The 144,179-nt window shown below is 41.6% G+C and overlaps 1 protein-coding gene and 1 long non-coding RNA gene across 51 annotated transcripts; both read right to left on the bottom strand.

Moving 5' to 3' along the window:
• Nucleotides 1-35,993: 35,993 nt before the first annotated feature.
• On the bottom strand, nucleotides 35,994-53,399 carry LOC146404271 (uncharacterized). The gene is made up of 3 exons (XR_014844833.1): nucleotides 53,286-53,399; nucleotides 39,215-39,365; nucleotides 35,994-36,108 (listed from the first exon to the last, which is right to left on the bottom strand). It is a non-coding gene; the product is annotated as an uncharacterized LOC146404271 (long non-coding RNA).
• Nucleotides 53,400-53,499: 100 nt separating this feature from the next.
• On the bottom strand, nucleotides 53,500-138,228 carry HFM1 (helicase for meiosis 1). 50 transcript variants are annotated; one of them, XM_085024045.1, is made up of 40 exons: nucleotides 138,163-138,228; nucleotides 133,833-133,930; nucleotides 129,830-130,021; nucleotides 129,099-129,211; nucleotides 126,861-127,170; nucleotides 124,039-124,304; nucleotides 123,727-123,774; nucleotides 115,668-115,738; nucleotides 115,062-115,194; nucleotides 114,274-114,425; nucleotides 113,667-113,744; nucleotides 113,029-113,187; nucleotides 110,106-110,306; nucleotides 109,935-110,023; nucleotides 105,048-105,091; nucleotides 104,839-104,940; nucleotides 104,014-104,159; nucleotides 103,030-103,124; nucleotides 102,302-102,435; nucleotides 101,185-101,232; nucleotides 98,186-98,266; nucleotides 94,135-94,226; nucleotides 92,612-92,718; nucleotides 92,465-92,512; nucleotides 79,535-79,632; nucleotides 79,325-79,453; nucleotides 76,727-76,812; nucleotides 76,415-76,498; nucleotides 76,134-76,291; nucleotides 74,585-74,688; nucleotides 73,976-74,122; nucleotides 67,921-68,001; nucleotides 67,565-67,680; nucleotides 64,988-65,067; nucleotides 63,602-63,708; nucleotides 59,512-59,754; nucleotides 58,051-58,141; nucleotides 55,060-55,162; nucleotides 54,807-54,961; nucleotides 53,500-54,067 (listed from the first exon to the last, which is right to left on the bottom strand). In XM_085024045.1, the coding sequence occupies exons 4-40, from the start codon at nucleotides 129,118-129,120 to the stop codon at nucleotides 53,998-54,000; spliced, it is 4,278 nt and encodes a 1,425-aa protein (XP_084880171.1). In that variant the 5' UTR covers nucleotides 129,121-129,211; nucleotides 129,830-130,021; nucleotides 133,833-133,930; nucleotides 138,163-138,228; the 3' UTR covers nucleotides 53,500-53,997. The 50 variants fall into 50 exon arrangements, 17 of the variants coding, with proteins under 17 accessions (XP_084880171.1, XP_084880172.1, XP_084880166.1 ...); XM_085024046.1 differs by lacking the exon at nucleotides 138,163-138,228 and adding an exon at nucleotides 137,611-137,793; XM_085024040.1 differs by lacking the exon at nucleotides 129,099-129,211.
• Between the last annotated feature and the right edge of the window lie 5,951 nt (nucleotides 138,229-144,179).

Below are 144,179 nucleotides of genomic sequence, written 5' to 3'. Positions count from 1 at the left end.
TTACTGATGGAGAAACCACACAACGGAGAAGTTTGCTCAAGATCACACAGCGAGTAAGGGGTGGAGCTGGAGTCAGAGTTTAGGGGTGAGATGTGTTGGAATGCAAGGCCTCAGAAACCAACAGACAATATTGGAATTTTTAGATCGAGAGGAAGTCACAAATTTTGCATTTTTTGTAAAGCAGAGGATTTTTTTTTCCAATCACATTCTCTGTGTGGTTCCAACATCTAAAGCAGATTTTTGAAAGGAGGGGTGACTTCTGGTTGAGTTGAGGCCTCTTCCTGACTTCCGTCACAGCCGCTGTGGTGCCTAAGCTTTGGGCGAGTCTTCGCAGAAACTCTCCTCCCATTCCAACTATTTCTGCTTAGAGATCAGAAACCTGGGCCCAGAACTTTCGAAAGACCTGCCTGAGGGTACCCAGTTAGTGGTATATACACCAGTGCCTCTCGAGTCTCACCCCAGTGTACGTATGTACCTTATTCAGGACTCTTTCTGTTGCAAGGAACAGAAACCCAACTCCAACTTGCCTAGACAGAAAAGGGAGTTTATTAGCTCAAATAATTGGGAAGTCCAAGGAGAAGGTAGCTTCAGGCATAGCTAGATCCAGGAGCCCAATATCACTCAAGGGGCTCTATCCCTCCCTTTATTTCTTAGCTCTGCATCCCTGTTAATTAACTTCCCATGCTCAAGAAGGCTTCTGTCTTGTGCATCTATACTCTAACAAGGCAACCCAGGCAAACCAGGACGTCCAGATGTGTGGGGCTTCTGCATGGTTACCTGAACAGTAGTGTATCCTTCTGGTTAAGGGTAGAAGTTTGTTGTCTTTATCCTATTAGTGGTATGATCACTGGACCCCTATTTCTCCACTTACAAAAGAGAAATGGACACAGGGTGCTCAGGGGTCAGTAACAGGCATCACCACCCTCCGTAGGCACGGTGGTAGCGGGCTCCTTCCGGTCGCCAGGCAGTATCTTCCGTTGATCTCGAGGTCCGTGTTCACCGTCTTGATCACTACAGCGCATAGACAGTCTAGTAATACTCCGGTTTGGTGATGGAGGCGCGGTGGGTGGTGGCGTCGTGGCCATCCCGCTCCTCTTTCCCCTCCTCACACACCCCACCTTCTCCTCCTGTCAGTTTTATTGCCGTATAATTCTTTCGGCCACACCCACGGCATGCAGATGTTCCCGGGCCAGGGACGGGACTTTTGCCACAGCTGTAACCAGAGCCCCAGCAGTGACAACGCCGAAGTTTTAACCCACGGAGCCACGACAGAACTCCCCGCGTGATTTAAATACAATAAAATTCCCCAATTTAAACTGCGCCGTTTGATAACTTCTTGCATATAGATAGTCATCTTATATATTTCATATGTATTATATACATTTTATATATTAGTCATTTAACATGTATATCTAATATATGTAATATACAAGGTGTCAAATGACTAATATATATTTATAGTGTAAACCATATATATTTAGTCTAATACATGTATTAGATATATATTAAATGGCACAGTCATCTAATTACCACAAACATGGTATAGAAGAGTTGCGTTACTCAAACCGTTCTTTGCACCCCTTTGCAGTGAATACGTGGTGACCTCTCTAGCCCCTGGCAACAGCTTTCTGTCGGGTTCTCCCTTCCAACAACTTCACGTAGCTGGGATCACTTACATGTCGCCAGTTGTCCTCGATTTCTTTCGCTTGACATAATGGTTTTGGTGTTCAGTTATGCTCTGCCTTTGCCAGTCGTGTGTTCCCTGTTACTGCTGAAGCGTACCCCAACACAGGAATATACGATAACTTATTGATCTGGTCACAATTAATGGAAATTTGTTTCTACTTCCTTGTTCACTACAAATAATACTGCTACGAATGTTCGTGTCCACGCCTTTGGATGGCATATGCCTTCATTTCTCTTTGGGGAGTATCCAGAAGTGGAATTCCCGGTGCATATGGTAAGTGGATCCTTAACTTTCAAGGACATTGCCAAATTGCTTTCCCCATCGGCCGCGCCCTTGTTCCTTCCCGCCGCCGTGAGGTGGGAGGGTTCCAGTCTCTCCACTTCCTCGCAGCACCTGGCAGTATGGCTTCTTTACTACGGCCGTTCCAGTGGGTGTGTCCCTGGGCCTTATCTTGGTTTGCACAGGCACCTGCTGTGTCTACTGATGGGTGACAGCTCTTGCGGCGCTCATCTGCCATCCGTAGGACCTCCTCATAATACAGACGGAGGGACTGTTCCAGTCTCTCCCCATTTTTTTTTTATTACTCAGTGAATTATTACATGTGTAGTTGTGCAATGATCCCTCCCCATTTTTAACTGGGTTTTTTGTTTTCTTACTGGATAGGGACTGAATTGTCCCCCACTCCAGCTCCTATATTGAAAACCTACCCCCAGTGTGATGGGAGGTCGTGACGGTGGGGCCCACAGGATAGGATTCGTGCCCTTAAAATAAGATACTCCAGAGAGCTTGCTGTGTGCAGAATAGCAAGAAGAGAGCCCTCTGCAGGCCAGGAAGAGACGGCCCACCAAAACCCAACAGGCTGGCAACCTGATCTTGGACATCTAGCCTCTAGAATGGTGAGAAAATAAATTTCTGTGTTTAAGAAATTTACTTCTGTGGCATTATGTTATGGCAGCTCTGGTAGAGTAAGACACAGCTGTAGAAGCTCTTTATTTATAACAGATGTGTCTTGGTTGGACGTGGGATTTGTAAATATTTCTTAGTCTATGAGTTGTCCTTTCCTTTTCTTTTTTTTCCTTTTCTTTTTAGGGCCCCACCTGCGGCATATGGACCCAGGCTGGGGGTCAAATTGGAGCTGCACCTGAGGCCTACACCATAGCCACAGCAACACGGGATCCAAGCCACATCTGCCACTGATGCCACAGCCTGTGACAATGCCAGATCCTTAACCCACTGATCATGGCCACGGATCAAACCCAAATCCTTATGGACACTCTGCTGGGATCTTAACCCACTGAGCAGAGCCGTAATGAGACCTCCCTCATTTTCTTAATATCTTTCTTTTTTTTGGCTGAGCCCATGGCATGCAGAAGCTTCCAGGCCAGGGATCAAACCCAAGCCACAGCAGTGACAACACCAGATCCTTAACTGCTGGGCCACCAGGGAACTCCAATAATACCTTTTGAAGAGCACACATTTTTGATATGGATGAAGTCCAATTCATTGATTTTTTTTCCTGTTATATTTTGTGCTTTTTGAGTAACATTTAAGAAATATCTTCCAAACCCAAGGTCATTCAGATTTCATTCTATGTTTTTTAATGGAATTTCTATAGCTTGCTTCTTACATGTAGGTTTAATATCCATTTCAAGGTAATTTTTTTTTGACTGTGCCCATGGCATGCAGAAGTTCCTGGTCCAGGGATCAAATCCTTGCCACAGCTGTAACCAGAGCCACAGCAGAAACAATTCCAGATCCTTAACCCACTGAGCCACAAGGGAACACCTCAAGTTAATTTTTTATATTGTATGATGTAATGGTCAAAATCTTTTTTCTTTTTGTCTTTTGAGGGCTGCAACCACAGCACATGGAGGGTCCCAGGCCAGGGGTCTAATAGGAGCTGCAGCTGCTGGCCTATGCCAAGCCGTAGCAACGCCAGATCCGAGCCAAGCCTGCAACCTACAGCACAGCTCACAGCAATGCCGGATCCTTAACCCACTGAGCGAGGCCAGGGATCAAACTGGCAACCCCATGGTTCCCAGTTGGATGTGTTTCCTCTGCGCCAAGACAGGAAAGCCCCAAAATGTTTTCTTTTCCTTTCTTCTTCTTTTTTCCCCCCTTTTCTGTTCTTTCCTTCCTGTCTCCTTTTCCAGTTGGGTTCATTCCCTCTGAGCCACGACGGGAACTCCAGAAGTGTCATTTCTTTGTGTAATTTATTATAGGTACCATGATTTTATTAAAGTCTAGGATGCTTAAGATTAGAGAACAAACACTATCATCCAAAAGCAAAGAAGGGTCCCCAGAGTGAAAATAATTGCGAGGATAAAGCCTATTTTAGCAGAAAGGCTCCCTACAAAACCACCTCTAAAATAAACATCTGGGCAAGCGACTACATCTAATTTCAGAGCTGGGAAAGAGGCTGGCACACTCCTGGGTTGTGCCTGTGCTCGAGACGTTGGAAAGCGTTCAAGCAGGGCCCTCAGGGAAGCTCTCGGTGCACCTGTGATGCTGAGATAAGATGCCAAGTGTGGCTGCAGTGGGGACTCTCTCGATGAGCTTCACCCTCCTGATTTCCCTTGGCTCATCTTCAGACTGACAGTGATGCCCGACCTCCCCATCGAGAGTGCACCTGGGGAGAAGAGGCCACAGTCTTGATTCAAAGTAACAATCGCTTAGGCAAACAAGGCGTCTGGAGCCTTGCCTGCTACCAGGAGAGGGAGGTGGAGGGGCCCGGGGGAGGCTGGGGGTCCCGGCCCTGGGTGTGAGGAGCTCCGGTCTTGGTGAGCTCTGCTCTGTCAGTCCAGAGAGGCTTCTTCCTCCAACACGTGCTTTATCTCAGCAGCAGCAAAAGCCCTGATCTTGTAACCGCACGTCTTCATCTGCCTTAGGGAGGCCCCGCCCTTACTGAGGCTGAGATGCAGGCTGCATTCTGCCAGGTCACATCCCCTCCTAATCTTTTCAGGACATTTTAATCTGCAGTGACTTTGAAATGAGAAGGAGGGTCAGGATCCCATCACAACTCCAGGATGGAAAAAGGTGAATAGAGAGGTTTAAGAACCCGATTGGTATCCGTGAGGATGTAGGTTCGATCCCTGGCCTCACTCAGTGGGTTAAGGATCTGGTGTTGCTTTGGCTGTGGTGTAGGCCGGCCGCTGCGGCTCCAATTGGGAACCTCCGTAGGCCGCAGGTTCGGCCCTAAAAAGAAAAAAATTAATAATGAGGGGATGGGTGCCATTGGCTGAAGCTGCGGATGACAAAGTAGAAACCTGCCTGAGTTTCAACTCGGCGGCAGCTGAGCAGAAGGCACCTCTGCTCTTGAGGGACTGGCACACACGCTTGACTCTGATCCTAATCTAATATCCCCTGCCAGCCGACCTCAGACCCCAGGTTAACCAGGTCCACTGGGTGACAGCCCCGCCCTGGACCCATAATCCTCTGAGGCTGAGAGCAAACTTCGAGCCAGTGCTGACAGGTCGCCGCCTGGGACAACACACACCAACCAGAGAGCCCAAAGGGTAACTCCTGGTTCCTCCGTTAATTTCGTTTTTGGGGCAAGAGCCGTATTTTGTTATAATCCACCAGGATTTCTGTCATCTCTCATGGCGCACAGTAGCAATGTAAGCAAATTCGTTTTGACAAACTTTCCATTTTTATTCTATTTAATAGCAACACCTTTCTTTTATCTTGTTCAAAGAATCATCCCAGATTCTCTAGGTTTTCATGGAGACAACACATTGAATTGATATTTTTGATTGAAACAAAGACGTTGGAAGCAAATTTAAATGAGCCTTGTGGTTTTATACGGCGGCAGCGGCTGTGTAACAGTTGATAGGTTAGCGTCCCTTTATTTTTCTTCAAAGGAAAAAAATTCCAATTGAATGATGCTTTGAAAATAACTAACCGAAAGCATGAGGGGCTTGTTTAGATAGTTGAGGTGACAACAGAAAGTCAAGACTACACATGTTCATGTGTTTCCTCGGGAAGAAAATCTCCAATTTATATAGACTAGGGTGCTGCTGTCATTTCCTCAGACATGATGCGCCACGATGGAAAAGATGGCTTTTCTTAAGGAAATATTAGATGTAATTTTTAAAAAAAAAAAATGAGTATAAAAAGTGACATTTTTTTCCTTTCTCAAGGATTTTCTCCATATCTCTTCAAAGTTTTATTATCTGAAGTTGACGTTTTCAACGCTGCTTGAGCATGCTCATCTTTCCAGCAGGACTTGGAGATATGACAGGGGTGTGTCTTCAGGACACAAGGATTTTTTTTTCCCCCACCCATGGCACATGGGTGCGCCACAGCGGCCACAACGCCAGACCCTTAACCCATTGCGCCAGCTGGAAGTTAAACCCTCTCCACCACCCAGACAACACTGGGTCCTTAACCTGGTGCACCACAGCGGGAACTCCCAGGACACAAGAATCCTTCTTCTCCCGGTGGCTCCTACCCGTGCTGTTTACTCCGCTCGTGTCCTCATCTCAGCACCCTGTCCTCAGTCTGGGCTCCATGCTGTGCCCTCTCATCTGAACCCTTTCCCTCCCCTTCCCTGAGACGGCTTCCTTCCCGATCTCGGCACATTTCTCCCTGTTCACCATCTTTTAAGATTAATCACAGAGAGTGCCTGTCATGGCGCGGTGAAAACGAAACCGACTAGGAACCACGAGGTGTCGGGTTCGATCCCCGGCCTTGCTCAGTGGGTTCAGGATCTGGCGTTGCGTGAGCTGTGGTGTAGGTTGCAGACCATGGCTCAGATCTGGCGTTGCTGTGGCTGTGGTGTAGGCCGGCAGCCACAGCTCTGATTCGACCCCGAGCCTGGGAACCTCCATATGCCATGGGTGTGGCCCTAAACAAACAAACAAACAGACAAACAAAAAGATGAATCCCAGATTACAGTGTTGATGGGCAGCCCAAGTTCCCAAAACAGGGCGCGCCCAGATCAAGGTAGAAAATTGATCGAATTGGGTGGCCGAGATCAAGTGGATTTTGTGCAGCAACAGGCACGTGTCCCTCAGGCCCTCCTCCAGCAGTGTCAGCGCTGGAGCTCCGTGATAAAACCAGGAGTGAGCAAAAAAGTCCTCCAAGCGAGGAGTCAAATCGCTGTCACGGACCCCACATAACTTTATGCCTTTGATTAAATTTAACCAACAGTTATGGAGCATTTTCTACCTGTCAGACGCTGTCCTGGGTGGTGAGAAGCCTGAGATGAATAATTTAGCTCCCTCACCTTCTTCCAGAAAGGATCTGAGGCAGCTGGCAGCAGAAACATATAAAATAAATGGCCACATATGGGTTTTTAAACTGGGCAAAGCCAATAGAAATTAAAATAGGTCACATCCAGGGGGAAAAAGCGCCTGGATCCATGGCCAAGGACAGCCTTGGTAATGGTGACACTTGAGCTGTGAGTCTGACGCCAAGCGCGCTCAGCGGCCACGGGGAGCGGGGGACGCGGCCAGCGACGGGTTTCCGTCGTGGAAACAGAGAGAAGGTGCAGTTACTCGAGGGGACGGAGCTTCCTCATCGCGAGGAGTTCGTAATCCAGCCGCAGAGACGGAGCATCTGCAGACAGAGCTGTGTTATGACAAGTCTGCGGCAAGCGCTAAGGGGAGGCAGAGAGGGAAGCGGTTTCCTGGGCTTGAGAAGGAGAGGCTGCTGTCTGAACAGAGACGGAGGAGGTGCCCGCGGGTGAGACCGAGGCACCGAGTGGGGAGACTTCAGAGGAGCAGCCCGCAGCTCCGAGCACCTAAAAGTTGCCTCCAGGGCTTGTGGAGAGGCTCTGAGTCAGCAGGGCTGGGGCTTTGGGCACGCACACTCCAGAAGGCCAGGTCTAGGGCTGAGGGCCGGACTCGGAGAAAGGCGGGGGGAGATTCTCGCCGCGTTGCACGGTGTCCAAGAGTGAGCGATGAGGTTGGGAAGCAGGCTGGACCCGCTCGGGGTGGGCCTGGGATGCCAGGTAGAAACTTGGACCTCGTGGATGACGGGGAAGCGCGGCAGGCATGATGCTATATCGGATGTGTGTGTGTGTGTGTGTGTGCGCGCGCGCGTGCGCCTGGGTTTTACTTTCTCCTGAGCACAAATGCCGCAGCGAGAGGATGAGAAGAGGGAAGAAAGCGACCAGGACAGGGAACCAACCACAAATGTGGCAGGGTCCAAAAATCAGAGAGGATCGGAGTGCGCTTAGGGTGGCGGCAGGGGAAGGGGAGAAGCTGAGCACCTTTCCGCAGGGAGCGTGACCCCGTCACTGGATTATTCGCCGCAGGTTTTCTTTTCTGGTTCATCTGCTGTTTTCGTGACGCACCTACTCTGATTTTACCCCAGCTTCTGCTCTCTGGTGTCTGGCCTAAACCAACGAGCCGTCCCATGAACTGCAGGGGAGCAGGTCCTTGCTGGGCTCGGCCAGGAGCCTCGGCGGACCGTGGGTGGCTTTGGCAAACCGGGAGGGACACTCATTCCCTGGCGAGTAGGAAGGCAGTCTCCTGTGGTGAACTCACATCGGGGAGCTGTGTGGTGCACACAGTTTTGGAGTTTCCCTTTTTTGTCTTTTTAGGGCCACATCTGCGGCTTATGGACGTTCCCAGGCTAGGAGTCGAACTGGCGCTGCCCCTGCTGGCCTGCATCACAGCCGCAGCAACATGGGATCCTTAACCTACGGAGCAAGGCCAAGGATCAAACCTGCGTCCTCATGGATACTAATCGGGTTCGTTATGGCTAAGTTACAACAGGAACTCCCTGGGGTTTCCTTTTATATGTTTACACATTTCTAAAACTCTGTTTTGGAGTTCCCTGGTGGCTCAGCCAATTAAAGACCCAGCAGTTATTATCACTGCTGTAGCCCAGGTTACAGCTGTAGCTCAGGTTCTATCCCTGGCCTGGGAACTTCCAAATACCACAGTCCAGCCAAAAAACCAAAAAAACCAAAATGCCAAACACCCCCCTCCCCCCGCCGCCACCAACTGTCTTTTTAGAGACAAAATGGAGATGATAGCCATGAAATCCTCAAAACCAGCTACTCGGGTTCTGCAGTTTCAAGATTTTTGTTAACCTTTGTTCTGCTACAGTGAGGTAGGATTGACAAATAAAACTGCACCTGTTTGCAGTGTACAGCAAGATGATTTGACACGTGCGTTTGTGACATGATCACCACAATTAGCATTGCCACACATCCACTCCCCAGAACCTTCTTTTGGTGGTGATAACACTGCAGCTTTACTTTCTTGGCAACCTTCAAGTAGACAGCACAGTCTTAACTCCAGTCACCAAGCTGAACACGAGCTCTCCAGAGCTACTCGTCTCCTAACTGCAGACGCGTACCCTGCGACCAGCTCCTCCCGCTCCCCCCTTCCTGACCCCTGGTTACCTCCATTCTACTCTCTTTCTAGAATCCAACTTTTTTAGACTTCTTGTATGCGTGAAACGCTACAGTATTTGTCTTTCTCTGTCCAACTAATTTCACTTAGCATAATGTCCTCTAGGTTTGTCCGGGTCATTGGGAATGGCCCTCTTTCCTTCCTTCTCAGGGCTAAATAATACTCCATTCTATACCTACACACCACGTCTTCTCTGAGTTCCCGTCATGGCGCAGTGGTTAATGAATTTGACTAGGGACCAAGAGGTTGTGGGTTGGATCCCTGGCATTGCTCAGTGGGTTAGGGATCCAGCGTTGCCATGAGCTGTGGTGTAGGTCGCAGATGCGGCTCGGATCCCGCATTGCTATGGCTGTGGTGTAGGCCAGCGGCTACAGCTCCGATTCAACCCCTGGCCTGGGAAGCTCCATATGCCGCAGGTGCCGCCCTAGAAAAAGACAAAAAGACAAAAAACACAAAAACCAAGCACACCACCTCTTCCTTACCCATTCACCCGTCGGGCCACGGTGCACACACACCACGTCCTTAGCCACTCATCCCTCCCCTCCAGAGACACTGAGATTGTCTCCACGTCTTGGCTACTGTGAACAATAGTGCAAATAACATGAAAGTGCAAACAGCACTTTGCGGCCCCGAGGAGTGTTTTCTTTGCATTAATACTCAGAAGTGGAATTGCGGAATCACATGGCAGTTCTATTTTCAATTTTTTGAGGAACTTTCGTGCGTTTTCCATGACAGCTGTGCCACTTGACAAAGTCCTCGAGGTTCTCTTTTCCCCACGTCCTTGCCAACCTTTGTTATCTCAGCTCGTCGCTGTGGATGAACCCGCTGCACGCTTCTAGTCCCTTCGGTGGGGCATGTTAAGATTGTGCGCCTTCTCTCAGTCCTGCCAGGCCAGGCGAGGTCTCCCCAGCTGCTGGCAGGCAGGCTTCCTGATGGGTTCCGGGAAGCGGTGAGTCGGATCCCTGCTCCTCTGATGCCCTCCGAGAGCCCCGTCTGCTTTGCCCAGGCCCGCAGCACACCCCAGCGTTCTGGAAGGGCTGAGACAGACGGGGCCCCTTTGGCAGCGTCCACGCACCTGGGGAAGCCAGGCGCTCACTCTCCCCCATGAGAGAAACTGCAAACCTCTCTTGCCTTGAGCCGCCCTACCTGGGGGAAGAGGTGACGTGGGTGAAAGGCAGCTGTCATTATTCTCTTCCATGTGTCCAGCGTCGGAATAGTTTTTGCTGCAGGGCGCTGCTGGGACTTCTCCACTTGACTCCTGGGCTGTCACAAGGCACTCTCCTCTGTGCACGATTGGGGGGAATAAAATGCCATTCGGTGAGGGGAATACAAGAGAAAACTCCCCTTTCATCATTTTTGCTGGCATCGCTCTTAAATGTTTGTATCGGTTCTAAGAAAATAGCTCATCAAGGCCAGTTCACTGAATTCTGCAGACAGAGGATCTCCCCTCAGGATGGCAATGGACGCCAGCCCCTGGGCATGTGGCCCACAAAAAGTGGCCTCTGCCTGCAGCTGGACCACATTCCAGGCAAAGCCCCCTCTCCGGCTGACCGTGATGCTGAGCCGCAAGGCTGCGACCTGGTCCACCTGTTCACTTATGGTGTAGGGGCCCCTGCGCCCAGTCCCGCGGCAACGCCAAGGACATTGCGCTCGACCAGCGTTCTTGGATCCTTGGATCCTTGGATTCGACCTCCCAAAGATGCCGTGTCCTAATCGCTAGAACCACCGAAAGGGTCGTCTTATCTGGCAGAAAAGACGGATTGGTTTGCTGGGGCTGCTGTAGCCAAGCACTGCAAGCGCGTGGCTTAAACGGCAGAATTTTATTCCCTCGCAGTTCTGAAATCTAGACGTTCAAAATTGAGATGTCAGCAGGGAAGGCTCCTCCCGGGGGCTGGGAGGAAGGATCCGTCTGCCCCAGGCCGCTCTCCTTGGCTGGCAGACGGCTGTCCTCTCCCTGGACTCCTTCCTGTCCCTTCTTTTGTGCGTCTCTGTCTGCGTCCAAATTTCCCCTTTGAAGAAGGGTGTCGGTCACACGGGATTACAGCCGGCCCTGAGGACTCACTCTTAACTCTTCACATGGGCAATGACCTTTTCTCCAGTACGTTCGCCTTCCAGGGCTGAAGACCTCAACCTGTGGACTTGGAGACACAATTCAACCCACAACAGGGGCTTGCAGCTATGACATGGGGAGAGGACTCGGAATCATCCAGGGGGGTCCACGCAATCATGCGTCCTTGCAAGTGGAGAACCTTGGCCCCTGTGGTCACGAGAGCACGTTGTGATGACAGGAGGCGCCCAGAGCAAGCAGCATCCTGGCCTTGAAGATGGAGGAGTGGCCACAAGCCAAGACACGCCAGTGGCCACAGGTGCTCATTCTGCCCCAAAGCGTCCAGAAGGACCTTGGTCCTGCCGCTGCCTTGATCTGAGCCCAGGGAGACCTCTCTCGACTTCCCACCCACAGACCTGCAAGACTGCACATTCATATTGCGTTAAGCCACTGCGTTTGTGGCAGTTTGTTCCAGCAGCGGTTGGAAGACGAGTGTCACTCCCTCCCAACCACAGCGCCCGAATTCACCACGCATCTCCTATCCCCCATAGATGTCGCCTCTCTACAGAGTCACTCTCCATGGAAGCTCCCCCACGGCCACCACGTGAGGTCCTGCTGTGCAGCACAGGGAACTCTAGCCAGTCTCTTGGGATAGAACAGGATGGAAGACAGCGTGAGAAAAAGACTGTATACGTGTGTATGACGGGGTCACTTGGCTGTGCAGCAGAAATTGGCACAACATTGTCAATCAACTGTGCTTACATTTTAAAACTTAAAAAAGAGTCAGGTGAAGTATCAGAGTGTCCGGCCAGCCCATAGCCCCTCCACTCCAGGGTCAGCCCTGCTGAGCAGGGTCGGCACTGGAGACCCCCTGCCTCCGCTAAGCTGATGCAGCAGGATGGACAGACACTCAGTGTCTCCACGTCTGGAGCTCAGAGACGCTGGGCCCTGGAGTTGGAAGCTGGTTCGTGTCAATGACGGGGTCTGGACAGAAGGTGGGGGTATAGCCCTGAGGGTCTGAGGGCTGGGCTGCTCTGCTTACACCACTTAGCAGCGGGTTTGCCAGAGAGCCTGAGCATTGCCATGTGCTGACCCAGAACGTTCCAGCAGGACTGCTGTGCAGAGGAGGGGGAGCCGGAGGTGCCACAAAAGCCAGGGCCGCAGCCCCCGTCCGCCTGGGGAGGGAGAAGCCTGCCGCTCCGGGCTGAGGGCCGTCTCGGGAGTCTCTGTTTCACGGTTACAATGAGGCGCTGTCAAACGACTTTGTGTTTTTGTTTCTGTTCTTGGTTTTTTTTTTTTTTTTTTTTCCCTATGAATCCAGTCACCAATTCTGGAAGGCTCGCTTTCTTCTAGAGAGCCAAACCACCTGTCTCTTAGAGTAGGTTGGGTCTCACACCCCGGGCACAAGGGCTGGCGAAATCCTCGACTCCCTCTCGGCTTTTGTTTTGCGTTGTTTTGTTTTAAGGTGTTTGACTTTGGAAAGCTGTTCAGGGCTAGACTGGAAACTCTCAGACAATCCGATCCTCTCCGGTGTCAGGACACATTCTACTCCTCGCTGAAACAAGGCTCCAGTCTTTTCTTTGTACCTATTCCACCAGGACGGCTGGAGACAGGAGCAAGTGTCTTAGAAGAGCCAGTGTGACATCTGGTTCCGGCCGAGCAAGACTGTAAGGCAACCTGGAACCAGTTACTATGCAAACTTATTTTATTTCAAAGTTGGATGGCCTGACTTTCTAGTAATTGCCTGTCTTGAATCCTTCTTCTGTATCCAGATGCTCCTAATGGAAGGTGGCTGACCTGAGTTTTGAGGTGAACAGCGAGACAAGAGTTTGTCAGAAGGACTCAGAGGGAAAGTGTTCTTATTTCCTCCAGCTTTTGCGGCTGCAAAGGCACCGCAGAAACCAAGCCTCAGTTCAAAAGGGGAAGGAAAGGAAGGGAAACTGGTGGTGCCCCGATGCCCAGACCCCATCCTAGGAGCGGGTGTTTAGAGGACACCATGGCGCAGTGAATTTCTGCACCGACCGGTAAGGTGGGCGCAGATGCCGCCACGGTCCCTTGTGTTAAAGACTCAGGTGCAAAAGGGGGCCCCCCCAGGCAGGACTTGGAGGAATGACTGACAGGTGGGGAGTACCTGTCAGCTACCATGGGCTGACCTGTGAGCGCCCTGGCTTTTCCAGATGCTGGTGTCTTCCTGGGGGAGGGTTTCACGTGCAAGACTCGGAGGCGCCAAATGCAGGCAAATCCATGCATCGTCCACGCAGCATGAAAACCGGGGGTGGGGGGGTGGGCAGGCCCGTGATACAGGGCTGATGCTTCTAGAGCAGCCCTAGCTCTTCTTAGCCGCGTTCAGACACCTTATCCTGTAACACCCCCGGGAGTCTGGTGAGGGCGCTGCTGTCATTCCCATCCTGCAGATGAGGCTCAAAGGGCCCATGGACTTCGGAGGAGGAAGGGGCGTCAAGCCCCTTCCCCTGGTTCTAACGCAGGGGCCTCAAACTCAGGCACCTGAGGGCTCAGGGGCCATAATCATGGGAGCATACAGCCATCCACAGGCGCCGTGACCCCCAGCAAAAGCGGGGAGCTGCCACCCAAGAACTAGGTCCAGAGCTCCCAGAGCCTTCAGTTTTTTCCCATTCCACAGTGCGGATTTGTGTGTGCGTGTGTGTGTGTGATGGCAGCTTCCTAAAAATTAAAAAGAGGGAGTTCCCGGGAGTTCCCCTTGTGGCTCAGCAGACATGAACCCGACTCGTATCCATGAGGATGTGGGTTCGATCCCCGACCTCGCTCAGTGGGTGGAGGATCCAGCATTGCCATGAGCTGGGGTGTAGGTCGCAGAAGCGGCTCGGCGGCCTGCTGGTGGAGGTCCCTTTCTTCAGGATGCGCCGAGTCTATGGAGACGCGGCTTCTAGTCCTGGTCCCAGGCTGGCTGCTAGGGTTGAAAAAAAAAAAAAAAATACCGTGAGGTCGCTCAAGGGCGTCCATGTACAGTTAAGAGCGGTTAGAAGGTCAGCTTCACGTTCTTTACACTTCCCAGCCGTAAAAAGTCCTGCCGTAAGAAAACACGTATTTTTATCCTCAACGAAGATAGACTCTAAATGAGAAGAGAAAATGTAGGGCCAGCACATGCTTCAACCCAGCGCCTGGCTGCCCACGGGCCGCGTGTCCCGCACCGACCCCGCGCCGGCCCGGGGCCGGGAACCCCGTTGGCAAAATTCCTTCGTGTCTTCGAAGGCGGCTTCTGCCTGCAGAAGAGAGACGCGGCGGCGGCAGCCAGGGTTTTGTGCTTGACAGATGCCGACTCCCTGCCAGACCCTCGGCCTCACGGCGACCCTCCTTTCTCGGAGGAGGCCGCGGAGGCTCGGCGGGGCTGGACGAGCTCCGGCCCGGGCGTGGGTGCCAAGCCCAGCGCAGGCCGGCCGGCCCGGGGCTCCCGCTGCAAACGCAGGGCGGCGGCACGGAGGTCGTGGTCTCAGGGCGTCCAGCAGCTGCGACAAAATGCCACGATGGGCGTGGCTTGTGACCACAGTGTGTGTGTGTGTGTGGCTCACAGGTCTGGAGGCCGGAGGTCCGAGACCAGGGTGCCAGCCTGGTCGGGTGCGGGCCCCCTTCCAGGTCGCAGACTTCGGGCAGCTCCGAGGGGTCCCCTGGCAGGGCGCTGATCCCATTCAGGAGGCCCCGCCCTCGTGGCCGAAGCACCTCCCAGAGGCCCCACCTCCCAATGCCAGCACCTCGGCGGGTAGATTTCAAGCCGTGCATGTGGGGAAGCCAAGCCTTCAGTCCGAGGCAGGCATCACTGCTGATGCTTAACGACGCGAGCTGGGGGACAGGGAAGGACCTCCTGCTCGCGCAGAGCAGTTAACACAAGGGCGGGGGGCGGGTGGCACGTCGGGGAGCCCTGCACGCTGCTGGGGCGCAGTGGGGGGGGGACATCACACAACGTGGGGGACAGCTGAGGGAGGCGCGGCTGTGGCGCACCTGCGTACCTCAGTCACAGACACGCCACCCAGAACAGGACTAGAGGCCACGTCAGGGACCACCTGGCAGCCGAGGGGGCTCAGGCCGGAGACTCCTGAGATAATAGGAAGGTCAGCTTCTAAGGGGGACTGGAGGTTCCGCCAACCTGCCTGGGGCTGGAACTCAGAAACTGGGTTGGAACAGATGAGGCATCACTCTTCGAGGCAGATGAACTGAACCGCTGAGGTGGGGGCGGCTGGGGCACATGTCATTCCTTGAATATTAAGTCCCCACAAGTGCCATGCTTTATTTTTTTATTTCTCTTTTTAAATTTTATTTATTTATTTAAGTTATTTTTTTTTTTTTCGGTTGCAGCCACAGCATATGGAAGTTCTCAGGCCAGAGATCGAATCCAAGCCACATCTATGGCCATGCCAGATCCTTAAGCCACCGCGCGGGGGCCAGGAACTAACCAGCACGCTCAGAGACAAGGCAGATCATTAACCCACAGTGCCACAGCGGGAACTCCCTATTTTTTTAAAATTTTTACTCAAGATTTTTTGGTTTTTGGCCTTGCCTGCAGCATGTGGAAGTTCCCAGGCCAGAGATCAAACCCACAGCACAGTAACGACCCTAGCCACTGCAGTGACAATGCTGGATCCTTAACCCATTGAGCCAGCAGGGAACTTCTAAATCAAGATTTTTTTTCATTGACGTATACTTGATTTACAGTATTATATTCGTTTCAAGTGTTTCATTGTGACGCAGTATTTCTGGAGGCCATGCTGTGTTTTAGATGTTGGGGATGCAGCAGGAACAAGACAAGTGAACTTCCTGCCCTCGTGCATCTCCCCTTCTAGGCAGAGTTTATCATCTGACTAGAAAAGACACAAGTAAATGAAAAGTATATGAGAAAACTTCCGAGCGCGACAAGAACATGATGAAAATAGTGGAGGAGCAGAGAGTGTGACGGTGGCCGCTAGTCTAGATAGAGCAGTCCGAGAAGGCTTCTTGGGGGAGGTGACATTTGCCCCGAGGCCTGAGTGCAGAAGGCGGAGGGGAAAGTGGAGCAGAGACCCTGAGGCAGGTGTGAGCTTGGTTCCCGGCAGCTTAGAACATATCTTTCTGAAGGAAGGAGGAAGGTCAGTAGGGTTGGTGGAGAAGGTTGGGGGAAGAGAGGTTAGAGATGAGGTTGGGCTGGGGCCAGATCACACGGGGCCTTGCAGGCGCCAGGCCATACACGCACGTGTACTGGAGCAGCCTCAGCACCGCACCAAGGAAGAAAGAGGTTCCTGGACCCGCCAGGTGGGGTCCAGGGAAATCCAGCTGGGTCGTAGGGTGCACTCATAAGGTTGGTCAACAGTCCAGGATGCTGGAAAAGCCGAGCTTGGCACAAGAGGGCGTGGTCATCCACGGTGCCCCGATGGCTGGAGGTCCATCCAGGCAGTGCCCAGTCAAGTCAGCCGCGGCCAGTGGTCAGGGGGTTGAGGTTGGGGTAAAACAGGAAAACATCCTGGGCTGGATAACAGGATAAAGGGCTTCTGTGAATGTCAAGGCTCGCTGGCGGAAGAGAGGCCGGAGCCCAGCTAACAGCCAGGTGAGAACACTGACAGGCTGAAGGGGCTGCAGTGGGCGAGGGTTTGGCGGGAAGGGGATGGTGGGCAGAGCCCAGGCCGTAAGGCTGATTGGGGCGCCACCTGCTGGTGGGCTGCGGCTGCTGCCGGTCTCCCGTCCTGGTCAGGTCCATCCACCTCAAGCGGAGGCGGGGAGGGAATTTGTAACAGCATTTAGGGGAGGACTCTGACCATCTCAGTTTTGTCTGAGGCGTGAATACAGTAGATGCTAAATTCCAAAGGGGCCACGGTGCGGAAGTTTCAAAGGAGTAGCAAGGGAAGGGAAAATGACTCTTAGATTCCTTAACGACTAGGGAAAGGGGAAAAGAATTTGCAAAGAGAATTTTTAGAGTAGCAGCTCTCAAGTGCAGACCATCACAGGGTTGCAAGGGTGGGGAGGGGTCTGTGGCTGCTCTTTGCAAGAATCTGAAAGAGAGAGACAGTGAGAGAGAGAGAGAGAAAACGCCTCTGGGCAGAATATGTGGAGCGCTTCTGGCCACCTGCCCCGTAAAGGAAAGAGACAAAGCGTGTGTGCGTGTGTGTGTGTGTGTGTGTGTGTGTGTGTGTGTTTACAGATGTGCTAGGAAAGAGCGAGAGAAGAGTTTTTAGGGCGATGTGGTGGTTGTAGTTGTTGCTCTTCAAGGGAAAAGCAGGTAGGGAGGTAAATAGCCAAGTATAATCAACATCATGAGATGTGAAATACTGTATTTTCCCAAAGCGAATGTTTTTTTCTAACTTTAAGTATAGGGAATGCTAATCAAAGTTCAAGCACCTCAGAAATACCCATTAGCAGAAAATGAATTTTTCCTTTCTTCCCCACGCTGGTCTTTAAGGGCTCCTCCGGCAGCTCCCCTCTCGGCCTTGTGGGCTACGATCTGCTTTGTGGCCAGCAGGTGACAGCACACCACTGCGTTAAGGAGACCCAGAAAGCCGCCTACCGGAGCGGCTAGATCTACTCAGCAGAAAGCTTCGTAAAATGGCTTTTAAAACAATTTCTAAGTTTTAAAAAATGATGTCAGGAAAAATCTAGTGATTTCTCTTACATGTGAAATGGTCGGTTCTGGCCACTGTGCCCTAGGTTATTTCCCCTAAGCGCTGGGCTTTTGAGATCAAAAGAAAGAAAAAGTTTGGACAACCAAGGGAATCTCTTGGCAGATGTAACTGAGAAGTCCAGGTTTGTTCTGGGAGGAAGGGTATGTGCTTCAGGTCTGGTTTGATCCAGTTTCATCCCATCGTTAGGGTCTTGGGTTCATTTTCCTGATGTTGTCTGCTCACCACAGCAGCTCCGTCCCAGGGATGCCTTTCCTCGGGTTGGAAAAGAGTCACTCAGGCAGATCCAGGCCTTCCATCTGCTTGTCTCACCTTCTCCAGCGCCTCCTGCCCCCGCACGCTCCCCCTAAATGCTGCCTGGGTCTCAGCAGCTCCAATAGGATCCTTTCCCCTTTGCTGAAAGCTAACAGTGACCAGGGAATGGAATTGTCATTCACCTGAGCCTGAGCTTCGTGCCCCAGGAGAGCGGTCAAGTTCCCCCATGTCCACCAGCTGTGTTGAGGGGAGGGGGGTTAACGTGGGAGTCCTGGTGCTCATCCAGTAGCCAGGGAGAAAGGCCTAAGACCAAGTTCAAGGTAGCCCTCCTCCAGGGCTGCCCCTCCCAGCCCTGCCCCCTCCCAGGCCTGCCCCCTCCAGGCCTGCCCCCTCCCAGGCCTGCCCCCTCCAGGACTGCCCCCCCTCACCCCCCACCCAGAGAGCCCCCAGATGGCTTCTCCGGCTGTGTGTGTGACTTTGCACTTTCTTCCACAGAAAACCCGTTGATGGTGCCCCTTCTCCAAGCTCAAGCCCTCAACATGGCACCCCAGGCCTTGAACCCTCTGGCCCCAGCCTCTGCAGCCTCTGCAGCCCTTCAGCCCCCGCAGCCCCCCCCATCTCTGGCACTCGAGCCTCCAGCCGCCCTGATCTGCTTGTTCACTCTCTCCACTTCGACGGGAGGGTCTTTCCATTTTTCTCCTGCCAGTTTACTCCTCTTCCTCCTTCCAAGGTTGGCTCAAGGATGCCCAACTCCTCCAGAGTGCCTTCTGCGGCTCCCCAGGCCCTTGGCCCCCGCAGCGCCCTGTGAACCCCGCAACGCAGCTCTGACCACGCGGGGTTGCAGCCACCCACGCGGGGTTAGAACCATGAGCCTCCTGACTGGGAGACTCCGGTCAGCACAGGTCTGAGGCGGGGCTCAGGGCAGGTGCTCAGAACTGATGGGCACGTCCTCAGCCCTCCCAGCAGCCCCGGGTGGCTCTGCTCTGGGGGGCGGTGGTGGTTTCCACTCAGGAGCGCCACTCCCTGATGCGGCTGCCTTTCTCCCCAGGAACCACCGCCCCACTGGCCAGAATGAACTTCCAGGATCCCCCAATCTTCAAGTGCATGATTTATCACTGGCAGTAGCCCTGAGGAGGCCAGGAGAGCTGGTGCACTGATCAGCTTGGCAGAGAAGCTGAGTCCCCGTCCACAGCAAGTCAGGTTGGGCCGTTGTGAAGAGCCAGGTTTGGGAGGTACTGGGTCCCCAGGGAATCAGGCAAGCGGCCCGTGGTCTGTGACCATCCCCAAGAAAGGTGTTTTCGTTTTTGCAGAGATTTCTAATGCTTTTTTCTTCCCAGCTTCCTGGCTGGCCTGCCAGCATGGAAAGGTCCCACCTGGTGTTCTTTGAAGGAGCAGGAGGGAGAGCCCAGACGTTGACTGTGACCTTGCCATGGCCTTTAAGTGGCCATACCCAGGCCAGGGATTGAACTCACACCACAGCAGTGATCCAGTGACAATGCTGGACCCTTAACCCACTGAGCCACAGGGGAACTCCATTCTGGCGTCTTTACACCATCCTAAATGTTGGTTCTTATTATTGTCAGGATGGGATCACGTGCTCCTGCGCCGTCCTGTTACAGCTCTCAGACCACATCACAAGCCTTCTTTCGTTCGGGAGGGACCACGGCTCTGCCAGGGAGGTGGGCCAGCTCCTTTTACAGGAGGGGAGGGTGAGGCTCGCAGAGCTTGGTAGCCAGCCAGATGCACCAAATGAGTGGACGGAGGGCTGGGACGTGCTCCTGGGGCACCTGCGACTCAGGACCCCCAGCACAAGTCTCTCCGCTCAACCGCGGGGGCGTCTCTCGCACAAAGCGGCTCCGAGGGCTTGTTCTCAGCCTCCTTTCCCTGCGGCCCGCAGACAACACCCAGCCGTGCTGAGACAACACCCAGCCGTGCTGAGACAACACCCAGCTGTGCTGCAAACGGTTGACAACCCCGCGGGGCCAGGCTGAGGCTGGCCAGCGCGTGTCTGCATCTAGGGCAGCTTTCACCCCATCCCCCCAATCCGTGCCCACCCCTTTCCTCCAAACACCCCCTTTGCCTCTTGCCTAGAAAGGTTTGACGTCTGCTGGTTAGTGTCTGCCTCTGAGTCACGAACCCACAGCCGAGACAGGGCGGGCTCCGCGTTCTCACTTCTCTTCAGCGTCCTTCTTGGGTCTGAGGACCTCCGGGGACCTCAGAGCCTCAGGTGTGCCGGAGGTCGAGCCCACACTTCACCTTCCTTTCCAGGGTCCAGCCCGGACCCCGCAGAGACGGCGCTGGGTGGCCACGGAGGGCTGACCCCTGGAGTAAAGAGCCCTTCCTCAGGAGTTCCGTGGTGGCTCAGCGGGTCAAGAACCCGACTAGCATCCATGAGCACGTTGGTTCCATCCCTGGGCTTGCTCAATGGGTTAAGGATCCCACGTTGCTGGGGCTGTGGTGTAGGCCGGCAGCTGCAGCTCCAATTCGACCTCTAGCCTGGGAACCTCCACATGCCGCAGGTGTGCCCCTAAAAAAATAAGAAAAAAAAAATATATATATATATGGGTGTATATGTTATACCCATCTCTCTTTCCTGGAATCCCCAGCAAATCACTGCTCCGTGTAAATCCTGCCCCACCCCCCCCAATGCTCATTCCGAGCCCCGGGCTGGTGCCAGGAGGTCCGTGGAGCGGGGCCTTTTGGAACGACGTCCCTGTGACCGCCCTTGGTGCGCTAAGATTCTCCGAGCTCTAACTAGTGCAAGATGTCATTCGAAGTATAACATACGTGTAAATAATTCGATAGTCACATCTTATGAGTAGGCACTATTTTCCTTCCCTTTTTATAGAGAAGGAAACTGACGCCTAAAAAGGTTAAGGATTGGAGTTCCCGCCGTGGCGCAGCGGAAACAAATCCGACTAGGAACCACAAGGTTGCAGGTTCAATCCCTGGCCTTGCTCAGTGGGTTAAGGATCCGGTGTTGCCGTGAGCTGTGGTGTAGGCTGCAGGTGTGGCTCGGATCCTGTGTTGCTGTGGCTGTTGGTGTAGGCCGGCAGCTGCAGCTCCGATTTGACCCCTAGCTCAATTCCAGCTGGGGATGGAACAGGTCAATCTCTGTTCCATCCCCAGCTGCCCCAGGCCGGCAGACGCATCCATCCGCTCGTCTCTTCCCCTGCCTGCTGAGTTCAGGGCGTACAGAGAAAAGTGGGGGTCGGCCTGGTCTCAGTCAGTTCAGTGACGAATAGTGAAGGCAGCCATGTGAGTTACAACACAACGAAACGAGTGCCAGGAGAGCGGTGGGCAGGAGGGTGGAACCAAGTGGGGGTTCGCTGAGTTGGAAGGGCAATACACACAGGAGGCTGCACCTGCCAAAGTCAGAGCCATAAAAGGCCATCCTTCCTGGGGCACTGTGGCCCCGACCTCCTGTGAGCAGGGAGGGTGGCACAGCCCCACCGAACAGCTGGTCGCCCCTGAGCTTCCCAGTCGGTCCTTTCGGTTGAGATTCAGGGCGTGGGTGACAGGAAGACTTACCAGGGACACTTCATGACAGTGTGAGTCCTGCTTCCTGGGCCCTCTTAGGATGCATGCCGTGGCTTTCTGATATTTTCCACATGTCGCACAATTTATGAGCCTGATCTCACAGAGCAGCCAGAAAGCTCAGAGGCAATTGCTGATGCATGTGGACCCTCTGGTTCCTCCAAAAAAAGGTTCACTTGTGTCCTTTAAAGTGACTTAATCCTAAATCTTAGGCTGGAACAAATAGAAAATGCAAATCTGTCTTTCCTGCGGAAGGATTTGGCATTCTTTGATAATTTCAAAACAATCATGCTGAGAAGCAACATATTTGAACAAATACATCTCGTTGGAAAGTGTAGATGCTTTGACAAACGAGAAAGCTGAAGAAGTCACACACAGCCTCGTCAACCCTTGCTGGCAAGCATTTAAAATAATATTCCGAGAAGGTTTAACATTCATGATTACATTGTTTGATTATTGCACTTTCTAGATAATGGTTTTTCAAAATTGTATCTTGCAGCTAAAAATTAAATAGCGACTTCTGGGTACGCGCGGCATTCTTTAATAAAATGAGGCCCAGCGTAATATTCTCAGAGGCCGAGCAGTAATATAGAAGAGATTTGCTGTAGTCCGAATGAGTGAATTCACTGATCCTATAGGATTCCTATTATTTTCTCAAGCTGAACTCCAGAGAATTCTGGGAATGGAGCCCCAAGCTCCATTCACAGCTTCCGGGAGCCTAGCCGGGCTTTTCTCTTCCCCATGGATACCTGAAGAATTCTTGGGGTCTCCTGGCTGCCGGGAACATGCCTTCCAAGAGAAAGCTGTGGACGGAAGTGTTTATTTGTGTCCACTGTAAAAATGTACCTCTGATTTTTCAGGGCGGTAAAACAATCGGTTTGAGACCATAAACAGCAAATACACGTCACTACGTATTTCCCAGACCTCCAGAAGGCACAGCATCAAGAGTGAACTGCAAGGCAACCCGTGGACTGGGGGTGGTGAGGACGTGCCTCGTGGGTTCATCAGAACAAAGGCCCAGTGCGGTGAGGGAGGCCGGTTGTGGGGGAAGCTCTGCAGGTGTGGGGACACGGAAACGGCCCTCCCTGTCTAATGCTGCTGTGACTTAAAACTGGGCTTCAAAAAAAGGACCCTCTGGGCTGCTCAGCGCCCTGTGCACCATCCCCCCCACCCCCGCACTGGTGCCCAGCCCCGCTCTGCCGCTCTCTGCATCTCAGAGCCCGCCTTCCTGCCCTGCCACGCTTGGTGCCGGATCTGAACCCTTGGCTTTGTTTCTTGCTGGTCCTCGGGACCCGGATGTCCACGCAGCGTTTGTGGTGGAGACGCCCCTGTGTGCCGGGCACTGGCTTGCACCCGGGTTCGAGCCTGGCTCAGACGCAGTCTTGCAGAGGTCTACCCTGAAGAGGCCCAGGTGAGTTTGGGTACAACCGTGGGTCCGATGGGCTTTTCCATGTGGAACATGGACCTACTAAGAAATTATTTACAAACGTCCCTGGTGGCAGGTCCATCCTGGGTTTATATATCAGAACAAAGAGAAGAGACTCGCCTGCGTGGGATTCCCTGGAGCACCAGGCAGCATCTCCTTCCCTGGACTCACCCGCTTCCTCTCCCTGTGAGCCTGGGCTCAGCGGCGTGACAGCCCCGAGAACCTCAGGGGCTTAACCCCATGGAAGCCGTGCTAAGACAAAATGCCTCTGGCGTCTGGAGCGCCCCCCAGTGACCCAGGGGAGGTGGGGCACAGGGGGTCCATTAAGGGAGCAGCTAGTCAGCCCTGGAAGCCTAGAAAAAGAGAGCCAGGGCATGTGCCGATGGCAGAGGCAAAGGGCCATCCATGAGCGCCCCTGCGGGGACGTGGAGCCTGGACCCCAACGTGATGAAGTGGGTGCATTTGTCTTCAGGGCCCTTCTATTTTCTCCTTTTTACCTATTTCAGCTATTTTGAGAGCCCCCATTCCTCTGCTTCCTCCACGTGGCCCAAACTGTACCGTCTTCTTTTTCCAAAAACCAAGTTTGGGGAGGCGATAGGAAACCACGGAAAGGAATCTTACTCTGTAGAAGTCAGGATTCTGGAATATACTTAATTACTGACTCTTCATTATAAATGTGTATCCTCTGTGCTCAAATAGAAGCTGAGGATTTTCTTTTTTCCTAAAAATTTTTCCTTGGTAAATTTTTCCCTTGGTAAAGAGGAAGTAGCGTTATATTTAAGACCTCAAAAAGGCTCTCTTGAGGCTGCTCTCTCGGTTAGTTTATTTTGAGTAGCAAGTGCAGTTTGGGGAAGGTTCGTCCAGGTTCAAGGGTGTCTAGCCCAGCAAAGGGGACCCTGCGTCACTGGGTCCTTCGGCAAAGGCATCGGCGGTGTGAGGACGAACAGAGGTTGAGCTCTAGCCCCCGGGAGTTCTCGATGGAAGCGCCAGTCTGTTAATTTGGTTTCTCTAAACGTTGAAGTCACTTAGCGCCTCCGTTCTGATTCCAGAACCCGCCCTCTACCCCTAATGAGGATGACGTCATTGGGCAAAGACCTTCGGGAACAGAAGGGACTGGTCGTGCAGACTTTTGAGCATTTTGGTCCCTGCAACAGTTACTTCTGGAGGCCAGTTGGTAACCTGACCTATTGCTTTTATTCTTTGGTCTCCTTACTTGGCTCCCGAGTCCTCACCCAAAAAACGGATCTGCTCCTGCGGGCTGTTAAAAGTCTGAACCTGCGAGGCGGAAATTCAGACCAGCCCACGGACAAGCCACAAAGGTAGTGGTGGCCACAAGTGAAGGCCCCCCCAGGTGGCCAGCTGATCTTGCTCTTTACGAAGAAATGTTTTGACTTGTTGGGTGAGTGACAGGGAGCCTTTTTGGGGGGTCGTATGATGGATAGTTTCCATTTCAAATGGGCAGCTTTCACTCTTCACCTCTGCTCTAGGTTGCTTCTCTTGTGCGTCAGGAATGAAGACCCACAATTTCTATGTTATGGGCAACTGTGAAGGCAAAAAACTTCTCAGTTCTTGTAAGCAACTTCCAAGCAAGGAATCACAGTATACTGTCAGCTCCGTGGAGGAGTGGAGCTGGTGTGAGCTGTATCCTCCCGATTTGAAAACAGACTCTGACCAATAAGGCTGACAATCAATGTTCTCTTTTTTGGTGTAAAACCCCCCTCCCCGTGCTTTTTAGGGCACGTGTTTCCTGGCGGGCTCACATGTACACGTGCGTGCCCATGTGTGTACGCTTCTGAAATGAAGCTTTGATGGCAGTAAGGTTGCTGCCGTTTTTTGTTTTTTGTATTCCTTTGACAGCTCTGTTCTACACATGTACGTTAGCTTTCTCTCACCAAGAGAGGCCAGTTTAGGACACAGATTTCACATAAAAACTGAAAATGTCAGGAGCCCCTGCCTTCACAGGAACTCGGGGAATGAGAAGGCTTCTCAGGCAGTGTGTGGGTTAGGAAAGCAGAGGCCCGAGCCGAAGCAATAGAACTAATCGGATGGTTCTGAAGGGACTGCTTCTAGCCCCCTGGCACCTGCTTACCTGGCACCCTGTCCCCTCTGTCATAACCTTTGGCTGTGGCTGCAATTAATCGGTTATGGAATTAGCAAGTTAAGGTCTATCCTCTTGCAACATGTCAAATGCTAGGAAGGCAGGGACAGTGTCTGCATTTCTCTCCCCCTCTGAAAACTCAGCGCTCACTACCTGTCTCACCTTGTAAAGATGGGAAGATGGTTAGTAAATATTGGATGACTGGATAATATACCACTGAAGGGACTACGTCTTTCATCTTTGAACCTCTAATGCCTAGCAGAGTGCCTGGCATAGCAGGGATTCAGGCAGCAGCTGTGGAAAGGAGGGCGGGAGGGCGGAAGGACAGAAGGAGGGAAGGAAAAGAGGAAGGAAGGAAGGAGGGAGGGAGACCGGCCCAGGGAGGGGAAGGCGGGGTCATTTCCATCCCACGAACTCAGTGCGCTTGGACTTGAGGTGTCCTGATTAATATCATCAAAGGGAAAAACCTCCTTCTGTTAGCAAAAGATATGAAAAATAAACAGAATGCCATCTAATTTAATTTGAGCTGCAAAGGAAGTGACTAAGGAGGCTGTTCTGTCTGTGGGTAGGAGGAGGGTCTCTGGGAGCCACCTGGCAATGGCTTTAGTTACTTTGGTGACTGTTATGGTCTTGGGAGAATAATCTCTTCTTAATAAGGACAATTACTTAGATTTATTACTCCTCTGTGGTCTTGTTAAAGATCTAAGAAGAATCACATTTAAATGAAAAGAACAATAGGAGCTTTTTAACAGGGAACAAGGTTTAATTAAAACCTGAGCTCTGGATTGGTGCCTCCGTGCCTGGGTGGAAAAACTGGGTGAAAAAAGAAAGAGAGGAGTAAAAAAAAAGGCACTGACTTCACCTACTTTGGGGGAAGAAGGCCCATTTTGAATGAAAAGGTCTCAAAAGGGTATATGCTTATTCAGAATGCTCGAAGTATCTCTTCTTTGAAGGTGGCCTTTGGAGTCAAGTCCTCCTGCTTAGTTGAGTGAATGGAGAGAATGAAACAGCCTTTAGAATGGAGAGAATGAAACAGCCTTTAGAATGGAGAGAATGGGAGTTCCCGTCGTGGCTCAGTGGTTAACGAATCTGACTAGGAACCATGAGGTGGTGGGTTCGATCCCTGGCCTTGCTCAGTGGGTTGATGATCTGGCGTTGCCGTGAGCTGTGGTGTAGGTTGCAGACGAGGCTTGGATCCCGCGTTGCTGTGGCTCTGGTGTAGGCCTGCGGCTTACAGCTCTGATTGGACCCCTAGCCTGGGAACCTCCATATGCCACAGGAAGCGGCCCTAGAAAAGGCAAAAAGACAAAAAAAAAAAGAATGGAGAGAATGAAATAGTCTTTAGAATGGAGATAATGAGCTCAATTGCCTGTGGGGTGGGGGGCAGAGAGGGGGAGGAATCTGGAGGCAGAGCTGGGATGACTGATGGGGACCATTGGCCTAATGGGCAGTGGTATCTAAAAAGGTTTTTTAAAAGGTTCCCATTGAGGACCCGAGGGCTCCCGAAGACATACACTGCACCCGAGGCCCAACCCACCCGTAGAGAAGCTTAGGGCTCTCGCCCCGCTTTGAGGAAGAACAGCAAGAGCTCTTTGGAAACCCCCAAAGCTCTGACTCTGACAACACAAGTGGGGTGACCCATCCGACGGCGGTGCCTAACAAGCCGCTGGGTGTTTGCTGCCGCAGACTCTGACCGCTTCTCGGCCGCCGTCTCCTTGTCGGACTGGAGCCTGTACAGACAGCGGTTGGCTCTGTGTGGCCTTACTCTGCCCTGAATGAATAACCAACACAGTCATTTAGATGCATTTTGGGTGACGATGGTCCTGGGAAACTCATGTCATCGAACCTAAGCCAGAAGTATTTCCACATTAAACTATATTATTGAAAACAGGGAAGGAGTAAGCCTAGAATGGGGCGGGGGCTCTTTCTTGGCTTACGGGGTATGTTCTGATTTTATGTCACCCTAGTGGTCAACAAATGTCATACCAAGAACAGATGAGCACTAAATGAATCTCTTCTTGTGATGATGATAACAAGACTGTAAAAGGGAAAACAGTAAGTATAACTCATCCTTATTAAGACTCCCTGGTATTTGTTTCCAGCTAGAGGCCTAACAAGAGAGTAAACAATACTCGGTCTCCTGCGATTGCTAATTAAAATGCAATAAATTATGGAATCAATTTAAATTCTGGATCAGCTCCACGGTGGGTTCAACAAACCTCCTAAATTTTATTTTCCCCTCGGGGGTCTCTTTTCCGGAACCCTTGGAGGGAGGGGGCATGTGCGTGTGCATATGGCCTCTCTTTTGTTTGAGTCTTAATTGCTGGTGGCTCCTTTCAAGGAAGGACGGCCAATGGCAGGACACATCCTAAGACCCTGGCGTGTGTCTTCCCCGCCTCTGAATCACCTCTTTGCCTTTGGCTCTTTTTGGGGGCCCAGGAGAAGACGTGGGGTGGCTTCCCAAAGCCGTCTCAGTGACAGTGGCCTTGGCAGGGGCCCTAGAGTGACCAAGTAGCCTGGCTTTCCCACAGTCTTGTCGGGGCCCCTCGGCTGGGGTCTCAGTGGCACCTCGATGTGCCCAGTGAGGAAGGGGAGGTGCTTGTCAGCGAGACCGACGGGAGAAGGGACCACAGTCTCGGGGAGAGGGACACGTGGATGTGACCGAGATGCTTATGGGTGCAGTTATGCAGGTGAAGCGCCCTGGCCGGAACTACCGCTATAGTCTACTGTGTTATTGAAAACAGTGAAGGAATAAGGGGATATACAAATACAGTCACACATATAATGTACCTGTAGCTACACCTATATCTCTACATCCTCTCTCTCTCTCTATCCATCATTATATATAATATGGTTATAATATATGTGATATAATAAATACATAGTATATATAGGTAACATAGATAATTCATAATTACAAATTACCAGCAATAAGTACTAATAACATAAAGTTATAATATATAGTGTATAATCTATATGACTAGATCTGTTTTTTACTCTATCTACATATATTTATAGTTTTGTTTGAGGCTATTTTATTTTAGTCTTTTTAGGACCACACCTGCTGCACATGGAGGTTCCCAGGCTAGGGGTCTAATCAGAGCTGGAGCTGCTGGCCTACACCAGAGCCACAGCAAGGCAGGATCTGAGCTGCATCTCCGACCTACACCACAGCTCACGGCAACGCCGGATCCTTAACCCACCGAGTTGAGGCCAGGGATTGAACCACGTCCTCATGGATGCTGGTCGGGTTCATTACCGCTGAGCCATGTTGGGAACTCTGCAATAACGACTTCATTTCTCTGGGACTGTACCCAGAAGTGGGATTGCTGGATCACACGGTAGGTCTTTTAAAATGTCTTTAAGCATCTCCACGGTGTTTTCCATAGTGGCGGCCAGAGCTGACATCCCCGCACGGTGCACACATTTCCCTCTCTCCACATCCTGTGAGCACGTGTCATCTCTGGTCTTTTTGGTGACAGCCGTGCTGACAACGGTGAGGTGCTATCTCATCGTGGTTTGATTCGCATTTCCCTGATGATTTGTGATACTGAGCCCCTTTCCACGTCTCTGCTGGCCATTTGTATGTCCTCTTTGGAAAAATGTCTACTGAGGCCCTTTCTTTCGCTCACAATCTCATAGTCTGTCAACAAATCCTGTTGGCTCTACCTTCACCACATATCCTGGATTTGACCGCTTCTCACCCCCTCCGCCATCACGTGCTGGTTGCCATCATCTCTTGGCCCAGATTCTGCGGAGCCTCTGACTTACTCCCCGCTCTCCTGCAGCGCATCCCACACAGCAGCCAGAATAACCCTGTAGAACTAAGACATGCGGCCTTGCCGCTCAGCTCAGAACCCTCCTAGACTGTCCACCGGTGCGGACAAAGCCTCGTCTTACTCAGCCTCGAGATGCACACTTTGTGGGAACCTTGGCCTCCAGAAGCCTGCGCCAAACTCTGTACAAACATCCCTTCACCTCCCGACAACCTAGTTCTCCTCCGGTTTATAAATGAGAAAACAGGAAATGGTTCAAGTTCACACAGGTAGTAAGAGGTAGAGCTGCAATTCACCCTAGAATGTTGGGCTCCAACCCTCCCGCTCTCACCTGCAGAATCCTGCCTGGTCCCATTAAAAGCGCTGAGTGGGATCTGTGGGGTGGCACACGGTGGGTGGGAGAAGGAGAAGCTACAAGCAGAGGAGGAGCCTGAAAGCCACGGCCCTAGAGCCCTCGGTGGCCTGCAGCCCAGCAGCCCCTCCTGGGCGGTAACAGGTACCAAGGATTCATTTTCACAAAGAAAACGTTAGGGTGTATTCATGCAAATCCCAAAGCTATAGCGCTGGCAAGTATTATAGAACACATGTTTACACTGAATGGATGAAAATGGATTAAAACGAAGATATCATCTACAAAAGAACATATTCACAAAAAAGAAACAGAATTAAGATTTCAGAACCCAACTTATGGTTCCCGAAGGGAAAGGGCTGCGGTGGGGGGTAAGTTAGAAGGTTAGGATGAACGGTACACACTTACACACCCCTTACTACGTATACATAACAGATCAGCACAGGGAACTCTACTCCACACTCTGTAATCACCTACCTGGGGAAGGAATCTCAAACGAACGCATGCATGTTCAGCGGATTCACCTTGCTGTACACCTGAAACGAACGCAACATCGTACGTCAACCATACGCCAATAACGTTTTTTTAAAAACAAATAAAATATCATGTCGTTCTTTGGAAGACTGACTTTTAGGGAACACAACTCATTTACCGATGGCGTCAGCTCGATCAAGGACATGCTCTCGCTTCTGAAGAGCGGCTTTCACTTGGGTTCTAGGTGGGTGACTGGTGTGGCCGTGTTTTGTTTTTGGCCCAGGAACTCTAGCGAGGATGCGCAAGGTATTTCTTCTGCATTTGGACAGTCAACAGGAATGCACTGTAGCCTGGAGAGCTTCACCGAAGGCAAGCAAAACTCAGCACTTTGTTATTACTGTTGAAATAAACATCTTCGGCAAACCTACCAATCTTCCTGAAAAAAAGAAAAAAAAGAAGCTACTTTTCCCCTGGTGACAAGGGAGTAACTTAAGAAAATACTGCCTTACAGTATAAAGCATGGTGCAATGAAAGGCAGCCCTCAAACCGGCGATTAATTAGAACCCGGGCCTTCTGCCCATTTCCAGCATGTATATCAGCACAGCCTTGCGGGGCGGGGGCGAGGGGGGGTGTGGGTTCCACGCGGAAGACTAGAGAAGCAGAGCACGTCCCTATTCTGAGGATGGAAGACACATTAATTATTCTTTGGAATCCTATTGGGTGAGGTGGGTTTTTTCTTTTTTCTTTTCCCCTTCCCTTCCCCAAACACAACAGGAGAATTATTTCCTAATAAAACTTCCACCGGGCCAGACGGTGTTGATGGAACATAATTTTTAATATGCAGTGGCCTGGAATCTGACAGATATTGGCAGAGTGGGTGCTCCTGTTTTAAAAAGCCGAATGCGGCTGACAGTAATATCGCTGCCTCCTTACGTCTATTAGAGTCGGCGCAAGGTTAGACAAATACATTCCCACCAGCACAGAACAGCAACCTTCCAAAATGGACGGCAGCGGTGTATTTACAGCCAAATCCAGGAGGAGCTTGTACTTCTTATGTTGCTCCCATTAAGGAGACAAATGTCTGCATCCATAAGCTATTTGTTTGTTCCTGCTTATCAAATCTTTCAAAAAATTGATAACTAGTCTTTATAGATTGTGAAAGTCAGATATAACTCTGAATGCATTATTTTACCAGACCCCTTGGGGTAAACTTATCACCTGGAAACCATTTTCCACGGACGATGACTTTCATGCGAAGTGTCATAACACAGCCCGGGTGGAAATCTCAAATAAAATATCTGGACTCCAATGCTCCTCTTGGCGGAATTTATGACTCCCTCAGTACAATAATTTTGAAAATTGTATCCCTTAAGCTACCAGACTTGATATATTATGAACTGCTTGAATTGAAGAAGCTTTCCAATAGGCTTACGTGCTATCTCGAGGCACGGATTAATTTCTATGGAACTACAAGCTTATCTCCAACGGCTTCTCGGCCCGTCTAAACTGCCAGTTTCATCTTCCGTCGAGGACAGATCAGAGGGGCCCATTCCCTCTCCGACAGCTCCAAGGGGCGCTGCTTTTAGCAAAGCACTTCCAGAAGGCGATGGCTGTCGATCCACTAGAGAATTGGCTGAGTTCAGTCAATCACACCCCAGAGAGACTTGCACCTATTGCTGCTCTTCTCTCTCTATTGCTCCCTGCGTTTTCTGGTTTTAAGCCTACCCCGGCAGGGCTGAAGGGCTGCACACAGAGGCTGGTAGGAGGGAGGCTGGAGGGGATTGTTTTCAAGAAGTTAGAGAATAGCTTTAAAAAACAAAACCACTTTAAGGGGCTTGTGCTGCCAGAGGGAACCTGTTCCCCACCTTCTGTCTTCATAATCCCTCTTCTCTCACCCCAGACAATATGCCTAGAAAATCAGCCATGACTAGGGCTACAAAAACCACCGCTGTCCAAAGGCAGAGAAGGCTGCAGGGCTTTCCACAGGGCTCTTCTAATAAGATTCCTTCCCTTCACCCATGTCGAGGCTGAGTTGGGAAACCATTACATTATATGCTGTACGGTCAATTCTGTACGTGGCAATGATGATTCTATAACTGTCCTGTGACAGGGACAGCTTCTCTAAACACTATTTCTGGGGACACAAAAATACAGGGCCCCAGAGCACCCCTGCAGTGGAAACCCAGTGTGTCCCGTGGCCCAAGGCGCCAGGAAAATGTAAACAAATACAGGGTTACGTTGCTCCCCAAGAAAACTTGAAATTCCCTGAAATTTCACAGTCGTGTATGAAAGAAGTAGACACTTCCCCCAATTTGATAACAATCCTAAAACTTTGCATGACACTAACCGTAACAAGCTGTGACGATGAAATACACTTTTAAAAAACTATCATGAGGAGTTCCTGTCGTGGCGCAGTGGTTAATGAATCCAACTAGGAACCATGAGGTTGCAGGTTTGATCCCTGGCCTTGCTCAGTGGTAACGTTACAGATCCGGTGTTGCCATGAGCTGTGGTGCAAGCCGCATACACGGCTCGGATCTCACTTTACTGTGGTTCTGGCGTAGGCTGGCGGCTACAACTCCGATTAGACCCCTAGCCGGGAACCTCCATATGCCATGAGAGCAGCCCTAGAAAAGTCAAAAAGACAAAAAAAAAAAAAAAAAAAAAAAATTAATAAATAAAAATAAAAAAAATAAAAAACTATCATGAGTAAAAAACAACTTTTAAGCCAGCACATGAAAGGAACGGACTGAACCGCAGGGAGTCGACTTCAGGGAACGTGTTACAGGGACGTAGCTCATCAAAGCAGGTGAGTTTTGTGGCTTTGGGGAGGCTTGTAATTTGTGGTGATTGCTTCTTGCTTAATTGATATTTTGTTGTGATTATTTTTCTCCACCTAAATAAATATTCACTTTGCATATTCCATTTTGTATCAGTCACTTGGTATTGTTTTTCCCTTAAAGAAAGTCGTCCGAACTGAATAATCTCCAGGCCTCGCCATACCTGGATCTACCCCAGTCGTTTAATCCCCCTTCTCTAAGCCTAGGATGCCAAACTTCGGACAGTGTAAAATCACCTTCTAGTGTATAATCTGATTAATTGCCAGGACTAAGCTTTTTAGAATTTACAGTTTTACGATTTTTCTTAAGCCTAAAGCGTCCTACATATACACCTCTAAAAAGAGGTACAAATTCATCTCCATATTTAAGAGAATATATTGACTATATCAGCAAATCAACATTAAGATTCTTTTTTCAAAGTAGAAGAGTTTTCCAAAGGATTTAAAGTTGGAGTTCCCGTCGCGGCTCAGTGGTTAACGAATCCTGACTAGGAACCATGAGGTTGCGGGTTCGATCCTTGGCCTCACTCCTTGGGTTAAGGATCCAGCGTTGCTGTGAGCTGGGTGTAGGTCGCGTTGCTGTGAGCTGGGTGTAGGTCGCGGCTAGGATCTGGCGTTGCTGTGGCTCTGGCGTAGACCGGCGGCTACAGCTCTGATTAGACCCCTGGACTGGGAAACTCCATACGCCGCGGGTGCAGCCCTCGAAAAGGCAAAAAAGACAAAAACATAAAAATAAAAAAATAAATAAAAATATAGTTATCTGTGAAACACCATGGTCAGTTTCTAAATTTTTCTTTTTCCTGCTATGTATTTATTAATTAATGTAATAATTTATTCATTCACTCATTCATTAACAATCTCTTTTTAAAAGAGTGCGTATCCCAGGGACTTGAGCCATCCAGCAAATGTTAACACATAGGGTTTAAAAATATGTTGAGAATGAGTGGCCTGACTTATTTAATGAATAAATGATGCCGTGATCAAATGCTGAATCGATGTGCGTCAGGTCTGCCACTTAAAGGATCGCAAGGTACTGTTCTTCTGCAAGAAAGTCTGAAGTTATCTGTCGTAAGGGACCAGCGTCCACAGGCAGCTGCTCTCCCTGGGGGGCCGCGGACCCGGGTGGCAGGATGAAGGAGTGCTGTGTATGTCTCTCTCGCCTTCAGAGGGGCCGGTGCACAACTAGCAGTTTCTGCACAAGCTTCTAGTTTGCAGGTGCTGAAGGAGCCAATAAGCACCAGGAGGGCGGCAGGGCCAAAATCTGGGGTCGATTTCGGAGGAACCCTCTTTTCCTTCGGGCGGGGTGGGAGGATGGGGAGGTGGGAGGGGAGGACGCGGGATGGGGGTGGGGGTGGGGGGGCGTGGGGGGACACAGTGGACCATTCTGGGATCTTTCTCTTACCGGCTGTGAAGCTCAAGCCACAGGCCATGGGGTGAGGGCTTAGGGTGGGTGTCTGGCAAATTTGCAGGAGCTTCTGCGTTCCAGTAATTTCCCCGCTAATCTTTTAGCCAGTCTCTTGGAAAACATCTTAGAATATGGAACCTGGCACTTCCTTTGGTCCCGCCAAAACCAACAACGACAACAACAAAAAAGGCTGCCCCTGCAGAGGGCAGAGTGAAGACGCAAAGCAGCAGCGTCTCTTCCCCGCAGACTCCTGGGCACACGGCCTGTGTTCGCTGTACAGAAAGCCAAGTTTGCGCTGGTAACTTTGGCCGTCCCGGAGCCTACCCATTTGTAGAGCATTTAGCTTGTTGACCTAAATGTTCTCATGTTTAGGGGGGAAGCATGTAGTCTAATTAATTCACAATGAAAATCCTCCATTTCATAGAAGATAAAACTCATCTAACCCAAACAGAGTGGAAGGTGTGATAATGATGCAGCCATCAGCCTGCAGCCGCCTTAAAAATGACAGTATCTGACCTTAATATGTGTGAATCTAGCAGGATTCCATTGTCGACATGTATATTTTTCAATATTCTTCTCTGAGCTGAAATCATGTCATTTATATGCAAATGACCACATCTTCAGCAGCTGCTGCTTCTCCGTTGAAGCCGAGGGACTTATTTGCACTTAATAAAGCCTCATAAATAGGTTTTGCCTCTAAAAGGGTGGGGGAGCGGGAAAGCCATCATAGCCTTTTACAGTTACAAGCTGCTTTTTGTTTTGAAAGCAGCGGCCACCTCTAAGAGGACGGTTCTCAGTTACGAAGCGGGCCCCTCACCCAGCGGCCTCGCTCCTTGGCGCCTTCTTCCTGCGGCCCCGGGCGTTGTCCAGGCTCCGCCGTTCGTGCTCATACCCGGGCTCCAGTGCACTGGGGCTGCTCTGAGCAGGGCCTCCTGCCAGGGGGTCAGAGCAGGTGTCCAGGCGCCCCCAGGCTGTCCTGTCCGATGGAAGGAGGCGCCGGGAAATCCTGCGCGAGTGGAGAACTTTTCCTTCCCTGAGTTATGCGTCCCTCTGAAAACACTTTTCGTAGGGAATGGACAGCAGCATAGACGACTGTTTGTACACGCTGATGGCCCAGCACGAAGAGACCATTACAAACTCACCTGAGGTTCCCGTCCTGGCGCAGCGGAAACGCACATGACTAGCATCCATGAGGTTGCAGGTTCGATCCCTAGCCTGTCTTGGCAGGTTAAGGATCTGATGTGCAGGGTGCTGTGGTGTAGGTCACAGACACGGCTCGAATCTGGCAGTGCTGTGGCTGTGGCATAGGCTGGCAGCTACAGCTCCATTCCACCCCTAGCCTGTGAACCTCCATAAGCCCCGGATGCAGCCCTAAAAAGACAAACAAAAACAACAAGCCTCACCTTAATTCATGGAGTAAGTACGTATCCTCCTCCTCTCTCCCTCCCACTCCTGTCCTCCTTGCTGGCCCTTCTTTTTCAATAGAATTGGATGGGAAACGAAAAGCCTATAAGCATCTGGTGGCCTCTAACTTGAAGTCTACCCACTGCCTATTTCTGCTCCAATATAACCATCCAGGCTCCTACTGGGGTCCGCAGAAACGTTCTATTTACCATTTAAGACCATTTAAGACAGGCTAAAAAAAATAGAACAATGTTACAGGGCAATTGTCTCCTGCTGTTAGATGCTAAGACAAACCTGAGGCACTTATGAAAAATAAATAATGATGGTTAGCAGGTCATTTACTTTTAAAGCATTTACTTTCAAAGTGCTGCTGATTTGGTAATAATGACCTATTATCCTTGTCAGAGTAACAGACTGTTCCTGGAGCTGCACTTCTGCTGCGTGAGCAATGAGCACAGTGGCGATGAGATGATTACACTGTCTGATAAATGTGTCTAATCAGCCAAGACGCTAGCTGACAATACTGTCATGACTTGTCACCAGCTTGGCAAAGAGACAAACATCCCCACCACGTATCAGAGATGTTCACAATGCAGCCATCAGTCTCTCAGAGGTGCTTATCACCGCCAAAACATCCGAGCACAACATCAGTGGAAATAACTGAAACCACACACACACACACACACACACACACACACACACACACACACCTGAAAAATCCAGCCACGAGGGGCAAAGCGTGGCCGGGGAGGATTTGGAAGGAAGTGATACCTGATCCTTCAGTCGGGAGTTCTGGTCTCTAGTCTCATCTCATTGAGCCTCAGTTTCTTTAAAAAAACAGAAACAAAAACAAACTTAGCCTCATCCAAGGCATATGGATGGAAGGTCCTGTGCCAGGGATCAAAGCTGTGCCACAGCGGTGACCCCAGCCATGGCAGTGACAGTGCCGGATTCGTAACCCACTGCGCGCGCTATAAGGGCACTCCTCAGTTTCTTTAATTTTAAAATCCGGAGTTCCTGTGTGTCCCAGCAAGTGATCCATACAGTGTTGTCACTGCTGTGGCTCTGGTTACAGCTGTGGCGCAGGTTCCATCCCCAACCCGGAAACTTCAGCATATGCTGTGGGCCTGGCCAAAAAAAAAAAAAGAGAGAGATCATGTCTGCCCTGGGCATCTCACAATATTATTAACAGGGTCAAAATTGTAAAAGGCACAAAATACGAAGTAGTAATAATATGATCTATGTTAGATTAAAGTACAAAGTTGGTCTTGGTATATTTAAGATTTTACATGGTTTACTTTTTAAAAAAAATTGTGCTGAAATGTATATAAAACTTACCATCTTAACCATCTTGAAGTGTACAGTTTAGTAGTATTATTGAATACATACACTGCTAAGCAGCTTTTACCAGCATCGACTTCCACAGCTCTTTCCATCTTGCATCACTAAAACGTTTGTTTGGTTTTTTTTTTTTTTTGTCTTTTTTTTTGCTATTTCTTGGGCCGCTCCCACGGCATATGGAGGTTCCCAGGTTAGGGGTCAAATCGGAGCTGTAGCCACCGGCCTACGCCAGAGCCACAGCAATTCTGGATCCGAACCGCGTCTGCAACCTACACCACAGCTCACGGCAACGCCAGATTCTTAACCCACTGAGCAAGGGCAGGGACCGAACCTGCAACCTCATGGTTCCTAGTCGGATTCGTTAACCACTGGGCCATGACGGGAACTCCTAAAGCGTATGGTTTAATAGGGCGCACCTATTAAACAGTAACCTCGGATTCCACCCCCCCCCTCGCCCCCCAGCCCCTGGCCAACAGGTGCGACCCTAAAAAGCAGAAAAATTATACACACACACACACACACACACACGCATGTTATATATATAAGAAGTTACCTTCCGTCTCTGTGAATTTGACGGCTCTAAGTGTGTAAGTGAAATCATACAGCAGTCATCCTTTCGTGTCTGGCTTATTACACTAGCTTAATGTCCTCAGGGTTCATTCCTATTGCAATCTAGGTAAGACTTACTTCCTTTTTAAGGCTTAATGCTCTCTAATTGTATCTGTAAAGCATTTCGCTTGTCCATTCATCTGTTGAATAGCAGGGTTCCCCCCACTTTCTGGCTGCTGTAAACAATGCCAGAGACGAAGTTGACCTGAAGATGGCTCTGTTCCACCCACGAGTACATCTGTACGCGTATGAATGTATCTCTTCAAGACCCTGCTCTCAAGTCTTCGGGGCACATACCCAGAAGCGAAATTGCTGGGTCCTTTGGTGACTCTGTGGTTCCTTTCTGAGGGGCCGTCATACTGTTCCTCATAGGAGCTGCGCCGCTTTACATGCCCGCCGACAGTGCAGAGGGTTCTAACTTCTCAACAAGGTTATTTTCTGGGTTTTTTGGTCGTTGTTCTTTAAATAATAGCCATCTTAGTGGGTATAACGTGGCATACACTGGCTTGCTTCCAATGCAGTGACATACAAGAACCACTGTCTAATAGTATCAGGAAAGTCTTCACATTTGGAATGGCATTTCTTAAAGCACAGATTAGATACTAGTTGCCAAGCGCATTTCCAATGAAGACAGTGATTCAGGAGCTGCTCCAATATCTGCATTTTATATGTGTAATACGGATTTAAAGGAATTGCCCCCCAGCAATTATTTACGTGTTATACTATACACATATTATAACTCAAACATATGTATACAGTGATACCTAAGAAGTTTTATATATATATTTTTTGGCTGTGCCCATGGCATGTGGAAATTCCTGGGGCAGGGATCGAACCTGTGCCACAGCAGCGACCCAAGCCACTGCAGCGACAATGCTGGATCCTTAACCCACTGAGCCTCAGGGAACTCCAAGTTTCATAATTTATATAAGTATGTATAAATCACAAAGCTTCTTATATATAGAAAAACATAAATACATATAACTTCTTATATATATAATGTGTGTGTGTGTGTGTATAATTATTTTGCTTTTTAGGGCCACACCTGCAGCATATGGAGGTTCCCAGGCTAGAGTATGAATTAGAACTGCAGCTGCCAGCCCACACCACAGCCACAGTAACGCGGGATCTGAGCTGCCTCTGCGACCCACACCACAGCTCACGGCAATGCCGGATCCTTAACCCACTGAGCGAGGCCAGGGATCAAAACTGTGTCCTCATGGGTACTAGTTGGATTCATTTCCACTGTGCCACAATGGGAACTCCCTTTTTTTTTGTTTTTAACAAAATATAAGCTTATTAGTTATGAAGCTCCTTAGATATATTAACCAGTCAGTCTAGAGAAGAGTCACTGCCAAGCTGAAGAACATGCTGCTGCTCAGGCCTCATTTCTGGAGATTCCCATTTAGTTGCTCTGAACCAGGCTGGACGTCAGTGTTGTGGCGATTCCAGCGAGCAGCCTTAGCGGTGACCCCTGCTACCCCATGTCCATCCCACTGCAATTAAAACTCTGCTACTCCCTTGCTTTTCAAACTGTGGGTTTGAGCATCACCCTCACCACCTGAGGGCTTCAGAACTGAGACTCTAGGCTCCACCCCAGACCTGCTGAGTCAGAATCTACACTTTAACAAGATCCCCGAGCAAAGTGCATGCACATGAAAGTTTGCAAGAGGCCCCTCAGTGAAAACGGAGAGAAGCTGTTTGCGACCAGCCACGCTCTATCCCTTTTCAAAAGCCTGCACTGTTCTCTGAGTGTCTCTCCCCATGAAACAGTCACGGAAAGAGAATGTTAATGTCAAGCCTCCTGCAAGCAGATGGCAGCTCGAGTCAAGTTCATTGCACGGGGGTGCGGGTGGGGGGCAGATGTGCTGCCGTCAGGTCCACACCCACATCAGCCCCAGGTGAGGCGTGATGGGTCCACCTGCCCCAGCCCAGCCCAGGCCTCAGAACGGGGAGAGGGTGAGTGACGGCTGGGCTGCCTACCAGGTTCTGCAGGCATCACGTCTCCTCCTCATCTCCGATCAGCGACAAGGAAGGTCCTGCTTTCTGGCCTTTTGGCCTCTCTTTAGATGCACTCGTCTTCATCACAGTGGACTCTGCTGAACCATCTCCTGGTCCTCAGGCCATGCTCCAGCTGTAGGACAAAGAACACATTAGGCCCCTCGGAACGAGTGATCCTAGAATCTTAACGGCCGTTTAGTACAGATCCCAGCTACAGCAAAATCCCTTTAAAAAGGTCCTGGCAAGTTGTTTTCTTCTGTATTTGAACATCTCCAGGGATGGAAAGCAAAGCCACATGAGTGACTTATGCTGATCTTGCTTTTGTTTTTTTTTTTTTTTTTTTTTTTTTTTTTTTTTTTGTCTCTTTTTTTGCCATTCCTTGGGCAGCTCCCGCGGCATATGGAGATTCCCAGGCTAGGGGTCGAATCGAAGCTGTAGCCACCGGCCTACGCCAGAGCCACAGCAACGCGGGATCCGAGCTGCATCTGCAACCTACACCACAGCTCACGGCAACGCCGGATCGTTAACCCACTGAGCAAGGGCAGGGATCAAACCTGCAACTTCATGGTTCCTAGTCGGATTCGTTAACCGCTGCGCCACGACGGGAACTCCTGATCTTGCTTTTGAATAAAATCTTTTCATAAAGGTTTTTACAATACAGGTGGCTGTGGCGTTCCCGTCCTGGCTCAGTAGTTAACGAACCCAACGAGCATCTATGAGGACACGGGTTCTATCCCTGGCCTTGCTCAGTAGGTTAAGGATCTGGCGTTGTCACTGCAGTGGTGTGGGCTACTGCTAGGGCGTGGGTTTGATCCCTGGCCCAGGAATGTCCACATGCCGTGCGCATAGCAAAGAAAAAGAAAAAAGAAAACAAAAAAACCATAAATCAAATGAACAAAAAAACAGAGAGAGTAAGAATGGGGTGGCAGGATAATGTGAATATTCCTTAACACCAGGTAAGAGCTCCTTACAGCAGTGGCTGTTACTACCCTCATTCTTCAATTCCTTGGCCCCATCTGAGGTTTCATCAGCTGCCTCCACCCCAAGCTCCTTCCGAGCCTCCCGATCAGCCCAGGGCCATAGCCGAGGCTTGTGAAGACACATCACCACTTGCTCAGGGCTTGGTGAGTGTTCTCACCCTCGCAGTGGCTTGCTCTTGCTTTATTCTGGGTAGAGAACAGAGCCCTCGTGGATTCAAAGACACTGTGTATAGCTGTAAATACCTTTTCAGAACACGTTTTTGGGTTGTAAAACCTGGGAGAGGGAAGGAACTCACCAAAGGACCGGTTTCTTCTCAGACTTAGGACCCCTCCCTAACACTGTTTCTCAATAAACAGGAGACCCTCCGAGGCAGGGCCTCCCTGGCTTATGGTCATGGCCTTGTCTTTGGTTGTAGGCACCGGAAAGTCCTTTCAGGTCAGTGAAAATGACTTCAGTGCGGCCATGAGCTCCAAGGTGGTGCATTAGTTCCTATTGCTGCTCTAACTGGTGATGATAAACTTAGCGGCTTAAAACAACACACACTTGTTACTCACAGTTCTGGAGGTCGGAAGTCCAAAAAGTCAGCCTCGCTGGGCTAACGCCCAGGTCACCTGATCTTAGAATCCAGGGCTCCTTCTGCTCCGCAGGCTCCAGGGGAGAAGCCACTTCCTGGCCTTTTCCAGCGTCTCGGGGCCACCTGCATTACTGACTCGTGACTCCTTTCCCCAGGATCGGAGCCACAGCACAGCATCTTCACCTCTGTCTCCCTCATTCCTTCGCTCTGAGCTTGGCTTCCACCCTCCCATCGCCTCTGCCCGTGGCTCTCCTACCTCCCTCTCTCATTTATCAGGGTCCTGTGGGCACCCAGGGCTCACCCAGATAAGCCTGGACAATCTCCTCCTCTCAAGATCCTCAACTTCGCACCTGCAAAGTCCCTTTGGCCATGTTGCGTGACATGTTCCCAGATTTGGGGGATTAAAATGTGGACATCTTTGGGGGCCTTATTTTGTCTACCACAGGTGTGGATTATGCATCCTTTCCCCCAGGCCTAGGGCCCAGATCTTATCAGCACCAAGTTATAGTTTACAGTCAATACTTCAAACGGGACAAGCAGGCATTCAGAGAAGCCAGAGTTAATCAAATCAAAAGCAGGTATCAGCACGCACTTTATCACATCACCAAGAGAATCAGAACAGTAGGATAGTAAATTTGACTTCTTGTCATGTTGAATTCTTCTTGCAGTGCTACGCTATCAGAAAGAGGCACTGTTGTTATAATGTAATTTATGGAGTGCCTCCCCCTGAGTGAACAGAGTATTCCTCGGAATCCTCAGAGAATTAGTCTCTCTATCTCTTTTTATCCCAGCTCAGCCACTCCAGCAATATAATATGCAGCAATATAATATCTGTGAGCAGGAAATAAATCAGACACTAAATTTAAGGATGTTCACTTAGAGAAATTCCTTTTGGAGTTTCTTTTTTCTCTCATTTGAAGATGTCCTTCTTTGGGCACCATAGAGCCATTAACCCATCTTCCATTAATTAGGTCAATTAGCTTTCAAGTTAGTAATTACCACTCTGAGGGCTTTGAATAATTCCCTTTTAATAAGCGTGTGCCACGAAAAGAGATTATCAACTTAAATTCGTGCCACAGAGTAGTATTAAGAAAACATGGATTTAGCCATTCTTTCTGCAGGGTGGTTTGGGGGTGGCTGTGATACTGGGGAGAAAAAAATTAAGGACCTGACCTCTGGGCATTGATAATTCACATTCACACCTTGTTAAAAGCCTCCCGGTACTTTGCATCCAGGGAGCTGTGGATATCCCTGAATGCTGAGCCCAACTCAAGCACGTTCCTTTCCTGTTCTAACCTGTCAACATGAACATTATTTTATTTATTTATTTATTTATGTATTTATTTATGCTTCTTAGGGCCGCACTCGAGGCACATGGAGGTTCCCAGGCTAAGGGCTGAATCGGAGCTATAGCAACACCAGATCCGAGCTGTGTCTGCGACCTACACCACAGCTCATGGGAACACTGGATCCATAACCTACTGAGCGAGGCCAGGGATAGAACCTGCATCCACATGGATACTAGTTGGGTTTGTTATTGCTGAGCCATGACGGGAACTCCAGTTTTTAGACTCACGATGGCCCCAGCACCTACATTGGGCTTCTCACCAGCCATCAGGACCCTCCGAAATCTTTTGCTCTCTGCTTCTCTCTACTTCAACAACCTCCCATACTTTATCTTAATATTGTCAACAGCTGCCACTTAATGAGTATTTGATAGGTCCCAGACATTTCACGTTTGGTCTGTTACCGTGACGTAACGCACTAACAAGGATTTGTTGAGTTATTGCTCTTGATAGTGGGGGAGGGGCACTGGAAACCCCCTCCCCCCATCTACTTTGGTAGCTGTGTTTGAACACTCGCTGGACTGTTTAGGTTATAAGGTTGGTTACTAACAAAGTCAGGACCTCCAAGAAAAGTTAAAAGGCACTTTAGGAATCAGGGTGATAAACAGAAAAGCTCACCGTTACTTAGATCACAGTCACTCTTAGTAACTAAGGGCTTTCATTTTTAAAATTTTAGGATTCTGATACATACATAAGTGCAAAAAAGTTGGTGTTGTACGGAGCAGAATACCTATAAATGGGAGGAGGGGTAGTTCTGGGGGCATCCTTGCTGCGTTCTTTTGCTGTACTTCACACAATTCCTGACACTTAGATCAGAAGAAGGCAGTGCTAAATTATCAGTTTGCACTGACATTAATAACTTGGTTTTAGTCTTTGGTCTCCCTGGAACAGAAGGAACTCTGAGTAAATTTACTCTGTTGCTAAGATCTGGACATTTTGATTGCCTGGAATATAAAGATAGTTTTGTTTCTGTTGGTTTGCTGTGAAGTGTTTTAAGTTTTGGAACCTTGCAGGAATCAGAAAGTTTTATACTGGAAATGCAAAAATGGTGTTTCTAGAAGGCAGTTTGACAATTTGTTTTAAAAATTTAAATGTGCATTTCTCGTGAAAGGCAAATAAATAATATGTGTAAGAATGTTCATTGCAGTGTCAGTTATTAAAAACTGGAAACAATCTAAACATACATCAGCAGGGTAGTCAGTAAATAGGTTGGGCACATCTGTGCACATACTGCATGAAAAATGATTGTGCGTAACATTTATATTGCATTGCTAAATGAAAATGAAGATTAAAAACAGACTACAAGCCCACTTTAAAGTGTGTGCATGTGGACACGCGTGTGTGGGTCTGGATGACAATATTCCAAAATGTGCCAACTGCGATTACCACCAAGTGGTATGACTGAGGGCGGTTTTAACTTCTTTGCACATTTTTGTATTACCTTAAACTTACTCTTTAACCCACACTTCCCACTCAGATCACCAAACCACCGGCATCAGCAATTCTAAGGCATTTATGTAAATCTTTTCGTTTGCAGATGTTTCTACAAAATATATTTTTAGTTTTTGTACAGATATTTTAAATTTACTTAGATAGTTTCACATTCTATTACTTAACATTTTCACCTAGTACTATGTTTTTTTAGTTTATGTTGCTACATGTAATAGTCTACTGATTTTTTACAGTATAGGTACTATAAATAAGCCCATGCTACTTTCGTAATCGGAAAAAAATCCAATAACATTCTTTTTACTATGAGGAAAAAAGAAAGAAAACAATATTTCTTCCACCATAAAAGCATAAAGCTACAAATTAATTGACATAATTTTGTACACGGAAATATCCAACCAGAGAAATATTTATTACACTGAAAAGTCTGTTACACTAAACACCTCTACTTTAGAAAAGTAGACATATGGAACTCTTCTATAAACATAGAAAACATTTCTTTCTGTGAAGACTCTAAGATCCTTGACTTATTTTAGGAGGCAAAAATTTCAAAAGACAAGTTATTTTGAAAGTGAAAAGTAGCGAAATGAACTTATTACGGTGTGTTCTCACTATATATTAAAAACGAAATTAAAATCATTTAAAATAAAAGAAATTTGACATTGTAATGCAAACAGAAATTGAAGAAAATCCCAGAAGGCTCAGAAACGGTTGATGGACAGCACAGGAAAATGAAAAGACAATCAGAGGAAGTAATAAAACCTACTGGGAAAAACTTGAAATTTATATATTGAAAGTTCATAATTTTTAACATAAAAATCTAATAATAACTGATAATCCCTTTCCTTTCTTTAAGCTTTAATTTAAGGATAAAAATAGAACTTCAAGAATAACTGTATTCAGTCATATTTTTATAAGATAGATATCAAATACTCTCAGTAAGATTTATGTTTAACTTGCAAACTTTTCTTCAAAACAATATATTCCTAGATGAGAGATATGGAAAAAAATCACATACCTCTATTTATTGTGGGAGAAAATGGCAAGACAAGAGTCATATTTCAAGCAGATGTTACTGAAGTCCTCCGATCCTAAAAAAGGTCACAACAAACTGGCTGTCTTCTCTTTCTTATTTAGATTTTCACTGACAACAGAGAGAAGCTTTATGGCGTAGACTGGCAGACAAAACCAAGTTGCCTTTAGGAAAAGGATTTTGATGAAAACAGGGCCTCCTTTTTTTTCTCTCTCTCCAAAATCCAACGTCAGGCTTCAAAATGAAGTCACTGACTTAGGAGAGATAAACAAATCGTCTCCAGCGTCCCGGAGGCAGGACAAAGAGCAGGTTAAAGTACAGAAGCTTAAGGGCCAAAACCAAAAATCAAAATAATGATCAGAAGGTTCAGGGCCAAATGGGAAGAAGAGATGTCTGCTGGTATTGACAGGTGACCTGCCAAAGGCCCAGGACAATGGCCAAGCTATCTAGGAAGAAGGTCACAGCAGCGCTGCCTCTCGCAAACTAGAGTTAAACTGGACCTGGAAGCTATAGGCAGTATCTTGGCTAAGAGCACTCTTGAGTTTTCTTAAATTCTCCAACACAAAAACTCTCAAGATTAGGAAAAACATGGATTTTGATGATTTTATGTGACTTTAAATACTAGTCCGTATTTCATTCATTCTGGGAAGAATGCCGTAATGGTTATGCAAAGGATTCTTGAATTGCACAAAGTTCAAGCTTTGTGACTGCTCACAATTTATTTAGCTTCCTCTTGTATAACATATATACATAACAAGAGAATTTACCTCATAGGATCATTGAAAGGATTAAATATGCCACCTATGCTCTATGCGCCAGATGCTTACACATAGTACCCATCCATTCATGTTAGCAAGAGCTGCTAATAGTTATGGTAGAAGTTTTTGTGTTTGTTTTGGCTGCACCCACGGCATGTGGAAGTTCCCTGGCCAGGGATAAAACCTGCGCCACAGTAGGAGCCCAAGCTGCTGCAGTGACAAGCTAAATCCTTAACCTGCCATGCCACAAGAGAATTCCGGATTTTTTTTTTTTTTTTAGTATATTTAACATTTGAGCATCTACCTGAGACTCAGACCTGACTTTTTACACCAATTGAGATTGATCTTTTGTACTGTTTTTGATAGGTCATTTTGAATCAGAAAAAGACATTATTTGCTACTAATAATATTAAGAAATCCTATTACACTGTTGGTGGGAATATAAATTGGTGCAACCACTATGGAAAACAGTATGGAGATTCCTCAGAAAACTAAAAATAGAACTACCTTTTGATCCAGCAATCCCACTCCAGAGAAAACCACGACTCGCAAAGACACATGTACTCTGATGTTCACTGCAGCACTATTTGCAATAGCCAAGACATGGAAACAACCTAAATGTCCGCTGACAGAGGAGTGGATCAAGAAGATGTGGTACATATATGCAATGGAATATTACTCAGCCATTAAAAGGAACGAAATAACGGCATTTGCAGCAACGTGATGGACCTAGAAATTATCGTGTTAAGTGAAGTCAGTCAGACAGTGAGACACGGACATCAAATCCTATCACTTACATGTGGAATCTGAAAAAAGGACGCAATGAACTTCTTTGCAGAACAGATGCTGACTCACAGACTTTGAAAAACTTATGGTTTCTAAATGAGACAGGTTGTGGGGGGGATGCACTGAGGGTTTGGGATGGAAACGCTGTAAAATTTGGTTGTGATGATTGTTGTACACCTATAAATGTAATAAAATTCATTGGGTAATTAAAAAAAGATACATTCATCCCAAGGCAAAAAAAAGAAAGAAAAAGAAAAGAGACTTCTTGCACAAATCTATCGCTACTAATAATATAGTGGACACACATCTCAGTCCCTTAGCTCAGGCGCGCAGGACATTAAGTTTTCATTTCTATGTCAAGTCCCCCACCTAGATGTTGGAAAACAATCCCAGTCAAACTCAAGGTGTCCCTCCCTTACGCTGGGATGGTTGCACACATGTGCTGGGGGCTGTCCCCTTGGGTCAGTTGTCATGTTCTCTCCGTGCTGCTGTTGGTGAGGGCACATCCTCGTCCTGAAGGCCAGTCCACACGGTTCACGCCTGCGTCCTCCATGTGCGGGGACCCCCGCTTCTGCGATGCTGGGAGAGGGAGAGTAGGCATGGGGCCCTGAAGGGCCCTGCTCGGCCCCTCCTAGCCTCTGGCTCCCAGGACCTGCTTCTGCGATGCTCCCTTCTGTCCTGGGGCCCAAAGGGACCCTGTGAGCTTTATCGTCCCTATCTTCCACTCTCTCACACGCTGCTCCTCTGTTGCTCCCGTGCCATCGACCACGGAGGGGCCTCATCTCCTTCTCAGAGGAAGTAGGAAGATGGCCATTCCTTCTGCTCCTGAGACTCCGGAATTATGCAGAGGTGGGTTCTAGTATTCCCTAATCCTCACCACACCCTACTTCAGGTGAATCCAGGACAAAGCTGGGCACAGGTCCTTTTTCAGAGGCAAAGCATCTTTATTTTCCTCTGACGTCTCTGCTTTTCCACAGGTGTAGAGTCTTCAGTCTGGGGCACGGGGAAAACAGATTTTAGCCATCATCTATTTTTCCAGTTCCTTTGCCTCAATCTGGATCTTGGCTTTTGAGATTTAAAAAATCCAGGATTTGACACCCTCCCTTGAGGATTCTCTACATCCCAATCCGGCTGCTTCAATGAGGGAGCAACAGTAAACCAAAAGGCAGCCCCAAACAACATAGTTCAACATATAAAAATACACCAAAGTAGGGCGGGATGTATGTTTTATTCTCATCTAATCTTACATTTTAAATATTTAACTTTCTACACAGCATAAGCCTCCCAATTAAAATATTTTTCTTTAGTTAAAAACATGGGTTACTTTATATACTATTGATAAGTGTTTGACTTTATAACTTCCTTTCAACACAAATTAATTTTTCTTGGTGCTTTTTAGGGCCACACCCGCAGCATATGGAGGTTCCCAGGCTAGGCGCTGAATTAGAGCTGCAGCTGCCGGCCTACGCCACAGCCACAGCCACTCGGGATCTGAGCCTTGTCTTCGACCTACACCACAGCTCATGCCAACACTAGATCTTTCACCCACTGGGTGAGGCCAGAGATCGAACCCTCATCATCGTGGATACCAGTCGGGTTCGTAACCCGCTGAGCCACTACGGGAAGTCCCTGAATTATGAACCACGAAAGGTGCATGCATGGAAACGAGCCTGACAGCGTCTGCCAGATGAGGGTGCTTCCTTTCTTTCCTCCCCTTCCTTGCTTCTTTCCTCCTTCCTTAACCTGTCAGGATGCTCCCTCAGAGGTCTCTTGCTCCTCCCCAGATGTATTCCCTCCTCTAGCGTCACTCTTGTTTATAATCCACTATCCAAAAGAACGTGCAGCTTTCCTCTTTGTAAAACTTGACTATGTCTGCATGTTTCTTCCTTAACAAGACCAGACACCATAAATCTCATGTAGAATCTAGAAATCAGAGACAGTGATACAATTTGAAAGTGACGATGGTAATTTTTTAAAAACCTTGAAAACTTTAAAGATCCAAATGTTTTTGGTGTATTTGATCATTGCGATCTGGATCATCTATGAACCCTTTGAAACACAACCTGGTCAATTCATCTTCCTAGGACTACGGTGAACAACAATAAGCTATTCGGCTTTTTTCAGACAGTAATGTGTAACAGCAAGAGCATTCTAATCTACATATACCACAGAGTACACTAAGTGTGTGCAGTATTTCAAAAACATAAGTATATCAACAACCAGGAGTCAAACTGTGTTTGGAATTGAGTTATTACAGCTCATAGGTAGAAAAGATTTTCTTAATACATTTAAAGAAGAGAGTGGAGTAAAGCACATTTTACATTTCTGACTAAACGATTAAAAGTTTACATAACTGAGCATGAGCTATAGCATTTACCATTAGGACTAAAGTACGAAACATCTGGAACCAACCTGGGCTCAGTTCTGATTCTACCATTATGTATTAGCTGAGAAATTATGAGCAAGTAATTTAGCATTTGGTGGGAGGGCTCAGTTTTCCCTTCTGTGAATTGAAACTTTGAGTTAAAACCTCTAAGGTTGTTTTCATTGCACCCTTCTTCTAGGAGAAGAAAACAAGATACAACTGAAGGCAGAAGTTACAGTGGTGGAACCAGAGAGCAAAAGAGAACTGGGGACAGGAGCAGAGACGTGCCACCTGGAAGCCAGGACAGGTCTCTTTTGCAGCAGAAACAAGGAGTCCCACAGACACAGAGGAGCACAGGAGGGGAGGGAGGCAACCAGCAAGAGAGAAGGGTGACATCGAGAAGGAGAGATAGGAGGAGAGGTTCACAGAGCTCTGAGAGAGAAACCAAGGCAGAAACAAAGAAAAGGAGAGAAACCCAGAAAGTAAGTGTTCATACAGCAAAGAACATTCTGAAGTTCAGAAAAGGATGTGCTCGCAAAAGCCCAAATAACACCAGGAGGGAAAAAAGGTAAGAGAGATCAAAGTCTATTCTCAACAATTAAAAAAAAAAGTAGTCAGGAAAACAAATAAAATCTCCACATTGAAAAATAAGGAGCATGAAAAGACCCGAACCTCAGTGGAAAAGGAAACCAAAAATCAAAGGGCCAAGAAAATGACCAGGTACATGAAAAAAATTTAAAAAACTGATCACAAATCAAGCCCGAGGACAAATGAAGATGAAAGCAGATGAGTGGGTTGTGTCAACTAATTTCAAAAGACCTGAATAGACATTTCTCCAAGGAAGATATACAGATGGCCAACAAGCACATGAAAAAATGCTCAACATCCCTGATTATTAGAGAAATGCAAATCAAAACTACCATGAGATACCACCTCACACCCGTCAGAATGGCCATCATTCATAAGTCCACAAATAACAAGGGCTGGAGGGGGTGTGGAGAAAAGGGAACCCTCCTGCACGGTTGGTGGGAATGTAAGCTGGTACAACCACTATGGAGAACAGTATGCAGGTACCTTAGAAATCTATACATAGAACTACCATATGACCCAGCAGTCCCACTCTTGGGAATATATCTGAACGAAACTTTCCTTAAAAAAGACACATGCACCCACATGTTCATTGCAGCCCTATTCACAATAGCCAAGACATGGAAACAACCCAAATGTCCATCGACAGATGATTGGATTCGGAAGATGTGGGATATATATACAATGGAATACTACTAAGCCATAAAAAAGAACAAAATAATGCCATTTGCAGCAACATGGATGGAACTAGAGACTCCCATACTGAGCGAAGTCAGTCAGAAAGAGAAAGACAAATACCATATGATATCACTCATATCTGGAATCTAATATATGGCACAAATAAACGTTTCCACAGAAAAGAAAATCATGGACTTGGAGAATAGACTTGTGGTTGCCTAGGGGGAGGTGGAGGGCGTGGGATGGATTGGGAGCTTGGGGTTAATAGATGCAAACTATTGTTTTTGGAATGGATTAGCAATGAGATCCTGCTGTGTAGCACTGAGAACAATGTCTAGTCACTTATGATGGAGCATGATAATGGGAGAAAAAAGAATATATACATGTATGTATAACTGAGTAACCATGCTATACAATAGAAAAAAACTGTATTGAGGAAATAACAATAAAAAAAATTAAAAAGAAAAACTAATTTCCATTCTGCCTCAATTTTTACGTTTAGAGACTTGCTCATGAATCTTTTATGTTGTTTTGCTCTTTTTATTGTTTTTAGGGTTTTAGCTCTTTTTAAAATGTGGACTTCACAGAGTTGATCTTTTGATAACCTGCAACCTGGATAATTTGTCCTGCTAATTTTTTTTAAAATTATAGTTGATTTACAATGTTGTGCCAATTTCTCAGCAAAGTGACTCAGTCATACATATATAAACATTCTTTTTAAAATATTTTCCATCATAGTTTATCCCAGGAGATGGGATACAGTTCTCTGTGCTGTACAGAAGGACCTTGTTTGTCCATTCTAAGTGTAATTGTTTGCATCTTACTAACCCCAAACTCCCAGTCATCCCACTCCCTCCCTCACTCCCCCATCCTGCTAAAGTTTTAAGAAACTTGAAAGGAGAAAAAATACTTTCGTAAAATTCTTCTGGTTTTTAAATAAAATCTAAATGGTAAAATGTTTACGCTTCCAAACTCATCAATTTAGAAACTAAAAAAAAAGTGTTTCATGACCTTATGGTACGCATCGTTTCTGAGGACTGAGGCCAACTACTCTCCTAAGGAGGTACTTCAGGCAAAAGGCTGAATGTCAGCTGAATTTCAATTCCTTTTTAAATAAAAAATTTTATAGCCACAACATATAATTTGTGACTGCAGTTTTATGCACATTTTTCTAAATCTTTCAGAATGCTATATTGAGTTTCGATTTTTTGGTTTGTTTCATTTGTTTTTCTGAAGTATGTAGGGGTTTGTAAGGCATACATTAGTTTAGGGAAAGGGTTCCAAATTGAAATGTGAAAATAAGACAAAGATTACTCTTTTGAATTATTTGCTTTTATTATGTTAATTCAAAAGAAAACTTTACAGAACATCTAAGTGCCTTTCAAGCTACATAACAAAATACCCAGTTGATGTATGAGAATTATAAAGATAAGTTACACAGTTGGTGAAGAAAACAACTTATACTGAAAGGCCATTAAACAAGAGCGATACCACCACGTTACGTCTGACACGGGAAATGTATGTGCAGAAAACCAAGCAATCCTCATCACTCTTTTATACTCGTCTTCTGCAATGGATTCTCTTCAAATTCTGATACCACTTCCTTCCTTTTCCTTTCCAACTAAAACAAGGGCTTCTCACACTTTAATGTGACAGGATCACCTGAGGATCTTGTTAAAATGCAGATTCTGGAGTTGCCTTTGTAACTCAGCGGAAACCCGACTAGCATCCATGAGGATGTGGGTTCAGTCCCTGGTCTCGCTCAGTGGGTTAGGTATCTGGCATTGCCGTGAGCTGTGGTGTAGCTCACAGATGGGGCATGGATCTGGTGTTGCTGTGGCTGTGTGGTATAGGCAGGCAGCTGCAGTTCCGATTCGACCCCTAGCCTGGGAATCTCCATATGCTACAGGTGCAGCCCTAAAAAAACAAAACAAAATGCAGATTCTGACTCAGGAAGGTCCAGAGTGAGGCCTGAGACCTCTAACCAGCTCCACTGATCTCCCATGTGACAGGACTTTGGATCACACTTTGAGTAGCCGGGTCTTGGCAGCCAGGAGTTGAAATACCAAAAAGATAAGAAATGCCAGCATTTTCCTCATGTTTTGTTGGTTCCATCAACTCACTGAAACCCACACTAAATTCTTAGCCTGCTTACTTAGTTCTAAGCTGAGTTTACTCCTCTTCGCCCGACCTCCTCGGCACTGGTGCCTTCCCTACACACTCTGTCGCTGTCTAGGAGGCGCTGGTAAACGCTGCCCATTTGCCCAGGGCTCTCCTTCTAGGTGGGGGTCCTCAAAGGGTGGCTCCCTACTGTGCTTGTTGAGGGTGTTCTCTAAAAATGAGGTCTCGGTAAAGAGACGTTTGGCGTAATTTAGTAAGGGGTAAATTGTGCCCAAACCAAAAGAGCGGGTAATTCAGCAATCATTTGTGTTTGGCTTTAGAACCTATTAGCATAAGCAGAAGCCTTATTTTATAATCACGTTTTACTTGAGGTAATATTAAAATTGTAGTACACTCTGACCAAAACCCAAAGAAGTGTTAGTGAGGAGGAGATGGGCGTGAAGGGGACTTGGTATCGGAAAGCGTGAGGCGGTATGTTTAGGAGGGAGGTCTAGGATTAAATTGCTCCGTGCGTGATAATCTGTGGAAACTCAAGAGCTCCCTTGTCAAGTCCCACGCAACTGGATGCAACTCAAACATGACGAATGAATATTGCATTAGTTCACCTCTTCCCAGAGTGCTATTTCAAGTGCTGTTAAGGACACTCTCTCTTCCCTACAAACAGCTGCAATTCACTGAGCACCTACTGCGTTATCAGTCCTGCACTAAGGACCGCCTCTGCAGCGGCTTAGTAAATTCTCACTGCAGACCTATGAGGCAGCCACCATCACGGTAACATTACAGATGAGATAAACACAGCCAACTCATGACCTTTTAATTGGAAAAAAAAAAAAAAACTTCTGAAAAAACTTCACCCAACAAAGACTTTTTTTTGTCTTTTTAGGGATGGAACCAGAGCTGCAGCTGCTAGAATACACCACAGCTCACAGCAACACCGGATTCTTAACCCACCGAGTGAGGCCACGGATCAAACCCACATCCTCACGGATACTAGTCAGGTTCATTACCCCTGAGCCACAATGGGAACTCCTAACCCATCAAAGATTTTTGTCAACGTTCTACTGTATGGCTCATTCTGTAGGAATAAATAAAGCCAACATATTTTGAACATAACTCACAAAATAGGAAACAGAGTTATTATTCACTTCATGGAAAGAACACTCAGCAACTATACTCCTTTAAGTGGTCAGTATATGTAACAGGGTTTTGAGTTACATATATTTAATATACACATAATTTTCCAGGTAAGCACTTTTACAAAATTTGCCTCTTGTTTTAATCACTTATAAAGAGAACCTATTATCTACCCAAGTGTTTCTAAAATCGCCCTGATTATAGAATAATCTGGAGTGCTTTTAAAAACTATAGAATTACCAGTTCTGTCCACTGGAGACTCTGAATCAGGAGCTCTGGGATGAAGTCTGGCAGCTTGTATATTTAACGTATAATCCATATTGTTTCTTATGACGAGGCAAGAAATATAACTTACTGGAAAAATAACATAAAACAGCTTTTGATATAGTAAAAGTCAGCATAACAGTTTTAGAATTCGCCGCCTTGAAAAACAAGCCAAAGGAGAACAACGATCTACACTGATCAATGTTCCATTTATTGTTGCTCAAAATTACATAACAGCAGATTCAGACAGTCACTGGATTCTTAAAATCTTTAGTAAGATGAAACAACATTGGTGAAAAAAATGATACAGCAAATAGATTCACAGACCTAGCATTATTTTGTTTTCATAGAATACCTTTCTTAAGAAAATATAAAAATGAAATATTAAATTAATCCCCATCAAAATCCAATTAATCCAAATAATAACCAAGTAATTATTTCTAAATGAAACGTAATCATCAGCTTATGAAACAAAGTTACTGTAGAAGTGCGTTTTGTGAAGTTACAATATGATGGGAGAAAAAAAATGGATACAAATATTTTGTTGCAAAAAAGTCAACAAAGCTGGTCAAGCCCAAGAGAAAAAATCTGAACAATCATAAACTATTTTTTAAAAATAAAAAGCATGCTTTGCAATTAGGTGTTTTTAGGATTTGTCTTAATAAGATACAAAGCATTTTTGTCTGTTTTAGAAAATACCATCAAATATTCCCAGAAAAGACTTCATTTCATCAGCTTCATCATCAAGATGATACCTACTAGGGGAAAAAGCAAATAGAAAAATAACTATTTTTGCAACAAAATTGATAATAAACAATGTAGTAATAAATATAAAACGGATAAATTTGAAGATTTCTGAGAGGTTAATTTATCAAACAATATTCATTAAACTTGTAGAAAGTATATGGGGGAAAATTAGAGTTTGTAAACTGTGAAAAGTGGAGACAGTTTCTTAGGTACTTCTTTAAACGTTTTGGGAAGTAAAGCCACTTAATCAATGTGTCAGTAGGTCTATAAACCTTGACTATGAGAGAGAGAGAGAGAGGGAGAGAGGAAAACTGCTAGTTACCCATAAAAACAACCAGCAGTAGGGGCACTGATAGACTTAATCTAACTTTTTCTTTGAACCTAGAGAATCGTAAAAGAATTTGGTGGCTAAAACACAATTTGAGCTTTAGAAAAATTCGCCAATCTCATTTCTCAAGTGATCTTACACCTCATATTATCAACATAGTGTATTCAAATCAGTTTTAAGAAAAAGTTTACCAACATCTATACAATGTTTTAATTAATTTCTCAAAAATTGAGATATTTGATATTTTGAATTATCTTAAGGCACTCAGCTCACCAGGAGTCTAAAATTTTAATGTCTTTAGGTAAATAAAACATTTAAGTTCTGATCTTTAACATGAACCAAGGGAAAAGGAATACTGAACTTCTTTGCAAAAAGTTTTTACTTACATAGTCTTGAAGTATTTTTAAAGAGTTCATTCTTACCTGAAGTCAGGTTGCTTTTTATATTCACTGTTTCTAATAAAGCAATCCACTTGCGTAACAGAATTTGAAAAGCTTGATATTTTTTCAGAGTGAGCAAAGCATAGCTTTTCAATCTCTGGTGACAGATTCTGTTGTTTTATTTCTTGGAAAGGGACCTAAATTTTGAGGTTAAAAAAATTAGCAATCATCGAAAGTTTAACAATTCAGGCAGTGTTTAAAAGAAAAACAAAATGCTTCTTCTTAGAATACTTGCATTTCCAGCTGGTTGAGGTAATTTTGTCATGGAGGATGCACCGATCTTGGACAGAGCAGAATTTGGTAAATAAATATCTGGCTTCTCATGTGATGAAACAAAACTAAAAATCAAAAGGAGTTGTTTATAAAAGATGGCAAATAAGAGAAACAAACCAATCCAATTTAGATCAACAGTGTCTCTTTGAAACTATGATTAAAGTTTATCATATTTATCGCCCCAAAATTGAGGCTCTGTTTCTTAGACTCATGGAGAACCTGATGTATCTCCTTTCATACAACAATTCATGTATGCCAAATTAAATACAAATACTACTTTCAAAGGCCATGGAAATAACCATTCCACGATTTTTGCTCAAACTGAGTCTTAGGCTTAGTCATCTATGAAGGGAATCTTTTCTAAATCCCACTTGCTTCTTAACTTTTAGTCTCCTCTCTCTGTTCTGGTCTCGCTGTAGACATCTCTAGCTATTTTCTCATGTACAACTCTTTACTAGAATTCATCTTTAATCTTCTTATACATTCATTTATTCATTCAAAAAATTTACTGGAAGTTCTCTTGTGGCTCAGTGGGCTAAGGACCCAGCGTTGGCACCACAACCCAGCGTTGGCTAGGGTTGCTGCTGTGGCATGGGTTTGATTCCTAGTCCGGGAACTTCCACATGCCATGGGTGTGACCAAAAAAAAGGATATTAAAAGACATTTATTATTCACTAGCATGTGCCAGATATTGTACTAGGAGCTAAGTACAAAGCAGTAAACAAGTCCTCAGGAGCAGTGAATAAATAGCACATATAATGACAGGTCCTGAAGCAATGTGGAGGACCTGAACTGAACAGTATGACGGGAAACGGCAGTGTGGAGGCCCAAACCCACCGTAAAAAGACGGTCGTGCGGATGCTGCCCCGAACAGGTGACAGTCTAAGCAGACAGGCTGATATCTGACAGCCATGCAAAACGCAATAACCAGTAGGTAGGAGTCGGGGAGAATCATGTACACTGACAGGATTGAATCTTTCCGTCTTTGATGAATGACAAGGAATTAAAATAGCAAAAGGGGTACAAAAGGAAAAGCATGTCTCCTTTTCATCCCAGACCCTCGGATCCCACAGGCCCTCTTCCTAGCAGCAACTTCCGGCACCAGTTTCTGAGAGGCTTCTCGACAGAACTCCTATTTAAACCCACTCGTCGTCTGTCGGTCACTTCTAAACTCTACCAAAATTATGTGCAGTTCTCTAAAGGTGTGGTACACAGCTGTTCACATGCCTTGTTATCTTCCTACCTGTGATTTGCCCATTCTCTCCATACCCCCAACTTTGTTCCACTTTGATGCTTCAAATCTGTTTATTCTGTATGACTCAGCGTTAGAATCAATGAACAAAAATGATTTTAAAAAAACAAATTTTAGGGGACTATGTTTAAAAGCTATTGAGAGATCCAAGTATGGAACAAGCATCAAGAACGAATGGGCTCTTGGTCACTGGAGCTGTCTTGGCAGAGACAGCGTGATTATTTGCTAGTGATGCTGGACAGATAGTCAAGGTCCCAGTGGCAGAGACTAAATGACATTGAAGTTAGGCCCCCTTCAGCTCTGGAATTCTCTGAAATCTAGGATTCTGTGATGTTGATGCTAAGGATCAGTTAACTGAGTAATTAATAGCAAAGGCATCAAAAGACACCACAAATTTAACATTTTTTAAAGCAAAAGAAATAAATAGAAAGAAGAAAAAAAAGAAATAGCAGGAGAAATAAGCAGAAAATTGGATCCTGAATAAAAACATGTCTTCTTTTTGGGAAAGTTTTGGCTCTGGCTATATCTCTGCCGTGAGTTCTCATCAGGTCCAAGACCCAAATGCATTTGATATTTCTACAAAAGTACTTTAAACTGAACATTTCTAAAATTATTATTGTCTTTTTTCCAAATGTCTCCTGTGTTCTATATTCTCAGATAATATCTCAGTCTACCCACTTGTCATTTATTCATGCCTCTTCCTTTACTACCATATTCTATCAACTGCTAAATCTAATCCATGTTATCTATGAAATGTTTTAAAAGTCCAGTTCTACCTTCCATTCTTTCCCCCGGCCCTGGCTGAGGCCTCATCACTGCCTGCCTTCTCCTTGGCCGCCATGCCCACGGTGGTCCTGTCCTTTACAAGTCAGTCTACTGTCGCTGCTAGAATGATTTTTCTGATTACATTATTTAACTTGAGCTTAAAATATTCTGGATGGCGGCTCCTCTTTGCCCACTACAGGTGTTAAAAACTAGAGGCCTCTAGTCTACATACGGCCTACAAGCATTACTTTTACTTTTTGGAGGGGGTACTGCAGAATATACCACATTTAAGAAAATTAGTTGTCAAAATTTAAAAGGCAGGAGATGTCACGTAAATTTTAGATTCTTAGCTTTTTTGAAAAAGCCGAATACTTGACAACGCTAGACCCACATTTCCTACACAGCAACAGCTGACTGGAGCTGACTAGCTGACTAGCTGCTCTCTTTAGATGGGACACGCTACAGTTAATCTTGGCCCATCAGATCTGGAAGGCAGTTTGAGCCTGTGGCCCCTGACCTACTGGATACAGCACAGGTATCCGAACATGGCATTCAAGGCCCTCCCCGGCCCAAGACCTTGGCAGGTTCAGCCTTAAAGCTCTGGCCACACGAGCCTTGGGCATGGGATGCCTTTTCAGGCCTTACCCCTTCACATACACCCATCTACCCAGAATGGCTTAGTCGCCTCTCCTCCGCCTGCAAACTCCTACTCAGTTTTCACACCTTCGGCTCCAGCCCCAGAGACATAACTTAGTAAGTCTAGCATGAGGCCTGGGTAATTCTGATTTGGGTGGTCTGACACAGCTCTCAGTTTCAGAGGTTTAGGCTGGCTGATACCTTCTGCTTCTCTGATGCAGAAGGAGCTGATACTCATCTCAGGTACATGTCAGGGGGATACAAAGTTGTAAGTATTTGAAACAAAGTGCTAAAACTTGCCTGTTTGACATTTTTCTTTGGAATTTGCTTTTTGATTCTTGGAAGGGTAGCTTATTTTCCCTGGCACTTGAACTCAAAGTGTTTCCAAATCCTATGTAAAGAGATAACATTTTGAAATAAAATGCCAGGAAACAGCTAAACAGAGCTTTTAACAAGTTCTACAAGGGCCCTCTTCAACAGATATGATCTGGTTGAGGAGAGAATGCAAAACTCTCCTCAATAATCAAATTTAATGTGGATGGAGAAATAAAGGAACAGACCTAAGGGCACTACAAAACACACCGGTTAGCTTATTAGTCACTACATTCAAAAGGTCCCCAAGCCACTATTATTTATTTATCTATCTATTTATTTATTTAAAGCCATGAAAATGATGAAGTCGAAGTTCACTCAATACTTTCAGTGGCCACAAGGGACTGATTTCCTGCCATCAGCCATTCTGCAAGAGAGTATCTGCATCTCACTCTCTTGTTTTATACTTAAGATTTTCACTTCTCTGTTGCAGTGAAAAAGAGTGAATTCACCAGTAACCCAAAGGCATAGTCCCATTATTGTTGGATTGTACATGATTTAAATACTATATGTAATACAGGGGAAATGAATCTTTTTCTCTTTATTCATTTACTAATACCTGAAAAGTCAACATTTCTACTAGAAATAAAAGGTATCTTTTTACGCTCTTTGCTAGTATACGAAAAAAGAATATTAAAAAAAAAAGGAACATTACTGTCTTCCACAAGCATTACTAGACCATGTGAGATCTTAAAATGGAGAGTCTGTTTTATGAGGGAAAATTCAATAAACAACCTGAATTTGAGAAGAGCCTTTAACAAGATAAGGAGTAACAGAATAGAAAAAGCCCGTTTGTTATATCATCATGGAATAACCGTGACCTCTGTTCTTAGGGACAGGGAATGTTATTTGTGGGAGGGTCACATTTTCAGTTTTGCCAAAAATTATAATCTTGACAAACCAAATCTAATTAAGCAAGCACACAAAAAAAGGCAAAGAAATTAGTCCCAAAAGCTTAACTGAAAATATTCAAAGACAAAAACAAACAACAACAAAAAGGGAGTTCCTGTCGTGGCTCAGTGGTTAATGAATCCGACTAGGAACCATGAGGTTGTGGGTTCAATCCCTGGCCTTTCTCAGTGGGTTAATAAGGATCTGGCATTGCCATGAGCTGTGGTGTAGGTCGCAGACGCAGCTCGGATCCCGCGCTGCTGTGGCTCTGGCGTAGGCCGGTGGCTACAGCTCCGATTCGACCCCTAGCCTGGGAACCTTCATATGCCGTGGAAGCGGCCCTAGAAAAAGGCAAAAAAAGACAAAAAAAGAAAAGAAAAGAAAATATTCAAAGAATTTCCCACAAAATTATTTTATTCTAAAATAAATACATTTCAAATAAAATATATCTGTCCATCCATCCATCCATACAAATGAAATATATTTCATGCTACTTACCTGCTTTTGTCTTTTCAGTATCAGCTGAAAAGCTAGCAATTTCTATTAAGTTTTCATCATCAAAATCATCCCAAACTTCATTTCCCAATTCAAAGTTCACATTCAAAACTTCTGAATAGGAAGAATTACTTTTAACCACAGCTGTCAGATTCTGGTTTCCAGTTGCCTTAATATTTCTGTTGAACAGTGTCGTTTGAGGGGTTTTCTCATTTGAGGTTGTAGAAGAGGTCTGTCTGGAAAAACCTGTAATACGTGTGCATAAAGAGTATAGGTGCCTTTAAAGACCTAAGCACCATTATCTATTGACATATCAAACACACCTTTCAACGACTAAACAGAGATCTTGAGTAGCAGTAGTTTTCTAAAGCATTGGGTCAAACACGGTTGAGTATTGTGTTAAGCCAATTCTACTCACTGTATTACATGTAATGACTGATTATTGCACTAAATTTAATTTTTAAGGTATTCTTGACAGAACTAATTTTTCTTCTTCTTATACCAGAATAATCTTACTCTAAGATGGATTGTAATAGCTTCTAAAATGGGCTTCCTCCTTCTGGCTCTTCTCCCTACAAGTAGTTAATTTGGAGCATTGTATGAAAAGGTATCTTTAGTTTTCTTCTGCTAAAATATCTTCAGTGTGATGCATTGTTTATAGTCTGGGTTTAGAGGCAGACTACCTGGCTAAAAATTCCACATCTCTCATTTACTAGTAGGATGATCTTAGGCAAATAATTTCAACTCTGAGCTCAGTTTTTCCCTCTGCAAAATGGGATAATACTAGTACCTACCACATAGGATTGTTATGGGGATTAAATGCCTTTACTTGTGCAGTTTTCCATAGTAGGATGCTAATAAATATTTAATAACTCATTTCTCCCCAAAGTTATGCATATATATGTATTATATGTATTTATTATATGTAAATGATGTGTGGCACACAATTTACAAATAATATGAAAATATACAGCATGCTTAATTATAAATTCCATATATCTAATGATTAATGAACATTTTCATTGAATTTTGCCAAACTCTTGCCTTTGTAGCAATCTATGGTTGAAACTGACCAGTGAATGTAGTTCTCACATTCATTTATCGATTCAAATGTTTGATATTTCTGTTGATATTATTTAATAAAAGTAAAACAACAAAGACATATATTGGGACTTCATTCATTCACCCATCACCCGATTCTTTGCTGAATTAGATAATACTTTTCAAATGCTAGAAGAATATTCCTTCAATTTTTCATGCTCCCCACAATGCAAGAGATACAGACATGACACACTGGAAAGTTAAATCCCATTATTAACATTTTCTCCATTACTCTCTTAAATATGAACAATAAAAAAAACAATAAATCAAGTACTGATCTGTAGTTTTTGCCTATTTCCATGATATAAATACACCCATAAAGATAATTCTTCTTAAGTTGTGCATATATACAACGGAATACTACTCAGCCACAAAAAGGACAAAATAATGCCCTTTGCGGCAACATGAATGCAACTAGCGATTTTCACACTAGGTGAAGTCAGTCAGAAAGAGAAAGACAAATACCACATGATATCACTTATATGTGGAATCTAAAATACGGCAAACGATCCTATCTTCAAAACAGAAATAGATCACGGACATGAAGAGCAGACTTGTAGTTGTGGGGAGGGAGTGGGATGGAGGAGAGTTTGGGGTTGGTAGATGCAAACTATTACATTTGGAATAGATAAGCAGTGGGGTCCTACTATACAGCACAGGGAACTATGTCCATTCTCTTGGGTTAGAACATGATCTGAAGATACTATCAGGAAAAAAAAGAATGTGTATGATTGGGTCACTTTGCTGTATAGCAGAAATTGAAGGAACATGGTAAATCAACTATACTTTAATAAACGTTTTTTTAAAAAGATAATTCTTTTAAAACAAAGAGTTAAAGAAACAGAAATATAGTAATATATAGTTGGGGGAGTGGAAAGTTGAAAGAGCTCACATACTATAGGTTTGAATTTCAATTCTCCACTAATAACTAAACATCAATTTCATTTTATAGGAATGGCATTGCCTGGGAATCAAGAGATATGGAATCTATTTCTGGCTGTGCCAGTAATTAGATATGTGATTTTGGGCAAGTCATCTAATCTCTTTGAGTCTTGGCTTCTTTCACTGTAAAATGAGAAATTGCACAAAGGCCCCTTACAATTTAAATTTTACAATTCAACATGCTTTCTGATATAATTTCTGACATTTTTTTCTTCTTTGCTTCTTGAATCTGAGTACAGATGATGAAAACTGCCATGTTTTTCTTAAAACATTCTTAAAAGTTGTATTTGAATACATTTAAAGTATGTTTTGCCACCAAAGATGAATGTGTAAAAAGTATAATGAATATACTCAATTACTATTAATAACAGTACCAGATATTACGCTAAGAACTTTACGTGCATTATCTCATTTAATTGTAACATCTCTAAAATAAAACCAGATGAGGGAATTGAGACATACTGGGTAAGCATCCTATGAACAGTCACACAACCACTAAGTGACAGAGCTAGGATTTGAACCTAGACAGATTATCTCCAGATCCTCTAAGTTTAACTACTATTATGATAAAGCTTCTTCTTTTAAAAATGGTGGGGGGCATTCAGTAAAAGAAGGATATAGCTGTTACTGGGGTTTAAAGTATTCTAGATAGGGAGTTCCTGCTGTGGCTCAGCGGAAATGAATCCGACTAGTAACCCTGATTGTGTAGGCCAGCAGCTACAGCTCAGATTCAGTCCCGAGCCTGCAAACTTCCATGTGCCATGAGTGCAGCCCTAAAAAGCAAAAAAAAAAAAAAAAAAAAAGGGGGAGAATCTAGAAAATACTTTTATATCATACTTTTATATCATAACAAATCATATTTGGAATAGTGGATGGGAAAAAAAGCAGAAAAGCTATGCAAAGACAACATGAAAGTAAAGAGAGGGAAGGATAAACTCTTGTGCAGAAAAGGGCAGGGAACAGAGCAGCCATACGAGGGATAAGCTAGAGGGCTACAGGCTGAAGAGAGTGAAAACAAGGGGTTGGCAATTTTATGCCTTCTACCCATGTTGTAATGATATTTAGGCTTTGAGCAAATTAGATAAAGGCTCTGATACTCTAGATGAGATTAGAGGATTTTTCTTGATCTGATATTGGGCCTGATGGCTGCCCAGTGTCACAGGGGTGGTAGGTACCCCAGCCCTTGCCTACCTAAGATCTTAAATGATGGCTATAGGAAACAGGGAAAGAATGAAGGAAAGAGTAATAAAAGAAGTCACAACACACATATACGAAACTGTTTTCAGAAAACCCCAAGCCTACCGTATTTACATACGGCCATTTGAACAAACAACGCTATGGCCAGAATTATTCCTTACAAGTTTTAACAGACTGGCTATTAGTAGCCTGACCCAGAAAAATGGTGCTATTAATGGCAGGATCTGAAGTAATAATGAACTGGGCCCAAAGCTGAAGAATTTATATGGATTATCTCATTAATTTTATGACAGACATAGATAAAAAGCAAATCTACATTACAAGCCAGTTATATCCCACAAGCTAGGCTGTGGTCTCACATTATCAGAGATTCTAACAATTTCAGGGTTAAAAACTGGGGAGATATTAGAGTCACCCAATTCATTTTGAAGATGAGACTAAGGCCCAAAGAGGTTAAATAATTTTCTCAAGGTCACACAGTTATTTTGTAAAATTGGACCAATTTTATAAACACAAAATTATTTCAAATAATTCTAAAGATATGTAAAAGTAATAGTTCAGCATTTCAATACTCTACATATCCAAAATTTCCCATATGCTTAGCTTTTTCTCATATTTATATTACAACAGTCAATGCTATGTAGGAAAATATTTTTTAAAAATCTGAGAGACACAGCAAGACATCTGAAAAAACAGGCTCAAGAATTTGAAATTAGTTCAATAACCGAAGAGAAAAATGTCACCAAGTTAATAATCATAATGATTTTTGATACTGGTTTTTCAGTAACATTGTTTGTCACTCCAAAGCCGTGATACATCAGTCTCTCTCATGTGCGTATCAACAGGACCTTACCTTTGTCCTGATATGCCGGTGGTTCTTGTTGTTGACCTTCTGTATAGAGCTCGTGCTGACCCCTCTGCTCCATTACAGGCAATTTAGGTATGTTTAAACATTCTGACCTTTATAAATATAAATAAATCCATAAAAATGTTAAAGAAAATACCGAAGTTAAACTGACTTTGAAAATTACTTATTCATAAAAATGGAAAAAAAATTGGTTCATCCACTCAACACTTCTATGAAAAACTGTTCTAGCCTGAGTAGTAAAGGGTAAAAAATAGATGCTTAATGAAAGTGACAACTACTTAGGTCACCTAGTCATCTTTACACGCCTCCCCGTGGGGCGATTTCTGCTATCTGTGTATAGCTTTAAAAATCTATTGCTGGGAGTTCCCGTCGTGGCTCAGTGGTTAGCGAATTCAACTAGGAACCATGAGGTTATGAGTTCCATCACTGGCCTTGCGCAGTGGGTTAAAGATCTGGCATTGGTGTGAGCTGTGGTGTAGGCTGCAGACGTGGCTCAGATCCCGCATTGTGGTGGCTCTGGAGTAGGCTGGTGGCTGTGGCTCCCATTAGACCCCTAGCCTAGGAACCTCCATATGCCACGAGAGTGGCCCAAGAAATGGCAAAAAGACAAAAAAAAAAAAAAAATCTATTGCTAATGCTTCTTGCAGTTAAATAACAAAAGCTAGGATCTCTTGAAATAGTGTTGGCAGCTATTCTGATTGGTCAGTGGCTGTTCTGTACTGGTTATTAATAATGGCATCCCTGTATATAGAATGTCCTTATCTAGGGGAAATTCCATATACTGCTACTTTTTAGGCATCATAATATAAGAAAAGAATCCTGAGATATCATCTAGGGCCCTCTGTGTACTAGAAATATGAGCTTTGGTTATTTCATCAACATAATAGGATAAAACTACCTTGGTTTATGAGCCAGTTTGTTGTTAAGGGCAAGAGAAATAATGCACAGAAGCACAGTTTTTAAATTATAACGTATTTTATAAATCTGAGATACTCTTAACATAGAGTGGGCTCCTAAATGGAAAAGATTCCGCTTTGTTCGCCAACACGCCTTCTCTTTTGAAAGTACGCTCTTTCACCGGTACAAGTTTCGAAGGCAGGGAGCCTGAGGGTGTGCCGCGCAGGAGGACAGCTTCCAAGAAAGAGATGATTGGGCAAGTGTTGAAGCGGCCTGTAACTGCGGTGTTCTAAACAAACCTGGGGCAGGAGAGGTAACAGAGCTCTTAGGACGGCCTTACCTTGTTGTGGAACTAAACGATTATTGTGATTCAAAGGGGGCCAGTGACCGTCTTTCTCTGAATAAATGATTATTTGGAGGCACAGAGAGTTCACGATGAACACTTGACCCCATATATTCACATGATATTTGTACCTTGACAGACTGGGAAGAGAAGGTTGTGGAGTAAAACCAAACTCTTTAAGGTCCACACTTTGAGATTTATTCATCTGCATCTATTCATGAAAACAAAAACACAAGTTCAACTACCAATTTCATATCAATACCTTTTAACAAATGAGCCAAACAGCAAAATTCCTGCTAATACTATATAGTCCCCAAACCAATAAATTATGAAACATTCACGATAGTTCTCAACTGAAAGCTCCTTCTCAGGCCCCCCTTTATTTTTTTTTGCTATTTCTAGGGCCGCTCCCGCGGCATATGGAGGTTCCCAGGCTAGGGGCTGAATCGGAGCTGTAGCCACCAGCCTACGCCAGAGCCACAGCAACGCAGGATCCGAGCCGCATCTGCGACCTACACCACAGCTCACGGCAACGCCGGATCGTTAACCCACTGAGCAAGGGCAGGGACCGAACCCGCAACCTCATGGTTCCTAGTCGGATTCGTTAACCACTGCGCCACGACGGGAACTCCTCAGGCCCTTCTTAAATGTTGATATTCTTCATGGTTCTTCACCAGGCCTCCTTCACTCTCTTTTTTTTTTTCCTTGTCTTTTTTTAAGGCCACACCTGAGGCATATGGAAGTTCCCAGGCTAGGGATCGAATCAGAACTGCAGCTACTGGCCCACACCACAGCTATAGCAACACGGGACTCCAGCCGCGTCTGTGACCTACACCACAGCTCACGGACTCGGGATCCTTAACCCAGTGAGTGAGGATGGGGATTGCACTTGCGTCCTCATGGATCATTACTTCCGAGCCACGATGGGAACTCCCCTCTTCTCTTCTTCTTCTACACTGTCAGGCAAAGATCTCATTCTCTCCATGGCTTCACTTACCACCTACAGGTCAGTGACTCTCGAATCTACAGCTGTCTGTCGCTTGAGCTCAGACAGCTCTAACATCTGTCTACACAACACCTTCACTAGACATACTGTATGTCTCTAAATTCACTATTTTCCAAATGAGCTGACGGGTCTCCATTCCTCCAAACTTGCTTTCCTTTTAGAGTTCCTACCCCAGGGAGGCCCCATTTCCCCCAGTTGCCCAGGCCAGAAGGCTGGCCATCACCTTTGACTACTCCTTCTCCTTCAGCCTTCATAATCAGCTAAGTACCAAGGCAGTTAACTCTACCTCTGAAAAAACTACCCCGCCATCTCTCTTCCTTGCTCCTTTCGCTACACGGCCCTGATTCCTGCCAAGCCTCCCTGATGAGTCCTGGTGCTCCCTGCTATCCTCTGATCCACTCGCCACCCTGCATCCAGAGTGAACTTTGTACAATGCAGTTCTCATCATCCTAATGACTAAAGCCCTTCAGCGACCTCCCAGTACTTTCAGGAATGACGTCCAAATCCTTAAAATAGCAAAAATGTCTTCATGATCTAGCTCCCACTTACCTCCTCAGCCTCATTTCTCTCCACCCTCCTACTTGTAACTGAACTCCAGACATACTGCATTCCCTCAGGTTTTAAGAAGATCTCGGCTCTGGGCCACCGCATCCTCTCTGTATCTGAAACACTTTTCCAGCCCTCTTCCCCACCGCGCTCCATACTTGGCTTATGCCTACACACCCTCCGGGTCTCAAGCATGTTAATCAGGAATCCATTCCTGGCCTATCAAATGTGGAGGGAGTGTACTTTCTACATAAGTTCAAGTTATCTTCTGTCACAGCATCACGCATCACATTGTACTCAAAAAGCCTATTTATTTACTTGTATCCTTTATTCAACTGTAAGTTCTATGAGGATGGGGCTAAAATTGTCTTATTACTGTGTCTTCCATACCTACTATAATGCTTAGCTCATGAATATGGAAGGAAATAAGGAATAGTCGGAAATAAACATGAAAAAAAGGAAAGGAAAAACCTGGAATACCAAAAAATAATTTCAGAAAAAGTGGGGACCATTTCAAACTGCAAGCCTCTCCGTGTTTCCTAATATTCTCTTTGTTTTAGCCTCATGACTTAAAATCTTCTTTTTATGAAAGCCTAGAAAAGAAACAGGCACTCTGCCAGTTTCTTGGCTCCGTTCTGTGGCCTTATCAATTATTTTGCCCTGGCTATGACGACCTAGGCTTTGAGTAAGTCTGCGAGTGACTAGCCTATTAACCAGTAGTCACTCCCAAGCCTTCATCACTTGAAAGGGAGACTCCTGCTCAGTACTCACCGAGGTGCATGAATGAAGTCACCCTCAGACTTTCCAGGCCACCACAAATGGGGGCTCCAAAGAGCAAGAGTGTCTAGTTTCAGCTGCTGAATCAAGCCAAGCTACATATCCCTCTCCATTTCCCGCTTTTCTGTCTTGTTTTGTTTTGTTTTTTAAAGAGGCTAACAAGGGAAGGGGCTGTGTAGCTATGCCCTGAAAGTAGATTTACAGGTTATTAAAAAGCACAGTATCTTTTCCTTTAGAAAGAGTATTCTGAATAACAGTCACGTTCCTACTCAAGTCTTCATGTAACTCTGCAGTACACTGTGGACGGCAAGCTCATTGAAGAAATATTCATATACATTTGATCACAGAACAAGGGATAAATGTTACCGTTTAAACTCACCTTTAGACGTTTAACTGGAGGAAGAGATGAAACTGCATTCCTGTTTCTTAAATCAGATAAATAAGAAGAAATTGTTGACTCTTTCATTTCTGGCTTCTGGGCAACTCCAGTTTTACCTATGAAAAGACATTCTAGATTCTTTAGGTTAACCTTTAGGTGTTGTTCACATAAAGCCAAATTTCTTCAAAATTTCTAATCTAATTTACTTTTTAACAATGTTGCCCACAAAAGAAAAAAAACTGAGTTATAAGCTGCAGGAGATAAATATCATACATAGATGACTAGAATATCGTTACGATTTCACCACAGACTTTCAGTTGTTAAAATCTGAAAGGGACTTGCTTTACGGCACTCACAGCAGTCATGTCCACACGTGTGTTTCTTTTTACAGTGATGGTTACACTCTCGGTGCCCAGGCTTTCTGCAGGCAGTCACTCCTAAGTTGGCATGAGAAAAACAAATCTGGTCTTCACTATATACATTATTATGACTTTAATTATAATTAAGTTTTATCCAGTCTCTTTTCTTTCCGCAGTACAGAAAGATTATGATTTTCACACTCTCTCAAAAATTAATCCATTTAATACGTATTTTTTAAAAGATATTTCTGATAATAGTCAGTCCTTGTCCCACTATTAGCCCCATCCCAGCTTTTCACAAGAAGCACTGAGCCACCTATAAGCTTGTCTTAACTTTCTTGCTATAAACAGAGCCAAATATCACAGAACATAAGTAAACTCTTGCTGAATGAGGTAAGAATGAGGGTGGAGTTCTGAAACTTTTTTTCAGCTTCACATTTAAGCCTGAAGAACCCAGAAAGAAGCAAACCTATGGCATTTTGATGGCACCACTGACAGCAACTAGTAAATAGGACACGGTGCATATTTAATAAATGTTAGAAATAAATGCTTTAGGTTTTAAGAAATGCGCCATATGAATTCATAGAAAAGAGAGCTTGCTTCAAGCCTGACACTTCTTAGGCTGGAATTAACATATTTAAATATATAATTTATTCTTTATTGTATAAAGTCTGCTTTTTCTTGATTTGAGCTCTCATGAGTAATATGGGGGAAGGGAGAGAGATTGAATTGGTCCTTGAAGGACACGCAGGATCTGGACATGAGAAGGGGACCAGGGAAAGATGTTTCAGGTAGACGGCATGTTATCCAAAGGCAGCAAATCATACCACGGAAACAGAAATCAGTTTATTTTTGCTGGAGCACAGATTTCAAATGAACCAGAAATGTTGGGAGACAGTGAAATGCTTCGAAAACCTTTGCAATCTTTCCTGGTCCTTAACTCTTCGTTTTCAGTCGTTACTCAGTGAACATTTTTCAAGACATGGCACATCTAAACAAGGATAATGTATGTACAGCACCTTGCAGTTAATGAATAAGGCTGCTCACTCTATGAAGAAACCGGTTAAATGCCTTGAGGTCTGAGCAGATCAAGGTACTGGGTCCTGATAAAGTAATAAAATGTTCCTGGCAGCTGGAAACTGACAGCTGACCCAGGAACTGCCAGTGTTCCCGACTGAACATAAACAATTCCGGCAGGATATCTAGTATACTCAGATAAGGCCACTCTCTATGATTGTAGAAGACTGAGGTAAGACCACCACGACTTCTGAGAGTTGAGACAAGAACACTGAAGAACCACAACAATAACTAAAGGTCTCCCTCTTCTGGCTAACACAAAGACTACGACTTCTTTAACCTTCCCACCGCCAAGATAAGCTATACCAAGATACCCAATGTGGCACCTGCTGAGAGCATCCAATCCTGACTGACCTCTGCTCTCCCTAAACCCTTCGAAGAATCACCTGGCACAAGCTGAACTCCTGTAAGTTCCTTCTAATTCCCTAAGATGACCCACAATTCTGACTAGGATCCATGAGGGCGCAGGTTCAATCCCTGGCCTCTCTCAGTGGGTTAAAGGATCCGGCGCTGCCGTGATCTGTGGTGTAGGTTGCAGAGGCAGCTTGGATCTGGTGCTGTTGTGGCTGTAGAGATAGGCCAGCGGCTACAGCTCTGATTCGACCCTTAGCCTGGGAATCTCCATATGCCGCGGGCACAGCCTAAAAAGACAACAACAACAACAAACAAACACCTTAACTTTCCCATAAGGAAGAATGAAATAATGCCATTTGCAGCAACATGGATGGACCTAGAGATTCTCATACTAGGTGAAATTAGTCAGACAGAGAAGACAAACAGCATATGATATCACTTACATGTGGAGTCTAATAAAAAAATGGAGATATAATAGGATTGATGTATAGGCAGACAACCAAGGATGAAGAGACACTTGAAATTTGGAACATGGGAAAGAAAGCCCAAATAAGTAATCAGAAAGTGGATGAAAGAACAACAGGGTAATTCGGAAATGTAATAAAACGCAATGTAAACGAATCTGTAACACTGGTGAATTAGAGTCCTTGATTTTGCAATTTAATACATGTACACACCAAAGAGTATAAAAAAAAGCAGGTTATCTTTTGACTAGTATTTAAATATGCATATTTTTAAAGTGCTTGGGCATTTTTCAAGTACATTAAATCTTCATACTCAACAAGGCATTGCGAGTACAAATAAACTTATTAATGCCAAGGCAATTTTCTTCAAATTAAACAAAGCCCATGTTTCTTAAGAATGCGTTTAAAGGATAAGAAATTTAAATGCCTAAAAATAAAAGTTTAAAAAGGTTTTTACAACTAAAAATGTGTATTATTAGCATTTCCTAATTGTAAAAATAGCAAAAATATTTTCCATTAAATTTTATAAAAAATGTATCTCCTAGACTAAAACTGTGAGAAACTACAGCTAAAAAAAAAATGTTTTCAGAGTTGTAGGAAGCATAAAAAGAATTTTTAACTATATTATGTGCTCTAAGATACATACTTTTGCTTTTAAATATGGCTCTACAATTGACAATATAAAATATTAAAATAGTTGTTGAACCTGCAAGCACATTTGTGAACAATTATTTAGCAACTATATTCTCTGAACTAAATATCAGTTCTTATCATTTAATAATATGGCCATAGAAATTGAAATTTATATTATTTTGAAAACGTTGGTGTCACAACCTTGGTAGGATAAATCTATGACTCCTTCATTGTGTCAATTACTGAGAAAGAAAATGAGGACAGTGTATATATGTTAAGTATAAAGGTGTAATTATGTATCTTTATTTGAGGATATTTGAATCTGCATATAAGAACTGAACTACAGAATCAGGGTGTTCATAAGATTTGGGATGGTTGTGTATACACACCTGTGAAAGGGGTATATGTGTAACTAAACATTTGTTTTCCACAGGGTTATGCTGAAAATGTGGGGACACTTTTGCCTTATAAAAAGCTCATGCTTAGTGGGAAGTAAACATCCCCATTTTCACTACAGTTGCAAGCAACAGAAACAACTCAAGCTATTTTAAGTTTAAAAAACAAAACAAAACATGTGGTAGGTAATGGAAATGTGTTACATGAACACAGGCATCTCCCAGAATCCCAAAGCAACAATGCAGCTAGGCATCAGGGGGGAATGGAGTAAGAAATGGAAAGCCATCACAACTTCAGCTCTGGTGTTCTCACTTTTGCTACTTTCTGTACCTCTGCTAAAGTCTTCTCGTCCACAGAATGGGAGAAAATATTTACAAATGATGCAGCTGACAAGGGATTAATCTCCAAAATAAACAAACAACTCAAAAACCAAACAACCCAGTCAAAAAACGGGCAGAAGATCTAGACATTTCTCCAAAAAGGACATACATATGGCCAAAAAAACACATGAAAAGATGCTCAACATCACTAATTTTTAGAGAAATGCAAATCAAAACGACTATGAAGTACTCTTACACCAGTCAGAATAGCCATCATCCAAAAGTCTACAAACAGTAAACGTTAGACGGGGTGTGGACACTGCTGGGGGGCATGTAAATTGGACCAGACCGCTATGGAAAATAGTAGGGAAGTTCCCCAAAAAACTGAAAATAGAACTACCATATGCTCCAACAATCCCACTCCTGGGCATGTATCTGGAGAGAACCGTAATTCGAAGAGATACATGCGCACCAATGTTTACTACAATGTAGCACTATTGCAATATTCAAGACATGGAAGCAATCTAAATGTTCACCAATAGAAAAATGGATAAAGAAGATATGGTACATATACACAATGAACTACTACTCAGCCATAAAAAAGAATGAACTAATGCCATTTGCAGCAACATGCATGCACCTAGAGATTATCATACTAGGTGAAGTCAGACAGAGAAAGACAAAGATCATGTGATATCACGTACATGTGGAATCTAAAAAAAAGGGATGCAAATGAACTTATGTGCAGACAGAAACAGACACAGACTTTGAGAACAAATTTATGTTAGCGAAGGGGACAGGTGGGGAGGAGGGATGGCCTGGGGATCTGGGACTGGCATATGCACACTATGGTACAGGGAATGGCTGGCCAACAGGGACCTGCTACACACAGCACAGGGAATTCTACTCAATACCCTGTGACAACCTATAAAAGAAAAGAATCTGAAAACATGGATGTGTGTGTATGTATAGTTGGATCACTCTGTCATACAGCAGAAATTATGACAACACTCTAAATCAACTATACTTCAATAAAACTTTTAAAAATGAAAAATCAAAACAAAATTAAAAAAAATCTCTGTATGGATGGTAATTTTCTGGTGGGAATTTCCATCCTTTCATTCATTTTGTCTATTCTGTTCTTGAAAATATTCATCACAGTTGTTTTATAATCTTTAAATGCCAACTCTACTATGAATCATCTATAGAGCTGCTTCATTTTCTTATATAGTTAATTATGAGTCATACAGTCTTGCCTCTTTGCAGGTCTCCTAATTTTTCACTGTATGACAGGAACAGTACCTGCAGATTCCAGATAATGTTATATTCCACCAGAGAGGAAGTCCTTTTTCCTGTGTCAGGCAAACATGGTATGTAGCTGATCACATAAACCCTTTTTAGGGTACGGCCTACCCAGCACTTTAATTACAAGCCTATGGGTCCTTGACTCCTCAGCCCTGGAATGGTTCTCCCTCTCTGGAATTTCAGTCCCTTTAGTCTGCTATCACAGATGTCCTAACAACGGTCATTTTTGCCAGTACGTAGGCTTTTATAGTTGCTGTCATCGGAGCACTGGCCTGCCACAATCCACTGCATCCCGCTCAGAAACGGAAGCTCTTCTGTATTAGAGAGGAGGAGGAGGAGTGCCCGGGCTCACAGAGCACTCCCATAGGCACTCTTCTTGCCGCTTTCACTGCAGTTACTATTTCTCATAACTACCAGTCCTGTTTAGAGAAGATGACTGTTCAGATTACTTTGGTTTCTTGCGGGGGGTGGTGGGGTGGTGGCTGTACCTATCTTATACAGAAGTTCCAGACCAGGGGTTGAACTTTCTCTCACTGTAGCTGCAACCTGAGCCACAGCAGTGATAATGCCAGACCCTTAATCTGCTATGCCACCAAGGGAACTCCTATTTAAATTACTTTGGTAGGAGCTGCTGCTCTCACTTTCCCCAGTATCTGGTAATTGATCCTCTTACTGGGCCAAAGAAGTGAACACAGAACCAAGTGAATGAAGAAGAGCTGGATGGCATACTGCCTGGTTCGTTGTATCACGCCACACAGCAAGAAAGCTGTTAAGACTACCAAGGACATATCGAGAGGACTCAGGAACCAATCTGGTATATCTATGTGGTATCCAGATGATGCACCTCCAATATCTATGAGGTAATTGGCAATGTGAACATTAACTCAGTATTGGATAATTATTAGTTATTATTAGCTTTTTATGTATAAGAATAATACAGTTTTTTCTTAAATCCTTACCATTTCCAAATATATACTGAAATATTTACAGAGGAAATAATATGATATCTGATTTTCTTTAAAAAATAGAAGGGGAAATCTGAACAGATGTATAGATGAAACTATATTAGCCTTGAGTTGATAATTGTTTAAGGGGTGATAAGTATACGTGAGTTCATTGTACACATCTTTCTACTTTTGTTTTTATTTAAATGTCCCATAATTTAAAAAATTTAGGTGTGTCACCTGCTTTGCCACATCAAATCCATTAATTCTTGTACATCACTTGTTCTCCCTTATCGTGGCCACAAGAATGGAGTGGGTATGAAAATGGGGAAATGACTATAAAAAACTAGTCAAATAATTTGTGCTCAAAATATCATCCCAATTTGACAAACATTAACTCTAAGAGATTATTCCTGTCGTATGTTTAAGGAAATGATTAGAAAACCTAAACATCTCATTCCAGAATATCCACGTCTGAGAGAGGAAGTACTCTACGGCTTATACTCCCCCAGCCACATCTCTGCTTTAATTCAAGACAGGAATAAACAGAGCCAGATACCTTTAATGGGACCTGCTACAGGAGATCCATCTGAACGTTTAGAATGGAAGATCTCTGTTTCTGATTTTTTTTGCATAATTATTTGATTTCCAAATCTCTTGGGTCCTAAGTAAAAGACTGTAAATTTCTGCTGAATATCAAGTCCAACTAGAAAAAAGAAAAGAAGCACACGAACGCTTATTTAAATCATGTAAATACATACATAAGACCATTTATTTGTTTTTCTCTCTCTTATATTTTATATTTTATACTTGAACAAGGTTTAAGAAGTCTAGGAAATAAAAACGTTTTTTAAAAAGTTAAAAAAGTGTAATTAAATGAAAATTTATACATGTCATAAAAAAATCAATGCTCCTATACTTGAAATTTATCTTAAAAAAGAAAATATTTATAAATGAACAGATAAAATTTTAATTTTGTTATCCTAGTCTAAACTATTTTTTACATAGCCAAATACATGAAACTTCCTTTAAAATTATTCCTTTTACTTAAATACATTATTTTTACACAATATCATTTATACTGTTTCTCTGTTTTACATAAAGGAAGTAATTTTTAAATGCTATCATGTTGTTTACATTCCTGTCTTCATTACTTCAATGAACTTACCATACTCAGAACTAATGAGATTTATGCTAAGATCTTCAGATTTCAGAGCTCTCTTCACATCGATCTTTTTAGCCCAATTTCCAGATTTCAGCAAAACAGAATCCCTGAAAAAGAGTAACGCATCAGTTAAATAGTGATGTGAACACTGAATGAAACGAAATAATAAATTAAACTTCAAGGACTAACTGATCCTAAGGTAGGTCCTACCTGGTAGGGAACTGAAGTCGGTAATGGAAAACTACTTTCCCCAAGTTCTGAGGAGAGGGAAACGGAGTGTCAGCAGAGCTCCCTCGACCATAATTTTATTAACTATGTGTTGACCCAACAGCTGGTTCTAAGCGGCACTGAACTGTTTCAGGCTCAGTTGAATACGCAGTTGCTATTAATAACCCATGAGCCTGCCCTTAAATTACTACCATTTTTAAATGGCTGGACATAAGTTACATAGATTTGTGAGAACTTCAACTTCAAAAGTGTTTTTTAGTTGATATGAAATAGTTTGTATCTAATAACATCACATGGCCAGTAAGCAAGTTGAAGCTGTCCACAGCCGTAGCTGTCACAGGGAATAAAGATTTGTACACAACACATCATCTATGAAAGCATCACGGCCAGTTGTAGGAGAGCAGCTGCCAGGGAAGAGGATGTCCTTATCCGTCCCAGCGGTCCCTTTCGGAGCCCTGCGTGGGCAGTCCTAGGAAGGCATCCTCTAGAACACTGGCAACAACGAGCTGATTCCCACGTCAGAGTCACTGCCATTCCTGAACTTACAAGTGCAGAGCATAGGATCTGAAGTCAAAATGCTTGGCTTCAAATCTAGTTTTTGCTATAAACCACCTACATAACCTTGGACAAACTGATGGAACTATCTCGGTCTCCGTTTTCTCCTCTGTAAAGTGTATCTAATGATAGCACCTGTCTCACTTAAAGATTAAACAATTCAAAACCTGGAACCTAAAAAGTGCTAAAAAAAAAATCTTAGCTGTAGCTACAGCTGTTATCTTTAGAGTCTGCTGATGACATCCTGGGAGAAAATACATAATAGTATGAGGAAAAAAGGCTGAAGTAAACATTATAGAATGACATCCTAGAGAACTAGGTATAAGGCAAAATTATCTCCTTTATCTATCAGTATGGCTATAGTAGTCTGTTAGATTTTAATTTGGTAATAAAAGATATTTTGAAGTAAGTAGGAGGAAGACTGCACTCAAAGAGTAGTAAGGTCATGAATGACAGGAGAAAAACAACAAAAGGAGAAAGTTCAGCAACAGAGGATTACAGCTACTTCACAGGTCACCTATGCACTTGTTTCAAACCATGGTGATAGATTTTACACATTGTTCATTTGAGTACTAAAGAAAATAATATAAAACAGCAGACCCAATGTTAATATCTTCTTTAACAGACAAATACAGAAATATGCCATTATAAAATCAGGAAAATTGTAATTTAAATTAAATCATAATTTAATTGATCCCACCATGACTGTATCACTTATTCTCAGCAGAATTTTTCTTTTACAGTATATGCTTAGAAATTTCACACTTACATAATTTTATGCTTAAAAATCAGCTGATTATCTGCATCGCCTATGATTAAGGTAACATAGTGAGAATCTGGTGCTGTTCTTTTAGTTTGCAGTGGTTCGAAGTTTCTTAGTATAACAGTCACTAAAACTTCTGCCGTGGTATCACTGTATCTTGCAATCTTTAAAAAAAGATAAGCATAAGAGTGTTAAAAATAACCTTACTACTCATATTGAGCTCCAAGTAAGCTATGGGTAGCTTAATTCCTGAAAATCAAACCATTTGAAAAACAGAACATAAATACCTGTTCCACTTCAAGTTCGTATTTTGGCAGACACATCACTGTTTCTTTTATCTGAGTTCCAAAAGGGGGATGTCTATTTAAAATCTAAAAACATACATATATCATTATGTTCTTACTATGCGCTAAAAACCCTTTCAGTAAAATACTTTTTAAAGTCACTAGCTTTTATATGCTTATTACCCCAAACCTAAATTAAGATATGTATGACAATGAGAGGAAAAATAATTTTTGGCAAAAATAAAGATATAACAGTCAGGTTTTAGAGTTTATACAGAATTCAGATAACACTGGGAATAAGTAAATATTAAATACCAGTTCAAGCTCCCTTGCATCTGTTTCTTCTATTTTTTTAAAGGAAGTCAAACCTGCATTTACCATAGCATTTGATAATGTTATACCTGTGGAAAATTAATCAAACAGCAGTTTTTAAACAATCCATTTTAAACTAAATTTATACTTAAATATTTAACAACTACATTAGTAAAAAAAAATTTAAAGAGCCAGACTAATGAATTATTTTTAAAGTTTTAAAAAAAATGTTCTCAATTGGATTAACTGGGCTGTGACATTATTTGATTGTTCATGAATATTTTTTCAAGCTCAAATAAAACACACATTTGCTTTATAAGAGAAAGAGAAATTCTTTGGTCCACATGTCTCAATCCTTATTTTTACCATATGTCATCCACAGAGCAAATACCAAGAAACATCTATGATCATACTCATGCCTTTAAAAAAGGCAACGTGATTCAGGGATGGGAATACTGTTTCATGAAGCTACGGCTCTCTGAGCATTTCTGTCTTAGAAACTGAGTTTTTTCTCTCTCTACAGTTCTGTACTAATTCAGATAAGTTTGCTCTTCTGCCTAAAATTGCCAATGCCTTTCCATTGTATTTAGAATAAAGTGGCAATTTCCTGACTATGGCCAAATTCCCTTACCTATACAACCTGATCACAGCCTCCTCTCCCATTTAATTTCCTACCGGGGCACAGTCTTTAAGCATTAGCCTGCTGTGGCCCCCTTTGCCTGGTGAAGCAATAAAGCTTTCTTTTTCTCCTTTAAAAAAAAAAAAATTTCCTACCATTCCCTTCTTGCCAACCACTTTACAGGCACACCAACTTTAATTTGGTCCTTAAATATCAAGTTCACTTTCATCCTTAGACTTTTTCTGTTACTTTATGCTTTAAGAAACTGTAGTTTTTAATTCTTACACTGATATGAATGAATCTAACCATATCCCCAAATAGGAGACATTGTTAGAAGTATAAAATTTCAAAGTATTTATTACTGGTGAGGGTATGATACTCCTGTTTTCTTACTCATATCTTTAACTATTCCTGGGAATTTCTCTTATTCATTTTTAAGACATAACTCCCAGTATTCATAATTTCTTAATGTTCATTTCCGTTTTCTCTCACAACCTTTCCTGACTTTCAATTTTCAGTTTATAAACATTGCTGAAAATCAATTTGCATTCATTATTTTTTTCCTGACACTTGATAAGAACTTAGATTGGCTTTTTTGTTTGGATTCTCTCACTTTTTCTATTATATGAATTTTGCTGGGCAATATTTGCTTCTTTCTGTTCAGCTATACTGTGAAAAAAATATTAGTATTCACAATTTGGAAACAACAGAATGCAACTGATGCCCAGACTGACAATATTCTGGAAAGTCAGAAAGACTACCTTTTTCAAACAGAATGAAATATTAATAACCGTTTTGTCTAATTTCAAATGTTCGTGTCAGTTGCTATTGCCTAACGTTGTTTGCAGCCTTCTCCCCGGTTCAGAACTCCTGTCTCTATGGGATGGGTGTGGTGTTTGGTTTGCTAGCCCTTCCCTCGGAAAGTGAACCTTTACATCAGGAATCTCTCTTCTACTTTGACCTTATTTTCAAAGCCAATCCCAACCTTCATCCCAGCTCCGAGGAGTGGTCAGCCCTCTGCCATCCCACAGACTTCAAACCTCAGGGAAATACAAAGTAGTACTTTCTCAGCGAATATAAGCAGATCTTTGTTTTAAGGAATAATTAAACAATCCCTAATGACCCATTACCTATGTTTTTCATATCCTCAAGATTTTACATAAAATCGTAAAGCTAACGAGACAGTCATGCTATACCAACTTCCTTTTTGGGGAGTTCTAGCAATCTAAGCAGGAGTAGGGTCACAAAGTCAAAAACTCCAAACTGGAAAACTCCGAAGTGCTTTAAGCATATTCCCGTCTTTGCAAATGGCACCCTCTAAAGTTTTTCAGTTTGCATCCTGAGCTAGATCCCAACATACAGAACATAAATCTATCTATAGAATCTCTATGAAAATCAGTACTAATATTGAAATGCTATTGAAAAATGGAAAAAGTTAAGATATAAATAAGTGACATAATTCTCTGTAATGAATTAGGAATGACCAGGACTGCGAACTCTGTACTTGTCATTGAGATCAAAACAAAATAGTCATAAAAGTGGCAAAGAGAGCAACACAGTTATCTAATTACTAAAACACAATTCCACTCTTGGTTTGAGAAAAAAATTTAGAAGTAAGAGCATTTTTTTTTCTGGCCACACCTGTGCCATGTGGAAGTTCCTGAGCTAGGGCTGGAAACCACGCCACAGCAGCGATGCGAGCCACTGCAGTAACAATGCTGGATCCTCAACCTGCTAAGCCACAAGAGGACCCCAGAGCATAAGTTTTTATTAGGTTTCTAAATTGATTTCAAATGGACTCTTTTAGGCAGAAACAAGCGAAAATCAGATTTTCAAGAGAAGGAAAGTATAGTAACTTCTTTAGGCTCACAGACACATTTCCCCTTAAAGGCCTATAAGCATCACAGAACAATTCTCTGAGCTGCGAGATACAAAATAAATTGCAGGAATTGACAAAGTGCCCACCTGTATTCAGTACCTACCGATTTTTTCCAGTTGTTTGGATACATGCAGAGAGTTTTCCCAAAGTTTACATCTAAAACATTTAGCTAAAATCAAACTGTTCAAAAGCACAGCAAACTTTTCTTGAACAGCCACAAAATCTGATAACCCTAAAAAAAAGTTTCCAATATTAAATCTAGCATTCTAGTTTACTGGGAAAATACTGAAAATCCATTAATTCTATAACATACATCTCGTAATTCGTGAGCCATTCCTGAAAATCTTTGAGGTATCTTGTGTCAAAGCAAAGTCTTGTATGGGAATGCATCCTAGCTGAGCCTGAATAAGACTGGGGAAAAGAAGAAATTTCATTTTTTAAAAATCATTATCTCACAGTATTTGACATCGCTAAGCATCTCTTCTTAAAGTTCCTCTCTGCCTTGATCTCTGTGACACTAGACACTGTGCTTGTATCCTTATTATTGCAAGTCTTTATTGACTTCCTCTTCCCTGTCTCTAAAAGCCCAGTCCTTATTTCTCTATTTTAATCACTCGACCTCTCATTCTCTCAAAAATCTCATTTCTTCTCAAGACTTCCATCATAATCTCTAGATTGGGAAATTTCAAATGATCACAGGGTACTCGTACCTGAGTTTTTTTTTTTTTTTTTTTTTCATTTCAAAACTCTAAAATTGTTACCACGTTCCCCTCCAACGCGACTCCGCCTTTCAGCTTCACTACATAGAGGTATTGGAGAAAACAATACAATTCATACCATCAGCAAGTAGGCATTTAGTGTCTATTGAGTAAAAAGCACATAGTTAGGTACTGAGGACTCTTGACCACATGAAAGTGGGTAGCATATTAATTATTGGAGACCAGCAGTTGCTACAAGATTCGAAGGTTAGAAAGATGAGAGCAAAGGAGTCGCTGCCCATTGTGCCCACATAGTCCAGGTCTTTGTGCCTCTTTTGCATGTTTACTTATCTAACCAGCTGTTGATATGCAAATTATCCAATGGATCTAACTAAAATTATTGGACTTGTATTACTCTCTGGGTGGGGGGAGGAGATCTCTTAAGACCAAAAATAGATATACAAAGAAAAAGGGTAGAGTAGTCATATTTCATGGTTTAGTTTTAGCAAACTATATGCGAAAATGGAAAGAAGTAACCAACTTTTCAGAATAGGTTCTTATAGCTGAAACTACAGACCACTCTTTCAGCTAAATATATTACTTCTGAAAATTATTTTATATCCTCTATTAAGAAGCGGTTATGAGTTCCCTTTGTGGCTCAGTGGTTAATGAACCCGACTGGGATCCATGAGGATGTGGGTTTGATCCCTGCCCTTGCTCAGTGGGTTAAGGATCCAGAGTTGCAATGAGCTGTGATGTAGGTTGCAGACATGGCTTGGATCCTGCATTGCTGTGGCTGTGGCACAGGCCAACAGCTCTAGCTCCAATTTGACCCTTAGCCTGGGAATTTCCACATGCCACTGGTGGCCCAAAAAAAGAAGTGGTTATATATTCCAATGTTCATAGCAACTTTATTTACCAGCGCCAATGTATGGAAGCAACTTAAATGTCCATCAACAAATGAATGAAGAAAGAAGATGTGGTATATATGTGTAACGGAATTCCACTCAGCCATAAAAAAGAATGAAGTTTTGCCATTGCAGCAACATGAACTGACTTGGAGAACATTATGCTAAATGAAGGGAGTCAGACAGAGAAAGACAAATTCTGTATGATATCACTTACACATGAAATCTAAAAAGTGCAACAAATTAGTGAATAATACAAAAAGAAGCAGACTCACAAATACTGAGAACAAACTGGTGGTTACCAGTGAGGAGATGGAAGGAGGAAGAAGCAATATAAAGGCAGGGAACAGAAAAAGGATTATTATGGGATTATATGAAATCATGTAGGTGAAATTTTTGAAAACTGTGAAGTACTACAGAATTTAAGGAATATTTCATTTAAAAACATATCTCACAACCTTTAATTAATTAGCATTAAAGAATCTTTAACATTAAGGAAAGTCAGAAACTTAAAAAAAAAAAGAAATAAAGTTACATAGCTTACAAAAAAAGAAGGAACTGATGGAAAAAATGTGGACAGTGCTTTCAAGTGCTGGATAAATAAAATTAATGAAACTATCCTGGGATGCACAAATGCAGAGTATACACAAATTTGTAGAGTAAAAATTAGACTTTTGAAGTAATATTGAGCAGTTATGATAAGTATTAAGAGGCTAAAGCCAGGAGTGTAGGCACTGAGATCAGAGAGGAAGGAACCAAAACCCTGGGAGAGGGAGAAAGACTGTACTTCCAGATTGCAAGATATTTCATACTTTTACGGCAGCAAACCTAACTACTCCACAATTAGAGATAGGTAGTAACAGAAAGGCAGGCAAAAAGATATTTACAAATACAAAGCAAACAATGAAGAACTGCCTAATACTTGAGAAAAAATACCACCACAGAAAAAGACATAAAATATTAATAAATGAAATAACAAGAAAAGAGTTAAGAAGTGCACAGGAAAAGAGTTTTAAAATAAGTATTATTGATTTATGTAATTAATATTTTCAGAGAGATTAGAAATATTTGTACATTTTAGAAAGCCAAGCAGAGATACAGTAAAGTAAAAATTTTATAACTGAAAGAACTCAACAGATAAAGCTGAGGAGTAAATTAGTGAGATGACTGACTGAGATAAGGCATTCTCCTAAAAGCCAATAAATAAGAATGGAGAAATAAAAAATATGAAAGAGAAAGTATAAAATGTGGAGGAGCAGTCAGAAGTTCCAACATTCATCTAGTAGGAGTTCCAGACGAGTAAGCAGAGAGAAGAGAGAAGAAATAATTACACTGAATTATAGAAGAAAATTTCCCAGAGCTGAAGAAAGATAGAAGTTTATGTATTAAGAGAGCCTATAGAAGAAAGCAAAAAAAAAAAAAAATCAGTAAAAAAGGAAATTGGCAAATCTACAATTTCTAATGCACAGTAAAATATTTTAAATGTAATATCTGGAACTAAAACCTCAGATGATCTGAACATGGGAGAGAGCAAGAGACAGGATAGAAGTGAAAACGTCATTAGGTTTTTATCTTGTATAGAGAAGTCTTAAAATATTCATTTTCTATAGACAGAGGTAAAAAATATGTAAATTCACATATGCAACATAAAATTATAAAAGAAGAACTAGAGAGAAGAACAAAGCAAAGGAAACTTGACATATCCAAAAAGAGACAGAAAAGGCAAAAGAAATACATGAGGAAAAAAGAAACAAGCAAGCAATAATCAAGCAAATTAGAAAGCATACAATAAAATTAGGTCCAAACCTAGACTCCACAGGGGATATAGTTAGTCCAAGACTCCCAGTGGATGCCTGAAACTGAAGATAGCAGGAGACCCTATACAGACTATATACATACTATATATACCTATACAAAGTGAAACTCAAATTAGGCACACCAAGAGTTAGCAACAATAATAATAGAACAGAATGATTACAATAATACAGTGTAATAAAAGCCATGTGAGTGTGGTCTCTCTCTCTCAAAACACCTTATTGTACAAATTTAATGCCTTTTCTGTCTTAACTACACACGTATCACACACTGTGGCTGTAACTTTTGCAGCTTGAGGTGCAAGACCAAAAGCAGCATGAGTTTCTTTTTCCTTCCCCACAATTTCGCAGGTAGAAGATTCATTTGTACTGTAGATCTTGGTGACTCACCACATGAGGTTTAGCAATCTCTTCTTGTTTAGTCAAGAATTTCCACTTTTTCACTTAAAGGAAGGACTCGAGGGCTTCTCTTCGGCATATCCGAATTGTAAGCATCACTACTCCCTCGCTCAGGGGCTGTCGACTTTAATAACACGCTAACCAGGTATTTTACTAGCAAAAGTGAGTTTAATCGGGAATAGTCAAAAGAACTGCAATTCGGGATATGCTAACTATGGCAGGTCATAGGCAAATCTGAAGAAAAACGAATTTGCTTTTGTAGGGAAAGAGGGAAGGAGTCGAGAGGGGGTGTGAAAACCAGAGCCCATTAGAGGCAGCTGGGAGTACAAAGCACAGAGGCTTCTCACTGGTTGAGCTGCTACGGTCTTGACTGGCTGGGCTGTCATGGGGCAAAGAGAAGTTTCCTTGTTCTTGCTGGATAATAAAGTAGAGGGACCTTTCCGTCAGAGATGCGGGTGTACATCTCTTCCTGCTTGGAGCAACTGATGACACACAGCTGAGTGTGAGAGCTTCCTCTAAGGCCTGTCCAGACTCCTATGTGAGCTGAAGTTTCTTTAATTCCACAGGGCCAGTAGTAAGCAAGCTAAGGGTTACTTGAGTATAAGCACTTGCCTACAGCAACTGTTGATCTGCTAACAGATGGCTACTAAGTGACTAACAGGCAGGATACACTGGACAAAGGGATGCTTTATGTGCCAGGTGGGCCAGAGTAGGCCAGCATGAGATCTCAGAATGGAGCACAATTTGAAACTTATGAACTGTTTATTTCTGGAATTTTCCATTTAATATTTTTGGACCACAGTTGATTGCAGGTAACTGAAACCATGCAAAATGAAACTGTGGATAAGGAGGGACTATTGTAATTATAAAAATGAGAATAATTTTATTCTCAAAAGAATTCTGAGATCAGGTAAAAAGAGTCATAAAAATCTGGCTATATACAACCTATACAAATTATATTTAAAATAAAACAATATGAAAACATTAAGAAAAAGATTAAAAGATATACTAAATAAAACAAGTACAGCAATATTATTAATCTTAGAAAAATAGAATTAGGAGTTCCCGTTGTGGCTCAGCAGCTAGCGAACCTGAGTAGCATCCACGAGGACACGGGTTCAATCCCTGGTCTCACTCAGTGGGTTAAGGCTCCACATTGCCATGAGCTGTGGTGTAGATCGCGGACGCAGCTTGGATCCCGTGTTGCTATGGTTGTGGTGTAGGCTGGTGGACCTATGACTGGACCCCTAGCTTGGGAACCTTCATAAGCTATGAGTAAGGCCCTAAAAAGACAAAAAAGAAAGAAAAATAGAATTAAAAGCAAAAAGTATTCAAAAGGGTAGTTTCTAATTTTAGCAATTAGAAAAGGTATGATATATTCAGAGATTTTTTTTTTTTTTTTTGCTTTTTATGGTTACACCTGCGGCATGTGGAAGTTCCCAGACTAGGGGTCAAATTGGAGCTACAGCTGCCACCTACGTCACAGCCACAGCAATGTGGGATCCAAGCTGCATCTACAACCTACACCATAGCTCACAGCAATGATGGATCCTTAACCCACTTAGTGAGGCCAGGGATCAAACCCATATCCTCACAGATACTATTTGGGTTCATTACCACTGCATCACAATGGGAACTCCCTATTTAGAGGAAATTTTTAACTTATTTGAGAACAAAATACATTATGCCATAAAAACTGACAAGCTAGATGAAATTAATACCTCAGGAACATATAAATTAACAAAAGTTGATTCAAAAAAAGTTAGTAACCCTGCAAAGAACAAAGAATATGAAACAAACTGCAGAGAAACCCAGCTGTTCGATTCAGTGACAATAATGAACTAAAATCGTTCGTTAGCTCGCTGCCCTGAACCCAAACCTGTTTTTACAAATGGATAGATCCCAGAATCTAATCCAAAAAGTGAGAAATCTCTTGGTGGTGAAACACTGGAAACCTGATCATTAAAACAGTAATAAGACGAAGACGTTTGCTCTCTCTGAAATGAAGGAATAATATACTAAAGTTTCCATCTTCAATGAGTTAAGGAAAATAAGTTTTAACTATTAGAAATCAAGAGAGAAAGCAATCAGTCTTTATAGATAATACGACTGTATATCTAGGAAATCCCACAAATTAACTTTAGGACCAGTTGCATTGTTAAGAGAATTCAGTGAGTTAGCCAGATAAACATCAAACATTTTTAAAAAATACTCTCCCAGATATCATCAGTGACTGATTATAAAATCCAATGGTATGTAATTTAAAAAAGGACTCACAATATTAAACTCCATAAAATACCAATAAATAAATCTATCAAGAAACATAACCCTAAATGATGAATTAGAAAATATCACAGAACGACATAAAGATCTAAAAACATTTGGAAAGAGATACCATATTTCTCAATAGAAAGATTTCAGAATTTTAGAAAGAAGAATTCCTCTGCAAACTAATCTATAAAGCCAATTTCAATAGGGCTTTTTACAGATCTGGAAAACTGAGTTCACAGGGAGGAAAAATGCAAGAGTACCCAAAAATATTTTCTTAAAGAACCGCAAGAAGGGACTTGCCTTACCAGATAACAAAACATGAAATAAAAGAAGAGCTAGTAAAACTGCAGTATTGTACAGCAACAAAATAACTAGACTAACAGTAAGTGTCCAGAATCAGACCATTAGGAATTTATAAGGTAGCATTTTAAATTGGTAGGCAAAGAGAGAAAGACAACATAGTTATCAAATGCTTCTGACTATCTTTTGGGGACAAAATATAATTAAATTCTTAATCATGCCATATACAAAAAATTAAATCAGGATGCCTTATGAAAAGCCAACAGAAAAATAAAATGTTTTTAAAGTATTAGAAGAAATGACAGGAAAAGTTCTATGGTCTTAAGATGTGTGGCAAGACTGCTTTGCCTACCCAACATTTATTCTCTATCTCCTTCTTAATAGCAGAATCTGAATTTTAGCATAGGCACACTATTACTAAAACATTTGCCAGTCTCCTTTGCACTTAGCTGTGGCCATGTACTAAATGCAAAAGTACATGGGACTTTCAAGAAGCCTACTGAAAGGAGAGAGGACACTCAAGTATAATGGCTGGAGCTCTAGCAGTCATTGTGGGCAATGAGGTGACCTTGAAATAGAAGTTCTGTGTGGGACAGCAGAGCAGAAAGACAGGAACACAGTACTGATGACACCTTGAAGCCACTATACTAGACCACCGTAAGTTGTATAGCGTGTGAGAAAATGGCCTACCCTGTTTCATCTATTGTTAATTCATTTTATTACTATTTTACATTGTTGAGCATAATCTTAAGAAATATAGGATGAAAAATACCTTCCTCAATTAAGACATAAAACCTAGAAGTCATAAGGAAAAGACAGACGTGTATGACTTTATAACGATTTAAACTTTCAGTATAGAACAAAGTAATATTTATTTAATAGAGATTTGAAAATTTTTAAATGTGATTTTTCACTCCCTAGATGACAATGTTCAAAGATAACAAAGCAAGTGTGGGAGGATGAATGGAAATAGTCACTCTTTTTACACTACGGTGGGCAGCGTAAATAAAAGAAGCCTTTTCAAAGGCAGTTTGGCATTATATATTAAATCTTTTCATGTATATACTCTTTTGCCCAGAAATCTTTGAAAAATATGGTGCAAATACAAGGAAGTTCATTTCAGCACTAAAGTAAAAATTTATAAACCATCTAACTCTTCATCAATAATATATTCTACTAAAGAATATATTGCTATTAAAACTTACATTGGGGGAGTTCCCATTGTGGCTCAGTGGTCATGAACCCAACTAGTATCCATGAGGATGCAGGTTTCCTGGCCTCGTTCAGTGGGTTAAGGATCCAGCCTTGCTGAGAGCTGTGGTGTAGGTCACAGACGCAGCTCAGATCCTGTGTTGCTGTGGCTGCGCAGGCCAGCAGCTGCAATTCCAACTAGACACCTAGGCTGGGAACTTTTATATGCCATAGGTGTGGCCCTAAAAAAAAATGGTATTAAAATAAATGAGGCCTATGTGTCTATCCTGATGTGTATATCTTGAAAGAATCTTCATGACATATTAAAAGAGCAGCAATTATATTTTGACTTTTTTTTATATGGTAGCTATAACATGTTTACTAGCACATTACACATGGTACTAACTAAATAGAAATTTGGAAAGATCCACAGCAAACTAATGGTAACAGTTACTTCTGGGGGTCAAGAGAGACCTAACTTTTTACTTTATAAATGTTACTTTTGACTCTTTAAAAATGAATCCATACATTACTTATATAATAAGAAGAAACAAATACGAAAAGAAACTACCAATTTGCAAATACATCCTGTAAGGTCATCGAAAAAATACCAGAAAACAGAGCTCGTGTTGAAGACACAAGAGCTGGGAATGAAAGTTGTAAAATATTTTTTAAAAGGCACAAGAAAAGATGTTCAATATTGCTAATCACCAGGGAAATGCAAATCAAAACCGCAATGAGATATCAGTTCACACTTGTCAGAATGGCCATCATCAAAGGGAACACAAAAAACAAATGTTGGCAACGATGTAGAGAAAAGGGAACCCTCCTACACTGTTGGTGGGAATGTAAACTGGCGCACCCACCATGGAAAACAGCAAGGAGGTTTCTCAAAAAAACTAAAAACAGAACTACCACACGACCCAGCAATTCCACTCCTAGGTATATATCCAAAAAACCCCAAAAACACGAATTCAAAAAGATACATGCACCTCAATGTTCACAGCAGTGTTATTTACCGTTACCAGGGTAGGGAAGCAACCTAAGTGTCCACCTACAGATGAAGGACAGGAAGATGTGAGATAGATATGTACACACACATATAAAATGGAATACTACTCAGCCATAAAAAAGGAATTTTGCCATCTTGCAGCATCATGGATGGACTTGGAGGGTATTATGCTAAGTGAAATAAATCAGATAAAGACAAATACTGTATATCACTTTTATGTGGAATCTAAAATATACAACTAACTACTGAATATAACAAAAAAGAAGGAGACACAGATTTAGAGAACAAACTTGTGGTTACCAATGGGAGGGGGAGGGAGTAATTTAGGGGTGGGGGATTTAAAAAATGATGATGGGATCATATGAAATCTTGTGTGCGAAACTTCTGAAAATTGTAAGGCACTATAGAATTTTAAGACTCTTTTATTTAATAAAAAAGATAAAGTATGAAGGGGAGGAAAGGGAGCAAAGGGAAAAGGAGGGAAAGGATGTAATAAATTGAGATTGTTAATTCCTTATTTATCTGATAAGACTGTAAAATTTTCAGTGATAAATTGTGTGTCATTTTTTCAATGTCTACCTCTCCAGTAATTACTTTAAAACTGCCCTTTCCAAAGCACATACTGAAGAGAAAAGCAAGTAAGAGAATCAAGTTCCAAGAGGAAAGAGATGATGTCTGTGATGCCTGAGCAGCAACGCGATCTGCTACAGCCAGTGTGTGAAGGGTATATATTGAGCAAATAAATGGGAGCCGGAAGACAACTCGCGGATGAAACACAACTCACAGATGAAAGGAAAAATGCAATCAACCAGCTGTGGTGCTTCAAAGAGCTGTGCGCCAGGGGCTCTCGACATTTTTGCTGAAGTGACCTGCCTACGGGTTGAACTGACCGCTGCATCTTTTCTTTTCCTATGGAAGGACAAAAAGGTCTGCCTGCCCTGTCCACATCTCTCTGTAGTTTTCTTCTGGTCCAGAACCATTTTCTTATGTCACAAAGAGCTTGACCTTATTTTCAAGGTCCTGGAGCAGCAAGCTGGTGCCGATAGTGAGGTCAGAATATTGCACATCTGAAGCTCTGTGCAGTCAGCCGTGCAGCGAGCAGCTTGCCCTATTCAGTCAGCCTGAGAACAGTGCTCTCTCACCATCACATGAAGGAGAAACCCTGCGGTAACACTCACAGCACCAGCTGGCTCTTTGCTTTGTGGCTGCTCCTCTGCTGGAGTCAGACCAAGACGAGAATCTGCTACTTACCAACCAGGGAACCTTGGGCAAATCTTTTCTTCTATGAGCCTCAGAATTTACACCCTAATTGAAAAGAATCAACCCAATCTCATCACTTCTGTTTGAAGATTTTATGACAGTAAATCCCTAATGCTCATAGCCTGTATTAGCTCAGTGTTTGTCAACTGATACTTATTTCTTTCTATTTTGCCCCCCTTCCTACCTACTATGTACTCAAGTGATGCTAAAGAGAAAGTCAGACTCTGGACTCGAGTTGGCTCCCCCGAACCCCTCTATTATAAAGACTCCCACTCCATCCATGCCAAAACACCTCTTTCCTCAGTCTCAAGATGGAGGTAGGTAGATTAATTTCTCAGTAACTTCTGAGAGCAATTTTATAGATTTTTCCATGTTTGCTCAGGCACAGGAGAAACAAGACCTGAGTTCTCGGTGCCAAAGTGTTTCTTCCATTACTGACTCAAAATGACGACAGTAAAAATCAGCAAATAAAATGTTCATCCCTGCCGGAGGCCAGCTCTGGAGGCCAGGGAGCATGCGGGAGCATGCACTTCCCGATTGGAGAGGGACGGGCGTCGGCGAATGTACATACGGAGACAGCCTCTTTGTCCCTTCTTTCAGGGCGCTGGACTACTCACACTTTATTGGCAGCAGTGGTTGATCCTATAGACAGCTTTTCACTACAGATTACATCACAGTGTTAAAAGTCCACTGGTTAACTATTACATGGTGTAGCAGTTACACATCCAGCTTTAAGATCTCTATCTTAACTAAACTTAGTACTTTGAAGAGGCCATAGATACAAGAATTTGGCATTTACAAACTTTGTTTGTAGACTGGTGTTTATCTTCAAAGCATTATGGCAGGGAGACAGTGTAAGTAAATATAAACCGACTTAATTAAACTAGCTATCACTAAAAAACTTTTAAAATCAAAGACAAAACTCATAGCTAGGTTTTTTGGATAAGATATGGCTAACTTCTATGGACCTCATTAAAATCCTAACTCTAAAGTTCACTATATAACTAGTTAATAGATAAACACTATGTTTTAACTAAGTTGGATTTAAATAGGGGAAAAGTCCTTCAGGATGAAGTTTTTATTATACTATTGTTGTAATTTTGCTAAGTCACAAATCATCACAGGAAAATAAGAATGGGAAATAAGAATAATAAGAAAATAATCAGGAAAGACTGAGGAAAACTGAATAACAAAAAAACTACAGGAAAGACTAGGTCACCCAAGAAACAATCCATGTTCTCTGGCGCAAACATGGAAATTGTTTTCCTAGGAAAGCCCCAATTCTTCCCCATCAACATCAAAGTGAGAGCTGTGTAACCTGAGGCCTGCCCTCGGCTTGTACCGTACAGGCAGGCTTTTATCCTGACCAGAGGCCCACCTTTGGCATGCACCATTCAAGTGAGCTTTTTTCCTGACCAGAAGCACCCACCTTCGGCTAGTACCGTTCAGGTGAGCTCCCTTTCTTGGTTAGGAACCTGCCTTCAGGTTTTTCTGCCATCAGGCAAGGTCCTTTTTTTGAGTCCCTGCATTTTCTCGGCTCCCCACACATTCCAAGAACATTTTATTAAAAAAAAAGCCATTAAGGGAGAAATTTGAAGGATAAAACACATATCTGAAAAGAACTGCTCTGAAAGTCAGCAAAACAACAAAAATATGAAAGACACAAAAGTGTTAACTATTAACTATCATCACCTGCCAAGACTGTACATCCTAGATTAAGAAAACACTCCCCACAAATCCATTCTTCCTAGCCACACTCATGTAGCTGCATAAAGACAGGAAATTATAATAGGAAGCTAAATGACGATATGCATAAAAATAATCATAAAGTCATCAATTTTAAAATCTGACAGTCCCCATCAAAAGAATGTATGACCCAATCTAAGGCAAGGTAAAAGAAAGCATTAAAATTGCAAATAGAGTGTGCCTAACAAGATACTTGTGGAAAAACACCTTGATATAGTTTGACTCAAGAGCTGATGCAACAGATTGTACTGGGAAAACACTGTGAGAATCGAGAGATCTAGAGTCTAGTTCTAGGCCACTCCTCAGTATAGCAACATAACCTTGAGTAAGCCACAACTTTTCTGGGCATCACTTACCTCATCTGTAAGGACTGGAGTATAAGATCTCTAAATTCTGTGTGATCTCTAAGGATATTTGAGTTTCTAGAGAAATACAGCTAAGAAACAGAATATTAACTTGTTATCCAAGCTACAGATCTGCCTGATGTACACAACAGTAAGAAGTTTGTTTCTGAGATATCAAGATAATTTGGAGAGATAAAATTCTATGAGATGCCAGCAAGTATCCCACAAAAAGACTCACTTCCTTTAGATAAGGAGAAAAAAGGAAATTCTTTTGCCAACTGGTTCTACTGAGTCACATAAAGAAATCATTTTCACCTGAAATCACATCATCTAAATCAAAAGGTTTAACACCAAGACCTAAATACTTAGAAAACAAGCACCTGGCATTGTATAAAAGAATTGCCATTGTATTTGTAATTGCAAACTGGGTAAAAGTCACTGTAGGTTACAATGTAACTTTAGTTTATTCTTTTTAAATTATTTTTAAAAATTATGAGACTATAGTTGATTTACAACGTTGTGTCCATTTCTGCTGTAGTTTACTCTTCCAATTACCACTCCTACACAAACTTCCCACTCCTGGCAGAATAGTCACCCCATTGTCACATATGCATTCCTTCACTCATGTTTTTGCTTTAAGTATTTGTCTTTCCCAGAATACCACCCTAATTTGTGTTTATTACATGTGCTTTTATACTGTCCATTATTATTATTATTTCTTAATAGCCACACCCGTGGCATATGGAAGTTCCCAGGCTAGGGGTTGAATCAGAGCTGCAGCTGCTGGCCTACACCACAGCCACAGCAACACTGGTTCAAATCCACATCTGTGACCTACACCGCAGCTCGTGGCAACACCAGATCCTTAATCCACTGAGCGAGGCCAGGGATCAAACCCGCACGGATACTAGCTGGGTTCCTAACCCACTGAGTCACAATGGGAATTGCATTCTACAGTTCATTATTTTTTTATATACATGGTTCTCCTTCAAGCCAACTTGAAAGTTCCTGATGATGATATGAGTATCTTCTTCCTATCGTCTACCTTGCCTCAACAGAGCACACTCTCAGCGTTTGTTGATTTAAGAACTCACAAATCCTCTCTTTTAATTAAAGTATGAGAGTTTGGGGAAATTAATTTCACATCTACATTCTGACTCCACATTTTTATGTAAATATATTCTTTTTTGTATTAGGGAAAACAAATTTAAAATAAATTTAAAATTAAAAAGCCATTATAAATATAGATCATCAACAGGTAGTCAGCATTTTAAAACACTTAATAATTAATTATCTTTACCAATTTACTTTCATTTCTCTTGTTTTAATTTTTCCTTCCATTGGAAATCTGTCAATAAAAACACATGGCAAAACTTTTATTATTATTACTTATTTTAACAAAATAAAATCTTTTTGAAATTATTTAAAACATATTTATTTTCTGTACCTGATAGTTATCCGATTTGGATCTTTGTTCAAAGTATTCAGTGTTTTCTTTTCATTTATCCTTAATTGTACATCTAGAAATTCCTTGCAGCTGGCTATCATTGTGACCTAAAAAATTTCGGCATTTGTCCATTTAGTCATGTCCGATCTTTTCTTTCACCTATTTTATTTTTTGTGTATTTATTTCTCATGCTGCCTTGGGACATCACATTTAGCTTAAGAGAGTTTAAAATTTGCTTTATACATGTTGTTTCTTTAAAGATTCATTCATTCACTAACAAATGTTTATAAACACTTGTCATATGCCAGACACTGTGCTACACACCAGGACAATGCCAATAAGATTGTAAAGATTAAGAAGATAAAATTTAAAATATTCAGCTTAGCACCTACCACACAATAAACAATAAATAAAATGTAGCTTTCATTACTACTACTCTCACTGCTGTTATATTATATTATTATTCTTCACCCTTCCATAGTTTGCAAATTATTATCCCTATTGAGGCTAACTTTGTAATGAAAAGAATGCTTTAGGTATAAAGAAATTTGTATTCCAGAGCCTAATTCTGCCAGATGACTTTGAGCAAAGTACTCTGCTTTGGTTTCTCACACCTGTAAAATGAAACTAACACCTTTTCTAATTCTCTTTCGCACTTACTGAACTCAAAATCAGACGAGCTAATGTTAACACTAGAGATTTTCTATTCTTGATTTTTTTCTCAGTTAAGAATAATATTTACATGAAAATACAAGCCTTCTACTTCTTATCAATTTACGTGCAATTTTTGGTTCAATAATCTTATCATAATAATAAACTTAGGTATTTTAAATACAATTAAATGGTTTAAATTTGAAAATTAATATCAATGTCACGTTCCACGTTCACATTCCCAGTAAAGAAGAAGGGACCAATACAGTAGCCAGGCGCCAACAATATGGGTATGGTTCTATTTACTGCTGTAACTGAAAAGTTGCCCCCGCTGTTGCTATCTTAGTATAACCTATTTTTACTTCATTTTCTCCAAAATCAGTTGTCTTTACTAGTCCATCACCAATACTATTCTCTTTCTACTGTTATTGTTATTCTGATTCAAAGGATTTAGGAAAGAGTTGCAAGCTGGTGGCACAAGAGTCCCCCATTGTCCCCCACTCCTGGCTCACCTTCCTGACACATCATGCCGAATCATCTTGGAATCTGTCTCAACATATTCTTTGTCAACCTATTACAGTTGGTAGCCACCACCAAGGTAATGGGTATCATCATATAAGTTAAAAGGTAGTTGCCGCCCTTTCTCTGGGTACGAAATTTTCCTAGCCCTGGTACAGAGATCAACTGAAAATATAGCCTAAGGAGTCATATTCCATATCTTATGATCAAAGGTACGTAAGGAGGAGAAACATGAACACTATTAGAAATGCTTTCTTTTTTCCTCACTTACTCAAATTATACAAGATATACAAATTTCCCCTAACATTATTTTATATCATTATGTACTTATTTTCTTATGAAAATTAATTTACCAGATCTGATAAAGTTTCTTTTCCACTGATTGTACAAAATTTCTTCACTGTCTCAAATGTAATATAGTACCAAGCCATCAATCTTCCTGCCTCTGTGGGAAAAGATGGAAAAATAAACACTACCCATCAGCTGAAGCAACTTGCATTTTCATCAGCTGAAGGAACATTCCTTAACATCTCTGCTGTACCTGTACAGTATCAGGTACAAAAGAAACCAAAAACCTAGAAGGCACAGTCTCTGGAACTTATAGGTTAGGTAGGGAGAGAACCACAAGTGAAATGGCTAGACTAGAGAATAAAACCAAATTAACAGTCATATTTACACACACTTAGGTACAGAGGAAAGTAAGCCTAAGAGAAGGGTCAGTGAGGGAGAACATGGTTTTGAGTAACCAACATGCTTTGGCAGAAAGGAAACAAAGCCATTATGACCTCAGGGGAAAAAACAAGATTTGCTTATCAAGAGTAAAGTTTAAAAGACTACCTTTAGGAGTTCCTGTTGTGGCTCAGCTGAATGAACCCGACTAGTATCCATGAGGATGCAGGTTTGATCCCTGTCCTCAATCAGTGGGTTAAGGATCTGCGTTGCCATGAGCTGTGGTGTAGGTCGCAGATGCAGCTCAGATCTGGCGTTGCTGTGGCTGTGGCGCAGGCTGGCAGCTGCAGCTTGATCCCTGGCCTGGGAACTTCCATGTGCCATTGGTGCAGCCCTAAAAGAAAAAAAAAAATACTGTAATGAGAGCTGTGGCTTGACAAATATGACTACAAGTTCAGGTCGAATCCTTGCTCTACCACTTACTAGTTAGGTGATCATGTGCAGAACACTTTCCCAGCTTCTTGATGTAATGTGGGGAGAAGAGAGTATGTGTCTCATTTGTTTGTTGTGAAGAAGGTTAAATGCAGTAATGCATGCACAGTACTTAATCACAGTACCTAACACTAAATAAATGTTGCCTACTTTTATTATCAAAACATGAATGACAGACTTGGAGGCACTTTCAGAGCCCTGAAATGCTCTTAAAGGTGTTTACAGACATTAGTTTTGATTTCGTAACAAAAGGACCACCTAAAATTCTTGAGCAATCTTTTAAATTGGAATTTGAAACTATTTTGAAATAGAAGGTTAGGTTGGTTAGGAGGGGTAGGAGAAGGAGTAGAGTGAGTAAGTGAAATGCCATTCATTTAAAAGGCTACCTGTTTCCACTATAAGTTGTAAAAAAATTACGAAAAATTTCAAGTATTATGGATACACACAGAAAACAGCTGGGAAGAGGAAAACGGCATACTGCTTTTCAAGGAAAGGGCTAACATTTGCGTATGTGCTATAGGTTTTGATAAAGAAGGAAAGAATTTGACATTCTCTCACTTACAGGCATCAAGAACATGGTACAGTAGACAGAATTTAAAATGAGGAATAGCCGCTTTCCCAATTAGGAGCCTGGTGCATATGTTCAGACAAAACATGAGTAACAGTAGTTCATGAGAGGGAGCTTCTGGGAGCACTGTGTGAGACGGTGAGAATATGGTTACCAAGGAAACTAGTATGTTACCCTTTAGGGTGGATTAAAGATGCTCCTCTTATCCTAGGTGTTTATAAATTAATATAGGGTATCTCCCTGCTAGAGAAAATGAAAGATTTTGAGAAAAGGTCTGATACTTGCTAGCTTATTAGTAAGGATGAAGATTTCCTAGGTAATCTATTTATTTCCTAGGTAGGCATAAAAATAACCTAGAAAGGAAGCCATGAGGAAAATGACTTAAGGAAGAAGGACTGGAACTTTAACCGATTTGCAAGTGAAGAGAGGAAATAAGCAACTTGCTATCCATATAGCTTTTTTTTTTTTTTTTTTGGTCTTTTTGCCATTTCTTGGGCCGCTCCCGCAGCATGTGGAGGTTCCCAGGCTAGGGGTCGAATCAGAGCTGTAGCCGCCTATGCCAGAGTCACAGCAACAGGGGATCCGAGCTGCGTTTGCGACCTACACCACAGCTCACGGCAACGCCGGATCCTCAACCCTCTGAGCAAGGCCAGGGATCGAACCCGCAACCTCATGGTTCCTAGTCGGATTCGTTAACCACGGAGCCATGACGGGAACTCCCCATATAGCTTTTGAATGATGAATATCCGCATGGTAGGAAACTGAAGATATTTCAAAATAGAAGTGAAGAGCTGGGATGTGGAAGTGGAAGTAGAGGCCTTGCGAATGCACCTCTTCCATCTCCTACTGCCCCAGCTGCTGTGTTCTGAATCTATCAGTGTGTGTGTGTGTGTGTGTGTGTGTGTGTGTGTGTGTGTGTGTGTGTGTGTGTGTGTGTGTGTGTGTTAGTAGCTCGCTCCATGGTGTACAGTGTAACTGCCTGGTGCAGTGGGTTAAGGATCTGGCATTGCTTCAGCTGTGCAACCAAAAACAAAAACAAAACAAAACAAAACAAAATAAAACAAAACAAGAGTTGAGCTTGCTGAGTTAATAAACACAAAGGACAAGCGTCCAATGATTGGGTATTGTTATAATACATACTTTCAAAGTAGAGTACGTGGCCAACCTGGGCCCAGAGGAGGAGCCAGTTAAAGGGTATCATGTACAATACAGTATTTATTCCTCTGAGAATTCAGCTATATTCAATGTTTATTCTTTTTTTTAAGGCCATACCCACGGAATATGGAAGTTCCAGCACTAGGGAGTGAATTGGAGCTGCAGCTTCTGGCCTACACCACAGCCACAGCAACACCAACTGCGAGCCACATCTGCAAACTACACTGCAGCTCAAGGTAATGCACGATCCTTAACCCACTGAGTGAGGCCAGGGATAGAACCTGCATCTTCACAGACTCTATGTCAGGCTCTTAACCCGCTGAGTCACAAGAACTCCAGATTTTATGTTAACCTGCTGTGATAGTTAATTTTATATGTCAACTTAACTGGGCCATAGAGTGTCCAGATATTTCGTCAAATATTATTCTGAATGTGTCTGTGAGGATGTTTAAAAATGGATGGATAGATGCTAAATGTTAACAGACTCTGATTTTTTAAAAATTTTTCTAAGAGTTCCTGTCATGGCTCAGCAGTTAAAGAACCTGACTAGTATCCATGAGGATGCAGGTTCAATCCCTGGCCTCGCTCAGTGGGTTAAGGATCCGGCGTTGCCGTGAGCTGTGGTGTATAGGTCAATGGCTACAGCTGATTCCACCCTTAGCCTGGAAACCTCCAAAAGCCATGGATGAGGCCCTAAAAAAAAGACAAAAAAACCCACACAACTTTTCTATATTTCCCAGATTTTATTCAGTAAAATATCTTTTCATAAAAAGATTAATTTGCCATAATGAATTAATGTGTCATAATTTCCCTGCAAGAAACTTCTTTTTTTTTTTTTTTTTTTTTTGCTATTTCTTGGGCCGCTCCCACGGCATATGGAGGTTCCCAGGCTAGGGGTCTAATCGGAGCTGTAGTCTCCGGCCCACGCCTGAGCCACAGCAACGCGGGATCCAAGCCACATCTGCGACCTACACCACAGCTCCCAGCAATGCCAGATCCTTAACCCACTGAGCAAGGGCAGGGACCGAACCGGCAACCTCATGGTTCCTAGTCGGATTCGTTAACCACTGCACCACGACGGGAACTCCCTGCAAGAAACTTCTAATCATGAGTGCTAAAAACTACAAAACATTCCTTCTCGCTTCTATTACATCCTAAATAGGAGAGAGAGGCAGAAAAGGGGCCCAAGTAACCATCCAGAGAATCAGTGGTTGAATAATTAAGACCTGGCAAAAGGATAGCTATAAGATTTATAACAGGAATGAAGCAACCCAGAGATGTGGGCATTTCAACCTCTGCTAAAAGTCTCCAGAATTAGCGAAGACAAACTCCATGCCTGTCGAAAAGAAGCTCTATAATTTTATACATGACTCATATAAATGTATCATGCTAATAATGTTGATGCCCTTTTGAGAACTGACACCATAATTTTACCATCATCTAAATTTTAGTAAAACAAATTTTTTAAATTTAGTCTTAATTTAAACTGTTAAAATTACTAACAATGATGAAAGAATTACCAGTTGGCTTGAAATTAGTATCTTCATCCATCTTTATCAAGTCCAGAGATGATAAATCATTCAAATTCTTCAAACACAATTCTATTCAATTATAGAAAACACATTTTTACTTTAGTAAATAAGGAAACAACACAAAATGGAACTTATTATTACATATTCTGAAGTTGCATTTCTGTGTAATTATTCTGGGAAGAACTATGGTCCCTACTTAAGTGGCTTAAAAAAAACATCATTTAAATAAAAGAACCAACTAATATGCTAAAAAAAACTTTCTAATAGTACAAATAATACAAATAATAACAGTAACAATGAATGATAACATGTACAACCTGGAGTTTTAAAATACATTTGTATTATTTAATCCTCAAAAAAACACAATATGACAGATATTAATATGATTTCATACACATGTTAGGAAACTAAAGAATAGAGAGGCTAAGTAACTTGCTCCGGGTCTAGGTAACTGCTTTACTCCCTGACTTCCAATATGGCAATAGTTTTTCTTTTCTTTTTCAGCCATATCTGCAGCATAAGGAAGTTTCCAGGCCAGGGACCGAATCCAAGCTGCTGCTGCAACCTATACCACAACTGTGGCAATGCCAGATCCTTAGCCCACTATGCCAGGCTGGGGATCAGACCCAGGCCCCAGTAGCAACCCAAGCCACTGCAGAAAAAAGGCTGGATCCTTAACCCGCTGCATCACAATGAGAACCCCTCTTTTCTTTTCTAAACTTTTATCAGAGATGTATACACACAAAGTAAAAAGAGTCAAATAGTTCTACAGAGATTGTTCAGAATAACACCAGTCTTTCTTCTCCTTGTAGTTTGCCACTCTCTGGAGGTACCTACTTATGCCCATTTTAGCTGATGATTTTAATATTTACTTCGGCATCTCTGAATAGGACACTATTGCACTTGGAAGGAACCTCTGAATAAGAATCAATGCAAGTGCGCTCTCACGGACTGTTGGAGATCAGAGCAACCTGGTAGCCTATTGCATACAGTGTTCTCTGTTCCCTGCTATGAAGCCCAGGAGATTGGACAGAGTTAGAGCAGAGCGTGGGAATACCACAATCTATTCAATCTTACACAGAATAGCCACTCACAAAATCACAGCTTTCAGAAGGCGAGGTTCTCTGAAAAGTACTTTAGCTTAAGCAATACTGCTTAGGCAGCAGTAGTTTTAAGTGTTTGGCTAAGTAATAAGGCTTTTGAAGTCTTTGCTAATTTTCTTAATTACCCACTATTAAATTAACATTGAATAAGTTAATCAAGCAAACAATAATGCTTACTATAGCTGAGCACTAAGTTTAAGGTTTATAGCAGTGAGCAAGATAAGGCTCTTTATAAAACTTACATTTTACTGAAGAAAGCAATCAATAACAAATGAATAATAAATACTATAGTTTCAGGTAGTAAAAGGTATCATGAAAGAAAATTAAGCTGCCAAAGGACCTAAAGAATAATAATTTTATGCTTTTATTTAATTAAGCATATGTGTATTTCTGATATACAGCTTTAAAATTTCTGATTAAAGAAAGGATTCAGTCATCCTAATTTTTCAACATAAACACATTACTTTTTCCAAGAACAGGAAAACAGCAATAATAATACACAAGTTGTTTTGCCTTCCTCTCTATAAATATGGGTTTAAACAAAGTAGTTCAGAAAGCCTCTCTGAGGAGTTGATATTTGAACTAAGACCTGAATGTAGTGAAGGTTCAGGCCATGAAAAATACACCAGAAGTGTTCCAAGAGTGAGGAGCAGGAAGTGCAAGCACCTGAGGAGGGAACAAGCTCGGTGTGTTTAAGGAACAGCAGGATGGCCGATTTGGCCAAAGTAGAATAGAAGAGGGAGAGTGACAGAGATAAAGGCAGGGGGACATCAGATAGGACTCTGTGGGTTCTGGTGAAAGTGTGCATTCTATTCTAGGAGTGGGTGGGAGAGCTCCTGGAGGATATAACCAAATCGAGGAAACAGCATATTCTATGCTAAGGACTCTTTCGAATAAATTTAAGGCAGACTTTCAAGGAAACTAAAACATTCTCTCCAGTTATATAATAATTTGGCTATTCTTTATAAGCAAATCTTAGCTACCCTATAATAACTGAACACAAGGCAAATATGCACTATGAAGAACAGCTAAGAAACGTTAAATCATCATAGTTATCAGAATACAGCAAGGTATTCCTTGGTCTAATTTCTTGTGTATTTGATCATTATGATAAAAAATATGTGCTTTAAAAACTCCATTACAAAATCTGTCAATACATAAAGGATAATAAAACTATTTCATAGATCTGTTTTTCAGCAGCAGCATTATGAAACCGAGCTGCTGCTTATCAGCATGTTTCAACAATATTTTTCAGAAAGACAATTTTACTACTTCATACTTATCTCTGCAATTTTCTTTATATGTATAGTCAAGTAAAGGATAAAATAAAATTGGCTAAATATTTTTAGGGATCTAACGTTTTTTCTTTTACTGGAAGACAGTCTCAATGCAATGAAGAGGTAGCAATTTCTAATCCTAATAAATGCTCAAGAACATTTTGATATTTTAAAAGATAAGTAATGAAATACTGAGTGACTAACTGAAAGCTAAAACTGAGGTTTGATAGAATACATCATTAGCACAGATTAGAATGAGAAGCCCATAATCAAGCTAGGTTTATATCTTCAATTAAACTAGAAAAGGAAAAAAAAAAAAAGAGCTGTGTACTTATGGGCAACATTTCCAAACACCAGGATCATTTAAAAAAAAAAAAAAACCAAGTTAATATATTATACAAATGAAGATATTCTGAGAGAATAGATTAATTCAGAAAAAAGTACATGTGTACATGTGCCAACCTGTAAAAAAGAAATAGTTCATAATATTTTTTTCTGCAAACAAGGTTACTTTGAAAAATACAAAGAGTATTCTTATCTTCACAATAATGGGACTTTTTCATTAAAATTTATAGAATATAATTTTTTAGAAGGAAATGCATCTAACCTTGTAATTTTGATTCAATTCCATCTTTGTTCAATCCAGATGCAAAACCTATATGTTTTGAAAATGTAGTAAAATAAAATAGAATGAGCTTAATTTATCTTTATAGGCTCACCTTATACACCAGTTAACCAGAAAAGAGTAATCTAATTAAATCTTAAACAGAAAAAAATTAGCTTAAGGAGTTAAAACAAGGCTTAAAACTTCTACAGAAAATAAACACTGCTGTGAAATCCTTTCAATATCAATTGGCTCTCTTTTGTTTATTTTACTGTATAACACCCGACCAGGAATACTATACGTGTCCCCCCCGCCCCAGAGATCTACAAGTTTTAAACCTCTATGCATTAGAATAGAACTATAAGTCAGGTTTTAATTTTATTTCTGCAATCCCAAGTATTTTTATTTTATAACCTGCACCACACGAAAGAATCCTCTAGAAGCAACATGTGTGTTAGCTTGAGAAGCAAGATGAAAATTCCAGCAGCAACAGTATTACTATATACTTTGATTTGAATACGAATTCAAATAAAATTCAAAACTTTTTTTTGACTTTATTTTAAATAATTTTAGGCATTTTTGTTATTTTTATTGGAGTTAATTTTTTTCTAAAAGTGCTACTTTTAATGGTATTGATTTAAAGACTTATTAAAAGACTGGGAGTAGGAGCTCCCGTTGTGGCTCAGCAGGTTATAAACCCAACTACAATCCATGAGGATGTGGGTAGGATCCCTGGCCTGATTCAGTGGGTTAGGGATCCGGTATTGCCAGGAGCTATGGTGCAGGTCACAGATGCAGCTCGGATCTGGTGTTGCTGTGGCTGTGGCGTAGGAGGGCAGCTGCAGCTCCGATTTGACCCCTAGCCTGGGAACTTTCATATGCTGCAGGTGCAGCCCTAAAAAGCAAAAAAAAAAGTAAAAATTTTTAAAAATTTAAAAAAAAAAGACTGGAAGTAAAACAGATTTCTCACGTTCATCAACTCTTGCCTCTAAACATGTCTGTGATCGTTGTTACTTCTGCTGCCTATTAGTTTCTATAATCTATTCTGTGGCCTATTATTATAAAAACAGACCCAAGGGGCTTGACAAAATGACTACTTTTCCAAATCAAAGCAACAAACCATAGTGAGACGGATTCTTCAAGGCTCTGATATACAGCAAGGTTGATCGTATCCATTCCAAAGCAATGTTGACATCTGTGATGGTATGCAACACTATCTCTGCATTTAAATGCTCAATAAGATGTCTGTGCAAACTAGAGGGGAAAAAACTTTTATTAGTGATATGTATTCCAATGCCATAAAGCTCTTACTTGTTTAGAATAGCATTTTGAATAATTCACTAACATAAATAATACACTCTTTGCTACTTTAATAATCCATGAAAGATAACAATTTTCAAAAATATGAGAAAACCTATAAATGTCAGTTAAACTTCTAAAAAGATAGGCATCTCCCTACTTCACAGCTCTAGATAAATTATTGCTTAAAAAAAGGGTGGGGCATGGATTTTATCCTATCTTCCTCATGAGTATTACAATCAAATACTTTACTAAATTTGCATTATTGTGCAAATTTTAAAGAGGTAAAAGGATACAAAAATTATCTTCCTTCTATTACCAATTTGACTTTTTATAACAAGGATGCATGCAACAGCACACTAATAAACACTGCTGAACAAAAATATTACATTGTCTTTTTTTAACTATTAAATTTCTTAAAAGGACACAAACTTTCTAGTTAGATTACTGAAAGGTTTCAAGAAAATGGCCCTAGAAATACCCTAATACATCAAAAGGAAAAACACAGGCTATTGTAACACTATCTTTTTGGAGTATTTTCTGTATTACCTGCTTTCTACAGTGTCACTACAAGCCAGCATCTGAATATACTTCTCTTTTGTACTTAACCGAGTCATAATAACTGCAGTTGCTGTAGTGTCAAACTGGAAGGGAATAAAAACGGAGAAATTTAGTAAAGAAGAGCACACGCTAATACCAGTCTTCTTCAAAAAACTAAGGATTTTCATTCTATATTAAACAGTTGTCTGCCTTAAACAATAGGTCGAAAAGGCCTTAAAAATGCTTCTGAATTTGAACATTAACTGAAAATTTAATTTAAAAACCTTCCAAGAGTATAGATGTAAAAATACCACTTTGGTCTCGATGTAATATAATTTTGGAAGCAGTAAGATCAAAACAAATTTAGGTGACTGGATGAAAGTTGTAAGATTTGGTGCAGTTTATATATACTCAAATTTATCCTATAAAATTATACATTTATATAGCATAATTTTTTACAGTCCTTGAAAAGACACTCTTCCTCAATGTTCCCTTAGTACCTATATGAATGACTTCTTTATTCAAGTCTGTCAGATCAGGCCATGTTTTGTAATGTGTATCGGCTGGCTTTTAATTGTCACAGTATCTAGAGACCACAGTATCTAGAGCCTTTTGTGTCAGGACCAAGGATGCTACCTGCTCTGCAGGGCATGGCAAGTCTACACAATGAAAAACTGATCCACCCAAAATGCCATAGCAGCCCCCATTCAGAATAAAAAACAAAAACAAAACCCCTCAAAACCAAAAAGACCTTTAAAGTGCACCCAGCCATTCATCGACCAGTGGGAGCTTAGAGGGAGGTGAGGGAGTATGTCTCCTTCGGTGAGGCTTGTTTTACTTCTACTGCTCTATTACAGTACATTTTCTTAGTTACATTTATTTTTAAACCTAATCTGAATTGGAAATGCTAATCTTTTAACAAAAAATAATTTTTTTTTTGCTTTTTACCTTTTCTTTAAGATAAAGTACAAACAGTGAAATATGATCACTTACTTGAGGTCGACCAGCTCTACCAATCATCTGTAGAATATCTGTTTCACTGTACTCTTCAAACATCCCTCCAGCATAATGCATTGTAGATTTGATAACTACTAGATGAGCAGGCAAATTTACTCCCATAGCTAAGGTACTAGTAGTAACTGCATCAGATTAAGGAATATTACTTTAAAGTCATATAACTTAATTGTTTCAGGTAAACATTTTCTTCTAAAAGATATATTCTTATAAATGTAACAAAAACTCAAATGTAGGGAATTTAGAATAAAAAGGAGAAAGAAAAGAACATTACAATGTAAAATAATACATCTTAAAACTGAAAAACTATTAAATTCTTACTTTTCAAATTGCACTGTTTAGTAAGATAATAAAGAACTAAAACTGCAAAGAGTTTACTATAACATGTATATACATGTATATGTATGGGTAGTTATATAATTTTTAGATTCTTAGAAGAAAAGCAGAAATAAAACAAGATACTTGAGCTTTTTTTTTTCTCTTAAAATATTTTCCAGCATATCTTAGAGTTCCCATTGTGGCTAAGTGGTTAATGAACCCAACTTGTATCCATGAGCATGCAGGTTCGATCCCTGGCCTTGCTCAGTGGGTTAAGGATCTGGCATTGCCATGAGCTGTGGCGTAGGTTGTAGAGGTAGGTGGCTCAGATCCAGTGGTTGTGGTGTAGGCTGGCAGCTACAGCTCCAATTCGACTCCTAGCCTGGGAACCTCCATATGCCCCAGGTGCAGCCCTAAAAAGACAAAAGACAAAAAAAAAACCTTCCAACAAATCTTGTAGTGTCTACAAGAATATGTTTTACTTACAAAGAACTGGTAGATCTCCAACAGTAAAAGCTCCTTCGACTACTTTTCTATCTGACAGCTCCATGCCAGCATGATGATAAGCAACACCGTGTATTAAGAGGTCTGTAAAAGAAACATATCATCTGCTATATACTGTTAATATTTCACCAGTAATCGGCTCCTTTTATCTACAGCTGAAAATACTATTCAAAAATTATCTCTAAACCTACCTCTCAATTTTGAATCTCTTATGGAATATGCACATTTATGTAACCTATTTAAAAAAACACAAAATTACTGGATTATTCCCATTAACATCAAAAATTCTTAGTGTATCAGTTATTTTGAAGATTACAGATATCAAAATATTTTCACAATGTCATTTTTTGAAAATCATCTTTAAGAAATAGAGAACACAACTTTCATACTGAGAAGTCTCTAATTTCACAATTGAATAAAAGCAAACAAACAAAAAAACCCCAAATAACTCAATTAAAAACTGGGCAAAAGACATGAATGGATTTTTTTTTTTTTTTTTGGAGATGACATCCAAATGGACAAGAGCATAAGAAAAGGCGCTCAACGTAAATAGTCCCTAGGGAAGTGCACATTTAAACCACAGTGAGACATCGCCTCACACGCTACCAAAAAGACAGCACATAGCAAGTGCTGGGGAGGATGCAGAAAGAAGGGAACCTTCGTGCATCGTTGGTGGGAATGTAAATTAATGCAGCCACTCTGGAAAGCAGTATGGAGACTCCACACAAATGTTAAAATAGAACTACTGTATGATCCGGCAAGTCTACTCCTAGGTATTTATCCAACAAAAACAGAAACACTAATTCAAAAAGATATACACACCACGCCCCTATGTTAACTGCAGTGTTATTTACATATCCAAGATATGGAAGCAACCTAAGCACCCAACAATAGATGAAGGGATAAAGAAAATCCATCCACACACACAGATATATACATCCATGTATATACACAGGAATATTACATAAATAATAGAATGTACTCAGCCATAAAAAGAATGAAATCTTCCCTGTTGTCACAGAATGAAATTTGTGACAACATGGATGAACCCAGAGGGTTAATATGCTAGGTGAAATAAATCAGACAGAGAAAGACAAATACTGTATCATTTCTGTCATGTGTGGAATCTAAAAAACAGAACAAGTGAACAAATAGAACAGAATAAAAACAGAGTCGTAGAACAAACAGGTGGTTGCTAGAGGGGAGAAAGGTAGGAAGTGGAGAGAAAGTGAGAGGGATTAAAAGGAACAAACTTCCAGTTACGGAATAAATGCGTCATGGGTACAAACTGTAGTGTGGGGAATACAGTCAATAATTACACGGTATCTTATATAGTAACAGACTGGAACTGGACTTATCTTAGTGGTCATTTGGAAATAATCGGAAATACCGAATCACTATGTCATATAATAGGAACTAACATAGCGTTACAGGTCAATTACACTTCAAAAACAGACTCAAAGAAAAAGAGGTCAGTTTTCTGGTTACCAGAGGCAAGGGTGGGGAGAGGGGAATCGAATGAAAAGAGTCAAAAGGCACAAACTTCCAACTATAAGATAAACAGGTACTAGGCATGCGATGCACCACATGATAAATACAATTAACACTACTGCATGTTATATATGGAAGTTAAGAGAGTAAATCCTAAGTTCTTAATACAAGTAAAAAATTTTTTTCTATTTCTTAATTTTGCATCTGTATGTATGACGGATATTCATGAAGCTTATGGTGGCCATCATTTCACGCTATAAGTCAAGTCATTATTCTGTACACCCTAGATTAACACAGTGCTATATGTCCATTATATCTCAATAAAACTGAGGAAAACAAGAAAATAAATAATTATAAATAAAATTAGCAAAAAAAAGGAAGAAAAAGAAAAAAAACCAAAAACCCCAAAGGCTCAGGCAACATTTTCTCTATCAGCATACTACCAATTAACTTCCTGAGGTAAACCAAAATTTTTCAAAATATAGAAATACTTTTTAATTTAAATGCATGATACAATGGAAAAAGTATTTTTTAAAAAGGTAAGGCGACCAGCGGACACAAAAGTTGGGCATGGTAGACTAGTTTAGAACCTTAGTAACAGACCCTGGGGCTGATGGGCAAAACGAAGTCTTGCGGCAGCTCGCAGACTGCGGCTGGTTAAAGGGGAGCCCACCGAGCAGCGGTCTCCCCACAGTCGACACCGGCCGGCAATGGCGTCCCATTCCTTTTCACTGATGTCTTTCTCAGGGAACGAAGTAAAAGCAGAACATACAAATGAGGTTCTATTCCACCGCTCCTCATTCCTAGTAAAAGACTGTGATATATGATAAATACCTCTCGTGTATGAAATAAAGAGGTGGGTAGGAAGAAATCTATGCTATTACCATCTTGTTTGCATGAATTTCACATTTTCCCTCTCTATCTACTTCTTAGATCTCATGTACTTTTCTGACTATAATCTTTATTTCAGTTTCTCTTACTCTCTCTGGCTCTCTACTGTATCTTATTGTTTAATCATGTTTTGTAAAGAAAACACTAATGTAGATGCTGCACCACAGAGATTTTTTTCTTAGGCAGCAACTAAAGGGATCGAGTTAAATCCTTAAAACTTGATTTTAAAGTAAAGTTATGAACATAGTAAGTAGAGTGTGAACAGGTGGCTACATAAGTAATTTTTCAATGAACTAAAGAACTAGAGATCAATCTTTTTCGTGGCTAGAAAGTCAAAGAATAATCCTCCTGCCTTGATGTACACATCCTGGTCGAAAAGACTAGAGGTGTAGCCACAGGGTAGACTGCAATTGGAAAGCTGCTTTGACCCAAAGTAAGCATATCCCCTCATACAGAATTAGTGAGAAAAATCAGTATCTACTCACATCCACATATAATTATCCATCCAATTTTAGTTTTGTGGTTCACCACTGAATATATTTACTGATCCCCCAGAGTTGCTATTAATGATAACAGCAAGTTAATACTAGTAGTAAGCATGTACCAGCACTCTGCTGAGTCTTGCTAAGACTGAGCAGTAAATAAGATGACCATGAGTCCTTCTTTCCTCCAGAAGTTCCAGTCTAATGAACAGAAGAGATGTTGAGAAAAAAACAAAAGAGTACTTCCTATAATGACAATAAGTGCGATGAATTAAAAACACACGGTGCCTGTAAGAGAAAATATAGGAATCCCAGGAAACTTCCTGGGAAATAAATATTAAAGGTGAGACTTGAAGGATAAATAAGAGGTAAAAAACCATTCTAAGCAAAGAAAAGATGCGGGAAAGCCCTGTGTAGGGGACACTCTGGTGTGTTCACAGAACAGAGAGGGCAACACAGTTTAAGCACAGTGAGTAAAGGAGGGGCATGCCACGGTTCGGCTGAACAAGTAGCTGGACATCACCTTACACAGGGTGCTGCAGGTGGGTTAAGTATTTAGGATTTTATCCTAATGATGATAAAAAAAAAAAAACTTTTTAAAAGATTTAGGTAGGAAAATGACATATGAGGATTTGAAATTTTATTTTATTTTATTTTTTGTCTTTTTGCTATGTCTTGGGCCATTCCCGCGGCATATGGAGGTTCCCAGGTCGAATCAGAGCTGTAGCCGCCAGCCTACGCCAGAGCCACAGCAATGAGGGATCCGAGCCGCGTCTGCAACCTACACCACAGCTCACAGCAACGCCGGATCCTTAACCCACTGAGCAAGGGCAGGGATTGAACCCGCAACCTCATGGTTCCTAGTCGGATTTGTTAACCACTGCACCACGACAGGAACTCCCTGGATTTGTAATTTTAAACAATCATTCTGCTATGCATATAACATTAAAATGGGACAAAAGCGTGTTTGTGGTCATCAGACAAAAAGCAAGAGATTAACAATGACTGGAACTAGGGAGGTGGCAGTACTGATGGACACAAAGTGATAAATTTGAGATCTCCTTAGAAGTAAGAATAGACAGGACGTGGTAACTGATTACCTGTGGGGAAGAGGGTGAAGGAGATGCCAGGGACAGGTTTCTACTGTCAGCAACCAGGGAGGTGAGGTATAATTAAGATGGGGAAGAGTGGAGAGGAGAGTTTGAGAGAAAGAACCAAAGTTCTCTTTAGGACACGCTGAACTTGAGATGCCCACAGGTACACAACTGGGGACGTCACTTAGGCAGATGGACCGGAGGCCCAGAGCTCAGAATGGAGGTTTGTGTTGGAGCCAGACATTTGGAAATTCACGGACATATACATATGTGTATACATATATTCTTTGAACCCATGTGATAATCAGATTCAAAAACCTAGAGTGTGTAATCAGAAAGAATGAACCTTGGATAGGATCTCTAGAATGGTAACACTTAAGAACTGGGTAGAAGTGGAGTTCCCATCGTGGCTCAGTGGTTAAAGAGTCCAACTAGGAACCATGAGGTTTCTTTCGGGTTCGATCCCTGGCCTTGCTCAGCGGCTTGGGGATCCGGCGTTGCCGTGAGCTGTGGTGTAGGTTGCAGACGCGGCTCGGATCATGCGTTGCTGTGGCTCTGGTGTAGGTCAGCGGCTACAGCTCCAATTAGACCCCTAGCCTGGGAACCTCCATATGCCATGGGAGTAGCCCTAGAAATGGCAAAAAAAAAAAAAAAAAAAAAAAAAAAAAGAATCAGGTAGAAGAGGCGAAAAGGGACTGCGAATGAGTGGAAAGTAAAGCCGGAAGAAATGTGGTAGAGGGTGATCATGGAAACACAAAGTCCAGAGTTTTTAAATAATGTAGGAGTGGTCCAACATGTTAGAAGCTCCTGATAGATCAATTAGCAAGATCAGCTTACTGAAAGATTACAAAAGATGCTAGATTGAAAGCGGGTTTAAAAAAAAAAAAAAAAAGCCAGCACTATGACTAATCTGGCTATGAAATAACGACTATAGGATCACAGTTGCACAAAGATTCATTGTCTTATGTAATTCTCCAAATTGCTATTATCGTTACTTTCCAGATGAGGAAATGGAAGCTTGGAGAGGTCAAGCAACTTGAAAAAGTCAACCCAATTTTCTCATCTCATCCATGTGATCGCTTAGTCTTTCCGCCTCCAAGACAAAAATTTAAAGACTTACCTCTGTTTCTGTTCCACCGTCATAATAAACTTGGCATCTTTCACAAGAATGGAAGCAGCCTGTTGTACACCTTTCCTTGTTGCACAAAACTAAAAATGAATGAGTAACTTTTGTATTAATCATATTAAAAAGTGAACAGCACACTAAAAATAAATAACCAATAATCCGTACCACAAGTGTGGGTTTCTGATCGGAGTACGTTTGTACAACACTGGCAATTTTGTAGTTGAGGGTTAAATCAAACTTAAATTCAGTTTGGTTATTACTGCAGGGAAAACCAAGGACCACTTTCCGAAGCTTCACTGGTCTATGTTTCTCATCCATTTTCAGACAGATAGCGGATCTTTCACCATCTGAAAGCCATTCTGCAATCTTTAAAAACAGAAACATACACATTAAAAATTTTTTCTAGTAAAGGTTTATGGCCAAAAAAGCCCAACTATAGACCATGTTAAAGTCAAGGTATAAAAATATTTAATCAAATGGTCTTTTTCAACACTATATATTCTAGGGACACTACTGTACTGATATACTACAGGAAATATTTTCTATAGTAGTATTTCAAGATTATACCCACTTTTCAACATGGTAAACTTCCAATTAATTATTATTACTTCGTTACATTTTTCCTCTTTAAGAGTCTAAAGTAAATGAATTAAGAGAAATTGAATTTCTCACTAGCACTGTAACTTCCTTGCTATTTTTTAGAACTACACCAAGATATGGCTTGACACTTTTGTGTTATCCTACTAGCTGAAGGGTAGTGAAGTAATGACTGGTTTAGATGGGCAAGGGTTGGCAACTTTTTAAACAAAGGACAAAAAAATCCTTGAGAGATGGCAGTGGCAAAAGCATGTTTCAGACTCAATGCAAGAATCCTTAATTTCTGGAGCTATGGAGAGCCATCCTTAACTTCACATAATCTGCTTAGGCTTTATGCCCTGCTATGAAACTGACCATTGCTTTGACAGGAAGATGGATTAATGAGTTTCAAGTTGCACAGGAAGGAAATGTTAAAACATTTTCAAGGTACTCATAGATAGAAATGAGAACAAGAAATTACAATTTAAGAGGAGCAGGCGGCTGAAGACGACGGACTTAATTTAGAGGAAAACGGAGGAAGAGGACTTGTAGAAACAGAGAGCATTCACAGAGGCAGTGATTGTCACAAAGGGGAAGAGAATTTCAAGAATTATAGGGTACTGATATTTAATAGCTGCTTACAAATCACAGAAAGTTTAGTACCCCAATGTGAAAAGGGGTAAAGGCCATGACCTGGCAAATTGCAAAAAAAAGAACTTAAAAGTAGTTGACAAATACATTAAAAATATTTACATCAGTAGTAATCAAAGCAGCACAAAAATTTAAAATAAGGTACCATTTTAAAACAGCAAATTTGAGGACTATTTAAAACTAATAACAATTTCATTATTATACTGTCCAGCATTAGAATACAGAGAAATGGCTGATAGCAGAAATGTAAATGAATATTTACTGAAAGCACTGTGTCCTTAGTTTTATATACCCTTTGACTCAGTTATTCTATTTAAGTGCATCATAAGGAAATAATTGTAATGTTTTCAAAGATTGATTTCAACACTATTTACGATAGCAAAAATTGGAAATAATCTACCATCATTCAGATATTAGATAAACAAATTAAAATAAAACCACAAAAATTGTATTAAATATTAAATAGGAGTTCCCATCATGGCACAATGGAAAAGAATCCTAGTAGGAACCATGAGGTTGCAGGTTTGATCCCAGGCCTTGCTCAGCTCAGTGGGTTAAGGATCTGGTGTTGCCGTGAGCTGGGGTGTAGGTCGCAGACACAGCTTGGATCCTGTGTTGCTGTGGCTGTGGTGTAGGCCAGCAGCTGTAGCTCCGATTCAACCCCTAGCCTGGGAACCTCCATATGCCACGAGTGTGGCCCTAAAAAGAAAAAAAAAAAAATTTAATGACATGAAACATTTGTAGCTAACACATAGTCATAAAAGAGTATGTAAATTATGATTCCATCAATACATCTAGAAGGACGAATGCTAGTTTCTTGTTGTTTATTTTATTCTTTTAAATATTCTCTATTATTCTTGAATATGAACAAAACAAGTTGTCATTTTAAGAACAAAAACGGGGAGTTCCCGTCGTGGCGCAGTGGTTAACGAATCCGACTAGGAACCATGAGGTTGCGGGTTCGGTCCCTGCCCGCGTTGCTGTGGCTCTGGCGTAGGCTGGTGGCTACAGCTCCAATTAGACCCCTAGCCTGGGAACCTCCACATGCCGCGGGAGCAGCCCAAGAGATGGCAAAAAGACAAAAAAAAAAAGAACAAAAATGATTAATTGTGCTAAAAAAGATAAAGGCAAAATTTTACATTAGGGTTTAGAGAATATAGCAGATTTTGGGAAAACAATCTCTAAGAATTAGCAGGAGAAAAAAGTCTTTTACGGTAGGCAAAGACATAAATAGGAGTGAGAAAGCAGAGACAGTATATTATTTTCCCAGTTTGCCAAAAAATTGAAGAAAAAAAGTTAGGACATACATTTGTTATAGAAAGTATAATATTATACAATTATTTCTATACATGTTCATGTACCCTATTAACCATGAGCTCCTCCTCAAGAGGAGAGTCTCTATGTTTTCACTTTAGCATCTATCACCAGTGCTCTTCACAATTCCAGGCACACAGAGTTGGGGGAGGTGGGTGCAGTCACCTAATCATTTTTATTCTCCACCATACTTTGCTAGACAACTAGAATAAGCTGTTTATAACAATCATAACACACTATTAGTCAAGTTATTACAGCATCTAAACTCCATGAATCTAAGACTTTTAGATACTAATAAACAATAGACTTGTACCACAAATATTTTTTTAAACCCAATCACCAAATTTTATGGCCCTAACACTACCTTACCCATGAGATCTAATCATAAACTTTCCATGAAACGCTTCCCTATTAAATTGGTTAGGTGATTTACAGGGAAAAAAAAAAAAAAAAAAAAAACACAAAAATCTCACTTTCCTCCAAGATTAAAATGATTAAATATTTCACTAAGTCATAAAAAATCTGATAGACTAAAATTCTAACTTACATCCTCAGCATTTGGAATTGTTGCAGATACAGCTACAAATCTCACTGGAATAATATTTCTGGGATTTTCCACAGCATGAGATAAAAACTGCACAGTTTTCATCCTGCTGACAACAACTTCAAGAGTTGGTCCACGATTTTCATCTTTTACAACATGTACCTGAGAAAAAAAATTAAGAAAGAATCATTAGCTATAAAAATAAAAATCTAGGAGTTCCCACTGTGGCTCAATGATAACAAACCCAACTAGTATTCATGAGGATGTGGGTTCGATCCCTGGCCCCGGCTCGGTGGGTTAAGGATCCAGCATTGCTGCAAGAGCTGCGGTAGAGGTCACAGATGCAGCTCAGATCTGGCGTTGCTGTGTGGTTGTGGCACAGGCCAGCAGCTGCATCTCTGTTTGACCCCTAGCCTGGGAACTTCCACATGTGGATGCTGCCTAAAAAATAAATAAAAATATAAAAACCTAACCAATTTAAATGTACAATAATATTAGCATTCTTCCTTAAGAAAATAAGGATTTTCCACTTGAAGGGATAAAGCAAATACAGAATTTGGTTGAAAATGTCTTGTTTCTTTCTATCCATTCAAATCAACTCTTTCATGTTTTTCTCTGAGAATGAATCATGTGCTCACTACCTCATCAATGAGAAACAGTCGAACCAGTTGGACCAAAGAGTTGTCTCTCCATTTTCTAGTCATGCTATCCCATTTTTCCTAGAGAAAAAAAAAGGCGAGTGGTTTAACATGATAAGGAATTATAAGTATAAAGATGTTGATAAAATTTCTGACATGCTACAAAGATGGGTATCCCAAAAAAAAGATCCCCAAAAGATAAAGATTTTTAAAATTTTAAAGGATTCTGATCATCTTGTGTTTAAAAAACTAAACCCCCATTTATTTTTAAGTTTAACCAAAATATTCAAAATTACAGTCTAATTACCTTTGTAAGCTCTGTCAAGTCCTCCCTCTACAATACACAATATTTGAGTAAAAGAATACACGCAATGTATGATTATAAACTATCCACAATACGGAACTGACTATTCGTATCTTTTGCCCATTTACTTCATTTGGTTGTTTGTCTTTTACTTACTGATTTGTTAGTATTCCTTATATACACTGAATACTATTACTTTTTTTTGTTTCTTCTACTTTGTGTTTTCTTTTAGCTTTTTTTCTCGGTAAAGAGAAAAAGATATTTTCTAATAAACCAAGGAAATAATAAAGTATAAATAACACCTACTGGAGTTGTCATAATAATATGGGCATGCTGAATCTCAAACAGGTCATCCATGACTGTATCTCCCGTGAGTTCTTTACAATTCAATCCTATTGGTCCAAATTTTTCTTTCCAGTCATCAAAACGCTGACTGCACAGGGCTTTTATTGGTGCCACTACAAGAATATATTTATTTTGAATATCAGGGCAATTTAAAAATTATTTTTACAATGTTGGTTAATAAAGTTAAGATAAAAATACATATCTAGGTGCTGCCTAATGTTTATAATTCCAAAGTTAACAATATAAATATACTACTTAGAACTATAAAGGTAATCATCAAACAGAACTAAAAACGAAAAAAGGAAGTGACAGCTCAGGAAACTGTAACCAAGAGTGAAGAAACGGTAGGGCAGGAAATTATCACTGTTGTGATCATGGATTTAACCAGGTACATAACTTACTTTCATGAAAAAAAATTAAATATATACCTAAAAAAGGAGAGTAGAGGTTCCTCTGGAAATTTCCAGAACTACAAAATGTTTGATGCTATTGTTCATCATGCCTGGTCTTTTGAAAATAAACATATAAAGGCCAAATTCTCAATTCCAATACTATTTTCATTTAAAAGTCTGGAAAAATGTGTTTTGAATTTAATGTAACAGATAAGACTAAATGTGGTATGTCTTTATTTAAAAAGTATGGAAAAACCAAATAATGATTCCTAGGTCTTGAATTTATTTCTTGTTTTTACCTCAATGATTTTTCATTATTATAATTAATTACTGCTCTTACAATAAATACATACTTACTGTAAACAATTTTAATGTTTGACCATGGCAATGGTACTTCCATTAACAATCTTGTTATAGCTAGTTCAAACATTACAGTTTTCCCAGAACCAGTTGGAGCACAAACCACAACATTCCTATCTGTATAAAGAAGCTGAAAAAAAAATTTTAAGCAATCATGGAATATACAGAATTTTTCACTCACATTCTCAATGTTTTAGAAAATATGCCCTAGGAAGACAACATGGAATAAAAGTTGAAACACCTTTACCTCTAAATCTAATACAATAGTGAGCTTGCTCTAGACCCACCACTGTCAAAACATAATACCATTAATAATTTATCACCTTATTTTGTCAAAGTAATATGCTAGACCTAGAAGAAAATAATTTCTTTAGCTTCCAGAGAAATTTTTATAAATCTAACAAATATAAACCAACCCACCTACAAAAATTACATGCATTCATTTAACAAACATCTTTTGAGCTCGTATAATGTGCAGTCACTGAATGCTGCACTGAAGACATAAAGATGAATGTGATCCAATCCCTGCTCATAGCACATAATCTAGTAAAAAAAATAAAAAAATAAGAGGCAAGTAAGTCAATAATTAAACAAAATACTTACATCATCAAAGGCTTTAGACTGGATATAGTTGAAATATGGGAATTCTTTGAAAACACTTCTAAATTTTGCCGCTTAGAATAACATTAAGGAGTCAAATACTTCAGAATTTTAAAAATTGGTTACTTTCAATTTAAAAATTCGGTTAAAGTAATATTGGCTTTGACAATATTTAATGATGAGACTTTAAGACTTGTTATTTTGGCATCATGAGAAAGGAATTAACAAATACAGAGGGAAGGACCAAGATGGCAACACAGAGGTTCCTGAAGGTCCATCTTCCAAAGGATCCACTAAATGAGCAGCTACACATGGAGTACCTCCCGCCAAGAAATCCCCAAACAAGCTGAACGATCCCTTTTCGCTAGGTAAATGAGAAAACACCCACATCAAAATGGGTAGGAAAGCCTGAGAAACTTTTGCCATAAATCCCACCCTGGCACGTCACCATACAATTGGGAAGAAAACCCCAACTCCCATCATCTCCCTGAAGAGCAAGTTTAGATCACATATTTAGGCCCCAATTTTTAAGGCTCCCACTGGGGTTGGGCTCTCAAAACTGCAGCTCTGTAGGCCAACAGGGCTTGCATTTACAAGCAAAACAAACAATCAGCTTTTAAACGGGCACAGGAGTATCCTACTACTCCCATAGGTATATATCCAGGCTCAGTGAAAAGGGAGCAGGCAAAAATGACCACCTTCCATTTCTCTCTGAAAGAGATTTAATGCAGAGAGTCAAGGAAAGTGAAGAAACAGGGGAATATGTTCTAAACAAAACAAAACAAAAAGAAAAAACTCCAGAAACTAAACTTAATGAAACAGAGACAAATGATTTATTGGATAGAGAGTTCAAAGTAACACATAAAGATGCTCACTAAGGTCAGGAAAGAAATGCATAAGCAAAGTGAGAATTCCAGCAAGGTCATAGAAAATATTCATCACAGAGCTGATGAATACAATAACCAAACTGAAAATTTCATTAGAAGATTTCAACAAAAGACAAATCAACTGAAAGAAAGGATAAGTGAACTTGAACACAGGGCTGTGGAATTAATGCAATCTAAGGAGCAAAACAAAACAAAAAAGAATGAGAAAGAGTGAAATTAGCTTAAAGGACTTATGGAACACTATCAAATGGAACAATATACACATTATAAGGGTCCCAGAAAAAAAGAGAGGAAGGGGAAGAAGGCTTATTTAAAGAAATGTTGGAAAGTTACCCTAGCCTGGAGAAAGAAACAGATATCCAGGCTCAGAAATTACCGAAGAAGGTGAATCACAAGAGACCCACATTGAAAGACACAGTAATTACATTGTTAAAGATAAAGACAGAGAGGAAATCTTAAAAGAACCAAGAGAAAAAGCAACTTGATACATGTAAAGTAATCCTCATAAGACTATGAGTGAACATTTCAGCAAAAACCTTGCAGAGCAGATTGTGGAATGCTATATTCTGGTTACTGAAAGAAAAAACTGCCAACAAAGAATATTTTACCTGGCAAAGCTGTCCTTCAGAATTGATGAAGAGATAAAGAGAGTTTTTTATACAAATAAAAACTGAAGGAGTTCATCACTAGAGGAGTTTTACAAGAAATACTAAACAGAGTTCTTCAAGCTGAAATGAAAGGATGCTAATTAGTAACAGGAAAACATATGAGAGTATAAAACTCAATGATAAAGACTGATACATAGTTAAACTGAGGATACTCTAATATTGTAATGGTGGTAGTTAATCACTTACAACTCTAGCATAGAGGTTAAAAGACTTAAGTATTATATCTATACTAATTTATTAATGGATACATAATATAAAAAGACATAAATTGTGACATTAAAAAATATAAAGTGTGAGGGAACTGAATATAAAATTGTAGAGCTTTTGTATTCATTCAAAGTTAAGTTGTTATCAGCTTAAGATAGACTGTTAAAACTATAATATATTTATGCAAGCTTCACAGTAACTACAAAGCAAAACTCTATAGTAGATCTACAAAGATAAAAAGAAGAACATACTACCACAAAAAAATCATCAAATCATGAAGGAAAGGACCAAGAGGAGGAGAAAGGAGCAAGAGAATAACAAAATGTCCCAAAACAATAAAATGACAATAATAAGTCCATATTTACCAATAAATACTTTGAATATAAGTGGACTAAATTTTCTAATCAAAAGACATAACATGGCTGAATGGATTTAGAAAAAAAGGATTAAATTATGTGCTGCCTACAAGAGACTCATTTCAGCTTTAAGGACACATATAGATAGAAAGTAAAGAGATAGAAAAAGATATTTATTCTATACCAATGGAAATCAGAAGAAAGCAAATATAGCTCTACTTATATCAGACAAAATAAACTTAAAGCTAGAAATTGTAACAAGAGACAAAGAGATAATTATATAAAGATAAAGGGGTCAAATCATCAGGGGGATATAGCAACTGCAAGACTGGATCCCCTAATATAAAACAAATATTAACAGATCTGAACAGCAAAATAGTAATATAATAATAGTAGGAGCTTCAAAATCTGTCTTTCAACAATGGAGAGATCATTCAGAAAGAAAGTCAACACAGAAACACTGGACTTAAACTATGCCTTAGACCATATGGCTATAACAAATATATACAGAGCATTCCCTCCAGCAGTAACAGAATAGATGTGTGCACATGGAACATTCTCCAGGATAGATCACATGTTAGGCCACAAAACAAGTCTTACCAAAGTTTTAAAAGAAGACTGAAATCATATCAAGCACATTTCCCAACCATAACAGTACAAAACTAAAAATCAAATAAAAGAATAAAATTGGAAAATTCACAAATATATGAAGATTAAACAACATTCTCCTGAACAACCACTAGGGTCAAAGAAGAAATCAAAAGGGAAATCAAAAACATATCTTGAGACAAATGAAAATGGAAACACAACATACCAAAATTTATGGGATGCAATGAAAGCAGTTCTGAGAGGGAAGTTAACAGTGTTAACTGCCAAAAAACCAATAATATCAGAAATGAAAGAGGAGAAAACACAACTAATAACACAAAGATACTGTGTTATAGTTGAGGATAACTAAACATAAGAATGCCCACTCTTGCCACTTTTATTCAGCATAATATTAGATGTCCTAGATATGACAATCAGACAAATAAGAAAGAAAGAAAAAGAAATAAAAGGAAGCAAAATTGGAAAGGAAGAAGTATAACTGTTTCTATTTACACATGATATAAAATTATATACAGAAAACTCTAAAAACCACACACACACACAACTATTAAATTAATGAACAAATTCAGTGAAGTTGCAGGATACAAAATCAATATACAAAAATCAGTTGTGTTTCTATACACTAACAACAAAATATTAGAAAGAGAAATGAAGAAATCGATCCCATTAACAACAGCATAAAAAAGAATAAATACTGAGGAATAAATTTAACCAAGTAGGTAAAAGATCTGTACACTGAAAATTATAAGATGATGAAAGAAATTGAAGACATAAATACATGGAAAGTTATTTCATATTTATAGATTCAAAGAATACCACTGAGTGTCCACACAACCCTAAGAAATCTATAGATTCAGTGCAATCCCTATCTATAAATTCCAAGTACATTTTTCATAGAAATAGAAAAAAGAATCTTAAAAATTGTATGAAACCACCACGCACATAAAAAAAAAAAAAAAAAAACCCAAACAGCCAAAGCAATCCTAGGAAAGAACAAAGAGGGTGGCATCACACTTCCTGATTTCAAACTATATTACAAAGCTATGGTAATCAAACCAGTAAGGTATTGGCATTAAAGAACAGACTCATAGATCAATGGAATAAAACATCCAGCCCAGAAATAAACCCATGCATATATGGTCAATTCATTCAACAAAAGGAGCCAAGAATTGGGAAAGGATAGTCTCCAGATGGGAAAACTGGATATCCACATGCAAAAGAAGGAAAATGTGCTCTTAACTTACACCATGCACAAATATAAACTCAAAATGGATTAGACTTAAACATAAAACTTGAAATCATAAAACTTATAGAGGAAAACATAGGGGAAATCCTTCTTGACAATGATCTTGGCAATGATTTTTTGGATCTAAAACCAAAAGGAAAGGCGACATATGCAATAGTAACCACGTGGGACTACATCAAACTAAAAAGCTTTTGCACTGCAGAAGAAACCATCCACAAAATTAAAAGGCAACCTAGGAATGGGAGAAAATATTTGTAAACCACATATCCAATAAGGGGTTAATATCCAAAATATATGAAAACCTTTTAAAACTCCAAAAATAAATAGCCCAATTTAAAAATAGGCAAAGAAAATGGATTAGATACCTAAATATAAGACCTTATACTATAAAACTCTTAAAGGAAAATATAGGCAGAACACCCTCTGACATAAATTGCAGCAATATCTTTCCATTACCCCCAAGGAAAATAAAAACAAAAATAAACAAATGAGACCTAATTTAACTTTAAATTTTTGCATAGCAAAGGACACCATAAACAAAACAAAGAGACAACCCGCAGAATGGGAAAAAATGTGTGCACATGATACAACTGACAAGGGACTAATCTCCAAAACATACAAACTCATGCATCTCAACAACAAAAATAAATAAATAAATAACCCAATCAAAAAATGGGCAGAAGACCTAAACAGACATTTCTCCAAAGAAGACATATAGATGGCCAAAAAAACACATGAAAAGATATTCAGCATCACTATTCGAGAAATGCAAATCAAAACTACCATGAGGTACTACCTTACACTAGCCAGAATGGCCATCATCAAAAAGTCTACAAATGGGAGTTCCCATCATGACTCAGAGGAAAGGAATCTGACTAGCATCTAAGAGGACGCAGGTTTGATTCCTGGCCTTGCTCAGTGCGTTAAGGATCCGGCATTGCCGGGAGCTGTGGTGTAGGTCACAGATGCAGCTCGGACTCCATGTTGCTATGGTTGTGGAGTAGGCCAGCAGCTACAGCTCCGATTCAACCCTAGCCTGTGGAACCTAAAAAAAAGGTTACAAATGAACTTATGTACAGAACAGAAACAGACTCACATATTTTGAAAACAAAATTATGGATACTAAAAGGAATAGGTGGTGGGGGGAAGTTGTAAATAAAGAAGCCTTCTCCAGCTGAGGCTATTACAATCTATTAGGACATATAAGACATAAAATATATCTGAGAATACAAATACCTAGTTATTTAAGCAATTATATTTTTATGAAGATATACAAAAATTGGTAGATTGTGATAAGTGATCCTGTTAAAGTTAAATCCGAGCTATTACCTCTCTGCTCAAATTCCCCCCCTTTCTTTCAAAGTAGATGGCCCCACATCCTGCACGATCTTGCCTTCCCACTCCACCTTTGCACTTCTGACCTCGAGTCCTGCTATTTTTGCTTCTGACTCATCTCCTTACTTTATTGGACACTTTCTGTCCTTCAAAGACACCAGCCATTTTCATACTGGAAAGCCTTCCCTCTGCTTGGAGTCTTCCTCTCTCCATACTTCCTTGGCTCCTTCTCTTCCTTCAATTACTTACATCTCACCTTCTGAAGACCTACCCTGATTACTCTAATTCTAATCCTGAGCCTCAACTCCAGCATTCTCAATTTCATCAACCTTCACTCTGGTCCATTTTTTATTTCATATTACTCATCACCTTCTAAAGTGCTGTATGACTCACCCATATACCGTTACAATTGTTCTGATCTATCCTGATTCCCACCTCCACTCCAAGAATGTGAACCCCTCCAAAGCCAGGATTCATCACCTGCTTTCTTAACTGGCATATCCCAAATGCCAGTCACACAGTAAGTACTCAATTAATACAGGTTTGCATTTATTAAATCAAGCAGATAATTTACAAATCTTCATTTTACTTTCTGTTGTGCCTTGTGTCAGAGTACTTGTGCCCCCTCACCAAATGCAATATTGAGTGTGTAAATCCATCAGCTTTTGAATCTCATTTTTCCTTCAAAATACATCTCTTCATTTAAAATATTTATTTGTAACAAGTCCACAAGTGGGTTATCATGCTGGATTTTCTCTCATCAGGAGTTTCACATCAATTTACAATCACAAAAAAAGAAACTGTGACTCAGAGTGAATGTAAACCAATCTTATAGCTCATGAGAAAATTACTAAGTATATCATTGATCATTACTATCAACACCTGATATAAACTTTTTCCTTTTGTACAACAAATTCTAAGCCGTCTCATTGCAGTTATAAGTTATAATGGGGTGGGGAACAGAGGATGTCTGCAGAGCAGAAAATGACAACAGTGCTGTGGCAGGATCAATCTGACCAAACTTCTATTGTCCTGGGGATTCAAATAAAGTAAAATATTGTAAAACAATAGGAAAATAATCCAAGCAATCCCCAAACTCTCAAATTATCATGAAAAGGATTCAGTCTTCCACTTCAAATATACACTTGGAAAAAAGTGTACGCAAGTTAGGTGAGTTTGACAGCAAATCAACTTTTTGGACAATAAATCCAAGGACACAAGAGCAGGCAGTGGCCCTAACTAACAAAGAGGCTAAATAATAGTACCACTTCAGCTGAGCTAAGACAGCAAGAACATCTTTAACATGTTTCAAAAATTAGTATCAGATTATGGCAAGTTCAGGTATGGGGTAAGAATTTCCCATCGTGTAGATAACGAAACCATAGCTTTAACTGCTTACTGCTACCTTTTCCCTACATTCCAGTCGATGTCGGTCACCAGGGAGAAGGAAGTAAAGCAGGATGGAAGCACCATGATGAACAGGAGCCCTACTGGCTGGCTATGTCTGCTGTTACTGTGTCACCGTGTAAGCCCCTTTATTGTCCCTTCCTTCCATTCTAACTCAGTCAGTTATCTGCACTGGAGGCAACTTTTCACAAGTGGTCACGCAAACATTTTCTAATTCTCAAATTCTGTACTTCAGAATTATCTCAGTGCCCAGAGTGCCCAGGGTTAAAATCCCTCATTCCTAGATTTCTCTAGCTCAACTAACCAATATCTGGAATTGATTTTCTGTTTTGCCAACCAGACCATAACTTTTGTGAATTCTAGAGCCTTCCCCAGCTTTGAGTTACTAATTTCAGAATCCTGAAGCATAGTTTTGGTAATATAATTTGACCTGCTCAAAATATTGCATGGGTTTCTTTTCATGACTTAATAAACGTATTAAAAATAAAAACAAAAACTTCTAACCTCGGTTTTCATGGTATTAAATGATCATCATTACTTCCTACTACTCCTTTAATCCTAACTTTTTCCACCCAAACTGGAATGCTTGTTTTTTCTAAACATATTCCATACGCCACATCTTCTTACCCTCATCCTTGCTCATGACTACTCTTCTGCCAGAGCAATGTTCCTACTTTATCTGGCTTTCACTGTATTTCGAGATAAGAAGGTACATAGGGCTCGGTCCTTGCCTTCAAGGAGTTCAGAGGTCATAGGGAAGTAGTCACAGAAATAGCTGATTAATTGTAATAAAATAGAATAAGTACACTATTACAGACATAAAATATCAAAGAGGCAAAAAGGATGTTACCTCCAGAACATGCATATGTACTCAAAACATTTACAGTGGAAATGACCACATATGTAAATCAAATTATAGGTATAAACTGAAAATTAGGTTCTTTTAAAAAATATTGTAAAAACGCCCTCAGTCCATGGACTGTCCCATTCTCAGTCATTTCCCCTACTTAGGTTGATACCTAGACCTTGCTCTTACCCAAAGTATAAGAAATTATCTATGTCAATTTGTAAGTAAAAATGCTCAGCGTTCAGCCAATAACACAAATCTCATCTCTGTACTTAGTCTTGTCACAGACTGACAGAGTTCACAATGGACACCAGTCTGCAGACCATACTTTGAATAGCACTGACTATCACATATATTGGGTTCTCTCCTATGACCTGAAGGATTCACTTTTCCCTTTTTCTTTGTCAATCAAAACAAAGAGAAACACAGTGAAACAAAAAATGTTTTAAAATTACAACTTCAAATATAGTGGTGTTGTAGTCAAATAATTTAAAGGATACGGATTTCTGTGACAGCCTTCAAGGAATCTAAACCATTTTCTATTATCCCTAAGGAAAAAAAAAATTCCACAGACTTAGGGATATTTTTAACACTTTCTATAAAAATCAATTCAATTAAAATTTCCAAAACTTTTTGTTGAGAGCACAGTTAAAACAATATTAGGTCAGTTTTTAAAAATGCAATATAATAAAGAAATTGCATATAGAAAGACAGCCTACCCAAATCTACTGCATTTTTGCATTCTTATCCATGCTAGGAAATACAGACTATATTGTACTTTTATAAAACCAACTGAAAAAGCAAGGAATTACCTTGAACTTCATGAGGCTGGGATGCAACTGAAAAAGATGGTGCTTTGAATATGCCTTCTCTGATTTTAGAAGCAGAAAAAGTATCACTGGCTGTAAACATGTTAATTTCTGAATATTGAGGTTTCTGATTACTATTGTTCCATTTCCACGATTTCCCTTCGCTCATTTCCATTTGGGCAATCTTCGCTGAGCCAATATCAGAGTCCAAGTTTGCAATGTCATTAGAACAAGCATTCCCATGTATACTATCAGATATTTTAAATAATCTGAAAAAAAACCCCACATATTTGCATTTGTAATAGTGACTTAGAATGTAAAAAACTAGTATAAAATAGGCTCCCTTAAAAATACCTATAGATTATGATTTATTAGAACACAAAAGCGAATCATTCACCTAAAGTTATGATCTGCTAAATGGATCACTGAATTCTTTTCACTTTCCTAAAACTCAGACAGACCCACCCGTGGTAGCCAGCCTGTGAAGAGCCCCGAGGATCCTTGTCTCCCGGTGCTCACACCCTCTGTGGTCACCTCCTTTGACTCAGGACCGGCCTGGGCGACTAGCAGAGTCCTACAGAAGTACAGGGTGTGACTTCTAAGACTAGGTCCTGAAACGCTGTCAATTCCACATGGCTTCCTGGATCACTCACTCTGAAGGGAACTAGCCACCATCTCATGAGACCATTCAAACAACCCTACAGAGAGGCCCATGTGGAGGCACCGAGGCTTGTTGTCAGTAACTGGCACCAACTTTCTCAACACTATTCAATAACCATTTTAGTGCAAGAAATAGTTCTGTGAGAAGTTCTGGAAAACAAAGAAAGGCCATTTTTATGCCTGTAATTTATTATATTTGACTGATTAAAGGGCAATCAAAGTAATTTGTTCACAATAGCCCTAAGCAGAGAAGTAACCAGTAAGGTTCCTAACACAACATTTGCGCCTTATAGACTAAGTAATAGGGGTGACAGCAGGTATCCGTCTTACAGATTCTGTAAGGAATGGTATCCAAACAAGCACTGTATGAATACAGAATACTTTCCAAATTATTTTTTACTGTTAATCTTAATGACAGGCTTTCATACAAGAAAGACCAATTTTTCAAAACACTGGACAGAGAAGTGTATTTTAAAACACACTGTAGAGTTGCATCCTCCAATGCCAGCAGTTCTGTCTCTGAAGCCAGAAAATTCAAAAGCAGGCGGCTAGTCTTGCTGAGATCACAGAACAGCATCCCGTGAGGAGATGGTATTGAGGGTGAGGACAGCACTTACGCCACAGGATGCTTCCTTGCTGCAGGTGGTGCTCTCAGTCAGAGCACAGACTTTGGGACCCGACAAACCTGGGTATAAATCCAAAGTGTCTCCACCTTCCAGCCGTGTGACACGAGAGTTTGAAATATGTCTTTTCCAAGCCATAAAAATATTACCTACATACTAGCCATCTAAATTCTCTTGACCTCAGACTCTTCCTAGGTCCTCTGGGACAAACTCTCCCATGTCCTCAACTTTTTCTCTGAATTTTATATTTACTTCTTTTAACAAAAATACTTCTTTGCCCTGGAAAACACTTGCTCCTTAAAAATTCTTGAGTGGAAGGAAAAAAAAAAAAAAAAGCACACCCTGCTACCCCTCCCCCACGCAATGTACTTAAGGGTTGAGAGTCTTCGTCCCCACTCCAAATGTGTAGGATTACTCTTCCACTCTCTCACCAAAGTATCTGTGCTATCTGGCTACACCACCTGGGAACCGTCCTCATGGCAAACACCACACATCCACCTCTGGTCACTTTAGAATATTTTCCTCTCAATCCAGACTCTGCCATCACCTGGGTTATTTCAACATTCATGCAGACAAACCACTGAAGAGCCCACCGTCTCGGTTTCTTAGGCGTTTATATGCAGTGGCTTCTCCCTCACACAACATCAGTCTGCTACTCTCTCCCCTCAGACACTGTCATCATTCAGAACTGTTCCTCCTGTGATTTAATAGGTCTAAAGTAGGAACCAGGAATCCAAATTTTTAACAAGCACTGTAGGTGATTCTGAAGCAGTGAGTACCTGTGCCACAGGTTAATAAGTACGGCCTTAAGAAAAAGTATAAACTGTTCCATGGCCTAGGAGACGATGAATGACCTGGTCCCTGCATACCATATCTCTCATCATCCTCTCTTTAAACTAAAGCCAAGCTCTGTGCCCTTTAGTGCTTCTGAACATACTATGCCTTCTGCCTGGAACTCTCTCCTTCTTTGTTTGCATTCAGCTTGACTCTCTTCCTCTTTAAGGTTAAGCTTAAACCTCTTGGTTTTCAGGAAAGCCTTCCCTGATTGTGCAGAGAAGAGCCGGGCCCCATGTTAACAGCAGCAATCAAACGATGGCCAAGGCTTAGTTCATAGGATCAAAATGATTCCCATAATGCTTTTTTCCCAATTCTAATTTCTAATATGATTAAATATCAATAGAGAGAACCCAAATTAGCAGAATCTTCATGGGAATCGTCAATAATTGTTTAAATGTAAGAGGGTCCTAAGACCAAAGACTTTGAGAACATCTACTCAACCCTGTATTTCATCAAAAAATAGCAGTACAAAGAGTACTCAATTGATAATTTTTAGTTGTTTACTGTCTTTCCCTCTATAAACTGTATGTTCTCTAAAGGCAAGACCCTATGAAAAGAATCCCAGAGTTACCAGAATGTCTAGTACATGGTAGACTCTACTTGTTGTTGTTTTTCTCATTCAGATTCTCTCATACCTCATACTTCTGGATATACACATAAATTGTCTTTATCACTGAATATCACTTATTTTATTTAAGTGATTACCTTTTTCGGAAGGCCGATGTGCTCTCTCCTTTATCGTATGCAAAATTAACTACTTTCGCATCATCTGGAACATTTTTCTCAAGTGCTATCTCAGGGCCAATGTGACTTTTGTACTTCTGAGGAGAACCATAAGTCAGCTTGCCAGCAACATGTAAGTCATTGCTACCTGCCCCTACTAAATTTAGATCGCCTTCTTCGTATTTATTAGAAGGGAAAGCACACTGGAATTTTTGTGTTGGTGAAGTATAACTTGTGTCTTCATTAGTTATCTTTAAATTGGATGTTAACATTTTTGACCTCTTTTTCTGACCTACAAAAATAGAATATATTAATTACTACCTGTTCTTGGAAATAAGCTTTCAGAATGATGATAGAAAAATTTCAATTTTCAAGAGTTTACTAGGTAAATATGAAAGCCAAAATAAAAGTATTAGTATAACAAGAAAATCTGTAATGCCATATACGATTCTGAAATACAGGTAAGTTGTTACTCTTATGGTATATCGTATCAATGAAGGATACTCAGAAATTAGTTAAGAATATTAAAATTAAATTTGAAATATGTATAAAACCTACATTATAAAATAGATCTAATTCCTGACCCACAGAAATAATCAAATTGTAATATTTAAGTATTTTATCTACTATAGGGACATAATTGTATAAGTAATTATGAGGGTTTAAAAATTTATATAAATAACTTACATACAGAAATACAATGACCAATCATAAAAATGTTACTGAATATGATTCAGATTAAAATACATGATACAATGTTTTTAACTTTGTAATCCTGCTTCTAAAAATCAAGATAAAGGACTGCTTTCGTCAAAGTGACAGAATTTTTTTTTTTTTTAATTTTGTTGTTGTTGTTGTTGTTGTTGTTGTTGTTGTTGCTATTTCTTGGGCCGCTCCCTCGGCATATGGAGGTTCCCAGGCTAGGGGTCGAATTGGAGCTGTAGCCACCGGCCTACGCCAGAGCCACAGCAACGCGGAATCCGAGCCGCGTCTGCAACCTACACCACAGCTCACGGCAACGCCGGATCATTAACCCACTGAGCAAGGGCAGGGACCGAACCCGCAACCTCATGGTTCCTAGAAAGTGACAGAATTTTAAAGGTTTCTTTACAAAGACTTTACAATTATCTTTGAAAAGTTTGGAAGGAAGCTGGAGGCCCTATTAGTGCTTAAATTTGCTTTATCATCTATGTATATATCTATACTATTATATGTGTGTGTATATACATACTCTATATAATCTATACATTATTTGGTACATACAAGAGTATATAACATATTTTCATATATAAAACATATAAAAATTATGAAGCTTAATAAAAAGTACATACATGAACCTACCAATTTACTTTTAAAAAATTTTTGTGCTCTTGAATGATTTTTTATTTTTCTCTCTGAAAGACCTTTGCTTTTTATTTTATTAATTTTTCTGAGGTTTTATTGAAGTATAGTTGACTTACAATGTTGTGATAATTTCTCCCACACAACAAAGTGATTCAGTTATACATACACCCACATTCATTCTTTTTCAGATTCTTTTCCCATGTGGAGTATCACAGAGTATTAGGTAGAGATCCCTGTGCTACATCGCAGCTCCCCATTGGCCAATCATTCTTACATGACCGGGTTCACATGCCAATTCCAAAGCTCTAGTTCATCCCTCCCCCCCCAACCTGTCCCACGTGGTAACTGTAAGTTAATCTTTAGTCTTTGAGTCTGTTTTTGCTCAAAAATCAAAATTTTACCAACAATATCACATTAGATCACATATATTGTTTAGTGTGCTTGTTTCCTAGCTTTATAAAAGTGGCAACGAACTACATATAATTTTCTACATCTTGTTGTTTTTGCTCAATATAATTTCATAAATCTGGTTTCCTAAACCAAAGGACCCTACCTTTAGTAAAGGACAAGGAAAAAACTAAACAGCAGTGACAGTTTTAATAGTACAGGAAACAAATTCACAAAACAATGTAACAGGTGTGTGTGAAAGTATATTTAGTGCATGTAACATTACATATGTATATATATATATCTATGGAGAGGGAAAATGCTTCAGATTGTAAGATTTGGTGGACACTATTTTGAGTAAGAGAAGTCTTTACCTTTCATTTTATTCCATTAAAATAAAAGAAGTAGTATTTTAATGTTACTAGATTTTTTCTTATATTGATCTGAGCTGAATGGGTTTGACTTCACAACAAATATGCCATAATTTACCTAACAGTTTATGACTTTGCATGTCTTCCTCTAATGCTTGAGTATCTGGAATTTCTGAAATCAATGGAGCAGGTGGGAGAAACCAATCTAATGATTTTTCATTGTCTGGGTATCTATATAAAATAGAAATATGTGAAAATATGTTAATAAAGATATAACATTAGAAACTGTGTTTATTAACTAAACGTTACTCAATTACAGACTCTTAAACTTAATACACTATCTTTCTGTGGGGACTTTTTTTTTTTTTTTTGTCTTTTTGCTATTTCTTGGGCCGCCCCTGCAGCATATGGAGGTTCCCAGGCTAGGGGTCGAATTGGAGCCGTAGCCACCGGCCTACGCCAGAGCCACAGCAATGAGGGATCCCAGCCTCATCTGCAGCCTACACCACAGCTCACGGCAACGCTGGATCCTTAACCCACTGAGCAAGGGCAGGGACCGAACCCGCAACCTCATGGTTCCTAGTCGGATTCGTTAACCACTGCGCCACGACAGGAACTCCCCTCTGTGGGGACTTTGATTTATCCCTACACAGCAGCAATCTCAATCTTTTTTCTTTGTGTGTCATGGGACTAATGACGCTTGTGTGAGATATGCCACCTAAGTAATGGCTATAATTCCACTAGCTTTTCTTCAATTCAAATGCTTGTTACAGGAATTTTAAATCTGGTCCAATATAAAACAAAGAGAGCAAGGGCTCCCATTGTGGCTCAGCAGATTAAGAAACTGACCAGTATCCATGAGGATGCAGGTTCGATCCCTGGCCTCACTCAGTGGGTTAAGGATCCTACGTTGCCGTGAGCTGTGGTGTAGGTGGCAGCTATGGCTTGGATTTGGCATTGCTGTGGCTGTAGAGTAGGCTGGCAGTTGAAGCTCCATTTTGACTTCTAGCTTGGGAACTTTCATACGCTGTGGGTGTGGCCCTAAAAAGACAAAAAAAAATTTTTTTAATTTTTAAAATAAAATAAAAAGAGAGCAGTAAATCATTCCGACACTTTAGCATCGTAACCAATACAAGTTACAAATTACCGATGGCACACCTGACAATGAATCATGGGTCATAAGTGTGTAAACGACACCATTATTGGTATTCTAGAGTATTCCTAAAACATTATTACAAATTAACAATGGAGTCTTGGGGTTCCTGCTGGTGTGCAACAGTGGCATCCCTGCAGCTCCAGGAAGTAGATTTGATCCCTAGCTCAGCACAGTGGGTGAAAAGATCCGGCATAGCCTCAGTGGCAACACAGGTCATAACTGTGGCTCAGATTCAATTCCTGGCCTGGGAACTTCCATATGCCACAGGTCCGGCCATAAAATTTAAAAATGTATATATATCTGCAACACATTATCTCACAATGTCTGAGAAACTGTCTGACAATACACTAAAGCAACGGAAATTTAGGACGATGTCACTGGGTCCCCAAGATCACCACCGGGTCAACGATTTCCAGGATGACTCACAGGACTCTCAGCATATAGTCCTACTCGTGACTGTGAGGTGATGCCCAAGGGAAACCGGCACAAGTTTCCAAAGAATAACACAAGATGTGTTCCACTCCCCCAGCAATGAGTTGTGACAACACATGTGAAATGCTGCCAGCCAGGGAAGTCATTAGAAACAAAACATGCGGATTTTTATTGGCAGCTTATCACATGGGCACCCCCTCTCTGGCCCACACCTCCATTCCAGATTCCCAGAAGGGTAGATGTTTAGCACAAACCATACTATTTTTACAAACAGTTAATGCACAGTGAGCCATTCTTATCAGTTAATGGTGGAAACCTTCCTAACATCTGAGTTCCCAGACTCCAGCTTAAGGCCAACCTTGCAAGCAGGCCTTTTCTAAGAGAGCAGTTTAGGCCTGGTATATTCACTTTTCTGCACAGAGACTATTCCTGAAAATCCAAGAAAGATGTTTACAAGATATAAAAAGCGCACATCTAGCTCTCCTAATCCGCCTCCCCAGAAAATCGAATCTACCTTACGATTTCCCTACTTTCCAGTTACCCCGAATGCAAACCATAATACAACCTTTTACCCAGGCTACACAGATACACACCAGGTTTGTTGTTGCTGTTGTTGTTTCAGCTGTACACATGGCATGTGGAAGTTTCCAGGCCAGGGATCCAACTCAAGCCACAGCAGTCGCCCCAGCCTCAGCAGTGACAATGCTGAGTTCTTAACAGCTAGGCCACCAGGGAACTCCACACACACCCAGGTCTTACTGCATCTTCCTTATAAAAGTTCTTGAATTTATCATTCCTTGTATTTTCATTAGCAGTATCCTTATCAAGGCTCTAACCAGCTAGGTCTCGTTGAGAACAATAATTTTTTTTTGTTTTTGCTTTTTAGGGCCGCACCTGTGGCATGTGGAAGTCCCCAGGCCAAGGGTCAAATCAGAGCTGCAGGCACAGCCACAGGCACAGCCACAGCAACGCTCGATCTGAGCCACGTCCGAAACCTACACCATAGCTCACAGCAATGCTGCATCCTTAACCCATTAAGCGAGGCCAGGGATCAAACCGGCATCTTCATGGATACTAGTCGGGTTTGTAACCCGCGGAGCCATGATGGGAACTCCCGAGAATAATAGTGTGTTAACTGGCCTCACTGCCTCCAGCCTTTCTCTATTCTAGACACTCCCATTGCTTTAATTCAGAATTGTTTTCGTCACAATTTTATTATTCCATCCAAAATCCTTCAGTGGCTTCCAAACAATGACAGACTTCCTAGTGGCCTTAGGTCACCTTAGAGTTTCAATTCTCCTATGTGTACCTTATAGTCCAGGCCAAAGTGAACTACTAATATGCCAAGTAGATAATACATTCTGTTCCTCCTCAACTTTGTTCAAAAAATAGTTTCTTTATTTGGCTTGCTCTTATACCCCACACTACCCCATATCCATCTATAGAAGTTTAACTGTTTCTTTTTTCATTTATTAATCCATTCAACTATTATTTACTGAGTACCACGTGGCAGGTACTGTTCTAGGGACTGGAGTTCATATTCATTCAAAATCCAGTTCAAATCTTACATTCACACGGTCTCCAGGTTCCCTAGGATTTCCTCCCTTCCCTCTGTTTAAGTACACTTTGAACCTATAATATGTCTCTCAGCTTTCCATGTACGGTATGTGTGTCTCTGGGTATGTCTGCAGGTAAATAACAGAAAGATGGTAGTCCGATAGATCTGCTACCCTATACTGCAAACATCTAAAGTTTTCTTTTTATTTCTACGTACACCAATAGTATTAGCACACTGCTTTCTATAGTTAGGCATATTATTCAATAAATGTTTATTGATTCCATAGCTTTTAAGACATCAAGCCATGTCCAAGGTTCTTATTCTGGCATTCAATACCACCACAATATATCCTTAGCTTACTTTTCTAACTTTCTGTTTCACTGTTTCTCCTTTATGACTCTTTCCGTCTCTTCGAGGAAACTTCTCGATACACTGTCCTCTAAAGGTACCGTGAGTTCTTCCACATCCATTCACTTTCTCTTGATGTAGCACTGTGTCTTCAAATGTCCACCCCCTCTCTGCTTATCAGAATTATCAAATCCTTCAAAGCCACCAGAGGTCTCTGCCAGTTATCATAAAGCCTGACCCAGTCAGTCTGACCTGTTGCCCTCCACATCAGAAATTTCTTCACGTGAATATATGCTTATCATTTGCTTTGCACTTTTCTTTGACGTTATACTGCAATCCTATGTTCCAAATTTGCCTAGGCCAGTCCTGATTAACAGCTGGTGTCCCAGCTGGATACACTCTTTCACTCTCGAAAGTGTCCCATTTTGGGAGTTTCTGTCGTGGCTCAGTGGTTAATGAACCCAACTAGTATCCGTGAGGACATGGGTCCAATCCCTGGCCTTGCTCAGTGGGTTGCAGAAGTGGCTCAGATCTGGGACTGCTGTGGCTGTGGTGTAGGCCGACAGCTGTAGCTCCAATTGGACCCCTAGACTGGAACCTCCATATGCCGTGGGTGGAGCCCTAAAAAGACACACACACACACACACACACACACACACACAAAGTATCCCAGTTTGAATTACATGGTCACAATTATTTAATAATGACCTTTCCACATGTGTGTTAACCTCAAGGAGACTTGAAGTTTTTAAAGTAAAAGTTTATTTCCTCCTCTTAAAATCCCTTTCAGTATTCAATCAATATTCGAATGAAAGAATAAGTGAAGTAACGATTTACTCAATATGTCATTAAAATAGGATAACATAATAGGATAAATACATAGAAAAATTAAAGCAATTCCCACTGGAAAATCCATAAAAGCCAGGGTTTAGCAGACTCCCTGTTCTCATTCCTTGGGCCCTCATCTTTACCTCCACCCTCCTTCCAGCTGCACTGAGCGTGCCTAGCTCACTTGGCCTGTGGCACTCTGCCCTCTCAGATTCCAAAGGTGCCACCATCTCTGTGTCCTGAGCAACCAACGTTACTGCCAGTCTTTAGCCAAAACTAATTTGAACAAATCCGAAATACAAATAAATGAAAGTCAAAAAGGCAGGAGTCTACCCTATTTTTAAAATTACAACATGTAATATGTTAAACTCCCTCTTATCTGAATTTCATGTTTACCAAATAGATAACCTGAACATCATTCTGTTGATCCCTCATTTTTTATTTACAAGGTTACCAGAGAGAAAACTAAAACTCCTTAAAAAACCAAAACCCCTAAAACAATATATTATCATTCTCTAAGGCAGACTTACTTTTCAGCTTCATCTGTTTTTTCAAAAAATAAATTATCCAAAGAACACAAGGAGTCATGTGATCTCAGCATTGCTAAAAACTGGACTCCGTCATAAATCTAAAAAAATACAGAAAAAGTAGTTTATATTCAGTTTACAAAGATGTAGGAAAAACTTCTGAACCCATGAACTATAAACATTAATTTCCTAAGATAAACACAGATTGCCTTTCAGCAGTTATCTTCTGCAACTTCCTCCAAAGCGCTTAAATATTCAAACACATTATTCTCTGTTCTCCTCTCCTTCATGCATATTCACATGTGTACCACTCTCTCCACGCTGCACCGATACCCGGAACGTGTTTCCCTTCTACTTTCCACCTGACAAATTCCTACCCATCCTTCACAGTCAGGTCAAATGTCATTTCTTCTTCAAGGGCTTCTCTGGAATTTGTCCTCTTACCCAAAGCAGAATTAATGGCTCTTTTAAGGCTCTTAAAATACTTTGTTCATACCATTACATTAGAGTTAGGATAGTGTGTTTTATTGCGAATATCTGTGTCTCTAACAATACACTGTGTATATACGCAGGGATTCCCTTTAAAATAAAGAGGGAAATTTTGAGGGGTTTTGACAAAAAAAGATTGGCAATGAGATAATCGCTAAAGCTATGTAATTAGGTACATGGAGTTCCTTGTGATGTTCTCTATTTTCATATATGTTTGAACTTGTTCAAAATAAAAAAATTCAAGAGTTTAATATATACACATATATTTACATTCATATTATATAACATATATATGTTTACATTCCCTTTTTAAAAGATAACTTACATTCAGAGATGTTATCTAAATGTAAAGGATAAAAGCATTCAGCATTAGCTACCTGGGAATATAATAAAAATCTATTTTATACGAACAAAGCCTCAAATTTGATAGGAGACAGCAGGACCACTTCTGTAGATTCCTGTAACACTGCAATTCTTCTCCCGCACATCAATACTACAACCCAATTTTTTTCTAAATTCTGAAACGTGATAGAAAAATTCTATATGACAAAACGTGAAATAAGATGCACAAATCATAAAATAGAAATCACGTTTCTATTTATTCTGGATAGTTAACACACTGCAAGTCTTTCCTTAGCTGTTTCCTTAGGCTGGAAACTAAAACTGAAAAAAGGCTCTGAGTGCCACCTCGTGGCGAAATCTCTACTCCCCAGTCGGAGCTGGTCCGTCATCCTCCCTGAAGCGCAAGGACCTCACGGGAAAGAGGAAGGCTGCCACGTGCAGCCCTTGACAGAATGCTGCTAACAAGACAGCTAAACCTGGGTTCACATTAAGACTGTTCTTCCTTCATCATTATACTGTGGAGTTTTTCATTGATTTAGTTATCGGGATCTTCCCCTTTCCATCTGTTTAACTTAACTGACCTTTGTTTTTTTCAATTTATTAATCGCTCCATCACCAAGAAAATGAAGTCATAAAAGTTTAGATAAATTAGCATAGTTGTATAAACATCTAAAACAATTTCACTGTATGAACAGAAGCCTAGGATAAGAAGGTGGGAGCAGAAGGGAGTCACTCAAAAGTTGCCAGCCTAGTCTCTCACATCTTTATTTAAGCAGAGGATTTCAGAAGTGGAAAACAATTACCTTATAAAGCATAAATAAAAATGCCAATCATGTTTCTATGTTATCCAAAAAGTAACAAATAAAATGTTCCCTTTCTAGGCTTAGGAGAGCTATATAATTTTTAAACAACAAGAAAAGTTTTCCAAATTAAAACACACCAGACCACTTTTACATGGCTATGCTACCTCAGAATTTGAGTAGAAAATCTTTGAATTCTTTATTCTAAAAGAAAATGCAAACAAAATTACTAAAACAAGTTAAAAATGTGTTTCCCAACCCAAATGTCCATCAACAGATGAATGGATCAAGAAGATGTGGTATATATACACCATGGAATATTACTCAGCCATAAAAAAGAACAAAATAAAGCCATTTGCAGCAACATGGATGGAACTAGAGACCCTCATACTAAGTGAAGCCAGAAAGAGAAAGACAAATACCATATAATATTACTTATATCTGGAATCTAATATATGGCACAAATGAACCTTTCCACAGAAAAGAAACTCATGGATTTGGGGAACAGACTTTTGGTTGCTGAGGGGAGGAGGAGGGAGTGGGTGGACTGGGAGTCTGGGAGTAATAGGTGCAAACTATTGCATTTGGAGTGGATGGGCAACATGATAGCACAGGGAACTATATCTAGTCACTTGCGATGGAACATGATGGAGGACAATGTGAGAAAAGGAATGTGTGTGTGTGTGTGTGTGTGTGTGTGTGTGAGAGAGAGAGAGAGAGAGAGAGTGACTGGGTCACTTTGCTGTACAGCAGAAACTGACAGAATACTGTAAACCAACTATAATGGAAAAAATAAAAATCGCTAAAAAAAAAAAAAGTGTTTCCAAAAAAAAAATCATTAGATAAACTAATTGAAAAACCTTCTATATAAATAGCAAATATTTTCAAAAGAACTTTCAGTTTGATTTCTAGTTCTGGCATAAAAGAAGGTAATGTATTTGGATTCAGAATAAAAACATTACGTATACAGTTCTGAAGCAATCCTATAAAAAACACCTTTTATCTAAAATTCTCCATGCCCATATTGTGCCTTATTTTTCTTCACAGTACTAATTGATACCTGGCATATTATACGTTCAGTTGTTTATCACACTCCCTGTAGAAGCAGCAAGGACTTTTTGCTCACTAATATACTCCAACAACCCAGAACAGGGCCGGGCACATAATAGATGGTCCTTAAGAATTCACTGTGGAATAAATGCATTAGCAATGATCATTTTACAAAAAAAAAAAAAAAAAATTTTTTTTTTTCTTTTCATAGCTGCACATGTGGCATATGGAAGTTCCTGGGCCAGGGGTGGAATGGGAGCTGCAGCTGCAGGTCTACACCACTGGCACAGTAACACGGGACTTAAGCATATCTGCAATGCATCTACAACAGCCAGCCAGTCCTTGAGCCATTGGGCGATTCCAGGGATGGAACCCACATCCCCACAGAGATTACATCAGGTTCTTAACCCACTGAGCCACAATGGGAACTCCTATAAACATAATTTTAAATAAAAATAATCTTCCATCAATTGAGACTTAAAATTTCACCCCCAAATCTCTAAACTTCAATTTTAAAAGGTGATTTTTTTTCTATTCAGGACTCATGTGATGAAATCAAGAAGCTTCTAAAGGACCATGAATTTGACACTTGCGTTAGGTATTAATTTTTTTTAACACAGGCCCTACAAGGGACCTCACCACATCTCAGTATGAGTTTATGATTGTAGGAGATTACAGATGTTGGGTTAATTAATTTTAAGTTTTAGGTTTAGAGTCAGATTTTCTGAGTAAGTTTCCACGTTAGATTAGTTTTACAAAGTTCTAGTTTCAACATGTGGTATAGAATTACGCATTTTATTTTTTAAGCGCCCACTTCTGCTCTAACAGACCTTAAAATAACTCATACTGTTTCTGTGACTGCATAATCTGTTCAGTGTTGAGAGGACCTGCGCCTTAACTGGTTACTTGGTCACAGTAGGCATCTTACCTTCTATAATCCTTACTATATAAATGTTCAGATCTATTAGTTACTCCTTACAATTTTCACCCTCAGAAATAGTCTTATTTCAAACGTACACAACCCCAGACATAAAATACTGATCTGCCAGAAACTGGGAGTCAGTAAAGACGCTGAGACCAACACCTGCTGGGAAACCCACCCTCAGAAATGCCTGCAGGGAACCGGACAGAGTCAGCAAGATCTTGGGAGCCAATTACCACCGTGCGTCTCTGAGCCTCGGCCACCCAGACCGGGGGGGGGGGGGGGGGGTCCTGACCTCCGACCCCCAGCCCGAGGGGACCCACGGGGTCACAGGCTCCAGCAGGAAGCGCACCGGGGCTGTGGGGTGTCCGCTGAGCCCGAGCCGGCCCCCCGGCCGCCGCGCCCGCGCCCACAGCCCTCGCGGGGCCGAGACGCACGGGGGATACCCCCGCGGGCTCTGGGGGCCGCGCAGGCAGAGCAGGAGCCGCGGGCTCGGAGGGAGGCCGCCCCCGCCGGGGCCGCCTCCGGCCTCGCCCCTCACACAGCCGGCGGCTGAGGAGCCGCGCGCCCGGCCGGGGCCACGCCTCGCCCGCCCCGCCCTCGGCTCCGAAGGCCGCGCGCCGGCCCCCGGGCTCCAGGCCCGCCTCCTCCCCGCCGGGCCGCCGCCCCCGTCCCCTCCTCCCCGCCGGGCCGCCGCCTCCCCGCCGGACGGCCCGGCCCCAGGCCCCACCTTCTCCGCGGGCGGCCGGCTCCGCGCTCCCAGCTCCCGGCGGCCCTCGGAGCCGAGCGCCGATTCACCCGCCGGGCCCCCAGGCCGGCTCAGCCGAGCTCCAAGCGATGGATCGCCGGGCCCCTCTCTCCCTTCCACCGTCTCCTCTTTCCTTCCAGAAGTTTGAAACTCCTTTTAAATAGATCGCTCTCCGGGTACTGCGGCCTAAAACTCTAAAATCCTTTCCCCACCTTCTGGAAGCACCTGTGTTCTCCTTTCCTCCCTAAGAATGCCTTTCCTGGGCACCTCGTAGAAGGGAAATCCTAGAGTCTTGGTCGTGTCTGGCTTATTCCATATTTGTAATGTTTTCAGAATTCATCACGTTGTAGCAAATGTGGGAATTTCATTCCTTTTTTAAGGCTGAATGTTCCATTTGTATGTACATACACATTTTGTTTATCCTTTCACCCCTTGTTTCCAACCTTTAGGCGCTTGTGAATAATGTGGGCTGCAAAAATAGATTAACAGCAGGGCCCTGCGTGGCGGGTGGAAACGAATCCGCCTAGGAGTCATGAGGTTACGGGTTCGATCCCTGGCCTCGCTCAGTGGGTTAAGGATCCGGCGTTGCCATGAGCTGTGATGTACGTTGCAGACGCGGCTCAGATCTGGCGTTGCTGTAGCTGTCTTGTAGGCCGGCAGGTGTTGCTCCGATGGGACCCCTAGGCTGGGAACCTCTATATGCCGCGAGTGTGGCCCTTTTAAAAAAAAAAGAAATAGGCAAAAGAAATGGGTGTACAAATATTTGCGCTGAGGCCCTGCTTTCAGTTATTTAGATATATATCTAGGAGTGGAATTGCTCGGTCATATGATAACTCAAGTTTAATTTTTTGAAAAATCACCAAAATGTGATTTACTCCAGACCACTTTACCGTTTCACTACTAATGCAGAAGATTCTGATTTCTCCACTTCCTTGCCAACACTTGTTAGTTTCCATTTTTTACAAATTATAACCATCGTAGTAGATAAGAGGTGGTATCTCTGTTATGGTTTTGCTTTGCATTTCCCTAAGGACTAATGATGCTGAACATCTTTGCAAGTGCTTACTGGCTATTTTAATATCTTCTCTGGGGAAATGTCTATTCAGGTCCTCCACCAACTTTTTTTTTTTTTTTTTTTTAAGGGCTGCACCCACGGCGTATGGAAGTTCCCAGGCTAGGGACTGAATCCCAGCCACAGCTGCAACCTACACCACAGCAGCTGTGTCAAACCCAGATCTTTTAACCCACCGCATCAGACCAGAAATGGAACCCACTGTCACAGTGAGCTGAGGCCCTGCAATTGGATTCTTAACCCACTGCACCATGGCAGGAACTCCTTTTGCCAACTTTTTGTATTATCTTTTTGTTACTATTATCTTTTGAATTATATATTTGAAAAGATTCTGAATATTAATCCTTTATCAGATATATGATTTGCAAATATTTTCTCCCTTTCAGTAGGTTTTCTTCTTGCTTTCTTGATAGTATCCTTTGATGCACAAAAGCTTTCAATTTTGGTAAAGTCCAGTTAATGTTTTTCTTTCACCTGTGCTTTTGATGTCCTATGCATGAAGTCATTGCCAAATTCCAATATCATGAACATTTACTCCAGTGTTTTCTTCTAAGAGTTTTACTGTTCTAGTTCTTATGTTTAGGTCTTTGATTCATTTGGGGGCATGCTGTGGACTAACAAGGGGTATTCATTTCAAATAAAAGGGTGGGGGGAATTGTCAAAATAGAGTTTCCTGGGAGTTCCCATTGTGGCTCAGCAGTAATAAATCGACTAGTATCCATGAGGATGTGGGGTCCATCCCTGGCCTCACGCAATGGGTTAAGTATTAGGTATTGCAATGAGTTATGGTGTAGGTTGCAAATGTGGCTCCGATACCAAGTTGCTATGGCTGTGGCATAAGCCGATTCCACCCCTAGCCCTGGAACTTCCATATGCCACAGGTGTGGCCCTAAAATAAATAAATACACACACACATAGTTTCCTGAAAGTCTGAAGAGCTTAAAAGACAAGTAATTGTTGTTTATCTCACAGGAACAAGATAGTTTTCTACTAACACAATTGATGCCATAGGTTCTGGCTCATAATCAAAATTGTCTCTACTTTGTAACCTCTGATCTTTTTAAACTCCGTTCAGGAGGAGTTGATATTGGAAAATTAGTGCTGATAGCTCTAGAAAAGCAGGAACCAAGAAATGTTGACGTTTGGGGACTATTTTTCTCTAAACAACAGCCAGAAATGTGTTGTGTTATTGTCAGATTTGGAAAAGGTAAGACCATTCGGGAGAATCTGAAAATTGTACAATTAATGTCTGAGAAATAGCGAGAAAAGAAAGAATCGTTTGATATGATGGGATTCTTGGGAGGACAGGCAAGTTTATAGGATTACGCACCGTTGGGTGTGAGAGAGTCCAGTGCCATCTCTGCATTTAGTTGATGCTTAAATAGAAAAAGGATGAATGAATCAACGGATCATTGTTCCTTAGGGAAAGATTTAGTAAGTCTCAATGTAACAAAGAAAATAAAAGACATAGGTTAATTAGAAAGTCATTCCTTGAGTTCGAGCTGCTAAGAACTACGTTTAATGGTGATGCAGAAGAGATGCGTACCCATATTTCAGGAGATCCATTTGCTTGTTTTTCAGGCAGAAATTGACTTCTTCAGCCAAAATGAATTTAAAATGTCTTCCGTTCTCCAAAGCCAAGAATGTTGATTCTAATGGAACTGCCAGATAGGGTGCTCCAGTTAGACCCAGAGCCAAATCATCCCACAGCCACAGCCAGCCACAGTGTATTGTTACAAAGAATATAAGCCTTCCAGAGAAATCAGCTGATAAAGACCCCGTATTCAATGGCTGTTTTTTGTGTGATTCCATAAATAGAGTCCAAAATGTGGTAACACAAACCCTGGAGTAAGAAGCAAACATCCCAGAACAGAAGCTTTGGGACAAAGAGCAGTATTCCACACTGGAATAGAATTATTTCCTAATTAAAAATTAATAATAGTTTCTTCAGAAGGAGTAAACGGAGACTGGAAACCAATGCACATTCTCTATGAATAACTGTATTTAGATTTGTGTAATAAATTGTACACATTTCTCCTACAGAGTATATTGTGTTTAGTCATTCTTAGCAAATTCTTCTGCCATTATTATGGGGTCCCAAGGTAAATAGGAATGAACACCTTCCCTCTGGTGATTAGAATCTGAATGAGGTAGGCTTTACCTGAGTGTTACAATCAAGATTCTGGCATCTAGAATCTTTTGTAAGACTGTCTTAAGGAACATGGGATATAGTATATACAAAAAGACTCTTTAAGGGAAATTTTAAAAACCACTAACAGACATTTTTAAAGATATTGGAATGTCAGGAATCAGAGTATAAAACAGATTTTAAGAACAGGCATCTTTGTTTTGTTTCTTATCTAAGGACAAAAGAGTAATCGGCCAGATCTTGCAATAATATGATCAAAGATTAATTAAAATTGTTTATATAATATTCAGAAATAAGGTCGTTTCTAGAGGTGAATATAATTTTGTATCGGCATTATACCTTTATTGCAAATAAAGAGGTTTGCAAGGTCAACAACCAACCAATTAAGATATTGGACAGCCTGGGGTATGGACAGAATAACAGCAATGAGAAACACCATGAAGACACAGGAATAATGTATCTGCCTCGAATCCTTTCCAGGAAGGGAGAGGGGGTGGTGAGAGATGTTATTGCAACTGGTAGATAATTACTCATTTGTGATATATGTTGAATTAGAATGCATTTAAGCATGGGTTATTTCATGTCTAAATATGTCAAAACAATGAGAAAGCACAGTGCATTTAATCGCATGTATTTTAACATTTGGATGATCCCTGGAACAAAGCTGAGAGTGCTGTATCCGTGTCTGCCCAGAGCCTGAAGCCACCGCAAAGAGAAATAGACACGTCAGTTTTCTCCCAACAGCTGCCATCATTAACAATCGCCAGAGAAGGGAAGGGGCTACCTCTGAAGAAGGTCTCTGGAAATTCCAACTCTTTGTGGCGTCCCCTGGGTCCTGGGAACCTAAGACAGCTTCCTGGAGGAAGAGAGGCCATGCTGCAGGCACAGAGAATAAAAGTGGCCTGATGCTGAGGTTAGGGCCCTCCTCCCCCCAGAAGAAAATCTTACTCACATCCGGGAGCAGCAGACTCAGCAAGAAGCAGCAAAGGGAAGCTGCGGGGACCAGGCTGTGGAGAAGAGGCCGCTAAGCAGTGCCCACAGACCGTGCCAAGGGCCCGGCCCCGCTGAGCCTTCTGGAGTGGAAGGTTCTGCCTTGGGAGAGATCTGGCCTCAGAACAACACATTGCCGGGGCACAAGCAACGATATAAGCAGCAGAGGCATCATCCTGGCTGCAGTGGCAGCCCTAAGTAGGGGCTGTGAAACCAGCCAGGAAAGTGTGCCTGCTTTGAAAAGCGTATGCCATTTATCATAGTTAACAGAACTGATTGCTAAAGCCAGGGGCGTTTATGAAGCCCCTTCTCCAGTTGTCCCCTGGGAAACTGGAGGGACAGATGGGTGGGGAGTGTCAGAGGAGCTAAGATTCTGACAGTTAGAGGCATGGCTGCAAAGTCATACCTTAGCCTTGTTTTTTGACAGGGAAAAAGTCACCTGTTATTGTTGCCTTGCTCTGTCTAACTCAGACTAGTAGCCTATAAAACACCAGCGTCACAACAGAATGTGTGTAGGACTCTACAGCTTACAGACATTCGCTCACTTGATATTTGGGAAAGAATGTTTAAGAATTCACACAAACAGTGTGTGTGCGCGTCTGGGTGAGCGAGTGAGAGAGCAGGCGCGTTGTCTGTGTGTGTTACGGGGAGGGCACGAGAAGAGAGTAGACGCAGAGCTGATGGAGAATAAATCAGATATTTTAGCAGAAGGAACATTGTCCTTCCTCTAGACAGCAGAGTGGTCTGGGTTGAAACAAGTCCAGGTGAAACCATCCTGGCCAGGAACACATTCCAGAAGGGAAAGACTATGAACCTGAGAAAATACATGGAGATGGGGAGGGAAATAAAACCCCTACAAGCCTAGGAAAGAACAGAATAAGAGAGTTATTAATATGAGAGTGAAGCAAGTTCATGTCTACTGTTAGAATTCTTTTCAGAGAACCGTGGAATTAAAGCGCTGTCAAATTTTCAGGTGTCATTGAACACTAGGAACGCTGCTGGCCCATTTTCTGTGTTCCTTAATTAATGGAACACTTCAAACGTGTTATCCAAGGGAAACTATTACAGCATCAACTCCAAAAAAGAAGCTCTGCCAACCCCCGCTAGCCTCCTGTTCACTCTTTCCATTTCATACACATGTGTACAAACGAGCAAGTAGGAAATTTCTTTTTCCAGCAGGATGCTTTGTATCACAAGTCATTGGGGGAAGTTTTTTGTTTGTTTGTTTTGTCTTTTTAGGGCTGCACCCGTGGCACATGGAAATTTCCATGCAAGGGGTTGAATCAGAGCTGCAGCTGGCAGCCTACGCCACAGCCACAGCCACAGCCACATTGCATCCAAGCCACGTCTGCGACTTAACACCACAACTCATGGCAGTGACGGATACTTAACCCACTGAGCAAGGCCAGGGATCCAGGGATCGAACCTGCATCCTCATGGATACTAGTCAGGTTCATTACTGCTAAGCCACAATGGGAACTCCCCGGGGAAGTTTTCACTAAACAAATTATTTGCTAGAATAATATTGTAATATTGGAGAATTAAAATATTTTTTCCTGAGATAAAAAAATACCATTCACAAAATTTATCTGAAAGTTTCCCTAATTCGGTAAATATTCTAGTGTTTGATTTCTAATATAGTAATTTTACTGGAATTTCTCTACACCTGGTCCCTGACTCTTTCTACTTATTTCCTCTGAAGAGTAGCTGTTGCTGATTTGGTGGTGGTTGTTCAATTAGGAAAAAAAAAAAAAAAGTATATTTTTTAAATCTCTAGCTTTGAACAAA

Source organism: Sus scrofa, chromosome 4 (assembly GCF_054392235.1).
Source record: "Sus scrofa isolate SSC_HxYL_T2T_F1_AM1 chromosome 4, Sscrofa_HxYL_maternal_Yorkshire_Landrace_v2.0, whole genome shotgun sequence".
NCBI classification, from domain to species: domain Eukaryota; kingdom Metazoa; phylum Chordata; class Mammalia; order Artiodactyla; family Suidae; genus Sus; species Sus scrofa.
Note: the sequence above shows the minus strand (reverse complement) of the source record. Positions and strands in the feature narration are given on the sequence as shown.

Excerpts from the sequence above, each read along its gene's own strand:
- HFM1 (XM_085024040.1), bottom strand. The coding sequence starts at position 133,890 with ATGACTCCTTGTGTTCTTTGGATAATTTATTTTTTGAAAAAACAGATG. Across the intron at positions 98,267-101,184 it reads AATTGAATCAAAATTACAAG|AATTGTGTTTGAAGAATTTG; the intron begins GTTAGATGCATT and ends ATAATTGAATAG. Across the intron at positions 54,962-55,059 it reads TACCTCAACCAGCTGGAAAT|GTCCCTTTCCAAGAAATAAA; the intron begins GCAAGTATTCTA and ends CTCAAAATTTAG.